This window comes from Thamnophis sirtalis, unplaced genomic scaffold (assembly GCF_051295495.1).
Source record: "Thamnophis sirtalis isolate CommonGarterSnake01/CBP01778 unplaced genomic scaffold, rThaSir2_p1.2 scaffold_5, whole genome shotgun sequence".
NCBI lineage: Eukaryota > Metazoa > Chordata > Lepidosauria > Squamata > Natricidae > Thamnophis > Thamnophis sirtalis.
In genome coordinates this window covers 18,340,993-18,466,136 of record NW_028261385.1, presented here as the reverse complement: position 1 = coordinate 18,466,136, position 125,144 = coordinate 18,340,993, and the positions used below count along the sequence as shown (strand labels likewise).

Below are 125,144 nucleotides of genomic sequence, written 5' to 3'. Positions count from 1 at the left end.
GAATGAAACCTACCCGTGGCCTATGTTTGTAGCTCTTAAGCTCTTAAAGAACAACTTGTTTTCAAGCTGTCCTTGAAAGTGTCCTCAGTTAAACATCTCATGGTAAAACAAATAGATCCTTTCACTTGGGACTTAGAGAGAGTACCGTACAATGTAATTTGAACAACTGATGGCCTAGTCTACATGTTTTTCTCTTACCTCTGGTGCTTTGTGTCCTTTACAATGCAAGACTGTAGAAAGGGGATGTTTTTTGAGGGCATGAAAGTCATTCTAAGAACCTTTGTAACTGAAGAAAAGGCCCAAAAATGCACAAGAAAGAAAAGAAACTCTTGGAAAGTATTTCTGAAGAATATGCAGGAAGAGGATTCCATTATTTTAATTGTGCCCTTATTTTTCCAGTTCTGAAAGCCAACTTCTAAGGTTCAACCTCAAGAAACCCATGCTAGGCTCAAATACTCATAGAGGGGGAAGGATATAAATGCACCTGCTCTCATTCTCAGCACCAAGCGGGATAAATCTTGCTTATGCTCATGTTTCAGTGGGGCAGGGGAGAAAAAGAACATAAGTTGTGCTTAAACAACCTTTAGGGAAAAATTAAAGGTTTGCCCTGTCCACAGTTATGCCTGACTCTAGGGGGCAGTGCTCATCCCTGTTTCCTAGCCAAGGGAGCCAGCATTATCTGAAGACACATCTGTAGTCAGGTTGCCAACATCACTCTATGCCCGTAATGGCGAACCTATGGCATGCGTGCCACAGGTGGCATGCAGAGCCCTCTCTGCGGGCATGCAAGCCATCACCCCAGCTCAGCCCTACCGCGCATATGCGTGCGCTTCCCGCCGGCCAGCTGGTTTTGGGATCTCTGCTGTGCATGTGTGGGGATGGGGCGCAGGCAGGAGATGCACGCACATGCACAGGGTTGCATGTGGGGGGTTGTGCATGCATGCAGGAGGTGGAGGGAGTGCGGGGGGGTCATGCATGGGAATATGTGTGCATGCACAGGAGTGTGGGAGCCATGCGGGGGTCACGAACACATGCACAAGGGGCAGGGGCCGCACATGCGTGCGAGGGAGAGCGCATGCATGTGCAGGGGTGGGGTACTTTGGGGGGGTCATGCCCCGCATTGCATTATGGGTACGCATCTGTACACTTTCAGCACACAACAACAAAAAGGTTAGCCATCACTACTCGATGCCAAAGCACATCGAAGCCTGTTACCTTCCCACTGAAGTTGTATTTATTTATCTACTTGCATTTGCATGCTTTCGAACTGCTAGGTGGACAAAAACTGAGGCAAGAACGGGAGCTCATCCCTTCATATGGTATTTGGGTCTCAAACTGCCCCCCTTCCAGTCGACAGCCCAGAGTCTTAAGTGCTACGCCATTGCTAGCTCCCTGTTTAACAAAAAGACCCCTTTCTCGGTGGATATCCTACCTCCATAGCCTTCCTGACATGCGAAAATGATCCATCCTACAGCAATCGCCCAAAGCGTCCGATGAACAGCTTGATAAATGGCAATGACCGGTGAATAGAAGCCGTGGGATTCTCCTAAGGTGTAGGCCAAAGCAATCACCAGCAACATGGAGATCATGGCACAAAGCCAACCAAGGCAAGCCTGAACCTGCAGGAAGATGAGGAGAATGTACATTGGTTTGCAATGCCTTTGTTTCAAATGTCTCAATATCTCAGGGGCTGCCACAAAGAAGAAGGCGTCAAGCTATCCTCCAAGGAACCTGAGGGCAGGACAAGAAGCAATGGGTGGAAACTAATCAAGGAGAGAAGCAACCTAGAACTGAGGAGAAATTACCTGACAGAACAATTAATCAGTGGAACAATTTGCCTTCAGAAGTTGTGAATGTTCCAACCCTGGAAGTTTTGAATGTTCCAACCCTGGAAGTTTTTAAGAAGAGATTGGATAATCATTTGTCTGAATTGATGTAGAGTTTCCGGCCTAAGCAAGGGGTTGGATTAGAAGACCTCCAAGGTCCCTTCCAACTCTTCTATTCTATTCTATTCTATTCTATTCTATTCTATTCTATTCTATTCTATTCTATTCTCCTCTTTAGACAGTTTCTTCTGCCCTCCATTTTATCAGCCTTTTTGCTTCCCAATCTCGACTCTATAGATGTCTTCCTTTTTGATGTTACTCCCTATAAATGTTCCAAAAAATTGCCACTGAATTTAAAATTTCAGTGTGACAATAGGGAGGCATTCTCAGATATGTGGGGAATATACATAAACACTATATTAATTTATTTTCAATTTAAATTAGATGTCAACTCCCTGTGTTGACATTCCATGCATACCGTCGGCGGAGCTGGATCTCAGATTACAGTAGCTGGTTTGAGACAGGTGTATTTATTGGGCAACGTGATTTATGACACAGAGTGAGGGGAGGAAAGGAACAGGGGCAAAGTTCAGAAACAGAGAGACAAAGCAGAAGAAATGTCTGCGAATAAATCTTGCCTAATGAAGCTGTTAATAAATCACTAGTTTCTGTATTGAAACATTGGCTCTTATTATGTGTTACCATGTTTTCCCGAAAATACAACCTGTCTTGAAACTAAAGCCTTGCCACATTTTTCACATGGGCAAAAATATAAGCCCACCCCCAAAAATAACCCCCCTGGACAACCCCCCCTCTGCCAGGCAGAGCACCACTCACCGACATAGCGGTATCCTGAAGGCACCAAGCTGCAGGAGCCGGGGGGGGGAGAAAGTGCTCACATTGCTTGGCGCCTTTGGGATACCGCTAGGTTGGGGAGTGGTGTTCTGCCTGGCCGGAGGGGGGAGTTGCCAGGCGGCTTCTCCCTTGCAAACCGGCTCCCGAAGAGCCAGGCACAGCCTAGGGGTGAAGCAGCCAGGAGGTGACCACGCTCACGAGCAACCGCCCGGCAAACCCCCTCTCCAGCCGGACAGAGCGCCATTGGCTGACCTAGGGGGTATCCCTAAGGCGCCAAGTCATGGGGCGCTCTGCCCGCTCCCCAGCTCCCACAGCTTGGCACATTAGGCATATCCCCTAGATCAGTGCATGGAGCTCTGCCTGGCTGGAGAAGGGGATTGTGCGAGTGCCTGTTCCGCCCCCAGCATTCATGCCTCCTAGCCTCAACATGTCCGGGCCCAGCTCTCCCTGCAGCCGCAGCCGCCGCGCTCCGAGCATAACGTCTTCTCCGGTTCCAAACTCCAAAACCTGGCTGCTGAGTCTTCCAGCAGAACCGGAAAAGATGTTATGCTAGAGTTCTCACTCAAGGCACAAATGACCGGTCTCAAATTATGCTAATTTGGACACATTATGTGATACTCATTTCTCTGGAGAAAGTTCTGAGGCTGGAAAAGATGGATGGAAAGATAATATTGTAATAAAAGCTACAGATCCCTGCTTCAAATGCTGCTTAAGGTAAAGATAAAGGTTCTCCTCGCACATATGTGCTAGTCATTCCTGACTCTAGGGGGCGGTGCTCATCTCCATTTCAAAGCCAAAGAGCCAGCGCTGTCTAAAGACGTCTCCGGGGTCAGGTGGCCGGCATGACTAAATGCCAAAGCGGCACGGAACACTGTTACCTTCCCACCCAAGGTGGTCCCTATTTTTCTACTTGCATTTTTACATGCTTTCGAACTGCTAGCTTGGCAGAGGCTGGGACAAGTAACGGGAGTTCACTCCATTACACGGTGTTAGGGATTCGAACCGCTGAACTGCCGACCTTTCTGATCGACAAGCTCAGCATCTTAGCCACTGAGCCAATGTGTCCCCTTCAAATGCTGCTTAGATCTTAGATTTTATTACCATCCTTTCTCCTGACGGCTCCACTGCCCATATTGATCTAGGCTATTTTTCTTTTCAAAGTCCTCCTAATTCATAACATGCCTGCAACACATCTTTATGAGATCAAGAATACTTTGCCGAAGGTAAAGATTCACATATCTTTTTAAATGACTCCAATACCAGAAATCAAAAGTGCTCTCTTACTAGCCAAAATAGAGTCCTCCAGGCATCTTTAATTAGTAGTTCATGCCAGTAAACCTCTATACATCTGACTCATCCTTCCTTTGTTTTGCGCTATGAGGTAGACCCAAGAGAACCGCGTAGCTTGTAGAAATACGAGGAGCATTCCAGAGAAAGAAAAATAATTGGAAATGATTCCATGAAAACAGTCGATGCTTAGAGGGCAAGGAATGCTGTTTGACGATTGCATGGTGGAATAATGGAAAAATGAGACAAGACCATGGAAATTTTATAGCCCAGATAATACTTTGTAAGAAAATATTCCATATATTTTATTGCAGATTTCACTTGTTCTTCGTAGCTTTCCCATGTTGCAAGGAGGCTACAATATGAAAAGTTGGAGAATTTCTCTTTGAACCAGACTGCACGGTGAACCAGAAGGAAGCCATGATCTACAACAGGGGTGTCAAACTCGAGTTAATTGAAGGCCACATCAGGGTTGTGTTTGACCTTGGGGGGCTGGGGGGACATGGCCAGTGGTGGATTCCGGATCCCGGTGCAACAGGGCTGGGGGTCCACCACATACATGCGCGCAGCACCCGCAAAGCGCCCACATGCGTACTTACCACCCGCAACGCTCCAGTTGCTAGGCGGAGCATCGTGCAGGCGCTGTACGCTTCGTGCGCGTAAGCCCCAATCAGCTCAAATACAGGTAAGGAGGGCGGGGGGGGGCAGTTGGGCCCTCCGGAGCACCATTCGGGAATGATGAAGCTTCTTGGATGACAAGCAAAATGTCTTCTTTCTCAAGGAAAAAGCAGTCCAGTTGCCTTTGGAAAAAGCACCTTTGAGAACTTCTCATTTTGTGAATGCATCTTGAAGATCCTACCCTTAAGGGTCAACTCTGTAAACCAGAGTATCAATTAGGCCAAGGGTACCGGCAAGACAGGGGTGGGTTTCGGCAAGACAGGGCCGGCGGCGTCCTCGTGCACACGCGCGGTGCACATATGCGTACTAGCGTCTGTGTGATGCTCCAGCTGCTCCTGGAGGATCGCGCAGGCGCTGTATGCATCCTGCGCATGCGTGGAAGCGCAGAACTCGTCAAAACCGGGTAAGGAGCATGGGCGGGCGAGCGGGCCCTTCGCCGTTCCCAGAAGTTACTTACTTCCGGGTTCGCCGACCAACCGGTTCGCAGGGACCGCCGCAAACCGGTTGAAACCCACCCCTGCGGCAAGACCACCTACTGCCACCGGTAGCCTCCCACCGTCCAGTGCGATCCCACAGAGTTGGCCTCCTCTGTGGGAGCGCCTTCCCTCTGGAATGAGCTGCCCCTGGAGCTTCGCATAATCCCCGACCTCCGGTCCTTCTGACGCACCCTAAAAAGTTGGCTTTTCCAGCAAGCCGGCCTGGCCTGAGCAAAATAAAATAAATGATTGATTTAATTGTTAATTTTAATCTAATTTTTAAAAGGTTATTGTTAATATTAATTGGGTTTGTTTTTGGATACTCTATCTAATTTCCTTTTTAACTTTTGTAATATGTTTTTTTTAAAGGTTGTACGCCGCCCTGAGTCCTTTGGGAGAAGGGCGGCATATAAATCCAATAAACAAACAAACAGTTGTGACCATAGATAAGCAAACACAGAATGAATCAAAATTTATTCAGAGGTGTGACACTTATCCCAACACTTCAAATTTCTGAGACAGAGAATCTATGACAGGCTCTCATTCAAAGCATTCCTTCCTCAATAAACATATTGAAGACTGATGTTTTAATGGACAGTTTGCAATTCATTCTTGTCCTCAGTAATAATAGTATCCTGCCAACAATAGGAAAAAGGTTCTAGGGAGCCTAATTTCATTCAGGCTATTTTATTTATTTATATATGTACCCTGTTTCCCTGCAAATAAGACCTCCCCAGATAATAAGGCCAACCGGGCTTTTGAGCGCATGTGCTAAAATAAGCCTTCCCCCTAAAATAAGCCTCCCAAAAACATTTAACCTCATGAGCAGCTGGTCCACGCCATTTCCTCTGGCTGACTGCCACGCAAACAACATGAGGTGAGTCCGAATTGGGGGGAGAGGAAGGTAGGAGGAACATGCCCCATGCACCCCACACGCCCTTAGCTAATGGCCGCTCCCGCAATCCTAGCCATCGTGCCCCTTCTGTCACGCTATTGGCTGCTCGTTCTTCTCTAATCTGGTCCACTCAAGATTTGCATCGGATTTCAGGAATAGAGCCATGCCAATGAAATCAGTATAAATCCATTTTTAATTGCTTTGTGAAGCAGAACTTTCATTTACCTTGGTTCTTAGGATTGATGGTTGGTGATGATTCATGAACAGGCCAAGAAATACACCAACTAGAAATGGACCGTATCGGCAGTAAGGTTTTGAGTAATACTCTAGAAAATACATCACAGTGGACATTTGCCTGAAAGCAGAGTAAAAATTATTTTAGCGAAACCTGAATGGACAAAAAAGTTTGATTATGAAGCAAAGCTTGTTTGGTCAATGACTTTTGAAATTGTTTGGAACTAAATAACAATAAACAAATCTAATTAATATTATTGAGGTTAACTCACAAGTTGGCAAATACTGTTGTGAATAGAAAGACTTGACAAGGTATACTTTTAGAGATTTAGATTGAAATAAAAAACAATAAAACCACCTCTTTATCTGCTGTGCAACATTCACATTTTTTTTGTCTTTTAAATAGGTAATTAAGAGAAAAGGATCTCAGTCAACTGTGAATTAACTGAGAAAATTCTTCATGCAGGCTATTTCTTCCAGAGATGCCAATTTTTGTTTTTAAAAAAATCAGAAGGATTAGTTCAGACCGAACAACTAACTTTCCTAGAAAACTTTCTTTCTTAGCAAGGATCAAAGGATGTAAGGCTCTCCTGAATATATTTTTTTCTTTTTCTTAGGAACTATCCAAGCATTTCATGGTTTTTGTCAGAGTTTGTTGCATAAATTCAAATCCAGAAGCACACACAGATAACTGATGCAGCAGGATATATTAACTTCTTTATATACATCAGAATAGATAAATAAATGTACAATACCAACAGGTGGTTCTTCCAAGTAAACACAAGGCTGGAGACTTACAGGCAAACACAAGCAGTTAGTTTCATTTCAGTAGACAAACCCGGACAGACTGCTAGTTTAGTTCTCAGAGCAGCAGACTGCTTAAGTTTTGGTTTCAATTCTCTGCACAGCCTCAGATCTGTTTAAGCTCCCATTGGCTGACTTAGTTGCTATGCCTATTCATTGGCTGACCTTGTACCCATATCTCTCCCAGTCAGGAATATTTTAACAGTTTTTGGTTCTTAGATATTAACTTTAATAATTACTAATGGTAGTAAATGTTTGGTTATTGCCTCTTCTAAGATTAAATAAACACTTTGGAAGAGGATAATTTAGACTAATTGCCTCATCCGTGAGTCAATTTCATCTCCTCGCAAAGTTTTAGTATTCTTGCAAATAACATCCAATTGTGTTAAAAAAAAATGATGTTACAAACAGTTCCATATTCTTGAATTGGGGATGTAGAACTTTTGGGTTTCCAAATCTCACTTGAGATTTGAATGTAAATCAGATGGGGGCACCTTAGTTGGAAGCAGTTCAAGTCAATTGTCTTCCAAATTCCTAATTGGGGTCTGCATTTAATCTTAGAGGTCATGAATACCTTAGTTTATGAGTGAGAGTTAGAGAGAGAGAGAGAGATCAAACAAGAGTATTTGTGCCTATTTTGCATTATTTCAATTTTTGCTCTAATGATATTCAGTCCTAACCAAACTTCTGACTTTTTATAATGTTAACTTTTTTTCCAGGGTCAAGAATGTCTTTTAACTCCAGCCATAGCAGCACTTGCTTTATTCTCTATGTCCCTATTTCTTCTTACCAGCTTTCTCCTTTTCCCTATTCCAGGAAAGATTCAACTCAAGTTCACAAATGAATTTTGGATTCTTCTCAGCCTATCAGTAACTGAGCAACTATTAGGGAAAGCAGTGGTGGGTTTGTACTGGTTTTACTACCGGTTTGTTGGTTCTCTCTCTCTCTCTCTCTCTCTCTCTCTCTCTCTCTCTCTCTCTCTCTCTCTCTCTCTCTCTCTCTCTCTCTCTCTCTCTCTCTCTCTCTCTCTCTCCCTCCCTCCCTCCCTCCCTCCCTCTCTCTCTCTCTCTCTCCCCCCTCCCTCCCTCCCTCCCTCTCCCTCTCTCTCTCCCTCTCTCCCTCCCCCCCCCCACCACTACCAGTTCAGCCGAACCGGGAGCAACCCACCTCTGAAGGAAGCCATTTTAAGCTCCTTACCTCATATCATGTGGGTTTGCTACAGGAAGCCGGTAGAAGAATGAAATCAGAGCTGTAGCGGTGAACGTTGCCAGGAAGAGAAAGGTCCCTGAGATGACAAGCCAGCATTTCCTTCTGCCAAAATAAAAAGAAACAGAAGCAACAGATGGAAATGTTTCATCTATGTACCTAGAGGGCTACTTTCATGCTTTTGGAGGGTGGCTCTTCATCCAGAGAAACAGGATTGTTCATTTTTCTGCTGTGAATAGAATGAGGGTGTACACTAGTTTTGCAATGCAGAGAATATGGACCCAAATGAGGCCTGGTTAATGAAATGTTCATTTCTTCCAAAGGTGATGGTTGTGGGCCACCAGCAGCCAGAAGAGTTGGTGGCAGACAGTGAGAAGGTTGGGGAGGTACATGGGCCAGTCTTGGAGTCTGGGGAAGGCTCAGACGAGTGCTCTGCGTCGGAGGCAGAGATGGAGCCAGGGCCGTCTGAAAGTTATCAGCTGCCTTTGGAGTCAGACATCAGTGGTGCAGAAGAACAGCTGGAGCCTGTTCCCAGTGTGCGCATGTGCAGAGCTGCCAGGAGAAGGAAACAGTTAAGGAACAAGGGCCAATTCGGGAGTAAAGCCACAGGTGAATGGCCCCTCCCATAGGGAATAAAAAGGAGCAAAATGGGAGTGGAGTTTGCAGGAGACAATTAGTCCATTCCATTAGAGTTAAGATCTGTTCCTGATTTCTTCTATTGTCTGCTACAGAGTGGCGTTTGGAAGATATCGGCCTGGCAGTTCTCCAAGCCTGATAAAGGTCTGTAGTTGTGAAATCTTTTGAAAGACTGTTGGCCAGGACTTTGCTGGAGAGGAATTCACTTTAAACTAAATAATCTCTACTGAGAAAGTCCAGTTGCCTTTTGGAAAAAAACACCTTTGGGACAACCATGACCTAGATGATTGAGAATCTCCACAGACAAAATGTTCATTTGTTCTAAGACAGATGCATAGAAAATCACATGGGACCTTCACTCATAACCATTTTTAGTAAATAGGGTGGGGATTTCCTACCCACCAACGGAGTTACCTTGAGGTGTCCTTAGTGCTCTCTGAACTTGGTTGGTTTCTTGCAAACGTTTCATTACCAAACTAGGTAACACCATCAGTACTACTAAGGAATGGGGTTTTTCTCTCACTTTATATTCTAGTAGTTTGCCCTGTTGGTGGGAATGGTTTTGGAGGTTGTTTGGTTGGGCTGTTAGCTTGTTTGGCAGTTCCTTAATTGGGGTATTATTACTTTGAGGAGCTGCCAGCACACACCCCTCCGATATTTCTAAAGAACAAGGCAACCAAATATTTATATATTTATCCATATACATTTATTTCAGTATTATGGACAGTGACAGGTTCTCACAAGATACTCACCTGCTGGAAAGAAAGACTAGCAGGGGTGTTATGAAATAAAACTGGAAATCATTTGCAAGATACCATGTCCATCCAGTACACTGAAAAGCACATAAACAAGGAACATTTTAAAAATAGGCAGCTATATAAATACAGACTCTATGCACAAAGGACATTTTTATTTCTATGTTTTAAGTTGCTCTATGGTACAGTTGTTCATTTTGCAGGATTATGGTGAGAATCAAGGGATATCCTTATAACTATTCCATTTTTAATTTTCAGAAGAAAGGTTGCTAGGTCCGAACTCTGCTTATAAAGGATAATCTATTATTTGGCAGCCCTTTCCCTTAACCAGTGACGTGTGGTGAGGTTTATAGCTGGTGAGGCACTGACGCAGGAGTTTCAATTTTTTTTAGACTTGTGGACTTCAACTCCCAGAATTCCACAGCCAGGCATGTTCAGTTCTGATTTAAAGCAACAAGCATTTTTCCCCCTTGCAAAATAAGTTTTCCTTCATTCTTTTTCTTCTCCCTCCCACTCCTTCCTCCCTCCCTTGCCCCTCTCTCAAACAGACACACGCACACAGAGAAGTCGGATCCCTCTCTCACTCACACTCTCAAACAAACACAAACACAGAAGTTGGATTGGATATATTTTCCAATGGCTTGAAAGCAGCTCCTCTGCCATACCTCCCCTTCCCCTGCTGCCTTCCGATCCAAGCCTTTGATTGCAGGTGGAGGCACGTTGCCTTTTCAAACTTGTAATCAGTGAAGCTGGTTTTATCGAGCCGTGTGTGTGTGTGTGTGTGTGTGTGTGTTTGAAAAGGCAATGTGGCTCTGCATGCAATCAAACTTTTTGAATTCCTCCCCCCTCCCCACACACGCACCTTTTCCAGCTGTTTCAGAGAGGATTTCAACTCTGCTCTTGCCTGCCATCATGAAAAGAAAAAAAATGTAAAAGGAGAAAGGCAAGAGCTCTGAGGTCAGACTGAGCTAGTTGCTCCCAGAGAACTCTAAAAAGCCTCTAAAAATGCTCTCTACAGGAGGCGAGAGAACCACGTGCCTCCTTTGCATAAGGAATTTTTCACCTTTTAACCCTTGCTTAACTCTGCTCAAGTGATCATAAAGGTAGAGTAAAGGAGGCACGTGGTTCTCTCACCTCCTCCTGCAGTTAAGCACTAAGCAGAGTCATCCACTGTGACTCTGGCAGCAACTACCACGGCCTTTTTCCTTTTAAATTTGTTTTTCTTTTTCATGATGACAGTGGTGAGGCCCTGCCTCCCCTGACTGCACATCTCTGCCCTTAACATAGGAATGTCCAACCTTGGCAACTTTAAGATTTGTAGACCTCAATGGGGAATTCGGGAAGCTGAAGGCCACAGGTCTTAAAGTTGCCAAGGTTAGACACCCCTGCCTGAACAGATGATTTCACTATTTGTTTAAAAAGATGATTTAAATCATTTGTTTTTCTTGCAAAGATTAAGCAATATTTCTTAATACTGTAGTTCAAATTACAGATTGAGCCACCCAATTTTTCTTCAGCTTGATTCATAACTTTTCGCTCTGCACATAATCAACATTCAATAGATTTATTTAAAAAAACATCCCCACAGTTAATTTCTAAAGCATATTTCACTATGCATCTTGAGGCATTAGACATGATGGACACATTCAGGGCTAATTCTATGACCTAGATTTACATTATATAAAAGTTGCAGTCATCTGTTCAGCTCCTGACCATCCTATATGTATGAGTGTTGCGCTAATGGCTGATGAGTCACTCACAATTTCTTCTCTTTTCTGCCCACAACCACAATCAAGAGGACTAGAGAAGAAGTTCATGGGAACCAGGACAAATTGTCGGCATTCCATTGTCGAAAACATACCAACTCGGGTCCAGCAATGAAGTTGTTTATCAACAATAAGTTGGTCCACCACATTCTTCTACAATTCTCCACTTCAAGTTTCAAGAACTCCCACAGTGCTCCCCACGGAGTAACGGAATACAACGCAACCAAAAGACACACGGAATACATATGGAGAGGCTGAAGTCTACAAATGCAATGACAATAAAAAGAGTCAACGTATCAAGCATTGTGAGCTCTATAGCTGATTCCCCTTTTGAGAGGTACCTGTGGGATATGATTGACAATAGTCAAGAAGCCTGGTGTGTATTTTTATGAGCACTGCAAAAGAACATAAAACCAGTGGTGGGATTCAAATAATTTAACAACCGGTTCTCTGCCCTAATGACCAGCTGGTTAGGCGTGGCTCAGTGGTCATGTGACTGGTTGGGCTTGGCCAACTCAATGTCAGTCATGTCGATGGGCGCTTCGCTGTTACAATGTACTAAGGGTTAACTGGAGAGGCAGTTTCTGTAAGCAAGGAAATAAAGATTAGGCTAGAAACAACATCAGAATGTTTCCTTCCTGCCTTCCTTACAGGATTAGCCTTGTAAAGTGGAAAGAAAGATTTCTTCCAACAAGGGGTTCTCTGAATTGCTTAGAAAGTTAACCACTGGTGCTCCCAAATAGGTGCGAACTGGCTGAATCCCGCTACTGCATAAAACCAGGTGAACATCAAACTGCATCACTGGAACTGCTATTTTGACTTTTTTTCAACCACTCTTTCAACTTTTTCAACACTCTTTAGCAATAGCAATAGCATTTAGACTTACAGTATATACCACTTCACAGTGCTTTGCAGCCCTCTCTAAGCAGTTTTACAGGGTCAGCCTATTTCCCCCAACAATCTGGGTCCTCGTTTTACCGACCTTGGAAGGATGGAAGGCTGAGTCAACCTTGAGCCTGGTGAGATTCGAACTGCCAAATTGCAGGCAGCCGGCAATCAGCAGAAGTAGCCTGCAGTACTGCACTCTAACCACTGTGCCACCGTGGCTTTAACTTATCTCCATATACCAAAGTGCTTTTATTAATTTAACTTTTTAGATTTAGAATGTGTAAGTTGGTAGGAGGGTGGCCTAGTATGCCATAATGTATCATTGTAATATATGTATGGATTCAAGCAGTGTGGATGGAAATTTGGTCATTTTTCCAAGTACTGTCCAATTTTTTTGGGTGTGGCATCCAATGAGCTGATAACAACTGGAACCAGATCTTGATATTTTGTGAATTTCAATTGTTTGCCTTCTATTCTACTATCCCCTAGTATTGCTAAATCAATTAATTACACTTTCTTCTTTCAACCACAGATATATCTTTTATGAGCTAGAACTTTATCAATATATATTCAGAAATCCCACGGTATTTCAGCCTCCTCCTTTTTTACTATTTTTTCAATTATATTTTGCAAATGAAAATTGTTCTCCCCAGAATTTTCCAAATGTACACACTAATGCACTTGTGCTTCCTTTTTTAACATCCCCAAATCATGTGCGCCATCCGTCAGCACAGCATGCAAATGGAATAAAATGTCCACTTTGTTAGGCAAAAAAACCCACTCCTCTTTAACAAACCATTTCAGAAGAAAAAATTGTAGCTCGTACCGGAGAAATCGATTCCATAAATACTTCAAGGCAATGTAAAAGTTAATGTCTTTTCCTGAGCAATTCACCATCTTCAGAAATGACCAGGAGCTTAATAAGCCACTAGAAGGAAAGAAAATCATATTAAATTTACCACTTTATATTCCAAAGCTTGTTTCTTCCTCATGCTTTCTTATATAACTGTATAGTTGATGAAAATGACACGAAATTAATCACGTGCTATCAGAAAGATCCTCTTGCTTGAAAAGCAAATATTCTGACTTCATAATGCCAGTTTCTCTTTCCCTTCATTGAAAAGTGAAGTTCGCTGTCCTATAACAAGAATATTTGCTGCCTAACAATTGGGAAATTATGCTATGCTACTGTAGGAAGTTAGCCCTCACACCTCTCCCAGGAAAATGAGATATTTTAGGAAATATTAAAAGGACAAAACATTTCCCCTAAAAGGGAGACAGAAACTCACCCCCTCCCTTTTGTCAATGGGCCATTAAGGCCTGGGCCAGTCTATTCTACATAACAAAGATCTACCTCCTTCAGCTCCAGGGTGATGGGTTTCTTTTGAAGGTATTTCGCTTCTCATCCAGAGCTAAAGCAGCTTTTTGGATGAGAAGCAAAATGTCTTCAAAGAAAAACCAGAAAGTCCAGTTGCCCCTTGTGTTGAAAGAAATGTCCTTCTGGGTTCAGCTCCAAGTGGGGAAGAAGACACTGGAGACATGGAGGCTGCTTGGAAAGATGGTTTATTGTTGGACAGGGTCACATGGCTTGAGGCCTGACCAGAAAAGGTGATCACATGTTTCAATGTTGATGGAGAAGAAGAGAAGGAAGGGCTGAGGAAGGTGCTTGCTAGGCTTTTTATACCCTGTTTAGTCCCATCTCTCTGTTTCCTGTTCCTGTGTAAGAAATGTATTCTGATTGGTTGTCAGACTCCCATGGTGCCATGCAGGGGGCTACTCTCTAGGCTGTGATGAGTTTTCAGATGCCATGTGGAGAGTTGAGTAATATCCCTTTCCCCTACAGCTGCAGCGGAGAAGTCTTTATTATGTAAAGTGGGCTAGCCTGGCCTTCTTAATGGCCCATTAACTGGGGATGGGCAGAAAGCTACAGGCAACTATTCTGTCTTTTAAAACATGTTTCTTTCTTTTCACATCCAGAGAAATATTCTGCCTTTTCGATATTTCCTAGGATATTTCATTTTTCTGGGAGAGGGCTGGATGATAACTTCCCACACTTGAAAAAAAAAACTTTGTGATATTTCTTTTTATCTTCATTTACTGCAAGAATAGGTCTACCACGATAGAAGCAGGGTATTTGTGGGAGTTTCTGGTTTTTTTTGCGTGCCGAACCAGCAGTAATGCTAGCGGCAACTCACCCCTGCTTCCCACCAAAGATGGTCCCTATTTTTCTACTTGCATTTTTGTTTTACATGCTTTCGAACTGCTAGGTTGCCAAGAGCTGGGACAAGTAACGGGAGCTCACTCCATTACGCGGCACTAGGGATTCGAACTGCTGAACTGCTGACTGTTCTGATCGACAAGCTCAGCATCTTAGACACTGTGCCACCACGTCCCTTATCCTATGGATACTCTTGGTCAAATTATGTGCAGAGACGTATCCAGAGAGCCAATGAACTGATATTTTAAATAATGAAACTGCATAAGCATATTAAAAAGGTGGACAATTTAAGTCATTAATATACCAGAAAACTTAACCTAACCCTTGTGGAAATTGGATAGAGATTCCCCCCCTCCCCTATTTTACAAATTCATGATTAACTTGTATCATTTAATCAATGGGACCATTGGTACTGATATGTCTTTCTTTGCACACAATGCAAGTTATCTTATTATGAGTTACTAGGATATATTCAGAAATCCCATGGTATTTCAACCTCCTCCTTTTTTTTACTAATTTTTCAATTATATTTTGCAAATGAAAATTGTTCTCCCCAGAATTTTCCGAATGCACCCGCTAATGCACTTAAGTCATTAATATACCAGAAAACTGAACCTAACCCTTGTGGAAATTGGATAGAGATTCTTCCTTTCCCTCCCTGTTCTACAAATTCATGATTAACTTGTATCATTTAATCAATGGGACCATTGGTACTGATACGTCTTTCTTTGCACACAATGCAAGTTATCTTATTATGAGTTACTAGGATATATTCAGAAATCCCATGGTATTTCAACCTCCTCCTTTTTTTTACTAATTTTTCAATTATATTTTGCAAATGAAAATTGTTCTCCCCAGAATTTTCCGAATGCACACGCTAATGCACTTAAGTCATTAATATACCAGAAAACTGACCCTAACCCTTGTGGAAATTTGATAGAGATTCTTCCTTTCCCTCCCTGTTCTACAAATTCATGATTAACTTGTATCATTTAATCAAGGGGAACATTGGTACTGATACGTCTTTCTTTGCACACAATGCAAGTTATCTTGTTATGAGTTACTAGGACACAAACATATCCACACGGGAAATTGAAATGTGTCATAAATAGGTAGGCGTAGGTGTGTGGAAGGGTGGAAATTGCTGCTAATGTTTGACTTACCTAATGATAAAAAATGTGTCAACACCCAAATAAAATGGACCACTTTGAGAATAGATGTAGACAGGGTTTTTTGGTACTTTAGCCTCCCATTCCAGTGGGTTATCTGTAGCAACGCACATAAAAATACAGTACAAGCTCAAATGAAAGATTATATTAACTTTTTTAAAAGTTTATCTTAGAATGTTTTTGTTAAAGATCTATGCCCTGCATTAGTTCTGGGAAGTCGGTAGGGGGGACGGTTGGGGGGAGCTGGGGGGTGGGTGGGGGGAGGGAAGTAAATATTTGTAAAAGTTTCTTTTTTCAAAATTTTCATTAAAAAAAAAGATCCAAAGTAAAAATAAAGTACAGGTGGGGATTTTGGGACAGACGTTTATCAAAACCTTTTTATTTTTAAACTTACAGGGACTTATAGCGCTAATCACAACAATTTTCACAGCATCGAGTGTAATCATTTAAAATCAAAATCAAAATAAATACTATTTATTTTAAGCATTTTAAAAATGTCAGATGTTATCTATCTTTAAGCAGCTGGGTCTGCTTGGAAAAGAAGCCAAATTTGGATGGATTCTTTCTCTGGAGCTTAATGGCCCCTTTGAGAAATAGGAAGATAGAACGTAGAATAATAGGGCTGGAGGGGACCTTGGAAGATAGAACGTAGAATAATAGTGCTGGAGGGGACCTTGGAGGTCTTCTGGTCCAACCTGCTACTGAAGCAGGAAACCCTACACCAGTGTTGGTGAACCTTTTCAGCACTGAGTGCCAAAATGGGGGGGGGGGGGCGTGTGCACCGGAAGAGCATGCATGCGCCAGGAAGATGATTTTCCGGTTTCCAGCACGCGCATGCAGGTCTTCTGATTTCTGGCATGCATGGGTGCATGAATACCACCTGGCCAGTATGCGTGCCGGGAACCAGAATATTATCTTCCCAGCACATGAATGCACACCGGGCCGCTTCTGTCCTGGTTTCTGACCCTCCCATGTGCATGAAGAGCAGCTGGCTGGTGCGCTGGAACCCAGAAGAGCAACAGGCGATGGCTCGCATGCCTGGAGATATGGCTTTGCTTGCCCCTTCTGGCATGTATGCCATAGGTTCGCCATCACAGCCCTATACCATTCCAGACAAATTGTACAATCTCTTCTTAAAAACATCCAGGGATGGAGCATCCGCAACTTTTGGAGGCAAGCCATTCCACTTTTTCAAAGGTATGTCTGTTCATAAAAGATTGACATTTAGTTATAAATCCAAGCTACAGCTTAAAAAGAGAAACCCTGGAACTGCCTGTTTACTGCTGTTTATAAAATCCCAAGCACAAACTCTCATCTGATGTCACCTGAGCTGAAATTGTCTCATATAACAGCACTTTTTGAACGTTGTGTTCTTCTTCTTGTTGCCCCCCCCTTTTTTTTTGGCCTGAAGCAGTTTTTAAGAGTACATGGAAATGGTGGTTACATTGGAATTGGTATGGCCACTTCCACATAGCCAAATAAATCATTGGATTCTGCCCTGTTTTGTTTTTTCAAAAAAGGTAGAGGTATGGTTCAGCTGTATTACTTTGAAATTCTGATATAAATCTTCTTAAAGGCAAAGTTTCCCCTCGCACATATTTGCTAGTCATTCCCGACTCTAGAGGGCGGTGCCCATCTCCGTTTCAAAGCCGAAGAGCCCCGCGCTGTCCAAAGACGTCTCCATAGTTTAGCATGACTAAACACCAAAGGCACACAGAACCCTGTTACCTTCCTACCAAAGATGATCCCTATTTTTCTACTTGCATTTTTTACATGCTAGGTTGGCAGAAGTGGGACAAGTAACAGGAACTCACTCTGTTACGCGGCGTTAGGGATTTGAACCGGCGAACTATTCATTCACCCGCCTAGCTTTCCCGCCTCCTTATCAGGCCCAGGAAAGTGGCACAAAGAGCAGCTGAAATGCATCACTTCAGTGCCCACCAGAAAGCTGCCACTGCCGCTGCCAGCTTTCCCACCCCAAGGCCGCCACCTGCCTGGCTTCTTCGCCCGCTGCCATCGCCCACCTTTACTATCAGCTGAAGGGCAAGCAGCACCGAGCTTCTAGGCGGCGAATCTCCGGTGGCCGCATCCTCCCCAGTGGCGTCGCCGAGGGCTCCCGCTTCTTCTCACACTCCCTCCTCTTCTTCCAACCGGGCAAACAGACCTGCTTCTTCAAGCCCCTCGCCACCATATGTCTACTACACCCAAGGGCCGCCGCTGCAGAGCTAGGCAGGCGACACGTGACCGACTAATCCCGGAGCTGGTGGCATCTTGGCAGGCGAAAGGAGCACCTTAAGACCACACTTCCCAGAAAGCACCAGAAACCAACTGTTTACCGTGCGGAGGCTGTCGCTGCAAAATGCCACCCTTTCCACACAGAGGTTGGAGAATGCTCCCGTTGGCTAACATTAGGTGAATTAATTCCCCTCTCTAATTATTGACTCTAGGCCCTAGAGGTCTTAGGTGACCCCTGTGAAAGGGTCGTTCGACCCCCAAAGGGGTCATGACCCACAGGTTGAGAACCGCTGTGCTAGAGGCACCTCAAGACCATTAGCCAACAAATCACAGCTGATCAACTACAATCCGGAATATTAACTATGAAATAAAACCGCAATTAAGGATAATATTTGTAACCCAGGGTTAAAATGAGGGGCGTGGTCATGGTGGACGTGGTAATGGTGGGCATGGACATGGTGGGCGTTTGACATAGGCTCAACATGCACTTTCCCCCTTATCTTCTTTCTTTCCGCAGTACTCCCCGGCCTCCAGAACACTCTGCTGGCCAAAAATGGGCTGTGTGGACACCCCACAAGGCCTACGTATGGCCTATTTTCAGCCTCCCAGGCCTCCAGAACCACTCCACCGGCACAAAACGCGCGGTGCGGAGGCCCTGGCAGCCCCTTTGATATTTCCAGGCCACTCCCACAGGCCAGATTTAAGCACCCCACAAGCCAGACCCGGCCTGCAGGCCTTGAGTTTGATATCCCTGTCCAAGACCGAAAAGGTTCACCATCACTGCTATAGGTCTTAAAGCAACAATGTCCAAAGCCCAGCCTCACCTGTATGCAGGGGTGGGTTCCGGATTCTTTTACTGCTGGTTCGCTCAGGGATGTGCTTCGGGCGCATGTGTGCTTGGTATGCACTACACATGCACAGTAGTGAAAAAATTGCTTCTGCGCATGTGCAGAAGCAAAAAATAAGATGGCGCCGCCTGTGGCACTGCCGATAGAACTGGTTCGGGGGTGTGGGCGGCCGAGTTACTACCTACTTGGCCGAACCAGTCCGAACCGGTAGGAACCCACCTCTGTCTGTACATGATCTAACACAGTCACTTCATAGCCCTCAGCATCTCCCTTGAATATTTATTAATGCCCCTTGCTTACTATCACAGGGGGATTGAATTTCCTTTAAATGAGAACTAGATTTGCTTTGGCATCTCCGGTTCGTACCTAAATTCTGCCATGCTGTCATTTGGCTTGTATGTCCAGAAATTATCCACAAAAGACTTAATGATCTAAGGCCATTTAGAGCCAAGGAATCCTCCTGAGAAGATTGGGTCATCCAAATAGCTGGAAGATTTTTTTGCAGGGAAAAACACTTCATAATGCAATCCAAGGTACCTAAAATACCAAGACACAAAATGTTAATTGTAGCACAGGTTGTATCCATTCCTCTGCAATGTATGAAAGCATGAATAAACTTAAATGAATAAACTGTATTACTATATTACTATTATTCCTCTATTCCTTCCTTGTATCTACCGGTATGTCTCCCCACTTATGACTATAACCGTGTTGCTTGTATCTTTCAATTTATATTGTTTTTATTTGTTTCCTAGCACAATTTGATAGTTTATTAGTCACATCCGGGTGGTTAGTAGGGCTGGTTTTAGCCCTCCGGAGCATTCAGGAGCCCTCAGGAGGCTTCCCTGAAGGCTCCGGAGGACAAAAAATGACCGTACGAGCAAACCGGAAACTCCGAAGGATTAAAAATGGTCCTACGAGCAAACTCATAGGGTCGTTTTTCATCCTCCGGAGCCTTCAGGGAAACCTCCAGAAGGCACCTGAAGGTTCCGGAGGGCTTAAACCGGCCCTACGAGCAAACCGGAAGTCCGTTTCCGAACTTCCGGTTTGCCCATAGGGCCGTTGTTTTGTGCTCCGGAGGCTTCAGGGAAGCTCCTGAAGCCTCCGGAGGGCCTCCGGAGGGGGCGGGGGAGGCTGTTTTCACCCTCCCCAGGCTCCTATAAAACCTCTGGAGCCTGGGAAGGGCGAAAAAAGGCTTTAAAAAAGGTTGAACTCAGTTTGCCAGCACGCGCATGCGCTCTGGGCAGCTGACAGGGCAACACCTCACATGCCCTGACAAATGGCTCTGCATGCCACCTGGGGCACACGTGCCATAGGTTCGCCATCTCGGGCATAGTCCATAAAGTTGGAAGGTTTATGGTCCTTAAATCATACTTGATATTTTGTCATTTTTATTTCAAAGTACAAAAATCTAGCTGCTCATAACATGGAGACAATGAGCTAATAAACCATGACTACCTTTTTGGAGTTCACCCATAATGCCTTATGCACAATCTTCCTAAATATATATAATTTTTAACAATATATATTAAGACACCTACTTTGTTTTGAACCATCTACCAGTGGCAATATCCCTGATAGGGATTCGCCAGTCTGTGTCGTCTCTGTTTTTGATGTACTAGTATGTTTTTGGGTTGAAGACGTGCTGCCATAATTTGCATCTGAAGGCTGTTCGTTGTCCTTAGCTTTCCTCCAGAGATCAGCATTGTACATAGTTCCAGCAACTGGCAGAATGATGAATAAAATACTAATAAACCTAGGGAAAACAGAAGTTCATTACTGTGGAAGTCTTGATGCTTTGAGGCAATGGTTGGAATATCCTTTTTGACACAGGTTTACATCTGGACACCCAGTACTTACAAGCAAACCCCTGTGAACGCATCAATGGTAGAAAGGCCTTTGGCACATCTGGCCACCGTGTTAAATGAAATGCTTGCGTTGAGAGCAAAGAGGGACGGGAGAGGCAAGAGGAAGGAGGTGGACTTGAATTTAAATATACCTGTCAAGAAAGAACAGCAGTAATAATGTCAGATCAGGAGAAGAGAGTATATGTTGTACTTCAAAATTTTCATTACTTCTGAAAGGACAGACATGGAAACATTTGCTTTCTCGGAGTACAAAGAGTACTTGTGTCTCATCCAGAGGGTTTTTATTGCATTTCTATTTGAAAAGTGGAAAACTCATGAGTTCTTTTTTTTTTTTTTTAGATAAAAGAATCACTCACTTTTTTTTTCCTCCTGTTTTTAATCACCTGTTTCAGGGAGAGAAAAAAGAAAGACAGCCTGGTGCCCTCCAGTTTTATCGTGCGTCAATTCTCACAAGCTCCCAACCCGAGGGCATCCACTGTGTGTATGTGTGTGTGTGTGTTAAAAAAAAATCAAGATGGCTAAAATATCGGCATATCTTAAAGACCATTCAAATGAGAGATATAAACGAGACTGGAAAAAATGGATTGACTATATACAAAACAAATACGGGACTAAGAAATTCCAGATAGCCTATGCTTAAGATCAGGAATGATTTAAACTGTTCAAAGTTAGTGTAGCAGGAAGAAGCTAAGATCAATGTAGAGATGTTATTAACCTCTTTTTTCTTATTTCTTTTTTCTCAATATATTTTAGACTGTGTTTGTTAAAAATCTATAACGTGTACGGGCTCTGGGAAGTCGGGGGGGGGAGGGAGGTGGGGTGTTGGGGGGGAGGGTGGGGGGAGGGAGGGATATATACTATGTGTTAGATTTCAATGTAATGCGACTTCACATGTATACTGTTTCTCTTTAATTTCTCTGTAAAAATAGGACAAGTTGAGTACATTGACATATAGTGGAAATACACCAAGGGGAGGAGGAGTGGGATAGAAGAAAGAGGGGTAGAGAGGGCGGGAGAGAGGATGGAACGGAGGGTGAGAAGGAAGGGAGGGAGTGGATCGGGAGAGAGGAGTGGTAGAGGGGGAGGGAAAGTAAAGTAGAGGGGAATGATGGAGGGAAGATAGAAAGTTGGAGGAGGGCGGAAGAAAGAGGTGTATGGAGAGTGGAAGAGGTATATTGGGTTTCTATTTTGGGGGGTATTGTTGACAAGAGGAATTGCTGTGATTATTGTTTAATGTTGTATGGCCCCGGCTATGCACAGTATATATGTGAGTGTATGAAAATGAAAAGATGGAAAATGAAACATTTTCAAGAGGGGGGAAAAAAAATCAAGATGGTTATTACAATTCGTACCCAACCCACCCTTCCTTACGTGTGTCTGGATACATGAGAGAGATGGCCTATTTCAAGGTTTAAAGGTTTCCCCCTGTCCAGTCATGGCCGAGTCAAGGGAGCAGTGTTCAGTTCTGATTCTCAGCCGAGGGAGCCTGCCTTTTCTTGAGAGCCACTTTTCTCATCATGTGGCCAGTTTAAAAATATAGACTGCAGTAAGCTTTCTTGACAAACCCTATTTATCTATTCATTGACATATAGTGGAAATACACCAAGGGGAGGAGGAGTGGGATAGAAGAAAGAGGGGTAGAGAGGGCGGGAGAGAGGATGGGATGCTTTCAAACCGCTAGGGTGGCAGTTGGCTTCTTCAGCGTTGACAGGATAGATCAGGGATGGTGAACCTTTTCGGCACCAAGTGCCGAAAAGGGAGTACATGCAACCCAGAGGAGAAGCTGCCCAGTGGGCATGCGCATGCCAGGAAATAAACTTCCAGTTTCCAGTGTGCGCATGCTCACCGGCCAGCTAGTCTTCTGGTTACTGGGGCGCATGCATGCGTGACGATCAGCTGGCTGGTCCACATGCACAAGCTGGAAACCGTAAGATGAGCTCTTCCTGATTCTGGCACAGCCAGCTGATTGTCAAGCGTGCATGTGCTCAAGAAATCCGGAAGTGGAATGGGCGATGCCGTACATGCCAGGCAACATGGCTCTGCGTACCACTTTGGGCATGCATGCCATAAGCTTGCCATCATGGGGATATAGATCCTTCCATTCCTCACTATCCTACCAGAGCTGAAGAAGCTTTTTGGATGAGAAGCAAAACATCTTCAAAAGAAAAAATAAGAAAGTCCAGTTGCCTCCTGAAAAAAGCACCTTTGGGACAAAGCTATCGTTTTCCCAGTAGTAGTCAGGGATGGGTTCCTGCCAGTTCTAACCTCTTCTATAGAAGAGGTTCCACAAATCAACAGTGCTCTTTAGAACCGGTTCCAGTTCCTTCCCCCCGCCCGTCCGCACATCATCAAGATGAAGAGTGAGTGGAGGAATTCTGGGAGTTGAAGTCCACAAGTCTTAAAGCTGTCAAGTTTGAACACCCCTGGGGTTTTTTTTTCTAAAGGGTTAGGGGTGCAAGGATCTTGTAACTTGATAGCTTTAAGACTTGCACACTTCAATGCCAGAGTTCCTGAGCCAACATTTTGGTTGCTAAGCAAGAGCGTTGTTAAGTGAGTTTCACCACATTTTACAAGTTGGCCATGCCCACCCAGTCACATGGCTGGTAAGCCACTCCCACAGAGCAGGCCACACATACAGAAGAGGTTCCAAAAAACTTTGAAACCCACCACTGGTAGTAGTGCATGGCTGTGAGCGCTGTGTCATAAGGCCAAAGAATGGATGCTTTCGAATTGTGGGGCTGGAGCAGACTCTTGAAACCCTTGGACCTTAAGCAGATCAAATCAAACAATTCTAAATGAAATAAATCCTGACTGTTCTTTGAAAAGACCAATGCTGAAGCTCAAATACTTTGGCCACCTTGTTGAAAGAAATGTCCTTCTGGGTTCAGCTCCAAGTGGGGAAGAAGACACTGGAGACATGGAGGCTGCTTGGAAAGATGGTTTACTGTTGGACAGGGCCACATGGCTTGAGCCCTGAACAGAAAAGGTGATCACATGTTTCAATGTTGATGGAGAAGAAGAGAGAAGGGCTGAGGAAGGGGCTTGCTAGGCTTTTTATACCCTGTTCAGTCCCACCTCTCTGTTTCCTGTTCCTGTGTAAGAAATGTATTCTGACTGGTTGTCAGACACCCATGGTGCCATGCAGGGGGCTACTCTCTAGGCTGTGATGAGTTCTCAGATGCCTTGTGGTCAGTTGAGTAATATCCCTTCCCCCTACAGCTGCAGTGAGGAGAAGTCTTTATTATGTAAAGTGGGCTAGCCTGGCCATCTTAATGGCCCATTAGCTGGTGATGGGCAGAAAGCTATAGGCAACTATTCTGTCTTTTAAAACATGTTTCTTTTCACATCCAGAGAAATATTCTGCCTTTTCAATATTTCCTAGATATTTCATTTTTCTGGGAGAGGGCTGGATAATAACTTCCCACAACCTAACGAGAAGAGAGGACATTTTGGAAAAGACTCTGAATGATTGAAGGCAAAAGGAGAAGGAGATGGCACAATATGAGATGTTCAGACGGTCACCAATGCAATAGATATGAATTTGGAGAAACTCCAAGAGACAGTGGAAGACAGGGGAGCCTGATGTGCTATGAAATTGCAAAGAGTTGGACACAACTTAGTTGATGTTGATCTCTGTATCACATAGCACTTAAAAAGCTTCATAGCAGTAGGCATGCATCTGTCCCTTTTAAAATGAAAAATACTCAGAATCATTTTGGCATTCTTGTTAGCTTTGGCAGAAGAAGATCTAATTTATTTCTCCCAAGCTCTAGAGGCTTGGGGGCGGGGGGGGGGGGAAACCACACTAAACTCTTTAAAAGGATTACACTTGCCTTTTGTGTGGCAAATATCCCCAACTATCCTGGCAAGGCCCAGAGAAACAAATTAGTGAAGTAAGGGACAAGCAACATTGAATTTACATTTACATTTAATTAATGAATTAAACATGGTTAACATAATACCCCGTAGTAATGAATATTCTGTGTTTTAGTAAATTATTAGGTGATTTAAGATGAACTATAATCAGTTGGTGAAAAGGTAGGGGCTTGGATAAAAGAGATAATGTTATGTTGGGAGGATGAAAGGATCAAAATGAAAAGCCGTTGATGTAATATTTGATTTTTATTTTTGCAACAAGTTTTCCTGGGACATATAATTGATTTAATCTGCAATGTTTAATGTACTGTGTTTGTATAGGGCACAGCCTTTAATTGCACAATGCCAAGCCCCTTGTCTTAATTGTAAATAATTTATTGGTTAGTAATAAATGGACAGGGTATATTTTCAGAATGAATGAAATCTGCGCTATGAGCAAATAAAGAAATTCATATTTTTCCCAGTGACTTACTATTGTTTTTACTGTTCTTTGTAAGCCACAATTCAAAAATTAGGAAAGGAGGAGAGAATTTGAGATTGAGTAAACTAACTTAATTTTTTATTTTGTAAATACACTCAGAACTGAAGCTTTGCAAGTTTGCAAGAACAGTTAGTAGTAGCAGGTCACTACAGGTAGTCCTCAATTTACGACCACAATTGAGTCCAAAATGTATGTTGCTAAGTGAAAAATTTGTTGTGAGTTTTACCCCATTTTATGACTTTTCTTTCGACATTTGTTAAGTGAATCACTGCAGTTGTTAAATTAGCAACATGGTTATTAAGTGAATCAGGTTTTCCCATGGATTTTGCTTGTCAGAAGTTTGCAAAAAGGGATCACATGACTGCGATTGTCGTAAATGTGAGTTGCCAAATTGCCAAGCATCTGAATGTAAATCACATGATCACGGGGATGGGGGCAACGGTCGTAAGTATGAAAAACGGCCATAAGTCACTTTTTTTCAGTGCTGTTGTAACTCCAAACGGTCACTAAGCCGGGAACTGTTGTAAGTCGAGAACTACCTGTAGTAAGCTACCATGCATATATGTGTAGGGAATGAGCACAGAATAGTCCTTCAAGAATTATTTTCTCATCTGAAAGATTTATATAAATACCAAGGGCCAAAATAAATATAATCCATTTACCCAATGTGGCTAATGCTGTAATTTCCTCTTCTTGGCAGGAATCAGGAACACAGATTCCATTATAGTAGTCAATTCTTCCCTAGGAGAATAATGGTTTTAACCCCGTTATTGAAGGATCTGGCAAAAACAGTCACATTAAGTGGATACTCAAAATGCACTGACTTCAACGGGGCCCAATGAGAAATCCTATGTTTATAAGTCTATCAAAGGAGCCATCAGATTAATGCAAGGGGGTGAGATTTTGGAAACAAAAAAGGGCTCCAGTTAGAGGAGGGATGTCAAACTCAAGGCCTGGGGGCCGGATCTGGCCCACAGGATAGTTAGATTTGGCCCGCGGGGCCGCCCTGTAAAATGCAAAGAACCTGCCCATGGAGGGACACAGGTAGCCCTCCCAAGCTCCATTTTGACTGGCAGAGGGTTGCAGGAGGCCGTGGCAGCTGAAAACGGTGCTCGGGAGACTGTTTTTGCTGGTGGAACGCTCGGGCCACCACAGGCTCCTCAAGCTGGCCATGCCCACCCTGCCACACCCACCCCAGCCCCCTGAGGTCAAATACAATCCTGATGCAGCCCTCCATGAAACTGAGTTTAACACACCTGAGTTAGAGCAACAGACAAGAGACCATATGCTATAGGTCTGTGATGGTGAACCTATGGCATGCGTGCCACAGTTGGCAAGCAGAGCCATTTCTTAGGGCACACAAGGCGATGCCCTGTCAGCTCCAGCACGCATGCACGTGCTGGCCAGTTGATTTCGGCCTTCATTTTTGGCCATTGTTCGCCCTCCAGAGGCTTCAGGAAAACCTCTTGAAGTCTCCGGAGGGTGAAAAACGGCCTTACGGGCAACCTGAAAGTCGGAAAACGGGCCGTTTCCTGCCTCCTGAGGGCCCGTGGGGGGGCAGGGGAGCCCGTTTTCACCCTCCCCAGGCTCCTAGAAAGCCTCTGGAGCCTGGGGAGGGCGAAAAAAGGGTCCACTGTATCATCGTGCGCCAAAAGCAGGGTGGTGGTGGTTACGCACGCATGCAGGGGGCCGTGCGTGCATGTGTGTGGGGAGGGAATGCGCACGCACGACCCGCCCGCGCTCCCCCTGCTTTTGGTACACAATGGCAAAAAGGTGAGCCATCACTGCTATAGGTAGTCCTCAACTTATGAACACAATAGCAACCAGTCTTACAATGTTTTTCCCATAGTTGTTAAGCAAGACTTTACATAACCATGGCTTGTGTCCTTCTCTGCCAGCTTCCCCACTGACTTTGCTTGCCAGAAGACATCTGGGAAGGACACCAATGATGATCATGTGACTGTAGAACATAGCAACCATTTTGAATGCATAACGGCTGCCAAGCATCGAAATCATGACCGTATAACCACAGGGATGCTGCAACAGTCATAAGTGCGAGGCCTGTTTGTAAGTTACTTTTTTCGGTGCTGTCGTAACTCTGAGCTGCCACTAAATGAATGTTTGTAAACGGAGAACTATCTGCATTGCCTGCTTCCTAGAGCTGAGAGAGAATGATGGTCCAAGATCACTCAACTGACGGTGCCTAAAGGCTGGACATGATCTCCATGTTTCTAGCTTGGTGGAGAGTTTGCACTACCATCATCAATATGGCATAATTTTTATTATAGGTTCAGGCCAAACTTACTTGTTGCAATTGAAGTTTGCAATATTGTCCACGGAATTTTCCGGAAGGAGCCTCTGCCGAAATGCATTCAGTGTAAGATCCCAACCTGTCCACATTTCCGTTTAGGATGTTGCTGCTGTATTTCCCAACTGAATCATACACTGCGATATCAAAGCAAAGAGGCTGAATTATAGAACATCTCTACCAGTGGTGGGTTTTAAATTTTTTTAGAACCTCTTCTGTAGGTGTGACCTGCTTTGTGGGAGTGGCTTGCCAGCCATGTGACTGGGTGGGAGTGGCTTGCCAGACATGTGACCAAGTGAGAGTGGCTTGCCAGACATGTGACTGGGTGGGCATGGCCAACTTGTAAAATGTGGTGAAACTCACTTAACAACGCTCTTGCTTACCAACCAAAATATTGGCTCAGGAACTCTGGCATTGAAGTGTGCATGTATTAAAGCTGTCAAGTTACAAGACCCTTGCACCCCTAACCCTTTAGAAAAAAAACCCCAGGGGTGTTCAAACTTGACATCTTGTAAACTTGTGGACTTCAACTCCCAGAATTCCTCCTCTTGCTCTTCATCTTGATGATGTGCGGACAGGCATGGGGAGGGAGCTGGAACCGGTTCTAAACGGCACTGTAGATTTGTGGAACTTCTTCTATAGAAGAGGTTAGAACTGGCAGGAATCCATCCCTGATCTCTATCCTCAAACTGACTTCAGCAGAAAAGGTTAACTTTTACATTCTAAGCAGTTGCTTGTTCTTCCGAATAATCTGAGCTGGAAGGCCATTACCAACACCAATACAGGAATACTTGGGCCATCTTGTCTATGGAGATTCTCAGTCATCCAGGTCATGGTTGTCCCAAAGGTGCTTTTTCAAAAAGTAATTGGACTTTGTTTTTCCATGAAGACATGGCACTTCTCATCCAAAAGCTTCTTCAGTTCTGAACTGAAAAAAGGTGCTTTTTCAGAAGGCAACTGGACTCTTGAACTGAACTGAAGAAGCTTCTTGGATGAGAAGCAAAATGTCTTCAAGGGAAAACAAAGTCCAGTTGCTTTTTGAAAAGACACCTTTCAGTTTACATTTTGTAGATTATCATACTTACATTTGAAAACCATCTCTCTTTTAATACAGATATTCATAGTCTTTTTTCCTCTAATTCCTACCCAATGTCTTTAGCCATTCATAAAAACTGTTCCATATCTGGTAGTATTCCGAGTCTTCTTTGTCTTTAGTTTTAAAAGTTAGCCTATCCATTTCAGCACATTCTAAAATTTTCTGAACTACTTCCTCACCTGACGATGTGTTTTCATTTTTCCAGTATTTGGCAAATATAATCCTTGCTGCTGTCAGTATATGTAAGTCTAAATATGTGGTCCCTTTATCATAACCCTCGGGTGTTATTCCCAACATATATAATTCCGGCTTCGAATCTATATTTTGTTTAGATATCTCTTCCAGCCAATTATGTAGTTTCTCCCAATATTTTCTTGCTTTGTTGCATGTCCACCACATGTGGTAGTATGTGCCTGGGGACTGATTGCATTTCCATCATTCTGTAAACAGGTTACTAAACATTTTTGCTAGTCTTCATATTGTTTTTCTTTGAAGACATTTCACTTCTCATCCAAAAGCTTCTTCCGTTCTGAACTGAAAAAAAGTGCTTTTCCAAAAGGCAACTGGACTCTCCAAGGAAAAACAAACTCCAGTTGCCATTTGAAAATGCACCTTTCGGTTGGGCCCTCTCATAAACAGTTAACAAATACATACAAATTTACAATCAAATGACTGAATCTTTGATTGCACCATCTTTCCAACTTTGAACAGTAAACGTGATTTGAAACTTGGTGCTTCCTAAATGCATAAGCCTTTATTTAGGGATATGTTTCAACTTTCCACCTTTTAGAATAAAAATTCAAAAGTACATCCACATTGTTAAGCCATATTGATGTTTCTAAGACCATATTATCAAGCACATAGATTTTGACCTAAAATAGGGCAATAATAGTAGGACAAATTCACAATTATGTGTCTCCTTACAATATAGTAAAAGCTAACCTTTCAAAATTCTTCTCTGAGGTGTCCAGTAAACATGAAAAAGAATCTTTAATTCAAGTTGTCTCATCTCAGAATGTTTAATAATATCCTGCATAAATATTAAGACTCTTACTCACTGATTTGCTAATATGCAATTTAATCCATCTCTAATTATTGCAAATAAATAATACTTCATTTATTAAAAATACTATATAACATTAGAATAACACAAAATCCATTACAAAACTGATAAAAATTGAGATGATGTTGAAAAGCCTTTTTATAAAAGATAAACAATTCTATATAGAATAGAATATAAAGATGTAATATCATTGGATGATTTAAGGATGATGTAATAAAATGTCATAATATAAAGTTACTTCAGATTTAATATGCCTTATGTTGAAAGGATGTAATAATAGCTAGACTTAATGGATGTTTAATAATTATAACAATTTGTATACATGTATATTAGATTGATGATACTAATAATGGGAAAAAAACATGGAATCGAAAATTATTAGAGAATGTTATCAATGCTAAAATGATAGAATGACTTAGAATAGGAGAAAGCATAACAACAATGTATACAAAGATATTTTGATTGTCAATATGTGAATTTTGATAAAATTCAAGTGAGGACTATGGGAAGGACACAGAAAGACCTTGTAACCAATCGACACACTGCGTGTAGTTGAAGAGGCTTTTATGTTATATGTGCTGTGTGTTTGTGTTTGTCTGAAAATAAATTTATTTAAAAAATCTGATAAAAATTTAGCACTAATAAGGGAAAACCCATCTTCACAATCTAAGGAAGACCGGAGAGAAATGGCCTCCACATCAAGGTAATTCAAAATTAATTTGGGTGTGTGGGGAAACCTCAATTATTTGAAGTAACCTCAAACCTCAATTATTTGAAGCAACCTTTTTGGTATTTTTTAAACTTTTATCGGTAGACAACTTGTGACATTAAAAATGCTAACATCTTTGGCGGGGGTTTTTCTCCAAAGATTTGCCAGATATTCCACTGCCGAGAACCTGGAAAAGCTGAGAATAATATTTCTGTCCTCTGCAGCCCTGTGATTTATCTTCAGAAAGGAAGTTTGTAATATATCATGGGTCGCCTGGTGAGAGACTCTAAACTCTAACCTTAAAATTAATTGCAAGACAATGGAAGAGTTTTGTTCTGTCGGTAGTGGATAAATATTTCAAGCCAACAAATAGTCTTAAGTCGAACATTGTAAACTTATTATTACTTCTACTTACTTTTGATTGCATATGGTTTGGGTTTTTCTGCATTCAGGTCAGACAGGAATTCAGTGACGTCTTCCCAACATTCATGAGTTATGTTTATTGCAGGAGAAGTTGAAATCAGGAAAGAAAACAGGAAGAGTTTGAGGAGGTAGGTCACCATTTGCCCACTCCTCATGTTTATCTCTAGGTCCCTTCTGCCTTTTGGATGTGTGGCAAACGGTTCTTAAGGGCTGTATTGTAATCACTAGCTTTGGAGGTAGAAAGACAACGTAATCTCCACCAGATAATTAGAAATGCTCAGTGCTCTTTGAAAACACCAGCAGCACAATGGAAATTGTAGCAGCGTGAAAAACCTATTTCTGCTCCAGGATTGTTTTATTTGCATGTTTGGCCCATTTTCTCTTGAACCACCTGCTGCCATTCGTTCCAGAGATCAAACTGCTTGTTGTTTGCCCTTTTGATGGTGTTTCCATCGCAGCTTTGTATACATGTGTTCTTTTTGGGAGACGGTTTACGGAAAAGGTTGTTCTGTCAGGATATTCTAGGATAGTTGTGTACAACTGAATTCTTTTGCGCTTAATTGTACTATCGGCCAAATGATGAATGAGATTAAGTGCGGCATTCTGTTTCTCAAAGTACAAATTGATTGGCACTTACTGGTGAAAACTCCGGGAACTTTAGTGCTTCAGATCAGTGGTGGGTTCTGGATTCTGTCGCAACCGGTACGCTGCGACAGGGCCAGGCATGCATCATGTGCACACGCGCTGTGCACGCATGCACACCCACCACCCTGCGATCCTCCAGCTGATCAGCGGAGTGTCACGCAGGCGCCATATGCTGCGTGCATGTGTGCAAATGGCCCAGTTGGCTCAAATACAGGTAAGGAACGCGGACAGGCCCTGGGTGGGCTGGTTTACTGACAAAAGGGCAAACGACAAAACTGCGCCCGACTAAACCGCGGTGACAAAACTGCATGTTCTAAAGCGCTCCGACGAATGAGAGCTGAATCGCGCCGACAACAGCGCGCCAACAGTGCGGCGACAGAAGCGCTCTGTAAAACTAAACCTAACCCTAACCCTAACCCTAAACGTAACGCTAACCCTAACCCTAAACGTAACGCTAACCCTAACCCTAAACGTAACGCTAACCCTAACCCTAAATGTAACTCTAAACATAACGCTAAACCTAACCCTAAACCTAACCCTTACCTTAAGTTAAATCGGCTTTCTGTCGCTGCACTGTTGTAAAGCGCCCTTCTGTCTCCACGCTGTTGTCGCCGCGCTGTTGTCGGCATGTTGATGATGTTGCAGTTTTACCGACACAATTTTGTCAGTGCGCTTTTGTCGTGCACGCTTTTGTCGTGTCACGGGGTGGGCCCTCCAAAGCACTATTCCGGTATGGTGCCTGCTGCTCCCAGAAGGCACCGGTACGCTTCTACTGGGGCGTACCGGCCAGAACCCACCACTGCTTCAGATGTTAATTAGCTTAGTTGCTGCTCCAAAGATTGCAGTTTTGCAGCATTGCCTCTGAAGCCAAGAACAGGTGGTTTCACCTAGGGAGCACTAGCTAGTGTCAGGAAGATACTCACTTAGCACACCCATCAAAGTGGAAATGCTACTTTTAATTTGGGAAGGGCAAGGCTGGCCTTCATGTGGAAGGTCCATAGTTACAACAGATGCTGGCATTTTCATGATTTTGACTGACTCTAGCACTGTCCACCTTGTTGCCAATGGTTTGACCATTGTTACTGGGGAATGGCTGGTTTTGCAGCTGTTCAGAACTTTATTGCTTTCTGTCTCTGTTGCCTCATATTTCTTTCTATGCCCCTTCTACTTGCACCTACTTGTAAAGTAGGTTGGTATGAAATTGAGATGGGAGTGTGTGAAATTTAGGGGCTTTGTCCATTTTGCCCTTCGTATCTTCATGAAACTTTACTGATATTCCTCCTTGGCTTTTCACCAGTTAGTGCCAATATGGTGTATCCCAAAAAATTTGTACTTTGAGAAAAGGAATGCCTCGGAGTTCAATTTGTGATGGATGCATTATTTGGAACCTGACAGCAGAAGCAGAAGATAGTTTGGGGGACTGATGGAAGGACATTTTTGCTGGAGCTTCTACAGCAGTGTTTCTCAACCTTGTCAACTTGAAGATGTCTGGACTTCAACTCCTAGAATTCCCCAGCCAGCATTCGCTGGCTGGGGAATTCTGAGAGTTGAAGTCCAGACATCTTCAAGTTGACAAGGTTGAGAAACGCTGTTCTACAGAAAGAATTAAAGCTTTTCAGACCATGGTTTTAAATTACTTCATATTGTAGACTGTCCATACATTCCTAAGTACTGGGCTAGTGGTGTGTAGGCTCACATTTGTGACCCAGTTTCTGCCGCAGGATGGGGTGAGCTTCCATCACACGCTGCAGTTCCTGGTGACCCGGCAGTTTGAAAGCGGGTGACTACAAGTAGATAAATGAGTACCATATCAAGGTTCCAAGTAATACACCCATAGCAGACAAACTCAGGCAGGTCGACTCCTCAAAGCATAGTTTTATTGGATATATCATATTGGCACAATTCTGGTGAAAACCGACCCTGAAGGTTCCCGCGGTTTTCTCCTAATTAAAAGTAGAAGTTTTTCCCCTTTCCCAAACAATCAGTCACAGGATCCAATCAGGGTGTCGTCCGGCTGCTTGGCAACGTTGCTCCTCCACACTCTGACCAGGTGTTAGAAGGTCCTTGGTTCCCAGGAGAAAATATTTTATTTTGGCTATAAAACCCCAGCAATCTCTATTCCCCCCTCCCTATCCCTCAGCTCCAGTGTGGCAACACTGAAGTATCAAAATGGCTTCGGTCATGTCAGCTTCAGGGTTGACATACTCCTTTGGTGGGTACCATATTTTTCGGAGTATAAGACGCACCGGAGTATAAGATGCACCAAGGTTTTGAAGAGGCAAATTTTTAAAAAGTTTTTGCACTCTGCAGACCTCCCAAAAATGACTCATTTTTCATGAAAACGGGCCCGTTTCCCCCCCCCCAAAAAAGGGCATGAAAAGCCTTTAGGAGGCTTGTATAGTGCTCCGGGGGGGGGGGTGTTGAGCCACCCCAAAAATAACCAAAAAAAATGCCCAATTTTTTGTCAAAAAATGCGGAGCTTTTAGAAGCCTTGCAGTGTGTTCCTAGGGGCTGGGGGGGGGCAGCCCCCAGGAGCACTCTGCAAGGCTTCTAAAAGCTCTGCACGGCCATTTTGCTGAAGGGGGCAGGGTTTCGGGAAGCAAAAAATGCTGTATTCAGGGTATAAGACGCACCCAGATTTTCAGCCTCTTTTTTGAGGGAAAAAGGTGCGTCTTATAATTAGGAAAATATGGTAATTTAACAGGGATGTGAAAGGAACCCCCAACTAGAGGTGCCCCGGGAAACAGTGATATCACCATTTAATCCTTTCAAACTGGAAGCACTTCGGTGCTCCCAGCACTACGAGGTAAAATAACTGTGGTGACTTGGTATTAAAGACAATTCAATTTCCTTATTTTTCACAGAAATATGAAAGACTGTGCATTGTATGGTAAAAGCTCAATGACCGACATAAAGAACAAAAGTGAGCTTTTTGAAAAATAAAGCTAAAGGAGAACTTTCTGAAATAAAGGTCATACACCAGAGGTTTATCCTGGATTTGGCATTTTTATCCACCTATGAAGTTCTTATGATGTTAGGATATCTGACTGATATCTAACAATAAAGCCTTAAACTAAGACCAAGAACAAATGATCAAGTATAGTTACTAATAACCAATACAAATAGTCCTTGACTTGCAAGTTCATTTAGTGACTGTTCAAAGTTGCAACAGCAGTGAAATAAAGTTACTTATGACTATTTTTCATCCTTGCGACTTTTGTAGCATCCCCATGACCATGTCATCAAAATTCAGGCGCTTGGCAACAGGTTTATATTTATGACAGTTGCGGTGTCTCAGGGTCATGGGATCCCCTTTGGCGATCTTCTGACAAGCACTCAACCTGGGAAGCCAGATTCACTTAACAACTGGATTACTAACTTGTTGTGGCCCAGCAGAAGCCGTTGGAGCTGCAAACAGACTCTGAGAGCGAGCGGCCTTATGAGTCGGCTCTGGAAGAGGTGGAGGATCCTGGACAGGGTTCCGACTCCCTCACTGATGTTCCCAACTCCACAGGTCAAGATATTGAATGGTAAAATTAAAATTTAGTCAGTGGAAGGATTCCAAATTAAATTCTTCACTTTAAAAATCTTAAGTAATGAAACAGATATCTACCAGAGACTGCAGATTTCAAGAATATAGTGTTACTTTGGTACTCATAATTAATTGGGTTCAGAAGGCATGATGAGTACCTAAAATAATGAGTACTGAACAAATTTTTAATCATAAACAATAATGTAGTGAGTCACAAGGCAGTGTGCAGCAACTACCAAAAAAGTCAACACGGTTCTAGGCTGCATAAACAGAGGGATAGAATCAAAATCACGTGAAGTGTTAATACCACTCTATAAAGCCCTAATAAGGCCACACCTAGAGTACTGCATCCAGTTTTGGTCACCACGCTATAAAAAAGATGTTGAGACTCTAGAAAAAGTGCAGAGAAGAGCAACCAGGATGATTAGAGGACTGGAGATTAAAACATATGAAGAATGGTTACAGGAACTGGGCATGGCTAGTCTAGTGAAGAGAAGGACCAGGGGAGACATAAGTGTTCCAATATTTGAGGGGCCCGGCAAAGGTCCTCACTGAGTGACTCTGTCTCACTCAGTGGCTACATTGCAAGATGTTTGTTTCCAAAAATTGCCTAGGTCTGTGATGGCGAACCTATGGCACATGTGCTAGAGATGGCACGCAGAGCCCTCTCTGTGGCAGGGGTGGGTTCCTGCCAGTTCTAACCTCCTCTATAGAAGAGGTTCCACAAATCTACAGTCCTGTTTAGAACCAGTTCCAGCTCCCTCCCCCTGCCCCTCCGCACATCATCAAGATGAAGAGTGAGAGGAGGAATTCTGGGAGTTGAAGTCCACAAAGCTGTCAAGTTTGAACACCCCTGGGTTTTTTTTTTCTAAAGGGTTAGGGGTGCAAGGGTCTTGTAACTTGACAGCTTTAAGACTTGCGTGTTTCGAATGCCAGAGTTTCTGAGCCAACATTTTGGTTGCTAAGCAAGAGCGTTGTTAAGTGAATTTCATCACATTTTACAAGTTGGCCATGCCTACCCAGTCACATGGCTGGCAAGCCACTCCCACCCGGTCACATGGCCGGTAAGCCACTCCCACCTGGTCACATGGACAGCAAGCCACTCCCACAAAACAGGCCACACCTACAGAAGATGTTCTAAAAAATTTTGAAACCCACCACTGCTTTGTGGGCACGTACGCTGTCGACAGCTACCCTTCTGGTTTCTGGTGCACATGCATACAGGCCGGCTGGTCTTCGTGGGCGCTGGAACACCTGAAAACAGCCTGAAAACGGCTTCAAACAGGTTGGGCACTCATTGCTGAAAAGATTCGCCATTACGGGCTTAGATGCGGATACCAAATGCTTTGGCATTTGACCTTGCAAGCACAACAAGGCCATACAATTACACAGAAAATGACAACCGATCAAAAAATATATATCCTGTAATAAAAAGGTAACTTTATTATTCATTCACACTGTACAAAAAAAAAAACTCATCATTACCGCACGGCGACAACTCATTTGTTATGTTGAAATGTGCACATCAACAAACATGAGGCTTTGAGAGGTATGCAGGGTTCTTCCCCCCCCCCCCTTAAAAAGGCAGTGATAAGCTTTTATACATCACTGACAGAAGAGTAATAGGTGTCTGCAAAACTTTACTGCAGCTTTGAGAATCCAGAAGCTCTTTGGATCCGCCCAACCCTTGGTGAAGTTACAATGAGCATGGAATGGTTATCGGAGAAATCAAGAGCGATTAAAGTCGGTTCCACCACAAAACCGCATTCGACTAAACTGCACTCGATGAAACCGCGTAGCTGACGTCATCAACAGGACGACAACAGCACGGAGACAGAAGCACGCTGTAAACGCTAAACCTAAAATTAACCCCTAAACCTAACCCCCCTAAACCTAATCCTAAACCTAATCCTTAACCTAACCCTTAACCTAACCCCCCTAAACCTAATCTTAAACCTAATCCTAAACCTAATCCTTAACCTAACCCTAAACCTAATCCTAAACCTAACCCTTAACCTAACCCTAAACCTAATCCTTAACCTAACCCTTAACCTAACCCTTAACCTAACCCTAACCTTAAGTTGAATCGGCTTGCTTTCAAAGCGCTATTTAAAGTGCCCTTCTTTCTCCGTGCTGGCTGTTGTCGCCCTGTTGATGACGTCAGCGACGCGGTTTAATCGAGCGCGGCTTAGTCGAGCGCGGTTTTGACGGGTCACGATTAAAGTCAAAAGCTGGAAGTTCTCTCTATCAAAGATCCCAAACTGTTTTCCTCAATCCCCAACCCACACGGAGGCTCATAAGTTGGGGATAATTCACCTCAGAGGAAGTACTCGACTCCTGCGTGTTTAAAGTTGTCAAACAGTTCATCAATAAATAACAGTTTTTCATAATTCTTTAGGGGCAAAGCAGCAAAAAAGAAAAAAAAAGGCCCCACATTTATTTACATCCGAAATGTGTTTTAATACAGTAACTATGGACAAAATGGGCACTGTTCAAGAATGTCAATACTTTCCTTTCCCTTGATTTTTTTTTTGTTTAAAAAGAGAACATTTACTATGCCAAAGACATGCAAGTATCTTTCTCTCTGAGCTATACATATTTACATACATTACATACATTAGATAGAACGTTTGTTTTTTTGTGTTTTAAAAAAGTACAAAACCGGTAAAGGGAATACAGATGTGGGAAGAGCAAAAAGACAAAACAAAACGACAAAATGAAGACCTTTTTTTTTTTTGAGAAGAAGGTGTATAAGGGATGACAAACCGTACCTTTCCTGTCCTTTCTGAAATTCTTCTCCAGCAATGGGTGCGACCTGAAATGTTGTTTCCTCCCCCCCCTCCCACAAATATAAAGCACCAGAAGAGGGTGGAGAAGGTTTGGAAGAATTTAAGAATTAAATGCTTCTAAATTAATAAGTTCCTGCCAGAAGAATATGGGTAAACATCTACACAGTGCAGAAGTGATGATTCTGCAACCTCAAAACCTTCACAGTCTTTTTTTTTAAGTCTTCAGTGTCCTTCAATAGTTTTGGTGTAAATGGTAATACTGACATGTACACAGTGGTGGGAGTCAAAAAATTTGACAACCGATTCTGTGCCCTAATGATCAGCTGGGTGGGCGTGGCCAACTCAACATCACTCACATCGATGGGCGCTTCGTCTTAGCTGTTGCAATGTAATAAGGGTTAACCGTAGAGGCAGTTTCTGTAAACGGGGCAATAAAGATTAGGCTAGAAACAGCACCAGAATGTTTCCTTCCTGCCTTCCTTACAGGGATTAGTCCTGTAAAGTGGAAAAAAAACAAAACAAGATTTCTTCCAACAACCGGTTCTCCGATCTGCTTAGAAAGTTAATAACCGGTTCTCCCGGATAGGTGCGAACCGGCTGAATCCCACCACTGCATGAACAAACCCACAAGCACCTTCAATACATTTCCCTTCGCAATTCAGAGACGGCTTCCTTCAGAGACAATTTGGTGCCATCTCTCAGCAAAACCCTGTCTTGGATATCTGATCTCTGAAAATATCCTGGCCAGACTCACCACCTGTTCTTTTTTTTAAAAAATTTTAATGCTTTGCAGTTATCCAATTTTGGTCACCACAATATAAAAAGAGATGTTGACATTCTGGAAAGAGTGCAAAGAAGAGCGAAGAAGATGATTGCTCGGGCTGAAGGTGAAAACACACGAGGGAACAGTCGCAGGAATTGCGTATGTCTGGCCTAGTGAAAAGAAGAACTAGTGTTCCAATATTTGATGGGTTGCCACAAAAAAAGAGAGGGGCGCAACCTATTCTCCAAAGCACCAGAAGGCAAAACAAAAGAAAAGGAATGGATCGAAACTGAACAAGGAGAAATTTCCCAACAGTAAGAACGATCAACCAATGGAACAACTTCTCTTCAGAAATTGTGGGTACTCCAACACTGGAGGCTTTTTAGAAGGTAATTGGACAAGCATTTGTCTAAAATGGTATAGGGCCGTGATGGCGAACCTATGGTACCCGTGTCCAGAGTGGCACGCAAAGCCATGTCGCCCAGCACGTGTGATCTTGCCTGTTTAACTTCTGGGTTTCTGGTGTGCATGAGGCATGACAATCAGCTGTCCTTCATGCACGTGGCAGTGCTAAGAAATGGTGTGCACATGGACACCGGCTAGCTGATTGTCGGGTGCGAATGTGCGGCAGAACCCGGAAGTTCAGAGCACAATCCATTCGCATGCGCGGCAGTGACGAAAACCGTCCTATACTTTCGCGCCGGGCAGCTGATTTGACAGGCAAACACGCACGCTAGAACCCAGAAGTTCAGCTTTTCCAGAGCGTGGCCCCGATGAGTGCGCATGCATGCATGCGACATTCCCGCGTGAATGTTTTGGCACTCGGTGCCGAAAAGGTTCACCATCACTGGTATAGGGGTCTCCTGCTTGAAGATCTGCAAGGTCCCTTCCAACTCTTATTATCCTGTAATCTCTAGTTGAATGGACCTGATTCAGAACTGATTTCTCTTCTGATTTCTGATTCAGCCTGATGTCTAAAAGGCCTTAAATGTGAAAAATAGGGTTTCAGATAATTGCTTCAGCTACCTTCATCTTATTCCTGTAGGTTATTTGTAGTCTCATAACCAACAGAATCACTATGCAGGAGAGAGCCAGTTTGATCTAGTGTTTAAGGCACCAGGCTCAGGAGGTTGTGAGTTCTAGTCTCCCGGTTAGGCATAAAAGCCAGCTGGGTGATTTTCTTAGCTTATGATGTCAGGTTTGAGTGACAAGCTGGTCAATCAATTGGATCAACACTTGGTTGTAAACTAAAGCAGATTCTGCCCTTGTGGGAAAACACTAGGAAGAAAAAGAATCTAGAAGAGTGACCTCAACTAAACACGGTAGTCCACCACATACTGTACCATATTTAGGAACTGAATTCCTGCATGGGAACTGTCTGAAAGGCAGGTTACACCTTTTTTTTGGGGGGGGGGGAAGGATTATCTTTGCATTATGCATCCCATGAGATTATTATCATCATGATTGAATGACCACATAATCCCTTTCAGGATGGAGTCTGGGTAACTGAATGGAGCTAATGGAGTGTTTAATGGCCGGGTGCCTATCCTGTCGCCAATGTGGAGTTTTGTTCAGTAGATATATTCTCATTGTGCCCAGAGAGAGAAATATCTGCCTCTACCTAGGATCAAACTCACAGCCTCCTGATTGTGAAGCGGGAATGCATCATGAGATCCGGAGCACGAATTGGCAAAGTATCTGATGTGAATCTGAGGGATAGAATCCGAATCAGTTTTGACAATCATGGAAGAACTGAGAAATCCCAGATTCGAATGTAAGCTTGACTCTGAATTCCTGGCTCCGTAGGCAAGATTCTGGCTCAATGCTCCCCACCTCAGTGGGATAATAGGAATAACCACTCTCCTCTCTAATAGGAATGCAAGAAATATTGAGATAATATATACGAAGCATTTGGAATAATCTAAAGCACTTTATAATTCCTAATATTATCTAGAATCTTAATCTATATGATGTATATATATACATATGTATATATATATATATAAAACTGTACATTGGAATGTCTTTTTAAAAAAAGAATTTATATCATCTTTCCAAATTCAGAGGCCACCGGATGGCTAGGACTATTAATTTATCATTATTTATATAACAGCGTGTTACACTTCAAGTGATTTTGTGGTTCTTATTTCTCTTTCTCTGATGCAATAGGATCCCTGCATCACACAATCCTATGACTAATGTTTATTTAATGTCTATCCTGACAAATTCATTATTCTAAAATAGCAAACGTTTCATCCATCACCTTGGCAATCACACAACTTCTTTCAGACTTTAGCCATTCCTTAAAATGTGCATAAATCTCTGCCTTGTTCACATGTAATGGGAGACTCGGTTGAGATGCTCAAAGGTCTTGGATGACCTTCTTTGTAATTAGTGCCACGCTGAAAATTTCTACTGCATTTCCCTCCACTGTTCTCATTAAACTTGATGAAAAAGAAACAAGGATCCCTATCGTCATCCTGATCAAAATAGTTGGGTGAGCTTCCCTGCCCTCCTTCTGCAACTGTTCTTCTAAGCGTCTTTAAGCTATCTTACTTCCTAACACTTGCCACAAGAAAAGCCAAGGGAAGAAGACCTCCAGATGACATTTCTCCAATGGGAGGACAGAAGACTGGGGAAGAGATATCATGCCACTTTGCAATCTTAACGCAAGCTCAAAAACACCATCAAAAGAAATGGCAAATCAGCCTAAGAATAAAGCAGAAATACTGCGGTGGGGGAATAACACTTTCAGGAAACTGGAAGACATTTTCAGCCAGGGTTAGTTTTATCCAAAAAGTTAACCTCCATGGAAATAGATACACAGATTTACTCTAAAATTCAAAGCATGGTAGCAGTAACCTGAATGCCTCCAAGGGATCAGAAGGCAGGAGGTCACGTGAGGTTCAAACACTCTGAATAGGCTGGAATTATCTAAACACATTCATGTGCAGCCTGGTTCCAAATGGGCTGTGGCCCAGTATTGAGCCGTGGCCCGGGGACCTCTGCCTTACAGGGTATATTTGCCAAATATTTGCCACGAAGGTCACATGACTCTGATTTTATAAGCTGAATTCTAGGAAATCTGAAAGTCATGCTGCGGCCCATAGTCCTTTGATCTTAACATTCAGCACTTCCTATGAGAAACTTGCTTAAAATTACAAGGCATATTATCTGGTTTAGTGATCTTGCAGCTATGATGAGTATTTGTTAACTCAAAGAACAGTGTGTGTATATGTATGTGTGTATGCATATGTGTGTGTGTGTGTGCATGCCACACACACACACACACACACCACTAAATTCCTCCTGTTTCCCATTTATGGCCCACTGGACTTGTCCTTCAGAGGGTCTGAGGGCCGTTGAAGGCCAATGACGGCTTCCACCCTTGCAGTACAGATTTTTCATCATTATGGTGTCCAATTATGAATGCATGTTTTAATAAGCAATTAAATTAAATCTCTATGAGACGATCCAAAAAACAGTAGCATTGCGTGCAGATGATCCCCAACTCAAATCTCTATGCAAGATCCAATCTGGGTTGATCACCGAGGTTTTGGACTTCTGCTGGAGCCCATCCTCAGGGAAACTCTCTCTACCGGAATGTGTGCTTTGGGCTATTCTAGGAATGTGCCTTCCTATTGGTTGATTGGCGTGTCTGATGGCCGGCGACTGGCTGTTGTTTCCTTGTGGTTCAAATCTCTATGATTCAATTCACATCTATGATTGAAAGAATGCTTGACATCCTATAAAAACTGCTGCTCAAGACTGACTTGGCACACACCCTTCTTTCATCCCTCAACTGTAACTTGATTGACTGTAGATACCACACATTTAAAATAATTATTCTGCATCTTATTAAAATACTGAAAAGCCTCTTCAAGTGGCCCTTAAAAGGTCCTGTAACATTCAGTGAAGTCTCTCAAAGCTCAATAGAGGACTGAGAAGACAAGACAATGATTAAAATGACACACAACAAAGTCCTCCAAGGCTTTTCTTTTCTGCCAGCACCACTGGGGAAAAAATTACCATTCCTTTGATTCAACTCCTCTTCATTCCAATAGAGATTAACCCTCATGGGCTGAACACTGTACTCAGAATTTCCTCTAGAAATTCTCAAGTTGAGTAGATTTTTCCCCAAACACCTGAAATATTTAAGCAAGAGTTCATATTAAATGATCCTTAATCCTCTTAAGTCATAAGAATCGGGCTACTCATTTGCGGGTCCGACTACAACGGCTCCTTGAGTTGCAACCAAAAACCTATTTGCTTTTTAAAAAAAACTTTCCCTTCCAATACTGCTCAGACATACAATTCTTTTGACTTTTTGTTCAGAAATGTGTGAGCTGCTTTTTCAGCACAATGTTGGCAATATCAAACATTTCTGGTTAAATGGAATCCAAGGATATATATATACCCCAGGGCTGTCTTGTCCTGGGTTAACGTGACCTAGTTTTCCTGGAGAGGTAATGCTGGTCGGGAAGGAACTATTTCATTGGGGTTCTTCTTCCCAGGGTCTACAAGAGCAAAACACAGGGGAATTTTTCCAAAGCTACTCAGACAATCTCAGAAAAGGATTCCATCTGAAACAGCTTAATAAATCTAAAGTATTGCTCCAACTTTTAAGAATTCTGTTTTGAAACACAATCCATCGGTTAGAAAAGACGTAGGCAAGAAAGACAAACAAAACAGGAGGGAAAAAAAATCCCACTAAATACAAATACAAACATGTAACAAAGACTATGAAATTCCTTTGTTTAAATATATACAAATTCTTTTAGATTCAAATACTGCTATTTTTTTTTAAATGCTGTCTTTCAGCATGAAAGGGGAGTGAATGACGAATGGCTACTTATAAATCTCTACAGTGATATGAGGTGAGGAAGATAAATTGAAATATAGAATAGAGTAGAATCTATTGCAACAGCCAGGGGGAAGAATTGTTAAATTTACGGTATGGTAAATCTTTTATATCCCCACCCCACAAAGAAAAAAAAAAGCCAACTCTATCCTGAAGTAGAAAGGTTGATTTCTTTTCTTTTCTTTTTTTCCTTCCTGCTTTTGGAAGATGCTTTATGGGATGAAAGAAAGGAGCGGGTTATTTTTCAGACGAACTCATTCGTTTGGATTTGATAAAAGCCATCCCGTGGGTCCTCATGTGGGTGTTTAAGGCAGCTTCCGTTTCAAAGGTCTTTGCGCACACTTTGCATTTCCTGTCGGAGGTGGATCGATCCGTGGATTCCTCCTCGTGGCTGGGCTTGTTCTCCTGCTGACTGTCTTCTCCAGAGCCATTCTGTTTGGAGACAGGCTGAGGTTCTTTCAGCTTATGGACAATGAAGAGATGCCTAGACAAAGAGACATGGGACGTATAACAAAGACCGCATTCCCTGCACTGATAGGAGGAGCCGTCAGATTTGTGCTGGGGAATGTGTTCGTGGAACTGTAGCAGGTTCTCGGTGGTGAAGCCACAGACGGCGCATTTGTGGACTTTAAAAACGTTGATTTTCAACTTCTTCAGCGGCTGGGTGATGGCCCCTCGAGGGGGCCTGAATTCCAACACGGGCTCCTCTAATTTACGCTTTGGACTGGGAACCTGAAGAAGTTGAGAACAACATTAGACACGTCCGTTAAAGAAATGAAGTACAACACGGCCAGTCACTTTCATGCAGAGTTCTTGTCAGTGAAAATGAAATTTGAGACAGGAGTTCAATCCGCAGTATAATGTATAGGATGGGCTTTCCTGGGGCGCGATGCTCGTTCGCCTCCTCGCGGTGCACCCTGGATAGTATGGTAGTGGGAACCGAGCGCCTATGAATCAACTGGCAGCCCGACTACATTGAAGAATTGGCAGTTAACAACAGCTGGTAGCCAGGCATCCTTGTAGAACTCCTAGCTCTCTACATACATGGCAATGGAAACGGGCCTTTTCAGGCCCAAAGGACAAAATAGCCATCACAATGTGTCCGAATGTAAGTCCACGCATTTGCCACATGCTAAATAAATAAGTGTACTTTCCTATGTTATGGGTACTTTAAGAAGGAAGTCATAGTGGATTAAGAGGATAGGATTTCGCCAATTATTAGACACAATAATGTCTATTTCTATCTTTACCACGTGGTTGTATCCATATCCAAATCAAAAGTTTTAACAAGGGGTTCTTTGCCCGGTTGCTGGGTGGGTGTGGCCATGGTAGGTGTGGCCTAGTCAGCCTCCTGCACCACGGGGGGGGGGTGGTTGCCCTTCCCGGGCTCCGGAGACTTTCCTGAAGCCTCCGGGAGAGCAAAACTGTCCTCCCCAGGCGCCAGACACCCTCTGGAGACTGGAAACGGGCCTGTTTCTGGCATTCCCGAACTTCCGGTAGACCTGTTTTTCACCCTCCTGGAGCCTCTGTGCACACCCTGCACTTACACGCATCCAAAGCGGGCCACGTGGGGACTCCTGGGAGGGGTGGCCGGGGCCAGCCAGGAGTGGGATTTGAGGGTTCTCTGAACTGCACAGAATCTTAGCTAGAGGTTCTCCCGAACCACTGCAAACCCCTAGCAGCCCATCCCTGGTTGTATCCTTTACAAGGGTAATAAACACACGATACCAGACAAGCAGTAAGGTAAGGCCAGAACCTCCGGGCCCCGATTATAAATGGATAAAATAGGGAGGGGCAATATTTTTCTCAGTCCATGAGTCTGCTAGATCAGGACAAACACAAATTGAAGGGGCCAGGAATAAAGCTACATTTGATTTAATTTTAATTAGATGCAGTTCATATGATCATTCCCTATGGACTTAATTTTTTTTTTTTTTACTGCTCCCGAAAATGAAAATTCAGTGGAAACATTTCGAAAGACTTCTTTGGGCTGCACCAAAAGCTTTGAGGCCAAGGAATACACTTCAGGTTGTAGAGAGATGGAAACCACATGGACTTTGATGGACCTAAAGGACAACCTTTTTAATCCTCAGTGGAGGATTACCTGTGGAGTAGACTTGAGAGACATCTGTTTCTAGCAAAGCTACTTCTCAAAGCACAGCTTGCCTCTGGCCCATTTCCAGAACAATGGAAAAGAGGCAGAAAAGGTGGCAAATGTTCCATCATGCAGATAGTTAACAACTATATCTAATATATACTGAATAGAAAACCCCATCTGCAGACTGTATGATTTCCATCTGCTTTTTAGTAGATTGAATAATCTGAAAAAGCCATAAAGTCCCAAGGGCCAGTTCTGGGCTTGATATATTTTGCTTGGAGGGGAACCATGGGCCTTTTAAATCCATGGGGCTCAGTTCCAAGATCAAATCATAGATAACGAAGCAACAAGAACTTAAAGTCGATAGACCCACACCCTCCTCACCTTGTCTTGGCCCGCCATGGCGGCAGTAGCCAGAGGCAGAGGTGCAGGGGAGAAGCACGTGGACCGGCCTGATGGATGCGCCGGGCAGCCATCTGCCCTCTCCCAGCCACATGGAATGGAGCAGGCATGTCTGGTGATATGCATCACGTGCCTCCCCCCTCCCATCTGCCTGCAGCCAGTGCCGCTGCCACGTCTGCTTCTTGGAAGGCCAGATGTGGAGCCCCTGCTGCTGGACACCTGCCCCCCCCCCCCGCACACACACACCTGAAAGGCTAGAAACGCGGCTGTCCTGAAAACATTAAGGAGCCAGCTGGTGTTGCTTCGGCCCGGCACATCCATCCCATTGGGCGTGCGTGTGTGCAGGAGGCAGCTGGTGGACGTGCGCACAGGCCTGCCCCATGCCATCCCAGCAGGCATGCCTGTGCACAGGAGCTGGCGGGCACACAAGCGCACAAACCCGGCCCACCCTATCCTGGCATGCGGACGTGTGCCTGCCAGGATGGGGTGGACTGGGCCTGTGCACGCATGCGCTCGCCTCCTCCTGTGCAGATGCATGCCTGCTGGGATCCCATGGGCTGGGGTGAAGCGACGCAGGCTGGCCCCTTACCGTTTCCAGGACAGCCGTGCGGGCTGGATCCAACCACACTGCGGGCTGCATCCGGCCCCCAGGGCTTGAGTTTAACAAGATCCTTTGGTTATCCTTTCTCTTCCATAAAGGTTTCCTTCCACAGAGTTTGTCTTTATGATCTATTTACAAAAGGGGTGGACTGCTATGACTAATGTTTTGATTATTTATTTATTATTTATTTATTAAATTTTGTGTGCCGCCCACTCTCAAAAGAGACTCAGGGCGGCTTACAATAAAAAAGGGGGGGGGATATAAAAAATAAAACAAGAGTTTAAAATTGCACAACAGTCACAAACCTGAAGTGGGGCTGGACAACTCAACAGCCCCAGGCCTGCCGGAACAGCCAGGTTTTAGTCGCTTTGCGGAAGGCCGGAAGGGTAGTAAGGGTCCGGATCTCAACGGGGAGCTCGTTCCAGAGGGCCGGAGCTGCAACAGAGAAGGACCTCCCCCGGGGTGTCGCCAGCCGACATTGGCTGGCAGATGGGATCCGGAGAAGGCCTAGTCTGTGTGATCGAATCGGTCTTAGGGAGGTAATTGGCAGAAGGCGGTCTCTTGACTTCCTGTGGATGCTGCTAGAAAGTGGTGGTGGTGGGGAAGATACATGCTTCCACAGATGTATGACCCACATCAATGAGAAACGCGATAGCTCACCTTTGTGTCTTCCTTGACTGAACTTTCTCCCATGTTCGTTGATTCTGCCATTTCTTTCACGTCGGGTTCCTTAATGCCATGCATCAGCTGAATATGTTTTTCTAGCATTAATCTCTTAGTAAAAGTTCTTCTGGAATCCGGGCAGTGCCTGAAGAAAACGTAGAGCCGGCTATGAACGGATAGCTTCAAATGTGCAGCATTATCCAAATGATATTGAAAGATGAACAGGCAATCAAAACCTAGCCAAGATGCGCGAAAGATGAAAGCTCTCCTTCTCCATGACTTTGAAGTAAGCCTGGATAGATAAAAGATCTGATAGACTCACTGGGGGCAGCATCATACGAATGACAGCCAAAATGGCTATTCAAAGACTCTGCAAATCTGAAGGTCTATGGGAAATCTTTAAACTGTCGCCTGGCCTGCTACTACGTGGCACTGCTGAATATTTGTCTGCTTTACGTAAACGAAAACTTTCAAAAGCAGAACTTACGAGCAGGTGTAAACTTTCCTGATGCCTTTGTGCTTGATGCGATTGTGACGGCAAAGGCTGTGCGATGAACTGAATGATTTGTCACACTGTCGACACGGATGTTTCTTCATTTGCTTTAAGGAAAGAAAGGAAAGAAAACATTGAAGGAGGAACAGATAACCTTTAAACATCAACAGAGGGATTCAGGCTGCGGTTTTAAGGAGAGCATTCTGAACACCAGCGACTCTTGGAACCAATTTAGCAGCGCTAGGCTGACACCAGTTTCAAAGCAATCAATTTGTGTGCAGATTGAAGTTCTGCAAACTTAACACAAAACTTCTGAAAGAAACAGGAGTGAAGTTAGTCATTTCTGTGTCTGATCCTACCATGTCCACTAGAGGGAGACGCATACAGATAGTTTTTGAAAATCATAACTTCTCCCTTACCTATAATAACCTATGGAGAGTCTTCGATTTACGCCAAGTGACCAGTTGAACTTACGACGGACCTCCCCAGGGCTACCTAAGACCCAAAGTCAAAATTCTGATGGCCAACTCCAAGGTCACATGACAGCCTTTTGGGCACTCAGCAAGTGAGTGTCCTGCAGTCACATAACTACAATTTACGTGGGGTGTTTTTGATAGAAAACGGTATTTACTTCTGGTTTCCGGCAAAAAAAAAGAGTCCATTGCAGACAATGGATTCACTTAAGAACTACTGCATATGCTTAACAACTGCAGCTTTTGTTTAATGACAGGGGCGACCCACTGCCCAATTCCCCAGGCCCATCAAAGTCAGGGAGAGGTAACAGAGGTGGTATTCTGCCAGTTTTGACCTGTTCTCATGAACCGGTAGCGGAAATCGCAGGTGGCCACGCCTACCAGCCCCGTCTCTACGGCATCCCATTTAGGCCCTTTTAAAAGGCAAAGCGCATGCAAAAAAGGCGGAGCGCATGTGCGAATGTGGCGCATGAGAGCCAAGTGAGCGAGCGCAAGTGCTCACATTTGCAAACCGGTAGGGAAGGTACTGTATTTTTCAGAGTATAAGACACACCAGAGTATAAGATGCACCAAGGTTTTGAAGAGGCGAATTAAAAAAAAAAGTTTTTGCATGCTGCAAACCTCCCAAAAATGGCCCGTTTTTCACAAAAATTGGTCCATTTTTTGGGCAGAAATTGCATTCATAGCCTTTAGGAGACTTATAGAGTACTCCTGGGGGCTTCTGAACACACGCAATGCTTTTCTCGGTAACTCCTGAAACAGCTGCATCCTTTTCCAGGTCCCCCCCTCTCCAGCTGTAGGAAAAAGGAAACTGGGAACCAGAAAATGTGCTGTCAGACTTCTGCTATATGGCTTATTTCAACACTTCTTTATTCTACAGTCTTCCTGTAGAGTCAGTTTCCGGATTTGTGAGAATATGAGACATCCGTCAAGTCCCAACATACATTAGGTGGTCAAGGAAGCCATGGAAAGTCTGGAAGCAAGTGGTTTAATGTTGAGTCTTGATTGGGCGCTGAAAGATACTATTTGCCTGTCCATGGGGAGTTCAAAGCATCTTTCTACAATCAAGTTGAAACCCTACACATATAGACCTCCTTCTTCAGAAATAAATATACATGTCCAAGACAAATAAGGGCCATAAAGGTAAAGATTTCCCTTGCACATATGTGCTAGTCGTTCCTGACTCTAGGGGGTGGTGCTCATCTCTGTTTCAAAGCCGAAGAGCCAGTGCTGTCCGAAGACGTCTCTGTGGTCATGGGGCCAGCATAACTAAACGCCGAAGGCGCATGGAACGCTGTTACCTTCCACCAAAGGTGGTCCCTATTTTTCTACTTGCATTTTTTACGTGGTTTTGAACTGCTAGGTTGGCAGAAGCTGGGACAAGTATCAGGAGGTCACTCCATTATGCGGAGCTAGGGATTCGAACCACCAAACTTTCTGATCGACAAGCTCAGCGTCTTAGCCACTGCATCCCATGCAAATAAGGGTTGAGGGTTTGCCTAATTAACTAAGGGGACTGGAAGCTTATCTATTGAAGCACATCAGTGGTCTGCCTAGCTTCAAGAGTTGCCAGGAGTATCTAAATGATTGCTGTTACAACCACATGATACCACTTTCACCAACCCGGTAGAGGTTATTTAATTTTTAAAATCTAGATATCTGGAATGTGCCTTGAAGAGTTCTCCTCCTGATCTGGGATGAGAATTCTGAGGTCATTTGATCTAACTTTGAGTCCATCCAGCCTACCCAACATCTTCTTTCTCCCAAGCTCAGGGTTGAGATAGGGTCCTAATTCATAAAAATACCCTTTGGTTTTTTTGTGTGTGTGTGTGTGTGATAAAAACGTGGTTGGTAATAAAAGCTTTCTCCGTGATTACAGAGGGTTACTTCACTCCCTCTCTACAGAAAAAGGACTGCATTTGTCTAAGACGGGGATCAGCAACCTGAGGCTCTGGAGCCGCATGTGGCTCTTTCACCCCTCTGCTGCGGCTTTGTGTCGCCAGTCGGCTCCACAATTGATAGGGCTTTTGGTTAGGACAAGTAGAGGGAAAAGGACGCCACGCTAGGAAGAGACTCTATGGTGGGGGAACCGGACTTCTGGTCGGCTCCAGAATTGAACTTCTGGTTAGGATCTTTGTGACTTTTTGAGTGTTTGCTGATCCCTGGTCTAAGAAGGAAGAGGCAAGGAAGAAAGACATCTGAAGAAAAGCAAGACTGGAGGTTGGGATCAGTTCAGGAGGAGGGGCTTTCACTCCTTAAAACTTTGCTCACTGAGACATGGTGGCCCTGCAGGGACAAATCAATCTATGTGCAGGTTACATTCTAAGCCCTGTTTCAGATCACATCACCACCCTCATCTGCCCTAGGGATGCGTCCTCCATTGATCCCAACTCCTTGATTCACATCAGGCATCTTCCAGGCCTTGAAGCAACCTGAAAGCGCCAACATTGTCTCTTTCAACAAACCACTTGCAAGCACAGCACTATACAACTGAAGGTTGGCAACCACAAGCCTAACAGTCTATGGAGATTCTCAGCCATCCAGGTGACGGTTGTCCCAAAGGTGATTTTTCAAGAAGCAATTGGACTTTCTTTGAAGATGTTTTGCTTCTCATCCAGGAATCCTTCCATTCTTCCACCATCCACGCAGAGCTGAAGAAGCTTCTTGGGATGAGAAGCAAAACGTCTTCAAGGAAAATGTCTATGGAGATTCTCAGTCACCCAGGTCATGGCTGTCCCATCGGTGCTTTTTCAAGAAACCAGAGGACTTTCTGGTTTTTCTTTGAAGACGGTTCGCTTCTTGTCCAAGAAGCTTCTTCAGCTCTGACTGGACGGTGGGGAATGGAAGGATTTATACTCCTTGCAGGCAGCTGGTCATTTGCATCCTTTTAGAGCAGTGCTTCTCAACCTTGGCCCACCTGAAGATAGGGAAGAGCAGAGCTGGCTGGGGGATTCTGGGAGTTGAAGTCCACGCATCTTCAGGTGGGCCAAGGTTGAGAAACACTGTTTTTAGAGGGTCACTGAAGCACTTGGGAGTTTTATCTGTGTCCTCAGAGTCACCTGAGTGGTGCAAATGGGTGGGGAGATCCAGTCAGAGCTGAAGAAGCTTCTTGAATGCGAAGCGAAACGTCGTCAAAAGAAAAACCAGAAAGTCCAGTTGCCTCTTGAAAAAACACCTTTGGGACACAAAGCCTAACACCCCGTATCTTCTTCAGCCAGAGCGGTAGAGTAGTTAAGGTGCTGGAGTATAATGTGAAGACAGAGATCCAGGTTCATAACCACACTCAATCACAGAAACTCAATGGAGGACTTCAGGCCCATTCCCTCTGCCTTGCTCAGCCTACCTCCAGGACTGTTTTTTTGAGAAATGGATGGCACACCTATGGCACGCGTGACTCCCTCCTCAAAGAGGACTCCCTCTTTGAGGAAGTTTGCATTTTGAGTTTGAGAAAGGTTGCATCTCTCCCCTCGTGACTCAGGTCTGTAGGAAGCCTGCTTTTGTTACTGCTAACTTCTTGGAGCCAATTTCATTTTCACCAGATTTCCCACGAGTTCATCTGCTGCTTTCTTTCTCCCATACCTCCTCAACCCACTTAAGACAGCAAAACTGGCGTTATTTTTATTAGGTTTACTCTGCCTAGGGCTTTGTGCTGAGTATCAGACACAAAAAATGATGAGTCAGCTTCCCCTCACCCCGTTTGCTCAGGGAAAGGGGAAAATAATTTGCTACTCCCATTCAGCATTTGAATCATACATCTTTCAAATGGATTTGCTCTACACCTGGCCTTTCTATCACCTCCCATGAGTCTTCCAGCACTCAGCAAACATTCCTTAATCCTTGCACATGCTTAGTCCACCCTAGCTTTGACAATTGTTAGTTGCGAAGTCGTGTCCGACCAATGGGCAACATTGCTCCAGGCCTTCCTGTCCTCTACCATCCCTGGAGTCCATTTAAGTTCCCACCTACTGCTTCAGTGATTCCATCCAGCCACCTCGTTCTCTGTTGTCCCCTTCTTCTTTTGCCCTCAATCTTTCCCAGCATTAGGCTCTTCTCCAGTGAGTCTTTCCTTCTCATTAGGTGGCCAAAGTATTTGAGTCCCTCCAAGGGACTCGCAGGAGTTTTCTCCAGCACCATAGTTCAAAGGCCTCCATTCTTTGGCGCTCAGCCTTCCTTATGGTCCAACTTTCACAGACATATATTGCAACTGGGAAAACTACAGCCTTGACTATACGCACTTTTGTTGGCAGGGTGATGTCTCTGCTTTTTAGTATGTTGTCTAGATTTGCCATAGCTTTCCTCCCCAGGAGCAAGCGACTTTTAATTTCTTGGCTGCAGTCACCATATGTGGTGATTTTAGAGCCCAGGAAAATAAAATCAGTCACTACCTCCATTTTTTCCCCATCTATTTGTCAGGAATTAAGAGGGACAGATGCCATGATCTTAGTTTTCTTAATGTTGAGTTTCAAGCCAACTTTTGCACTCTCCTCCTTCAGCCACATCAAAAGGCTCTTTAGTTCCTCTTCACTTTCTGCCATTAGAGTGGTATTATCTGCATAACTTTTCACAACGGAGAAGTGCAATTGGATTTCCATAGTTGGCAAAGAACCTGCCTTATTAATTCTTTCTACTGTCCGCTGGAAACTACTCAGCCCGGGTTCAAGACCTGAGCACCATGTAACAGAGTGAGCTCCCGTTCCTTGCCCCAAATCCTACCCAACTAGCCTTTGGCGTATAGCCACACTGTCCTCATGACCACTGAAAACGTCTTCAGACAATGTCGGCTCCCTCGGCCCAAAACCAGAGATGAGCACTGCATCCTAAAGTCAAAAACAACTGGACAGGGAAACCTTTAAATTTTACAGGTAGTCCTCAACTTTCAACAGTTCATTTAAGTGACTGTTCAAAGTTACGGCGACACTGAAAAAAGTGATTTATGACCGTTTTTTGTAGTGACGCCCTGTAGTGATCAAAATTCAGATATGCGACTGTTCATATTTATGACGGCTGCAGAGTCCCGGGATCTTGGGATCCCTTTTTTAAAAAAATATTTTTTATTTCCCATATATACATTCACAATTATATGATCTCATAACTGTTATTAATAATATGTATTTGTAACAATTTTTCTCTCCTACAGTTGACAATATACTTGAAGTTGCTTTCTTACCATCCCATAAACCCATCTTATCTTACAACAATCCTACATCTTCTTCCTTCCTTCCCTCCTTTCTTCTCACCTTCCTTCCCTCCTACCTTCCCTCCCTCCTTTCCCCTTCCCTCCCTCCTTTCTTCTCTCCTTCTCTCCTTCCTTCCCTCGTTCCTTCTCTCCTTCGTTCCCTCCCCCCTTTCTTCTCTCCTTCCTTCCTTCCTTCCTCCTCTCCTTTCCCTTCTCTCCTTCCCCTTCCTCTCCTCTACCCTTCCCCTCTTTTTTCCTTTCCTCCCCTCTCTCCTACTCTTACATTCCCTCCAATTCTTCCTCTGCTTTTCCCTCTCTCCTATTCCTCTCCTTTCTCCTCACCTTCCTATCTTTCCTTCTGCTCCTCCTTCGGATCCCTTTTGCTGACCTTCTGACAAGCAAAGTTAATGGGGAAGCCAGATTCACTTAACAACAGGGTTTCTAATTAATCAGCTGCAGTGATTCACTTAATGACTGTGGGGAGGAGAGACGTAAAATTCACTTTAACAAATGTCTCACTTAACAATGGAAATTTTGGGCTCCATTGTGGTCGTAAGTCGAAGAGTACCTGTATTGTATTCTGGAAGCTCCCACCTCTCAACAATCTAATGACCCAACAACTGGGAAAATTTGATGTCAACAAGTACAGCAGGTTTTCCTCATTAACAGAACGGCAGCTACTTTTAATCACTGAGTGCCCTGTGGGTGTTGTTTTAACTATAACCCTTCTTTTTCGTTGTCATTTTTAATGTCTAAAATAATTTGTAAAGTGCTTAGAGCCATATGGCATATACATTTTAATAAAAATAATTTTGTGTGTGTGTGTGTGTGTGTGTGTGTGTGTGTGAATACCCTGTTTTCCTTCGGGTATTAGGGCCAGAATATTATTGAACCCCATATATGCATTTGGTGTTATGAATTCTTGAGATGCCGTAATTATTTTATTAATGATAATTTTTAATTGTTATCTTGTTTTGTTTATCCTGGTTGGGTGGCTGGGTGGGTCTCTCCTTTCATCCATCCATTATCCATCCATCTTTGCACCTACTTACCTGTCCAGATATCATCTATCTGTTTCTGTGCTGTTTGCCAGCCCGCTATTTGTTTAAGATGGGTGGCCATAGGAATAAAAATAATTATTTTCCCCCCATAAGTGCAGGATCACAAAATCATGCAACCAGCTTTCATACCTAAGGTGGACTAGAACAGCATCCTGGTTTTTAGCCTGGTATCTTAGCCACTAGAGCAAATGGGCTTTCTGTAACAAATATTAATTAATTAATTAATTAATTCATTCGTTCATACATATTTCTTAACCTCCCATCTCCTTGGATAAATATATAAATGCATCCCTACAAAATCCCATTTAGTATGCTGGAGAGATATTTTGTAATTTAATATAATTTAATGTATCTTAATATAATTTAATATAATGGAACTTGCAGCCTAAGATACTTAAAAATTGTGAAAGGCTGGTTAACTGCAGACTTATTTCTGATGTGATGAAAAGCTATTTTATTACTTGTGTGTTACACTAAATAAGAAATGCAAGAGAAAAATGCACAGGCAAACTTGTTTTTAACCAACAATTAATTTCATTTACTGAATGGTAGTTTTTCACACTTTGTTCAATGCTGTCAAGAGTCCTCTTCTAAAGCTTTGGCAACACGGATGTCTGGATCTATCACACAGCATTTTTTTTTTCTCTTTTAGTTCTTACAACTGCTACAAAGGAAGTTGTACTTGCCTTTTCACTTCCTGTCTTTTCATGGTTTTCCCCACCAAAGAGATTTTAAAATGCAATGATATGATTGTGGTCAGCACTGCTCAGACATTTTCAGGAGGCCTCCCCAGGGGTGGGTTCCTGCTAGTTCTAACCTCTTCTATAGAAGAGGTTCCACAAATCTACAGTGCCGTTTAGAACCGGTTCCAGCACCCTCCCCCCGCCCGTCCGCACATCATCAAAATGAAAAGGGAGAAGAGGAATTCTGGGAGTTGACGTCCACAAGTCTTAAAGCTGTCAAGTTTGAACACCCCTGGGATTTTTTTTCTAAAGGGCTAGGGGTACAAGGGTCTTGTAACTTGACAGCTTTAAGACTTGCGTGCTTCAAATGCCAGAGTTTCTGAGCCAACATTTTGGTTGCTAAGCAAGGGCGTTGTTAAGTGAGTTTCATCACATTTTACAAGTTGGCCATGCCCACCCAGTCACATGATTGGCAAGCCACTCCCATTGGGTCACATGGTTGGCAAGCCACTCCCACCCAGTCACATGGCCAGCAAGCCTCTCCCACAAAGCAGGCCACACCTACAGAAGTAGTTCTAAAAAAATTTGAAACACATCACTGGGTCTCCCCCACCCCCACTCCCACCCGGCTCCTCTCTGGCTAAAGGGAGAGGGTGGAACATAAGAGACAGATGGGAGTTCTATTTTTGCTGGGCTCTTGTAACCTCATAGAAGCCAAATAGTATTCAGATAAGTCACTTTCTTCATATGGAAAGATTTAGTTGATTGGAAGGATTAGTTTAGTCAAAACTAAGAGAGAGACCGCCTACTGCCAATTACCTCCACTCGACCTATTAGATCCCATAGATTAGGCCTCCTCCAAGTCCCATCTGCCGGTCAATGTCGACTGGCAACCACGCGGAGGAGAGCCTTCTCGGTGGCAGCTCCGACCCTATGGAACGATCTCCCCATGGAGATTCGTACCCTCACCACCCTCCAGACCTTCCGCACAGCCCTCAAAATCTGGCTATCCCGTCAGGCCTGGGGCTAAAGACTAACCCACCCGAATGGTATGAATGTTGTGTTTTTTAATGACGTACTGTCCTACGTGTTAAATGTTTGTTTCCCCCCCCCCCTTTTCGAGTTGTAAGCCGCCCTGAGTCCCCCCAGGGAAAAGGGCGGCATATAAATAAACTTCTCAAATCTCAAATCTCAACTTCTCAAAACAAGGTCAAAGATTTGGGTGTTCTAACCCAGGCTTCCTGAGAACAGGAAGCAAAACTCCTTGTCCCAACAAAAACCCCTTTTATTAATTTACTGTGAATTCTGCTCATTCATATCCAGCAAAGTCTTTCAAGAGAGAATTTACAGTTGCAGACCTTTTCTGGCTTGGAAAGCTGACAGGCCAATATCTGCAAAACTTGGCAAGGACTCTTGGCGAGAACCAATTAAGCAAACTAATTGTCTCCTGCAAACTCCACTCCCCTTTTGCTCCTCTGTTGTTTCCTCTGGGAGGGGCCATTCACTGTCCACCTGTGGCCTTACTCCCAAGTCAACCCCTGTTCTTTAGCTGTTCCTTTCGTCTGACAACTCTGCACATGCGCATACTGGGAACAGGCTCCAGTTGTTTGTCTGCCTCACTGATGTCTGACTTTGAAGGCAGCTGATAACTGGCATTTGGCTCTGGCCCCTCTCTGCCTCTGACACAGAGCCCTCATCAGAGCCTTCCCCAGACTCCAGGACTGGCCCATGTTCCTTCCCAACCTCCTCACTGTCTGAATCTACTGCCAGCTCTGCTGGCCGCTGGCAGGCCACAACATTGGGGTTAAATCTAATCTTTTCTGGATTGGGTAAACATTTCATCTGTGCAGACTGGAGATTTTTCATGACACATGTATCCTGCCCCACCACTCTGTTAAGCATGTCGTGAAATATAGGTAGTCCTCAATTTACAATCACAATTGAGCCCAAAATTTCTGTTGCTAAGTGAGACTAAGTGAATCTGTCCATTTTGACAAGCTTTCTTGCCACAGTTATTAAGTGAATCATTGTAGTTAAGTCAGTACAGGAAATCCTCAACTTACAACAGTTTGTTTAGTGGCCGTTCAAAGTTACAACGGAAATAGTGACTTATGTCTATTTTTCATACTTATGACCATTGCAGCATCCCCATGGTCACGATCCAAATTTGGATGCTTGGCAACTGATTTTTATTTATGACAGCTGCAGTGTCCCGGGGTCAGGTGATCCCCTTTTGCAACCTTCTAACAAGAAGAGTCAATTTAGGAAGCCAGTTTCACTTAACAACCGCGTCACTAACTCAACAACCTCAGTGATTCCCTTAAAGACTGTGCCAAGAAAAATCGTAAAAGGGGCAAAACTCACTCAACAAATATCTTACTTAACAACATAAATTTTGAGCTCAATTGTGGTCGTAACTTGAGGACTACCTGTAATGCAGTTGTTAAGGGAAATTTGTCTTCCCCGTTGACTTGGCTTGTCAGAATGTCACCGAAGGTGATCATATGACCCCGGGACCCTGCAGCCGTCATAAACACATGGCAATTGCCAAAGTGTCCAAATTTTGATCACCTGACCTTGGGGATGCTACAACGGTCATAAGTGAGAAAAATGGTCGTAAGCCACTTTTTCATTTTGTTGTAATTTCAAACAGTCACTAAATGATCTGTTGTTAAGTCGAGACTACCTGTAGAGCTCACATATAGGTAAAGGTTAAGGTTCCCCTTGCACATGCGTGCTCTTCGTTCCTGACTCTAGGGGGCGGTGCATATCTGTTTCAAAGCTGAAGAGCCAGCGCTGTCCGAAGACGTCTCCGTGGTCATGTGGCCAGCATGACTAAATGCCGAAGGCACACAGGACTCTGTTACCTTCCCACCAAAAGTGGTCCATATTTTTCTACTTGCATTTTTATGTGCTTTCGAATTGCTAGGTTGGCAGAAGCTGGGACAAGTAACGGGAGCTCACTCCGTTACGCGACGCTGGAGTTTCAAACCCCTGAGCCATCATGTCACAGAGACATGAGAGCTCACAGCAACAACTTATTAGCACTGATGATGTTACCTAGTTTGAGTAACGAAAGGTCTGCAAGAAATCAAGCAAGCTCAGAGAGCATCCAGGACCTCTCAACAACTTACTTTTCCATGCTCTTTCCTCATGTGGGATATATAAACATCTCTCTGAGTAAATAGCCGATCACATTCCCAGCATGTCCAGCCAGGATGAGAGCCTTTTTTGGGCTCTGCCTTCTTCACAGAAGTGGGGGGATTCTTCTCTGCTTTTTCCGTCCCGTTGATGGATTTCGAGTCCTCTTTATTGTGGCTGACTGAGTTCTGGATGGAAGGCTTCGTACTCAACGGCAAATTGATACCGAGGTTCGGTGGCCCTTCAACGCTTTTCAGCGTCCCGTGCATGGACTGTGGAAGGAGGAAAAGAAGGCCATTAGATTATATATCTGCTATTTAGAGGGGGTGGAACATTCAAGATTCAAGCGAGGCGTTTTTTTTAATTATTTTATGATGGGCTTGTGTGCAAATAGTTGGGCCTTCAATCAATCTCACATGACAATCAATCGCATGAGACTTTGAGAATACTGAAATCTTAGACAGGATTTTGGTGTCTTTGTAGAAGGTCTTCTAATATCATGGCACAGGATCATCAAAACCGTGAAACTACACTGTTTCCGAGGTGTCACGCCATTTGAATTTTTGAAGTTGAAGGCATTCAGAGCTTGGAAAAGAAACACAAATTTCAGTACTGTTCTGGAACAGTGAATTGGTGGTTGACATAGTAATGAAGAGGGACCCTCATCCTTTTTATCTAAATCAGGGGTGTCAAACTCAAGGCTCAGGGGCCGGATACACCCTCAGGATGCTTAGATCTGGGCCATGGGGCCGCCCTAGAAACAGCAAAAGACTGGCCTGCGGTGCCTCTGCCAGTGAAAATTGAGCTCTAGGCTCCATTTTTGGCTGCAACAGCTTCCTGCTGCCTGCCCCCCCCCCCCCCCAAGCTCTGTTTTCATTGACAGAGGGCGGGAGGAGCCTGTTGCGGCTGAAAACGGAGCTTGGGAGACCATTTTCACTGACAGAACGCTTGGGCTACCACAGACACCCCCGACACGGGTAACATCATGCTGGCCATGCCCACCCTGGCCCCTGGGGTCAAACACAACCCTGATGCGGCCCTCAATGAAATGAACACACTGTCAGGCCTGCAGCCATCTTTTCTTTTGGATCTTTGGCCTGCTACACTTTATATTATTCTGCTATGCATTTTCTATTGTGGAAAAATGGGAGGGGGAATTGCACTGAGTTAGATGCTATGTAGCCATAACAAAATTCTTTCTAGAAAGCCAAAGTCATCCTTTGTCTCTGCACTTCTGCACCTGACTGGAAAAGGATGGTTGTAACTGCCAGCATGGCAGTGGAAGACTGGACCATGTGATGGACTTGTGGGTGCAGGGGCAAGATCTTGAACTTTCAACTGGGTGGGGAAAACCGGGAAGCTTTCAGATTCGGGTTTTCCCAGATGTGCCAATATGGCTCTCTAAATTGGAACTTTGAGCAATACTTTGCCTTGGACTCTGATTTACTTTTGGATGCTATTTGGAACCCTTACACGCTCCTGATCTAAATGCACTGCTAAATCCAGGTGTTTGTTGAGTACCTTCCGCCTCCTGACATCTACTCTTGATAACTTCCCTATTATTAATTATCACCCCTTATTGTTTTATGCAATAGGGCTGCTACCAAGTAAAATCGGACAACTTGTACCTTGATATGATCCATCATGAGTTGTTTCTGTGCATACAAAAGCGAGCAGTCCGGGCACTTGAAGACAGATACTTTCTGGTTTTCAATGTGCTGGTCAAAGTGACGATACAGCAACGGCTGCAGGGTAAACACTGTGTCGCACATGGAACATTTGTATATTATTCTAAAAACCAAAGAGAGTTGAAGAAGTAATGACTGCTCACTGCAGTCCTTTAACTCACAGCATGACTAAGCAAAAGGGTTACTTGCAACAACAACAAAAGACACTTTCAACACTGTATATTCTTTGCCCCCACATCGATGTATTACAATTTGTTCAGATGCGTTTCTCCAAATAAGATATGCGTATGGAATATATGGACATGACTGAAACATTCGCACTCGTGGCTTGTTGCATTAGGAGTCACGCTGACAGAAATTCACTTGGCCTGCAGATTTGGACAAATTCATGGAGGAAAAATGGAACTCCACCTTTCAGTCCTGCCTCAGTATGGACTCTAACTTCTGTATGTTAGTAATAACATTTTAGGCTTACCGTATTTTCCGGCATATCAGACGACTTTTTAATCCCCAAAAATTATTTCAAAAATCAGGGGTCGTTTTATACGCCAGGTAAAAGAAAGGCCATACCAAAAAACCAAAACAAAAGAAAAAGCAACACCACCAAGCAAAAAGCTGCGCCGCCAGCAGCGCACATGCCAGCTTTTCAATCGATAACCTCAGCGCTCCTCGCCTGGGCTCGTGGATGGATGAGTGCTGGGATGGCTTAGTAAGGTCTGGCTGGCAGTCTGGAGGAGGAAGATGCTGAGCTCAAACTACAAAAGCCTGGCAGCGCAGAGGCCTTCAGCCGGCTCGCGGGCGCCTGGAAGTAGGGGGTCATCTTATACGCCCAGTCGCCTTATACGGCAGAATATACGGCATATACAGCCCTATAATAGTTTACAGCACTCTCTGGATCAGAGGTCCCCAAACTTGCCAACTTTAAGACGTGCAATTCCCAGAATTCTGTGCTGGTTGGAGAATTCTGGGAGTTGAAGTCCACAAGTCTTAAAGTTGCCAAGTTTGGGGACCTCTGCTTTGGATGGACCTTTCCCCCTAGTGAAAGTGATCAACCCTGTTACCGTGCAGCTTAAACTCCCCCGCTTGCTAGGGAAAATGCATCTGGTCTTTCACAGTAGCTTGCTAAAGCTGGCAGTAGGCTCCCAGATTAGACCAGTTGATCAGGCAGCCCCAAAGCCAATTTTGGTGGTGGGAGAGACACATTATGAGGTAAAAAGAATCTCAGGCTCTAGATTGCATAAGGGTTGATTGCAATACCCAGTACAGTGGAAGGGATATCCACCCCCTGAGGCTACCTGGGTTAAAAAAGCTGGGATGTGGAGGAAGATAGATTGGTTAAGCAGTTCCATGACAAGTACCCCCACAAGTCACAGGGACCCCCAGGGGGAGGAAGAGGAGATTAGCTCATATTTAATTAACCTCTCTTGTGTTCTTTCCTTGTGTTCTTCCAAGAGCTCCTTTTCAATTGAGGGGGGCCTCCTGTCAACCCTGAAGCTAGCCTGACTGAGGCCATTTTGAGACTTCGGTGCTGACACACTGGAGAAGAGTGATAGAGCAATGGAAATAGTTGGGACGTTGTAGTCAAAACAAATACTTTCTCTTGGGAACCAAGGACATTCCTGCAGGTGCTTGGAAGGAGAGGACTGAAGTCACCTAGCAACTGGACAGTATCCTGATTGGACTACGTGACTGATTGTTTTGAGAAAGTGGCAAACTTTTACTTTTAATTAGGTGATATTAGAAGCATTATTTGCATATTGCCCCCAACAAACTGGCTCCAAGGCTGAGTCAACATTGAGACCATCAGAATCAAACTCACATTTGTCTGCAATAATGCACTTTAACCACTGCGCCACCAAGGCTCCATATTAGCTCCATAGATACACAGCTGTAGTCCAACATACATTCCTTATAGGTCTTTCAACTCATATACAAAGGCCAGGAACATATCCGGAAGGACACAGTGATATTCATCATGAGGCTAACGAGTGTGACCCATTCCCTGCATTACAAATTCATTCTAAGAAAGTTTCCATGACATTCAAAGAGCCTCTGGATTGCCAGAGGCAACAAAGCGCAAACTTGTTTTGCTGTTAATCAGGAGGTGTCATCAGCCATTTACCATTAAAGCGCATACTGATATTTTGCCTGAAACAACATCTGAAGAGAGCATCGTTCCTCAGGCAAAACATTCCTGCAAGGTCAAGAGCTATCAAAAAAGATTGTGAGGGTACCAGCAAACATTTTTAGGTTTCTTTTGCAAACCCTGTTTTTTTTTTTTAAATTAAAAAACACTCTTAAGTCAGGGGTCCCCAACCCCCGGTCCACGGCATGCCAGAAACTGGACCATCCAAACAAGGGAAGCCCCATCCTTGGGATGCAAGCAACATGCAAAACCATGCCTCCTCCAGTCCCTTGCTCAATAGTAGTAACTGTGAAAGGGATCTTGGAATCCTAGTGGACAACCATTTAAATATAAACCAACAGTGTGCAGCAGCTGCCAAAAAAGACAACACAGTGCATAAACAGAGGGACAGAATCAAGATCACGTGAAGTGTTAATATCACTTTATAATCCCTTGGTAAGGCCACACTTGGAATATGGCATCCCATTTTGGTCACCATGATGTAAAAAAGATGTGGAGACTCTAGAAAGAGTGCAGAGAAGAGCAACAAAGATTATTAGGGGACTGGAGGCAAAAACATGAAGAACGATTGCAGGAACTGGGTATGCCTAGTTTCATGAAAAGAAGGACTAAGGGAGACATGATAGCAGTGTTCCAATATCTCAGGGGTTGCCACAAAGAAGAGGGAGTCAAACTATTCTCCAAAGCACCCGAAGGCAGGACAAGAAACAATGGGTGGGAACTAATCAAGGAGAGAAGCAACTTAGAACTAAGGAGACATTTCCTGACAGAACAATTAATCAGTGGAACAACTTGCCTCCAGAAGTTGTGAATGCTCCAACACTGGAAGTTTTTAAGAAGATGTTGGATAACCATTTGACTGAAGGGGTGTAGGGTTTCCTGCCTAAGCAAGGGGTTGGACTAGAAGACCTCCAAGGTCCCTTCCAACTCTGTTATTCTATTCTATTCTATTCTATTCTGATAACTCTCACTGTGAGCTCTGTGTTTTTTAAAAATGGCTGGCCGGGGAATTCTGGGAGTTGAAGTTCCACGAGTCTTTAAGGTTCCATTCCCCACTATCCTGTCAGACCTGAAGAAGCTTCTTAGATGAGAAGCGAAACGTCTTCAAAAGAAAAAACAAGAAAGACTAGTTGCCTCCTGAAAAAAAACAAAAACCTTTGGGAAGTCTTCAAGTTGGACACCCGTTCTCTAAAGAATGTCATTTGTCCTCCAGGCACAGCAGTTTCCTGTTCTTTGGTTCGGTTGTTGCCACCTGCGTAATGCAGGATTATCTTTCTCTTCGGTCCAGTGATTTGGCCATAACAGAATTTCCGTCTTTCTGCCTACTCTCCAATTACAACTGCAGCTAATAGCTAAGCCAGGGATGGGAAGTGGGGAACAAGGGTAAACACTCCCTTAACTGATTCAGCAGGATATAAAAGGGTTCATTGGAAGTGAACTCCCACACAAAGCTTTATGGTGGAAACATTACCCAATATGTCAGAGCCAAGTGTCAAATTTTAAAAGGCCATCCATACACAACTGAAAAGGAAATAACAATTTTGATTTAACAGAAATTTTCTCAAAATAATCAGTTTTACACGCCTTGCCCTGAATTAGAATCAAAGAACAGTTTTAGTGCAAATCCCCAAAATTGGTTATTTTCCACCCAAAATAATTTTCAACCTTCCCATTTGTAGTATCTAAATGGAGGGAGAAAAACCTTCCAATTCACAATACAAATTCAATTTATTTTTAAGCTAGATGTAGATTGCTTCAACCTTGCAAGAGGAGCTTATTTTCAACCTGAAATGTCTTATACACATTTTAAATACATCTTATCTCACAATTACGTTGTCTAAAAGGCACAGCACTTCAGCTCTAGCAATATGAATTACAGATTTTCTTCGACTTAGAAACCATTTCCTAAGTACATTTAGTTCATTTAGTAACCATTCTAAGTTACAGCAGCACCGAAAAAACAGTGCCTTATCACTGTTTTTCACACTTAACGACCTTTGCAGCATCCCTATGTGATTAAAATTCAGACGCTTGGCAACTGACTCATATTTACGACCGCTGCTTTGTCCCAAGGTCATGTGATCTATTTTTGCGACCTTCTGACAAGCAAAGTCAATGGGGAAAACAGATTCACTTAACAACCACATTACTAACTTACCAACTTAACAACTATGGCAAGGAAGGTCGTCAAGTGGAGCAAAACTCACTTAACAACTGGCTCACTTAGCAAGAGAAATTTCGGGTTCAATTATGGCCGTAAGTCTATACTAAGTGCCTCTTCCTGGCTCTCAAATGGGCTGTGTGTGGGGGAGCCCTACTATTATCTAGGATATACTTCTCAAGAGAATAAGCACACAGTATGTCATTTGATAATTTCAATAATTTCTGGAATTTGACAAGAAGGACTTACTTGGGTTCTCCTATTTTGATTCCAGGATGTTGGGTATAGGCATGGGAATGGGTGCTGGGTGCTGATTTGAATGCCATTGGGCAAATAGGACACTTGTAGAAGATTTCACAATGAGAACCTTGAATATGAGACTTAAGTGCAGCGACGTCAGAATACACCACGTTGCAATGGACACAGCTGTAAGAAAGATAAGAGAGTTAGAGCCTTGCTGGATATACTGGCCAGTTTTTCCCCCCTCCAGGACTGAGATTATAAATGATATTGCAAAATATCTAACTGGGCACGTTAAACAGAAATAGAAAAGAAAACACGGATTTCTCAATCAAGACTGGAAAAGAGTCTTATTGTAGCTGAAAGGAAAGCAATGAGAGATGGCAAAAATCCAAAAGTGCTTTTTTTCAAGAGGCAACTGGGCTTTGTTTTTCCTTGAAGACATTTCGCTTCTCACCCAAGAAGCTTCTTCGCTTCTTCACAACTGAAGAAGCTTCTTGGATGAGAAGCGAAACATTCAAGGAAAAACAAAGTTGCTTCTTGAAAAAAAACACCTTTGGGACAACCATGAGTTGAATGACTGAGAATCTCCAGAGACGAACAGGGCAAGAGTTTTTACGTTCCTAAAATAACAAGCCACCATGAAACAAAGTTCTGAGTAGGGAGACATCCTGGAAGTGAAACAAATCCACAACAAATACTCATTTTTTAAAAAAGATCTACAATTGTCTTTCCAGCAGTACAAAAGGAGAGACAGCCAAGGCATCTGCTCTTTGGCAGCTGTATGACGTGGGAGAAGAAGTTCCCTAACATTCCTTGTGCAGGATGTAAAGAAACAGCTGGGTGAGGGAGTAAGGAAAAGGTCACGCCTCAGACCTCGGAAGATATGTGCTCTGTTGGTTTTAAATATTGCTATTTGACTTTATATCTGACAGCAGGGCACAGCTGATAAAAATGATTACAACTTAATACAATATAATTCATGTATGTATGTATGTATGTATGTATGTATGTATAATTTGTGCTGATAAATAAATAAAGGGAGACTAGTATAGATCTATTTCAAGCTATTTAGCTCTCATCAGCTAGCCATACCCTTACTGGGATTTGAACCTGTGCTGTATTACATATTTATGAATTTATCAGCACAAATGCAACACAAATGTAACAAAGGTAACAGTAAAAATAATGGCTTTCTGTCTGGATGGTCTCCTGGGGTGAGCCGATAGACAGAGAAAGGAAGCAGTATGCTTCCTCCCATATTTGGGCATACCAGGGGTTGTGACACAATACATATACATATACATATACATATACATATACATATAAATAAATAAATAAATAAATAAATAAATAGATAGATAGATAGATAAATAAATAAATATGTGTGCGCGCGTGTACCAGGGGTTGTGACACAATACATATACATATAAATAAATAAATAAATAAATAAATAAATAAATAAATAAATAAATAAATAAATAAATATGTGTGCGTGTGTGTGTGTTCCAGCATAACTCTGGAACGCCTCGAGCAATTTCAACCAAACTTGGTACACGGATGACTTACTGTCTGGAAATAAATACTAGGGGGGTAAGACACCCCTAACACCCCTTGGAGGGTGTGTTCTGTTCCGATACAGCCTGTTGGGCCTTCAAATGGCTTCTACTGTACAGTGCAGTGGAGTTGCCATGGTAACGCCTTCACAGTACTACACAAGGGGGCTCCCTCTGGTAAGAGGGGAAAATCCAACATTTAAAAATTACGTTTGGTGCAGATATTTTCCCCCTATAAATAAATCCCCACACAAAGCCGTGTTATCAGCTGGTTGAAAATAAATATAGTAGAATTTAAAAGGAGGAGGGGGAAAAATAATAAGACAGTCCTTCCATATCAGGAAATTTCTTTTCCAGAGCTGAGCTATTCCCACGTGATATTAAACCATGGCTGAGATTTTTTTAAAAATTTAGGGTATAGCAAAATTAAGTGTGAGCAATATGTAGCCATAAAATTGCAATGGGATAGATTACAATTGGCTTAGATTCAATGTTACAATTGGCTTTGATTCAAACTATGCAAGCTATGTATTCCCTGTTCTCAGAATGCAGTATGAGACAATGAAAGCATCACCGTATTTTATGAGTTCTACGTGATGATCAAGCAAAAACAAACCAGCTTTCATAGAACAGCATTTTGAACCAAACTTTCTTGGCAAGATCAGTCCCTGTGACACATAGAAAGTTACTCCATCCTGTGTAAAGTGAGGAAGTGAACACCAGTTGTTCCTCCTACATCAGTGTTTTCAAATTAGGCAACGCCAAAATTTTCCCCAGAGCATCTGGGCACTGACTTGTGATACTTTAGCTCAGTTGGAGAACTGTGATGCTTTACCATTATGTATAATCAACACCTTAAATCTTAAGCAGTGTGTAAAATGCTGTATAATGGTATGTTTGTATAAGTGTAGAGGGCATGGGGAATGGCCCTGAGGAACAGAAGGGAGAGTCCAAGGCTGTGATCAAATAATCAGCCCTTGGCGCTGTTCCAAGAAACTGACTTGAGTAAACACCTCTCCCCCTTCCCAAATCACTATTTAACAAGCAAAAACGAAAGTTATAGGTACAGATAATCCTCGACTTACGACAATTGAGCCCAAAATTTCTGTTATTAAATGAGACATTTGCTAAGTGAGTTTGACGATCTTTCCTGCCACCGTTGTTATGTGAATCACTGCGTTGATAAGTGACTAACCTGGTTGTTAAGTGAAAACTGACCCCCATTGACATTGCTGATCAGGTCACCAAAGGCGATCACATGATCCTGGGACCCTGCAACGGTCATAAATATGAGCCAGTTGCCAAGCATACAAATTTGTATCGTGTGATCATGGGGATGCTGCAAAGGTTGTAACTCTGAAAAATGGCCTTGTCACTTTTTCAATGCCGTTGTAACTTTGAACTGTTGTAAGTCGAGGACTACCTGTGAAACCTGATCTTCTGTGAGACAGCAGTTAGTTTGATCTGGAAGTTAAAAAAATATTTGATGATGAGAAAAATCCCTCATGATGCTCCTACCCTCTTAATCAGCAAGATAAGAGAGGATCAAGATAGTGACAAAGGAGAAGAATACTTCCTTTCCAGTCCCAATGGAGTGAGATTTTTGTATATATTTGAATAGTTTTAAATCATTGTCATTCATACTAACCGGAATCCAACTCTTCTTGTATAATGCAGGCAATTCTTTGTGACATGAGTTTGGAAGTGGACTGATCTGCAAATGGCCCCACATTCAGGACATGTATATGGAGATTTATGCTGATGTATCCTCTGATGTGATGCAAAACTGCATAAATTTGGAAGCAACATCTGGCAGATACTGCAGGTCTTCTACAGAATTGAAAAAATTGCGACAATCAGCCATTGAACATAGGCACAAATACTCCACAGTACAGATTCGTTTATGACCTGCCACAAACCTTTGAAAGAAAATCACATTATGAAATCATAGCATTCAAAATAAAATAACAATAAAATGGCCATTAGCTACCATGGCTTGTAACCAATGGTGGGTTTCAAAATTTTTTAGAACCTCTTCTGTAGGTGTGGCTTGCTTTGTGGGAGTGGCTTGCTGGTCATGTGACAGGATGCCAGCCATGTGACTGAGTGGGAGTGGCTTGGCAGTCATGTGAGTGGGTGGGCATAGCCAACTTGTAAAATATGGTGAAACTCAATTAACAACGCTCTTGCTTAGCAACCAAAATGTTGGCTCAGAAACTCTGGCATTTGAAGCACGCAAGTCCTAAAGCTGTCAAGTTACAAGACCCTTGAACCCCTAACCCTTTAGGAAAAAAATCCCTAGGGGTGTTCAAACTTGACAGCTTTAAGACTTGTGGACTTCATTCAACTCCTCAGAATTCCTCTTCGTCATGTTGGCTCAGGAACTCTGGCATTGAAGTGTGCAAGTCTTAAAGCTGTCAAGTTACAAGATCCTTGCACCCCTAACCCTTTAGGAAAAAAAACCCAGGGATGTTCAAACTTAACAGCTTTAAGACTTGTGGATTTCAACTCCAAGAATTCCTCCTCTTGCTCTTCATCTTGATGATGTGCGGACGGGCGGGGGGAGGGAGCTGGAACCAGTTCTAAACTGCACTGTAGATTTGTGGAACCTCTTCTATAGAAGAGGATAGAACTGGCAGGAACCCACCCCTGCTTCTAACTGACCAAGTCTTTGTCCTTTCACACATTCAGATTAAGAACAACTTGTACATTACAATCAGTAAGGTATGTACATATGTTTATTCACTTGCCTTCACTTCTTATCCTTTCCTTTTCTACCTTCTTCTCTCTTCCATTAAGATGAAATTAGATTGTAAATTCCTAGGAACAGATATCTCTTCTCCTGTATAAATTGCTTCCCTTTGATTGCAACCAATAAAATGCTATCTACTGCTCTGAGGGTTTAGATCCTACGTCTTACTGTCAATAAATTTTTTTCTAACATTCAACGAGAATCTGCCTTGAAATCCATTATTCTGCATCCCTCACTGTGGAACTACAGAAAACATTTCTTGAATTTCTTCTTTCAGACATTTGAGCAGCCCTAACATTTCCCTTGAAAGTTATCTTATCTTGATACAAAAACTACATGGTTCCTTGAATCTCTCTTCACAGGAGAGACATGGGAACAAGGAGAGACATGGGAACAAGGTCAACCAATGAATAGGCATAGCAGAAAAGTCAGCCAATGGGAGCTTAAACAGATCTGAGTCTGTGCAAAGAATTGAAACAGAAACTTAAGCAGTCAGCTGCTCTGAGAAGTAAACTAGCAGTCTGTCTGGGCTTGTCTGCTGAAATGAAACTAACTGCTTGTGTTTGCCTGTAACTCTCCTGCCTTGTGTTTACTTGGAAGAATTACCTGTCGGTATTGTACATTTATTCATCAATTTTTAAGTATATAAAGAAGTTAATGAATCCTGCTGCATCAATTATCAGTGTGTGCTTCTGGATTTGAATTTATGCAACAAACTCTAACAGTTTCTGGTCTCCTGATCATCCTCAGATCCCGAAGCTATTCAGGTTTGTCTGAAATTTTCTCAAAGTTTGGTGTTTACCAAAGCAGAACAGAGTATGACTATTCTTCAAGTGTTAAAATTTATGTTTCTAGTAATGTTATGTTTGCTTTATTTTAGCAACAGTATTATATTGTGTAAAGGGCTGTGAGCGTAACCTTGGGAGACAGGGGGAAGAGGACTCCAGCCTAGAACAGGGGTTTCCAAACTTGGCAACGTTAATACAGGTAGTCCTTGACCTACAAAAATTCATCTAGTGACTGAGGTTACAACGGCACTGAAAAAAGTGACTTATGACCATTTTTTACACTTACAACCATTGCAGCATCCCCATGGTCATGTGATCAAAATTCAGACAATGGGCAACTTGTTCATATTTATGACAATTGCAGTGTCCCAGAGTCACATGATCATATCTCGCAACCTTCTGATAAGCAAAGTCAATGGGAAAGCCAGATTCACTTAACAAGTGATTTAATAACTCATTTATTTCATTTAATTAGCTTGCATGCCGCTCACTCTCGGAAGACTCAGGGTGGCTTACAAATAAAATTGCAATGATTCACTTAACAACGATGGGAAGAAAAGTAGTAAAATGGGGCAAAACTCACTTAACAAATTTCTCATTTAACAACACAAATTTTGGGCTATATCGTGGTTGAGGACTACCTGTATGTGTGGACTTCAACTCCCACAACTGAAGAATCCTATGAATTGAAGTCCACAAGTCTAAAAAGTTGCCAAGTTTGGAGACCTCCTGCTAGACAAGAGTAAGACAAGACATATTAGATATTTCTTATATCTGTCCATATAAGAAATAGTGACAGACAGCATCAAATACTTTCAAAATGTTTTATGTTCATTCTACTATTTCAATTCACAATAATCTTTGTTAGGCAAATAGATAGTAACTGGCTTCAGAAAAGACTAGTTTTTCTGGAAAGTAAAGGCAGAGAGGGAGAAAGTGCTTTTTGCAATATGCTGTTACAGTACTCTAACCTTACAATAAAGGTAGTGTTAGAATAAATGGTTTTGGTTTTCTGTTGTACTGTCTCAAAGGGATGACATACAGCTTGTTAATACTTGGTTTAGAAAAAAGAAAATAGACTTCTTAGGGAACAAGTAAATTCCTCTATGGATTTATAGTAGTGTATATTTTTTTAAAAACCAGTTTAGAAACTTTTGAATCATTTGCCATAATTGGCAGCAATGTTGAAAAGCTGAACAATTCTGAAAAATGATCCAAACTACAGTGAAATTAATGCTGAAGCCTGAATTCTGATTTCAATTTGCCCTCTTTTTTAAATTGAACTTCTACTAAACTATACATCTCATCAAAGCATACTGAATTAGCATGTTTCATACTGAAATTCCAATATGATTTAGACTGGAAAGATTGTTTGATTTCCTCCTTAGAAGAAGAGTTAACAAAGTTGTGGGAGTAAGAGTGAAGGGCTAGAATAACTTCGCATCTTAAAAATAAAGCTGACCTAGAATTCAATTCAAAATAGAAACCATTTCTAGAGTGTAACTTAATACATGGATTTGTACCTCATCCAAAATGTGGGGTTCTCTGTATACACAGTCTGTATTTTAGCTTCATAAGATATTTAAATGAGAATAGATTCTCAATATCAATTCAATTTATTATATCTTATATCAATCTGTGATTTATACTATACTAACCACTTATTTTCAGCTCAAAATTTAACCATCTCCGAAAGTTTCTTAACCTTTTTAAATGATATAATATATTCAACTATTCATAGGTAATTAATGATACATTGGAAAACTGAAACCTCCATTATATTTTTAGATCCCCTGCTCATTCCCTTCAATCTCTTATTCTTTCCACAAATCCTTTACTTGTGTTTGTTTAAACTCCATCTATAAAACAAGGGGAATCTGATAATCTAAACCAGAGGTCCCCAATCCCTGGTCCCCGGCCCGGTGCTGGGCTGGAGCCAGCCTGTGGAAGTGGTAAGTGAGAATGTGTGCACATAGTTGCGTTTTGTAAAAACAAAACCCACTAGGGGTGGGCCTCAAAAGTTCCAGCAATGGATTCGCTGCCCCGTTGCTGGGTGGGTGTGGCCATGGTCGGCCTCCCGCACCACAGCGGTGGCGGGGTGTTTCACCCTCCCCAGGCTCCGGAGGCGAAAACGCCCCCCCCCCAAAGTTCTGGAGGCCGGAAACGTGCTGTTTCCGAACTTCCGGAAGGCTCATTTTTTGCCCTCCTCAGGTTCCAGAGACTTTCTTTGAGCCTCCGGGAGGGCAAAAACTGCTTGCCCTGGGCTATGGAGGTCCTCCCGAGGCCAGTAACAGGCCCGTTTCTGGACTGCTGGAACCTCTGGTAGGCCTGTTTTTCGCCTTCCCTGAGTCTCCATACGGCCCCCGCATTTACATTTCATGATTAACGGGCTGCGTGGAGACTCCTAGGAGGGGAGGGTCAGGTGGGAGGGACATAGTGGGCGGAGCCAGCCAGGGGTGGCATTTGGGGGTTCACCAAACCAGGCACAACCCTAGCTAGAGGATTGCCCGGCCCCCCAGCAGCCATTCCTGAAAAGCACATGAAACCATGTCCCCTCCCTCTGCTACCACTTCTGTCAGTCTGCTGAGCCAAAAAGATTGGGGAGCGCTGTTCTAAACCATATTAGTGTCCTTTACATCAATAAAAACAATTTGTTCCAAGTTCTCCTCCTATCTAGATGGGAAGTGGGATTTGAATTCTACATTTTAAGGAAGATCCTTGTATTTTAAAAAGAAATCTCCTTTCACTGTCCCCCAGCCAACTTGCCATATTAGACCAATGTTTTATGATCAGAACAGAGGCTATAAGTCAACACAGAATGAAGAGCCAATTCGACTGAAGGTTGAAAGGGTTAGATTAATCTGAAGTCCAGATTCAAGCTCACCCTCAGCCACTGAAGTGATTTTCGCTAGTCAATTATTTCTTGTCCGTTAGCTTCTCTCACCTTCAGCTCCAATCTTCTCTGCATTCAACCATTTGAATGTACTACAGTCTAGATATGATACAGACCATCCCGATCATTTTATTTATTTTTTGATAAATAAACTGTGCGTACTTGAACTACTTTAGGCATCTGGCATGGCTGCTTTTATTTTACATTTTTCCGCAGGAATAATATAAGATGTGTGGAGTAAACTAGTCCATCGCAAGGGATTGTAGCTCACAAACGCTTGTGCTTTTTAATAAAATTTATTGAAAAGGAGCTCTCTGATTTTTGGCCATCACAGAGAGGCGCAGAGTAGACCTTCCTCTGTGATTATTTAAATCAGTATTCTCAACATGCTGCTGCATCTTCTCTCAAGGCTCAAATAATCTTATTTCGATAGAAGATAATATATGTAGCTCAGGATTGAGCTGTGGAATCTTTGGTGCTCTGACCTTGATAGTTTGTTTGCAGATGTTTCATTATGCAATTAGATAACATCATTAGTGGTTGTGTGCGAGGGGGGTTTGCTCCCTATTTATATAAAGTATCTGCCCTGCCGGTGTTGGTGGGGTGTGGTTTTTCTCCTCGGTACCGTTGATTATAGAATTGTTTTCTGCTTGACTGTCTGGTGTTACCCTGCTTATCTGGCTGTTGGTTCCTGGAATGGATGTGTTCTAGTCTCTCCCTCCCCCCCCCTCTTTCTTAGCTTTTTTTTAATTGTCTCATTTGAATGGTGTGTAAAAAAACCAAGGGGAAAAGCACACACACCCTTGCAGGTCAAACAACCATTATAAAAATGGAGCAAACACTCACTACCACCGATGCAGAGGTGGTATTCTACCGATTCGGCCCGGATCTCCCGAAATGATAGCAGAAATAGCGGGAGGCTCCGCCCACCCGCACCCGATTCTATGGCATCTCATTTAGGCTCTTTTTTCACCAAAAGCGCATGCATGGAAGGATCTGGTTGGCGTGAAGGTGGTACGTGTGAGCATGATGACATTTGTGAACTGGTAGGGAAGGTAAGTGTACACCACTCCTGCACTGATTATATTACTTAGTCAGGTAATTAAACATTGCAAGCAAACATCCAAGCTCAGAAAGCACCAAGGACTCAACAGTCTGATTCCCATCTTGTCAGAAATAAAAAACAAAAACAACTCAATTTTCCCAAGACAGAGTTATATCCTTCTAAGTTGGTTTAGATGGAACTTATCATGATGGCATTGATTTCAAGCACTCTGCTTCCTTCTCAAAAACCGAGATCATGTTCAGTCCAATGAAAAATACTGCATAACAATTAAATCTTCCAATAAAATATCCAGAGAGGAAATTTGCCGCAAACTGACGATAATTCTATGCTCCTATTAGAGATCAACAATCCAGTTTCAAAGGCATACCAGTGACTAATTACAATACTATTGGAAGAAAACCCACAATTGAGGAGGTCAACACAAAGAAAACTCTAGGCCAGTGTTGGTGAACCATTTCGGCAACGAGTGCCGAAACAGGAGCGTCGGAAACCGAAAGAGCAGCTTTCTGGTGGGCATGTACGGGAGTGCCGGAAACCGGAAGAACAGTTTCCCGACTTGCATGCACATGCCGGGAAGTTGAGCTTCCAGTTTCCAGCGTGCGCATGTGTGCCAGTCACCTGGTTTTTGACACGCATGCACATGTGAAGACCACCTGGCCGGTGTGCATATGTGTGCTGGAACCCGGAAGAGCAACGGGCAACGGCTGGCGGGCCCAGAGAGATGACTCTCCGTGCCACTTGCAGCACATGTGCTATAGGTTCACCATCATGGCCCTAAGCTATGGGTCCTAACAGAATAACACAGTCAAAAGGGATCTTTGAGGTCTTCTAGTCCACCCCCATAGATGGAAATCACATCAATATTTCATTACAACCAGAGGAAAACCAGGATTGATGAAAATGTAGAGGCTACTGATGATTTAATGACAAAACAAGATGCATACCCTGCCTTCTTCAACTTGCTTCTATGGCTAGGGGTGAAGCAGAACAAAATTCTCAGTCAAATGAGATACAACATACAAGAAGCCTATTTTATTTTTTTTTGTTCTTGTACCGGTATAGCTGTCGTTATTTTATCCATTTAAAATGTTTCTGGGTCATTTTTTTAGAACAGTCCCCAACTGATGTACCAATCCAACTGATAAAAATGACTTACAGATATGTCTGTTAGGTTCCCCCCCCCCTCCAAAAAACAAATATTAATGACATGATGCTATGTCATTTATAAAAGAAAGAATGGTGCGGATCTAGTACAGAGAGTCCATCTCTGGATTGCACTACACGGGACCAGATGGGACAATCTTGCCCAGAAGGAGAGCATAAAATAGCTAACAGATGGGGGTCTCTGGGCAATAATAAAAAGTACCCAGAACAGCAATGTTAGTTTACAGATAATGTGTGTCTGTATTTCAAAAGAGGTTCTTTCTGTTTGGATTTGCCATCGTTACTCAATGCACATTCTCCTAATTTCCCATTCATTTCCCATCTTAGACCAGAACTGTTAATGTACCTTAGCTACCTACCTAGTTGGCTTCTGGGACAACATTTACTAACAGTGAAAAGGCATTTGGTAGTTTCTGACTTGAACTTTTTTTTAACCAAACCAAAAAGAGTTTGTACAACTTTTCCAGCTGGGCGAAACACCTGATGCAGCAATTTCTGTAGAGGAGCGAGGGAAGGAAGGAAGGGAATAAAAAGGAGAAGATGAAGGCTGGAGTATCACAATGCTAGCCTTCCATCCTTTTAACATGGATTCAATGTCAATGCACACAAAAAGGCGCATCACGAAGTTCCACATCATCTTTGTCTTCTTTCTGAAGACACGCAAAATTTTCGGGGAAGAAAAAAGGATTGTCGTCTCCTATCCTTCTTAACCAATCAACTTTCCAGACTTAAGTGTTTTATTTAGGAAGGTCTAGCAACAAAAAGGAGAATGAATATTACCCAGGCTGTCTTTATGAGAGATAGGCACTCGTCAATATCCCAGGTATAGTTGCTTAACGGCTAGGTTGGCAAATAAAAACTTTCACTGAACTAACGTGGACTAATAACATGTGAACATCAAAACCCAGAGAGCCAGGAAAGTTAATTTCAATCCAAAACAGCCCTGGGTTTGATTGGGGTCAGTCATGTTGTCCAAGCCATAACCAAATGAGTTTTAAAATCCCAACTAAATCACTCTAAGAAAGAAGGAGAGTCCTTTAAAAAAGTTTCACTACACAACTCGCTGGCAAAGTCCTGGCAACCACAAAATTCTTTGTTGTAACACCAAACCTGGTGCCACTGTCCATGCTTAGGCAATGGGGAGCTAATGACAGCATGGAGTTTGTCTGCTTTCTCAGGGAAGGTCTTAGGACAGTGTTGGCGAATCTTTTCGGCACCGAGTGAGCACTGGAAACGGGAAGAGCAGCTCCCTGGTGTGCATGTGCGGGAGTGCTGGAAACCGGAAGAGCAGTTCCCCGGTGCGTATGCATGCCGGGAAGCTGACCTTCCAGTTTCTGGCATGTGCACCAGTTACCTGGTCTTCTGGTTTCTGGCACGCATGCATGCACGAAGACCAGCTGGCCAGCGTGCATGTGCACGGCAGAACCTGGAAGAGCAACATGCAACGGCTGGTGGGCCCAGAGAGATGGCTCTGCGTGCCACTTCTGGCACACGAGCCATAGATTCACCATCATGGCCTTAGGAGATACTAGGTGCCTTCTGGACAGAGCAGAGACATATTTATCAAAACATTCATCCAGCCCATGGCTAAATGCTACCAGAAACGGTAATTAAGTAGCTCTGACTCAGGTAGTGGCTGACTGCATGAAATGTACTGTGCAAAAGAGGCCACTCTTCACATAGCAATCCAGAAGAGGATAGCGGATGTCATCCATCTCTCTCTCTTGCACCCATCACTGCCTCTTTCTTCAGAAGAGGACAGCAAGACCCAACAACAGGAGGCTAAAACCTTAAATCCATACTACCTGATCACTCTGTAAGATAGCAGGAACAATGGCAATGGTTACAAATAACTGCTACACAGGGAAGGCGGCCATCCTTGATTTGTTCTACTGCGTTCACTGCATGATGACCTCAGGGGTGAAATACTTTGAAGTCTGCTACTGGTTCACTTCACACACATGCGCATCACATGCACTAAGAAGCCTTTTCTGAGTCTGCCAAGGTAAATAGAATAGTGAGGGGGGGGGAACAGCTGTGGCACACGATTTAGATTCGCTAGAAAGCAGGATTTCCTACTTTCTATCGAATCTAAATCGCACAGCACAACTGGTTGTCCCACAGCTGATAATAGGAACTACCGATACGCCTGAACCGGTAGCATTTTTTAACTACTGGTTCAGGTAAACCAGTAGCATTTCATTCCTGGAAGACCACCATTTTTGACATAACTTGGGAACAGGTCCTTGATCCATTAGGGATGGTCCTTCCTAAAAAAAAAAAAATTCCCAGATTGTTATGCCACTGGGGGCTCCTATCTCGTCTGGTTGTTCCCTAGGCAATATCTCTTCCCCTCATTCCTGAAGGCGATACGCACATTTACATTACTTTCACCTTTAGACACATCATCCTCTCCCAAATCCCCAGGAGAAATAGGTTGTGGGATGTGAGAACATAACATAGCTGTTATCACTTCTGTCTTCTCCTGGCAACTCCCAAACAAGCACACCAGGTGTCCTGTAAAGCATCTGCCTGAATTGAGATGACAGGTGTCCCTCCTGCGGGAATCTGCATTTCTCCACCTCTCCTGTTTTGTATCCTGATCTGGGTTGCTTTCATTAGTTACTGGAAAGGGACCAATGCATTTTGAGTCTAATTTCTTGGAAGGTCTCCCAGAATTTAAACATTTTGAAGAAAGGCATATTAAATCTCCTTCAGCAATTCTAGTCTTCTTATGTCTATGTGCAACTGCTGCTTTTTTGAATGTATCTTTGTCAGTTTGACCTGCTTTTCTTGGGCTTCTTGCTTCTCCTAGAAGAAATCTGTGCTGTGAGGAACATCACTTTCTTGCCTGGATGTTGGTAAAACAAAACAGGTAGAATTCATGTGTTGCCTGGAATGAAGACACACCAATAGAGGAGTATGCAGCATTATTGTATGCAGTCCGGTTGTCTTGCTGGTAAGAAATGTCACATTTTAAATATTGCTCCAATATTTGGAGCTGGTTAATCTTTTTAAGATTTCTCTGTTGAAAGCCAGAAGATGGGCAGATGAAAAATGAATTTTAATATTTAACAATTGCAAGAGGGTCTTCCAAAATTTGGAAGTAAATTGACCTCAGGTTAGTTATGACATGATTGACTAATCCTCTGTATCTAAAGATGTTTTAAAAAACTGAGGTATTTTTGGGGCCATTGGGAGACCTTTTGCAAGGAATGAAATGGGCCAATTTGGCAAACAAACCCACTATGATAAGTAAGGTAATATAATTCCGCATCAGAGGAAGATCAAGGAAGAAATCTAGAAACACAAGTTTCCTTGGTGTGTTTAGCAGTTGAAAACAATCTTGCTGACTTACCAAGGATTGGCTTTGCTCTTTAACATACATGACAAAAGGAAACCTAATCCCTTCTATCTCCATGGATGCGGGACCAACAAAATTCTCTGAGGGCTCTTTATTGGGTTTTGAATATCCCCATGTCCTGCTGTTTGTTGTTGTGGTACATGTACGTCCTCCCTTGGCGGAAGAGGCATACAGTATAGAAATGTCCATTGTGTAATACTTGCCCTTTGTTATGATCCGGTGGCAGCCTATGGAGATGGCAGCAGAGTCGGACAGTGAGGAGGTTGGGGAGGAACATGGACCAGTCTTGGAGTCTGGGGAAGGCTCAGACGAGGGCTCTGCGTCAGAGGCAGAGAAGGGGCCTGACCCATCTGGGAGTTATGTGCTCCCTCCGGAGCCCCCAGTCAGACATCAGCGACACAGAGGAAAAGGGGGAACCTGTTCTCAGTGTACGCATGCTTAAAGCTGCCAGAAGGCAAGAACAGTTAAGACAAAAGGGAGATTATTGGCCCCTCCCATAAGACATAAAGGGGGAGCAAAGGCACGTGAGCCTTTGCAAGAAGCAACTTTGTTCGTTCTGGTCGGTTTCAATTCTGAAGCTCCATTTTGACTCTGTGCTCCATGTGGCCGTGCAAAGCTAATTGGCAATTAGGTCTTTGGCAGAGTTCCAAGGGAGAAAAAGGTGGGTGTTTATCAGCCTTATCCCGAAAGACTTTGGCAGACTTCTGTCGGACTCTTTACAAACTATTTGTGACTCATTATGGGCTGTGAATGAACATAATTCACAGCCCTTGAAATAAGAAGAGGATTTTTTGGACTAAGCATGTGCTTTTTACTGTCTCAGGAAGCTTAGTTTAGAACACCCTTTTGCCATTGTGAGAAAGTGAAACAGTACCTTGCTGGGCTTCCTTGAGTTCATTTACATGGGCTCTGGAGTATGCATCCTGCTTCTGCTGTACCTTAATTCACTCAGAGAGCAACAACTTGCCTTACTGCTCCCAGCCTTTTGTGTTGATCTGCCTTAGGGTGAAACTCAACATTGTTTGGTTGCAGGATTGTTGCTGGTGTGTGTGTGTGTGTGCGTGTGAGAGAGAGAGAGAGGGAGGGAGGGAGGGAGGGAGGGAGAGGGAGATCTCCTGACTTGTGTGAGAGAGGATCTGGAAGCTTGTTGTGGGAACTTGGGACACACGAGCTGTAAATGTCAAATTGAGAGAAAGCTTCAAGGAGTAGAGCTGGTGAAGTTTCCCTGAGATGCTGTCTGGGATCAAGCTGGGCATTTGCTGGCCTCGTGCTCCATTGCTCTACAAGTTCTGCATCTTATTGTTGTGGCTGGCATTTTACTGGGCACGATCTGGCTAAGTGTCCAAGTGTCTCACTGTAAAAATATAGTCCTTGATCTTTTCTTCTTTCCTTCTCTCCCAACCACAGGATTATCTTAGTTGGCCCAATTTGCCTGGGCTTTTCACGTTGTATTCTGATATCATTGGGAGGAATGACCCAATGGGGGAAGATAGGCAGTAGGTTCATTTCTCCTTCCTGTTTCTCCTCTGCCTCAACTCCTTCAGTTGGGCACCTATAATTATACCACATTGACAGAGCTCTTCCAGGATATTTGTGGTGCTTTACCTCACCAGTTTCATCTCTCAGGTCATCAGTCAGCCCTTCTCTGAACTGATCGTCAGGGCTAAGTCATTCCACCCTACATCATCAACAAATAAATTAAAATCTGAAATATATTTTCTTACTCTTTGTCTCAATAAACAGTATTGTCCACTTGGTTGCTGCTTCCTTCAGCAAGCTCAACACGAAAGTTATTTTGGTGTGATCAGCGGGAAATTCCACTGATCTGCCTGACAATAACATCTCACACCAGAAGGCAAAATATGGACTTGATCCTGGTCCTCGCCAAGATTCTCCGGCACTGTTGTGATGCTGTGGGTCAAGGCAAATTGTTCTCCAGTTGCTGTGTTAGTTATCATGGCATTCCATAAGGTAGTCATCTGTACATCTATTTGCTGTTGGTGTTTAACAACATGGCTGCCAGACACTCAGCGGTTAGAAGAGTTCCTTGAGGATTGGACGCCATTCTTGAAATTCCTCTCTTGGGAAAAGAGTAGATTTGCAAGATTGAGTCAGCCCTCATAGCTAAACCAAACAGGAAACAGGACAAAATGAACTGATTCTATTTTATTGTGAGGCTACATTAGCAGACTCTTGCAAGTCTGAATCTACAAACTTCCCGATGACGCCATTTTCAACAGCTTGTTTCATTGGGGGGGCGGGGTGTTCCCCTAATTTTCTTTCTCTGAGCAATAAAGCCCTTGGGGGCTCCTGCTTCTCTTTGTCTACCTGTTTTCTAGACAGCATCTCTTCCCTGTTTCCCAATGCCAGACATTCCATTACATCTACTGAGACAAAAAGAAATCAAAAGTACTAAAACAAAATTCAATGACTTTGAGAGCAATGAATGTTTATTGCAACACTTATCTCTATTTATAATTATTCCATAAAAACATTCCATAAAATATGCAGATTTAATAATCCTAACAATCCCCCCCCCCCCAAAAAAAAGGATTGTAGCCTTTTGCAATCTGATAATTTACAGAGGATGGATTTCAGCCTTCTGACTTCCTAAGGATGACCAAATGGGGATCTTGATTTATGGAATAAACAGAATGAACTGAATATTCTAATTGTAACTAATGAGAATTTTGTGAAATATGGATTTCTCATTTAGCAGCATCATAATTAGCCAGCATACCAGGTCCATGTACATTAACAAAATTAATCATACAATCTATTCCACTAACTAAAACACACACATGCCAATAAGTCTTATTTAATTATTGGGAATTATAGCTATATCAGTCTCCTCTGAATTATTGGAAACATGTAATCCTTTGAGGGATTAAGTATTATATTGTTATAATCTCTGGTATGTTACTGTTCTGCTTGTTTTAAGGCAGAGAAATGCAAACAAGGATCTGGTAATGTACTGAAGATATTTATATCCCACAATTTAAAATGAATCTTCTTTTAATCTAAATTGCCTTAGAAACTTATTTTTAATTGTAAAAGTACAATATTAAGAAGATGGAGAATGCAAGCAAGGTTGCCCATAGGTGACCTTCCAAAATAAAATTAAATAAAAGCTTTCATGTGCAATCAGTAGCATTTCAGATTTGTCCAGAGACAAAAGTTTACAATTCTGGCACCATCACTAAAATGACTCTGTCACGGCATTCTTCCCATTCCAATGATATTAGCAGTGATCTGAAAGCAGTTTCAAATGTCAATAATGAAATTCAAGAGCTTTGTATGCCCCATAGTAGTCCTTAAGATAATTGTTAAAATCTTGAATGGCATGGGGCCAATTATTATAAGCATTAGTGCTTGGAAATTAAATACCATATTTTTCGGAGTATAAGAAAACACCAAGGTTTTGAAAAGGCAAATTAAAAAAAAAGCAGGTAGATAGATAGAGGGAGAGAGAGGGAGAGAAAGAGAGAGAAATACAGTAGATAGGTAGGGAGAGGGAGTAGTTAGGTAGGTAGGTAGATAAAGGGATAGAGAGAGAAATAGAGATAGAGCGATAGAGAAATACAGTAGGTAGGTAGGGAGAGAGTGAGTGTAGGTAGGTAGCAGTGGTGGGTTCCGGATCCCGTTCCAACTGGTACGGTTGGAATGGGCCCGGCGTCACCTATATGGACATGCGTGATGCGCGCATGCGTCGTATCTGCCTGCGATGCCTTTGCAAGCTTCCGCAATGCTCCAGCTGCTCGGCAGAGCGTTGTGCAGGTGCGCAACGTGTGGAAGCGCCAAAGGCTTAAAGGACAGGTAAGGAGCTTGGGCAGGCGGGTGGGCCCTCCGGAGCACCGTACCGATACACGGTCCTCTGGGCAGGCTACAGTACGCCCGTACCAGGGTGTACCGCCTGCAACCCACCACTGCTTGGGGTCACCGGAACGGAACGGTACCCAGTGCTCCGGGCAGGCTCCAGTATGCCCATACCGGTGCGTACCGCCTGCAACCCACCACTGGTAGGTAGGTAGATAGAGGGATAGAGAAAGAGAAATAGAAAGAGATAGAGAGAAATACAGCCGATAGGTAGGGGGAGAGAGAGAGAGAGAGTAGGTAGGTTGGTAAGTAGCGGGATAGAGAGAAAGAGAAGTAGAGACAGAGAGAAATACAGTAGATAGGTGGGGAAGAGGGAGATAGAGTAGGTAGGTACATAGGTAGATAGAGGGGGAGAGAGAGAGAGAGAAATACAGTAGGTAGGTAGGGAACACTTGATCAATGCAATTCTCATCAATCAGTATTGTTCAAAATTAAAATGGCACTGAAAAAAGCGAGTAATATTGTTTTTCACAATTATGACCACTGCAACATCCTCATGATCATGTGATCAAAATTCAGATCACATGGCAATTGATTCATATTTATGACAGTTGCCACGTCCTGAGGTCGATGGTGAATTCTGGATCCTGTTCCAACCGGTACGGTTGGAATGGGCCCAGCGGCACACGCGCATGCGCGTTGTACCTGTCTGTGACGCTTCCGTGATGTTCCAGCTGCTCGTTTGAGAGTCACGCAGGCGCTGTATGCGCCATGCGCATAAGCGCCAAAGGCTTAAAGGACAGGTAAGTAGCTGGGGCAGGCAGGTGGGCCCTCTGGAGCACCGTACCGGTACACGGTCCTCTGGGCAGGCTTCAGTACGCCCGTACCAGGGTGTACCGCCTGCAACCCACCACTGCTTGGGGTCACATGTGATCAGCTTTTGAGATCTTCTGGTAAGCAAAGTCAATGAGAAAACCAGATTCACTTAAGAAAGCATGTTACTAACTTAACAACTGCAGTAATTCATTTATCAACTGGGCAAGAAGGGTTGTAAAATGGGAGAAAAATTCACTTAACAAATGTCTTGCTTAACAACAGAAAAGTTGGGGTCATAACTGAGATCATACGTCAAGGACTACCTGTATAAATGTTTTAAATAAATAAATATGAAACCAAGGGCTGCTAGGGAAAAATTGCAGGAACGCTTATTTTAAATGGAATTGTTCTTATTCCTCCACATCTATCACAAGCTGAAATAAAAACTATTCAGACTGAGAACCTATATTTGTTCTTTTTCTTCCCCAGAAGAAACATAAATGGCTCTGAGGCATACAAGAGGCCTTGGATAGTTTTTCTGCATACAATGTACAACCATTTACAGTATTTTCTCTTTTTAAAGCCTGTGCCACATTTTTTACTTGGACAGTCAATTGCCAAAGAAGGCTTAAAGAAATGAAGTAAAGATAGATAGCTGGGCTTTTGTTGTCAGTAAGTAGGAAAATGTCAATTATTTGGAAGAATATATATTAACATTTGGGGTGTTTCGTTTGTATTGTTGCCACCACTGTAAATCCTTAATGCAAAATCCATTTTGGTAGAGGATATAGAGTTATTCCATCTATCCCATTAAAACCCATTTAGTATAGAAGATGTTGAGCCAAGCACAAAATCTGCCATGTAAAAGGAAACAATGACTATTAATTGCCAACTTCACACACACACACACACACACACACACACACACACACACACACACACAGTGAGAGGCCTATATATCACAGCAGACATATTGTTATATGGATTTCATGCAAAAATATTGCTAAAAAGACTAAAGGCCAGAATAAGGAAAATATATAGAAAAAGCTTAACTGAGATTTTTTTTTTAAAGGAAATGGTTACATCAGTTGATTGATGAACTGGAAAGTTCCCATAAATAAGGTTGCATTATGCAAATTGGGTAAATAGCAAAATTTGCTTAACATTAATTCAAGCACTTATAAAAAGAGAAAATGTGTTAAGTAACTCTTGATTGTCAAAACCAAATGTCACATGAAAAAAACCCTTTAAACCTCAGCAAAGAATGAACTATCTTTTGCTGCCACTTTGCTTTTCATTCCCTCATATTTATCCATGTTGAAAATGTCCAACATGGCATATTCAGTAATGATGCCAACAAAACCTCTAACACAGCTATTTCTCAAACAGCTTCTTTCTATTGTGTGTTTTAAGATTTATAGGAATTGTTGCCTTCTGCACTTTTATTTTTAGTTATATATTCCCTTTGTTATTTTTATAAATAACACAAGGTGGTAAACATATCTATTACTCCATTTTCTTCCTGTTTTCTCAATAACCACAACCCAGTGGAGGTAGGTTGGGCTGAAGGAGAGTGACTGGCTCAAAGTCATTGAACTGGTTTTCATGCCTAAACTGGGACTATAATTCACAGTCTCCTGGTGATTGGCCTAAAGCAGTGATGGTGAATCTTTTCAGCACCAAGTGCTGAAAAGGGAGCCCGCATGCGCACTCGTCTGGGATGTGACCCGGAAGAGGCGCATGTGCGCCAGCCAGGGGGCATGCGCACACCAGAAAATGCACTTCCAGTTTCCAGTGAGTGCATGTGCACCAGTCAGCTAGACTTGTTTACTGGTGTGCATGCGTGCGTGACGACCAACTGGCTGGCGCGCATTCTCATGTTGAAAAACAGAAGACCAGCTCTTCCACTTTCTGGCATTGCTTCAGCATGAAGGCCAGCCAATCATCACGCATGCATGCGTGCCAGAAACCAGGAAAATGAATGGGCGACAGCGCATCTACCAGTCGACATGGCTCTGCGTGCCACTTCGGGCACAGGTGCCATAGGTTTACCATCACAGGCCTAAAGTAACCAAGGTGGCTTTCATGCCTAAGAAGAGAGTAGAATTCACTGCTTTCCATTTTCTAGGTTGGTGCCTTAACCACTAGACCACACATTTTTTTACCTGATAATCTACAATCATCATGCTGGAGAACGCTATATGTAAACCGATAATCATGTAATGGGGCCTGACCTGTAATTTACATAATGCTTATTCCTACCATTGTTAACCTTTTTTTTAAAAAAAAAAAGTTGCTTGGAGCCACAAGAACAATCTGTAGAAAGGCAGAAAAGGGTGTGGAGAGAAAGGTAGCATCTTTTTTCTAATTTACTCCATTTCCAGATCCCAACAAAACTCACAGAGACAAGGAAAATGAGCTAGTTCCATAGCTATGGGTTTAGTCTATAACCTTCATTAGCAGATTCTGCACTAACCCTGCAGAAATGTTTTACTGCAGTGTTTCCCAACTGGGTCTCTTTAAGATGTGTGGACTTAACTCCCAGAATTCTGGGAGCTGAAGTCCTCAGTTCTTAAAGTGGCTAGAGTTAAGAAACACCGTTTTACTGTTTTACAGTTGACTTTACCTTTTGTTTTCTGGGCTATGATAACTCAGTTCTGACTTTTCAGCATCGATCTAAAGAGATAACTATATCCTTATATTCTAATTGAATAAAGGACTAAGTAGGAATTCCAAGCCACTTTTGTCCTTCCAAAGCAGTAACCAATTTCCAAACAATTCCTCCCAATTTAAAACCACCCTTCCACTGCTCTGCTATAAAGATAGTTTACGCTTATAAGAAAGCTAGGAAAAAGCCCCCATCCAAAGGTTTTTTTGCACACGGCAAAAATACTGGAATGTAAACATAAGATACTGTACTTGTCCACTTGAGTCTGCAGCCTGCTGGAAGTGGGTGGCTAAAGACGTTTCATCTTGGAAAACTTCATTACATTCCAAACACTTCAGACTATGCCTGCACAACTTCGAAGAGTCTTCATCTAGAGGCATGGCGGGCGGAACAGGCGTACTTGAAGGAGCCGATATGACTGTCCCTGTTATGCTGGACTGGATCTTGGTTATGGTGTGGGTGCCCACTCCGGTCGGATTCTGAAGAATGGACGACGTAACAGAACTATTGCTTGTGGGAGAAGCTATCATCTGATCGGCAGGAACCGGCTTCAGAATCAAATGGGAACACTGCATCACCACCCCTTTCTCTTTGTGACCCCGTGCATGAGAAAGGAGGCTGCATTTGTTATAGAAAACCAGGTTTTTTGTGCAGTGGTTACAGGTGACTTCAATCCGCACGCTCCTCCGGTCGTAGTGCTGGGCCAGGCTTTTTTCAAGGGCGAAGGAGTCGCCGCATTCCAAACACTTGTAACCGCGTGTGGGTAAAGCGATGCCCGCATTTATAGGAGGGCTAAGGTTTGGGATATAAACCGGGACGGGGTTAACACTGCTGAGCACCTTGTTGAAAGCTTCAACGACAGAGCTCTGGAGAGAGGACACCACCTGAACCCGAGACACTTTTTTCGAAGGCTGAGACGCTGCTGCGGAAATTATTGCCTGCTTGATCTGTTGCTGAGGTTTCGTGAGCACTTGGCGGAGTTCGGAGGTGGCCTGAGCACTTTGAGGCAGTAGGTTAAGGTTGGCAAGATGGACCGTCTTTGGCACAAGTTTTGCGCTGGCAAGGCTTGAGGCGGGCACCACAACTGTTTGCTGCTGTATAGCGTTGGCGGCTTTGATGATGGCGCTGCTGGCGCTTTGCACCGAAGCAGCGGATATGACGGTGGCTTTCACCGTGGTGTTGTTTGCGAGTTTCAGATTGATCACCTGTGACCCTGCCGTCTTGACAGCCGAAACGGGAAGGAAAGCAGTTGCCACAGGCTTAATGGTGACTTGTTTGGGAGTGAGCTCCGCAGAAGCCACCGCGTTGGTGACCACTGTTGATTGGAGAGGTGCCCTGGGGGGAGAAGAAAGAACTGCAGCAGAAGTCGGGGAAGATAGCAACGACGTCACAGAAGCCACCATGGAAGCTGCTTGCTCTGGTTTCCTACTGCTGTCCAAATCAACTTCGGGCAACACACGCGTGACCGTTCTCTTGATCTCCCCCGAGGACGTCTTGATGGTTTTGATGCGCACTTTGGGGATAGCTGGCGTCGAGCCTGCAGGCGATGGTGGGGAACCTTTGCTGCTGTTTTCACTTGATATACTCCTGGGACTGTCGGGTTGTTTGACAGGGGGCTTTTTTGCACAGTCAATGAGACTCTGAGACTCGGGGGATTTGTCCACAGCGCGGGGGCTTTCACTGGTATCTTTCTGCAAGGGAGAGGATCCCCTTGAATTGGATTGTGGGTCTTTGCCAGTGTCCGTGGCTGCTTTTTTAGCACTAAGAGCTGCAATTGCGGCAATACAGGAAGAGAGTTTTGCTGAGGATTTTGCTTTAGCCTGGGAAAGACTGGTAAGGGTTGAGTCTCCTTTCTCCGTATTTATTTTCCCATCGACTGCTCTGTTTTCCAGGACCTTCTCGGAGTTTTCTTTAAGCAGCTTGTCATCTATCTTCCTAGCTTTAAAGGGTTCATAGTGACCTAAAGGCGATGGGTTTGTTTCCGAGTCTCTTTTAGACACCTTGGGTTTATCAGAATTACCAGAACCTGCAACTCCGTGTTTCATCAGGTTTTCTCCTCCAAGTACTTTTAACTTCTCATAGTCCTGCTGGGAGACAGACCTTGTTAATACATTTGTTCTGAAGTTTCCACGCATGTCCTCTTTATCTGGGGGGTCGTCCACCTCGATTTTTTCATCGTCGTCAAACTCTTCAGCACTTGAGATGGGACTAAATTGGTTAAAGGCAGATTCTTTCAGTGTATTTTCCGAGACGGTGCCCTCGTCTTTGAGTGATTTGCCTTCCTCTTTATTAAAACTTTCTAGAGCGGATACCGTTAAGAAACCGTTGTGCAACCCGTTGCCTGTGGAATGGTGGTTGTCTTTCTCCGCTCCTTCAGAGGAATCAATTGTCCGCACATTTTTCACAATGACACTTACACCCACGTCAGATGAGGAGGGTGCATGGGAATCATCCTCCGGATGGACGTTCTGCTTTATATGGCTGTCATGATCCTCGTGGCCAGATTCAATAGCCGCTTTTGGGTCAACCATATCTGGTATGTCAAAGGCAGCAAGCAGATCATCGAAGTCTGGAGTCTTCATATCTCCCATGGTCACGTTAGCTTTTTAGGCGTCAATCTGCAAAACAAAACAAATTTTAGTCAGCACCTTTTGTTCTTTCAAAACGCTATCTATACGTTTCAAACAATACTCTTCTGATTTTAAAAAAAATTAAACCCATCAGTTGAAATAAAGCTTATTTTGCTATTTTTAACTGGCTATTCTTCCAGTCCTTTGTCTCTAATTTATATTGAAAATTCACAAATAGAATAGAACAGAACAGAATTCTTTATTGGTCAAGTGTGATTGGACACACAAGGAATTTGTCTTTGGTGCAAATATAGAATCGGTTATAATTTTGACTAATCATACCAGAAATATTTAATATAATACACAGAAAAAACATATCAGCACGACATCATCAAAATTATCGAAACTACTAATTTTAACTCTATTTAATGAGTTCACATTGCATTGAATGAAAAAGATAATTAGCATAGAGTATCTGAAAAAAATTACTGTGTGCATTTCACTGAAAAATTCTTCTCCATGTTCTTTACTAAGCTTAATATTTTAAAACAGTATCACAAAAGTTCCATTAAAACATTAAACTCAATCTCGGTACTCAATGTAGCTCAATTTGTTCAGCATTCTAATACAAAAAATAACTCTGTGTCCCTCACTAGGGATAGGAGACAAGAAAATACCTGTTGGAGAATCATAATTATAATGTCTGATCTGTACAGGAAAAAAAGTTTCAGAAGAAAAATTCTTAACAGAAATTAAAATAATAATTTTAAATAAGTATATTCAGGGTCCAAAGAATACCAAGGAAAGAATTACGATGTAAATACGTTCCAGTAATGGGACAAGAATTTTTTTAAAGATTTTCCTCTGTTAAATGAAGGGGGAAAGGGATTAATTTGCATGTACCTAATCCTCCTTATACGACATACAAAACAGGAAATTATTATGTTTAAATATGGATGCATTCAAATTATACCAACATGTCCACAATGAAAAAAAAAACCCACAATTTTTCATGCTGATGACTTAAAAATAAAATGTAGCTAGCTAGCTAATCAAATAAGAAGCTTATATGGAATAACTTAATACATGTAAAAAAAGCATCATGCATCCTGTTCTAATTTAATTTTAGGATAATACAGCCAATTTCAAAAGTCAATCTTAGTAGTGGGCAGCAATGTGTTAAGTAAAAAGGAAAAGATTTCCTTGTCCAGTCATGTCCGACTCTGGGGCGCAGTGTTCATCTCTATTTTTTGGGCCAAGGGAGGCATACTTGTCCAAAGACGATTTCTGTGGTTATACACCAAAGGCACACGGAATGCTCTCACCTTCCCACCAAGGTGGTACCTATTAATTAACTATTAATCTACTCACGCTTGTGTGCTTTTGAACAGCTAGGTATTAAGTAGGGACATGTAAAATATCATGCAATGTTCCAATCCTAGAATGAACTATTCCAACCAGGGAATGAACCAATCTGAGTGTTCCACGAAGGTGCTGACCCATGGATTGGTTGATTTTGAGATCTGACCAGGGGTGGGTTCCGGCAGGCACTACTGCCGGTTCCCTGATGTGTGTGCTGCGTGTGCTTGATGTGCGCTATGCGCGCTGCAATTAAAATTGAACTGAAAAACAAGATGGCGCCGCCGCCCAGGAAACTGGTTTGGGGGCGTAGCAGGCCCGGGTTGCTGCCGGTTCCAGCGACCCAGGCCGCCAAACCACTACCAATTTGCCTGAACTGGTCCGAACCGGTAGGAACCCACCACTGGATCTGATCCCTTTTGCAATATAGATAATCCTCAACATATGACTATGACTGGGACCAGAATTTTAATTGCTAAGGAAGGCAATTGTTAAGTGAGTCATGCCTCACTGTTAAGCGAATCATTGCAGCTGTTAAGTGAATCTGGGTCCCCTCCCCCCGACTCTGCTTGTTGGAAGCTGGCTTGGAAGGTTGGAAATGATGATCAAATAAAAGTAAGTAACTTTTTTCAGTGTCCTTGTTAACTTTGAATGGTTGGTAAACAATTGGTTGTAAATTGAGCACTTCCTGCACCTGGAATACAGTAATTTATTCCAAAGTTAAAACAATTTATTTTGGGGTAAAAACATTCAACGATGGGACATTTTGTATGCCTATTGCATTTTTTAATGTGCTTTCGAACTGCTAGGTTGGCAGAAGCTGGGACAAGTAACAGGAGCTCACTCCGTTATGCGGTGCTAGGGATTCGAACTGCCGACCTTTCTGATGGACAAGCTCAGCGTCTTAGCCACTGCGTCCCTATCAAAAATAGTTTATATTTAATTTGGGAGTTCCACAGACATGATCATGCATTGTGAGTACCTCTACTTGATGATCTCTGCTGTAAACCAGAGGTAATAGATGGTGTTTGGAGATGGGAACAAATCAAGAAAAATACTGATGTCTCAAAACATCCCTTTCTAAAACATCAGGCACGTTTTAAGTTTTGTTTCTTTTTTTTAATTAAAAAAATGTGTCAAACTAACTGCAATCCATCTAAATCACAAAGGTCAGTATAATGCTAAAACAGACATATAAACAACCAGTTTATCTCCTCTCTTTCTCTTTCATCTTTATAAATCACAGCTTATATATGCTCTGAAAACACCTACTGTGGAAATCAATTTGCTAGTAAATCAGTGAAATTTTAAATTGGCTTGGCAAAATTATTTGAGCAACTTATTTAGATCTGAGGTATAAACATCTGAATATCATAGGCAAAATGAAGAGTTGGAAAATACCAGGTGACTCAAAAATCCTATTAACAGCAAATTATGAGGCTCTATGTATCCACCACTCCTTGCTTCGTCCAAATTTACCATTACAGTATCTAACAACAAAAATATTTCCTTCAATATTTTTGCCTTTTATTGGATTTGCTCTCCCCAAATTAGGTAAACTGACAAAACCAATTGGTAATCTTGAAAAACTGAAAAAGGACTCCACTTAGTTTGCACTGCTGCAATGGGTATGTAACTCGCTTCTCTCCAAATATTATTGCAAAACAGAGATTATCATAATTACATTTGTTGAAAGATGATCACAGTATAAATGCCAAAAAGATAAAATAGCCCATCAAATAAAATCCTTTTATATACCCACACGCTAGTCATTTGCATGACTGTATATTAAAGCTGTGTAGCAGTTTAGAATCAATTCCAAAAACTGTACCAATGGCTGCAAAGGGCATCCATGAGCCCGACTCATTTGAAGAATTTCAGACGCATTCTATCTTGATGAATCACTTTTTCTGAATCAAATCCAAAACACTGGACAGATAGTCCTCGTCTTACAACGGTTCGTTAAGTGACCTTTCAAAGTTGCAATGTCACTGAAAAAAGTGACTTATATTGAAAAAAAATAAAAGATTGGCTGGAGGAGATTACCACACACCAAATTGAACTAAAAACTGGAATTATTTCTGTTAGGAATTATAAAAGGAAATTATGAAATAAAATATTAGATACTTAATTCTATACATAATCATGGCAGCAAGAATTACATTCACACAAGACTGGAAAAATAATTACACATCAATAGAAGAAAATGCAATAAAAAATATTGGAATGTGCAAAGATGGATAGGCTCACGAAAGAATTAAAAGAGAAAGAAAAATCAGAATACTACTCCGTATGGGATTTATAGTATAATCGGCTAGAGGAAAGGGGGAAACAGCAGGAAAGCAAAAAAGGAAGAAAGATCAACAAATTAAAAAACAACTACAAAACTGATTTAAAAAAATGAATTTTGCCCCATTTTACAACCATTCTTGCCACATTCGTTAAGTGAATCAGTGCAGTTGTTAAGTTAGTAACAGCGTTGTTAAGTGAATCTGACTTCCCCATTCACTTTGCTTTTCAGAAGGTCACAAAAAGTGGATCACGTGACTCCGGGACACTGCAATGGTCATAAATACGAATCAGTGGCCAAGCGCCTGAATTTTGATCACATGACCATGGGGATGCTGCAGCGGTTGTAAGCGTGAAAATCATTTGTAAGTCACTTTTTTCAGTGCGATTGTAACTTTGAACGGTCACTAAGCGAACTGTTGTACATCGAGAACCATCTGTACTCAATTTCGTGACCCGTCAAAACCGCGGTAGAATAAAGCGCGCCCGACAAAAGCGTGTACGTGATGTCATCAGCAGCGCAACGAAAAAAATTAAAAATAAATTAAATTAAACTTAAAATAAAATTAAAGCAAGCCGATTCACATAAAGGTAAGGGTTAGGGTTAGGGTTAGGTTAAGGGTTAGGTTTAGGGTTACGTTAAGCGTTAGGGTTAGGGTTAGGTTCAGGGTTAGCGTTAGGTTTAGCGTTAGGTTAAGGGTTAGGTTTAGGGTTAGGTTTGGGGGGGTTAGGGTAAGGTTTTCGCTTTAAATTTAAATTTACCGCTCACAGCGCGATGTTTTCGTCGCGCTGTGATGACGTCACGTACGCGCTTTTGTTGAGCGCGCTTTATTCCACCGCGGTTTTGTGTGGAACTCTCAATTTAACAGGGAGAAGTAAATAAATGCTTTCTTTTTTTCTTTCATAAAAACAATATGGTCTGAAATGCATTGGCAATGTACAGATCTAATTCTACAATTCTTCCTCAATTATATCTTCTACAACTTGCTACGGAAAAAAACAGAAGCTTTGTCACATTGGCAAATAAGAGTTGCTTAGGCAACAGACCTTAAGCAACCTAATTTGCTTTGTAGTCCCATTCTTCCAATGTGGAAATATGCTCTGTTAACTCCAGAGCATAACTTCCAACACCTCTACTGTAGGAAACCATGAGAGATCAGTGTAGAATAGCTTCTTGTCTTGTACATTAAGCCCTACCAAACCTTTCTTACATTGTTCTTAGCTGGGACAATAGTGTTTAATTTCCTGGCCTCAGTAAAACCATTTCCATGTGAGATTTTATTGTATAATTGCTCTGCTTCCTTTATGGAATTTTTGAGAATCCAGATAATATGGTAATAACTTCGTAATCCCCCAACATTTTTGTACTATTGCACCTCTATCTTCCCCAATCATTGTTTTAAAATTGTTGATGAAGAGGGCAAGAAACAACCAGAATTGCAAACATTGGCCTGAAAATAAGCAGCTGGAATGGAGTGAGAATTGTTTTTAGAGAAACAAAATGATCCTCTAAGAATGCTCTTCTGTATAGTGTGATATTCAATTACAAACAGTGGACACCTCTGAGGGATTTTGTGTCACGTCACAAATAGTTTTCTTTTTCTTTTACATTAAATAGATATTCAATTAAAAACAGCCGATACTTCAGAAGATCTTATCAAAGGATTTTAAAACATTTTTAAACAGATTTGTTTTAATTTAGAACCTCAGTGGAGACTATGTATTTTCTCCGACAAAGTCTCATGCCTTCTGCAACCAAGTATTTCCCTTCAGTCCAGCCTTCTCTGAGCTTACAAAATAGGAAATATGCCACAGAACAGAGCAACATATGTTACTCAAAGTAAGCAAGATCTACTTTTCTTGGTTGCTTCAAAGCACAACGAGGTCAGATTGCAATAATACACCGTGGCACGTCAAAACCGCGCTCGTCAAAATCGCGGCGCTAAACCCGCGACATCATCACCGCACGTCATCACCGCCGCGACAACAGCACGGCAACAGAAGGGCGCTTTAAAACGGCGCCGCAGCAGAAAGCCGACTTCAAGTAAGGGTTAGGATTAGGTTTAGGGGTTAGGTTTAGGGGTTTGTTTTAGGGTTTGTTTTAGGGTTAGGTTTAGCGTTAGGTTTAGGGTTAGAGTTAGGGTACTGAGTGCTTGGGAATGCGCGAATTTGCCCTCCGCGATTATGTCATCGCGGTAAGGTCGCGTTTTTCCTTAGCGCTGAGAACGGCGCGAATTAGTCTTCGCGCTTATGTCTCCGCGGATAAGGGCTTCGCAGATTTGTGGTGGAACCATAATACACACCTACAGAGAATTTTTAAGTATGCTTAAAAATGAACACAATGATCCATTTCAACCACTGTTTTTCTCTTCTTTGTTTGAAGAAAGAGAGTTTAAAAATAAGGAATCTGGGATTTTCTTCATATGGCATCCGGGGTGCCATTTGGCCTCTTTTGGTGCCTTCCAGTCTTCCTGTCCACTTGCCTTTTTATTTTTTATTTGAATTAAATAAATTCACTTTTAAAAAATAAATAGGAAGCCGGCATACTAAATAGACAAGTATGATCTTCCAGGAGCCTTATTTACAAGAATACCCTCCTAGCCTAATATCAATTTAATGATATTAAAATATTTTTTTTAGAAAACAAAAAGGGTTTGCTTGCAAGTGTGCCCACCTGACCTGGAAAAAGATAAACCTTAGCCAAGATATCAGCCACATGTTTCTTCAGAAGGCAGGACAGAGTAGCGGCTAGGCTTCTGATAAATTGCTGTGATCAGAAAAACTAATCAGAAAAAGTCAAATTATACAGTTTTATTGTAATGAATAAAAAGAAAGGAATATAAGAGTACTCAGGTTTCCCAGTTACTGCATGGCAAACCTCAAGGTTACAATTTTGGGGAGAAAAATAGGCTTTAACAATTGGGCGGTTACTGAAGTGCAAAATGTTTAAGGCAATCTAAAAATGTTGCAACTGCCACAATGGATTTTTAACATCCCACAATTGTTAATTGATAATGTCCTTGTTACCTATCTCACACATAACCTGCATCTGAATCATCAATCTGTCTTCTCTTTCCCTTCCCCACAGTTCCTCCCAATGTAAATCCTAAATCTGTCTCACTGCTCTGTATGTCTGATGAAGGGAGTTGCAGCTACAAATGCGTCTGCCTTTTAATAAAATGTGTTGGTCAGAAAAAGGACCCAGACAGTGGGATTCATACTGCAAAGACTGTCAGGGGTACAACATTCTGTGACCCAACAAATGCGCGCTTGACAGAAGCGCGCCCGACGAAACCGTGGTGCAAAAACCGCGAAGTCATCAACGCGCCCACAACAGCGCGCCGACAACAGCGTGCCGACAGAAGCACGATTTAAGTTAAGGTAAGGGTTAGGTTCAGGGTTAGGTTTAGAGCACGCTTCTGTCGGCGCGCTTCTGCGCTCATTCATCGGCACGATTTAGAACTCACAGTTTTGTCGCCGCGCTTTTGTCGGGCGCGCTTTTGTCAAGTGCGCATTTGTCGGGGAACCACAACATTCAGGTCCATGTTGATTTACAGCTTTATTATAAATGTTGATGGTGCGCTTGTTGGCTGGGAAGCTGGCAGCCGAGGTTCAAGACCCGAGAGCCACACAATGGGGTGAGCTCCCATCTTTGTCCTGGCTCCTGCCAACTTAGCAGTTCAAAACCATTCAAATGCAAGTAGACAAATAGGTACCACTTTGGTGGGAAGCTAACAGCACTCCATGACGTGATGCTGGCCACATCACTATGGAAATATATTTGGACAGCACTGGCTCAATGGCTTTAAAACGGAGTTGAGCAATGCCCCCTCTAGTTGGCAGTTTCATTTTTAACTTGAAAGAAAGGGTTGCTAATGAACATATACCAAGGAGGCATCTAGCACTGTCATGGAACTAAAAATTAGGATCTGGCAGCTCAGGCTGGACAATGTACTTAATAATACATGCTACTCTATCTTAAGAAGTTGTAAGATCCTGCAATGCGGTACAAATGCATGAATTTTGGGTTTTCTCATGTAATGCGTTCGACTAGGGATCTTGACAGGAGAGCACTGTACATGTCATAACACTACATGAAATGCTACCCAATTTTTTATTTGTAAAAAAAGATTAGAAAATACACAACTGGATAAGCAGCTGAAGTTACATAACAGACTAAACTAGCATGAGGTTTATTTGGTTTTGGTTTTGGTGTTTGAATTCAGTCACTGTAGCTTATTTGTAAAATCATAGATAAAATAAATTATGACTTAAGCAAAGGTATAAACCCAGCTTCAGAAATGTCTATGGCTCACTGCTTAACTTAACAAGAAAACAAGAAAAATGCAAAGAAAATAAGAGAACATAGTATGTGATAAATCAAAATTAAGCAGAAGAGTTATTGGGAACTGTGATTTCAGCATTCAAATTATACCTTGGGGAGAATCTTCCTCCATTTAAAATCATTATTTGTGATTTTTCTCCAAAGTAAACCACTGCAGATGAACATAAGCAATGAAAAGATATTTGTCTTTTCTTTAAAAACTAAGTAATCAAATTGTAATACTGTAATTTTATTGATATGTTTTTGTGTTATTTAGATTATTATTTTTAAAAGTGAAAGAACAGCAAAGTTTGTGAAGGAAGAGTCAGATCTAATGGCCTAAACTGCATTTTCCAGTTCTGTATTTAAAAAAATATTTAAAAGCAAAACGAAGTTTCTCTTAGGAAAATATGCTTCTTTATTACTTAAGATGGCATGTTTACAGATGCATTTTTTCTTTACTAATATACCTAAGAAATGGCATTAAATATCCTTATATATATATATATATATATATATATATGTGTGTGTGTGTTTGTTTGTTTTATTTGTGCTGATAAATAAATAAAGGGAGACTAGTATAGATCTATTTCAAGCTATTTAGCTCTCATCAGCTAGCCATACCCTTACTGGGATTTGAACCTGGGCTATATGGCAATCCCAGTAAGGGTATGGCTAGCTGATGAGAGCTAAATAGCTTGAAATAGATCTATACTAGTATCCCTTTATTTATTTATCAGCACAAATAAAAATAAAAAAACACAAATATAACAAAGGCAACAGTAAAAATATTGGGTTTCTGTCGTGATGGACTCTTGTGACGAGCCGAAGGACAGATGATGGAAGCAGTTAGCTTCCTCCCATAATTGGGGCTTACCAGGGGTTGTAAAAATCTAATATAGATTAGATAGATAGATAGATAGATAGATAGATAGATAGATAGATAGATAGATAGATAGATAGATATAGATATAGATATAGATATATTCAAAAAGGCAATGTTAATTTTTCCCTTATTTTCAAATGCGAATGATCGAAAGAAAATATATGCTTTAGTTTTTCAGTGCTATTCAATGGAAAATCTGAAATTATAGGAATTAATTTAATTATGTACTAATGCAACTGAATATGAAAACATTAACTGTTTTAAAAGAAATATTGAATTAACCAAAAGCAGAATTTTATTTTTTTAAATACAATTGTTTCTTTATTCAAAAAAATGGAACATCAGTAACTAACCTGAAATTGCTTTAATTTTCAAAGAGATTAATCAACTGTGATCTAGTAATCTGGAAATATATTTGTGAGGGATGCTTTAAATTTGGAAATCAACACTAAGCAGGAGGTTAGATTTGATGCCCTAGTCTATTCCAATTCTAGGGATTTGATGACCATTTGCAACTTTTTAATTTTTTAATGTATTGTTTTCCATAGCATATTGAGGCAGTATAAACCATCAGTTTTCTGAACAGCAGGATACACTTCATGTAAATGTGGTTCATAATTACTTTCATATCAGCTAATACATCATACCTTAACTAGATGTCTAAGGCTGCCTTTGCAATACAAATCTTAAGCAATAACCATGAGGTTTAAGTTTGAACACTAGAATCATAATATTGGAAGGAGTCACCCTTCTGTTCAGGGAGAAATTCAAATGAAAGCATCTGTGACAGATGGCTGTCCAGTTCCTGCTTTAAAAACATGTCCCCATAGAAAGAAGCCCATCAACTCCCTCAACAATTAGTTCCACTGTCAACCTGTTCTTCCCATTTCCAGAAGTTTTTTCTTAACATTTAACTAAATGAATCTCCTCCTCTAACTTAGGGTTTCCCAATGTTGGTGATTTTAAGATGTGTGGACTTCAACTCCCAGAATTCCCCAGCAAGCCATGGGGAACATCTTAAAATCACCAACATTTGCAAACTATGCTCTAACTAAATCTGTTTCTTGCAGGATACAACAATAGAAAGGTTTTTTTTAAGTAAATATAATTTTCTTCTATGCAACACTCCTTTGGGTTCTTGAAAAGAGATTTATAAGTCTGCTTCCCAGACTTTTTTCAAGCCTGTTTCCCTCAATTTCTCCCTGATCATCTTCACTGTTCTTCTATTTGTTCCAGTTTCTCTGAATCTTTCTTAAAATGTAAGGATCTATCAAATCTTAATATACTTCTTGAGGCAGAATTTGACACAGAACAGAGGGGTATTCAAAATAAAGGTAGTCCTTGACTCTTAACCATTCAATTAACAATTATTCAAAGTGACCTACAACTGGTTCTTGCACTTATGACAGTACCCCCACAGTCATGTGATCAAAATTCAGACACTTGACCACCGCCATGTATTCATGATTGTGGCGTCCTGGGGTCATGTGATCACCATTGGCAAATTTCCAACAAAGTAAGTAAAGGGGAAGGCAGATTAAGCTTAACTACAACATGACTCACTTAATGACCACAGATAAAAGGGTATAACCCGCTTATCGACCACATTACTTAGCAATAGGAAGTTCTGATCCCAATTGTGTAAGTCAAAGACTATTAGTATTTGCCAAATTCCTTGAGATACTAAGGGTAGGCATACCTCCTACCTTGGTTTCTGCTTCAGCATATTCACCTGTTCTAAGAATTAGAGTTCCAACACACCAAGAAATTGAAGATGGCTGGACATAAGAAATGAAATGGTTCTAAGCCCTATAGGTTCCTGCAAGAGTGATGTCAAACAATACTTAAATCCACCTTTTTGAAATGTTAATCTCATTTCTTCAGGTATCTGGACTTCCTAACTGGGTTATGGATCTAATCAAAACAAGCCAGGATCTATTGATAAGATAGCAGAGACATGAAAGCAGTGTTCTAATATCGAAGGGTCTGCACAAAGAACAGGGGGATCAACCTATTCTCCAAAGCACCTGAAGGTAGGACAAGAAGCGATAGATGGAAACTAATCAAGGAGAAAACCAATCTAGAACCAAGGAGAAATTTCCTGACAGTTAGAACAGTTCATCAGTGGAATGACCTGCCTCCAGAAGGTGTGGGTTGGACTAGAAGACCTCCAAGCTCTCTTCAACTCCGTTATTGTAGTATTATAATCGTATTTTTCAGCACTTGCAAGGGGGGGGGGGCTGTCAAATGACAGCAGCACCATTTTCACCATCTGGATGCAGGCCACACTCCTTTTCTACAGCCATCATAACATCGTAAGCATGTACGAAAGGGGTGAAGCTCATATGACAATGATATAACACTGCTTTTGTCATTTTGATCAACGCATTAGACCCTGTGGATGTCTGTTTCAAAAAGCTGCAATGGTAGCATAAGCCAAGTGTTTTTCTCACCGTGGAGGATTTGTATGCTTAGTTCATACTCTCCAATCCTGATGAAAGTTGTTACGTCTCTACATCCATAATTTTGGTATGGGACTATGACAGTTCTGTAAATTTGGAACATCTAGAAAAACTGGCCTGAAGAAGCTGAGCATGGCCATATTTGTTTATTTCATCTTCTTCCTCTCTATCCTTGATCTCTCCATGTTATGGATAGGAGATGAAACATTTCTATTTCCCCTTCAGTCATCTCATCCATGTCCTCTGTCTAACACACCACTTTAGCTGTTATATTTTCAATATCTCTTTCATTAGTGGTCCCTCACTGATGTTCCCAACTCCACAGGTCAAGATATTGAATGGTAAAATTAAAATTTAGTCAGTGGAAGGATTCCAAATTAAATATTTCACTTTAAAAATCTTAAGTAATGAAACAGATATCTACCAGAGACTGCAGATTTCAAGAATACAATGGTACTTTGGTACTCAGAGTTAATTGGGTTCAGAAGGCATGATGAGTACCTAAAATAATGAGTACTGAACAAATTTTTTATCATAAACAATAATGTAGTGAGTCACAAGGCAGTGTGCAGCAGCTACCAAAAAAGCCAACACGGTTCTAGGCTGCATAAACAGAAGGATAGAATCAAGATCACGTGAAGGGTTAATACCACTCTATAAAGCCTTAGTAAGACCACACCTAGAGTACTGCATTCAGTTTTGGTCACCACACTATAAAAAAGATGTTGAGACTCTAGAAAAAGTGCAGAGAAGAGCAACCAGGATGATTAGAAGACCGGAGACTAAAACATATGAACAGTTACAGGAACTAGGCATGGCTAGTCTAGTGAAGAGAAGGACCAGGGGAGAAGGCACCTGAAGGCCAGACAAGGAATAATGGATGGAAACTAACCAAGGAGAGTTTCAACCTAGAAATAAGAAGGAATTTTCTGACAGTGAGAACAATGAACCAATGGAACAGCTTTCCCTCAGAGGTTGTGGGAGCTTCATCACTTGAGACCTTCAAGAAGAGACTAGACTGCCATCTGTCAGAAATGGTGTAGGGTCTCCTGCTTGAGCAGGGGGTTGGACTAGATGACCTATAAGGTCCCTTCCAACTATGCTAATCTGTTAAATCTGACAAATGTAATTCACTGCTTATTGGTTGATCTATTTCACCTCATATGCAGATGTTACTGGGTCCACAAAGAGCTAAGTGATGTGATTTTTGTGTATCTTGGCAAAGACCAATCTTGAATTTGACAGATTATTTACCCACATCTTATTTACCTTTCATTTGCCCAACAAATGAAACAGGATGGCTTCATTTTGCTTCCTGATTTCAACCCAATGAATAGTTTTGAGGACGGAAAAGAAAATATCAAGAACCCTCATCATAACAGGATTACTGATCAAAGCACAAACCAGCAGAAGTTGCAACTAAACAAATGCATATTTAATGAAGAAGATAAAAGCCAATCTAACTAGCATTTCCCCCTTTCTTCTTCAGTGTCTTCTCCCCAGTTTCTGGAGCTCATAAAATATTTATTCAAGTGTTGTGATTAGGTAACTCAGTTTACCAATAAGCCCTGTAGGCAAAGTTGTTGAAGACTAAGGCAAGGAGTCTTAAACGGGGCCGTGGTTATTCAATCAAAATACCGTTTTCAATTGTATACAAATCCTCAATTTACTACCATTCTTTTAGTGACCATTAAAAGTTACAATGGCAGTGACATATGACTGTTTTTCAAACTTATGACCATTGCAGCATTCCCATGGTCATGTGGTTAAAATTTGAAGACTTGGCAACTGGCTCATATTTATGATGGTTGTAGTGTCCTGGGGTCATGGGATTACCTTTTGCAACCTTCTGACAAGCAAAGTCAATAAGGAAGCCGAATTCACTTAACAATCATATTGGTAACTTAACAACTGCAGTGATTCCCATAACTGGGTCAAGAAAGATAGTACAATGGGACCAGAACTCCCTTAACAATTGTCTTGCTAGCAACAGAAATTTTGGGATCAATTGTGGTTGTAAGTCGAGGACTACCTGTAGAGGCAAACCATAGCTGGGAGAAGACTCCACATTGATTTTCACTATTGGTATTCATACATGAAGGGGAGTGATGGCTCAGTGGTGAAAGATACTGAGCTTGTCAGCTTGGTGGTATCCAAAGCAGAACATGCAGATTCAGTCACAATTTTGTTCCATATAGTATCAACCTTGTGAATTCTCAAGCTTCTTCTTTCCTCTATGTATTCAAGATGGAGGGTGATTAATATTTATATGTATTTATATGTTAGGATGCAGGTATATATATACATATGTATTTGTTGTTGTTAGTTGCGGTCATGTCCGACCCTTCGCAACCCCATGGACAACATTCCTCCAGGGCTTCCTGTCCTCTACCATCCTCTGGAGTCCATTTAAGCTCACATCTACTGCTTCAGTGACTCCATCCAGCCACCCCATTCTCTGTCGTCCCCGTCTTCTTTTGCCTTCAATCGTTCCCAGAATTAGGCTCTTCTCCAGTGAGTCTTTCTTTCTCATTAGGTGCCAAAGTATTTGAGTTTCAGCTTCAGGATCTGGCCTTCTAAAAAGCAGTCAGGGTTTAGAGCATGTCTATATGTGTGTTATGTATGTGTACACTTTTGAGACCAGGCAACAGAATTTCACTTTTTAATGTGTGCCAGTGTGCCCGCAGTAAAAAAAATGACAAGAAAGGTTATCTCATGCTGGCTACATGACCAAGGAAAATGTCTTTGGACAATGCTGGCTCTCTCATCCAGGAAACAGAGATGAGCACCATGCCCTAGAATCAGACATTATTGGACAGGGAAACTTTTACCTTTTTACTCATACACCAATCTGCACAATGAATATTAAATTAAACCATAATTTGTTTAACCTTGCCTGTTAAATAATTTGCAGGTACCACTAAGCTATATACTGTGGTTTACAAGTATATTGGCCAGATCCACACACTATTGTTAAGCAAAAACCAAACTAATCACAATATTACGTATTACATCTGATTAATAATTGGCTTCCTTTCCTTTTTTCTGCTGTATTGATCTCCAGTCTGTGCTTGTAGCTACGGTCTCCTTCCTCATCTGTTTCTCCCTTCACATCATACCTTTCTGCATCCTATTTCCAACTGTTTGAGGGCAAACCAGTTGTTTTTCCCCACCCATAGCAACAGTGTTGATCACTGACTATCCTTTGCATTTCTAAAAATAAAATGCAGGCATTTAATACATCTATAAATAATGGCTTCTCAATGCAATTCCCATTGATTAGAATGCTTTCTCCCTAGAAATAACATGCACAATTTTGCTATTAAACTAGACACAGACTGGAAATTTTATTCAGTTCAGCATTTCATGATGGGGCAGCAGATAAATGAATGTGAGACACACACACCCTCACCGAATAAACATGCTTTCACTGGGGTTACGGGTGGGAAAAAATAAATTCACCACTTATGTTTAATTATTATATTTTAATCTTTATGTTAAATTTTGCAGGCCTGCAACTGCCTGCTGTAAACATAGACAGAATGGGAAGAAAAGCCCAGAGTGAATTTTGACAATGTTTCCACTTCCTTTCACAAATCTAATTAAGTTCTTTTAAAACAAAAATCATGATCCTCCTCTGAGTTGCTTGTAACCCCACCAGGGGTGCTTACTTACCTCCTGATGTGCACACATTTTTACTCTATTTTAGGTGTCGAGTTTAAATATATTGTTTAATTCTGTACGCTGCTTGGAAAGGCACTGCAAGAGAGGCGGTAATATAAATATTTTGCGTAAAGAAAATAAATTCACAAAATTAAATTTAGGATTTAGCTCAATTTAAATTTAAATTTAGCTCAATTTTGAGATTGTCATTCTAGTTCTTCCATAATCTCTTTACGTGTTGTAATAATAACAATCCCCAGAATTCTTGTCTATAAATCTATAAATCCAGCAGGGGAAGAGTGTTCTAGATCCTCCAAGATGCGCATAATACTCACTGAGTTTTCCACAATGCTAACCTCACTGGCTACTGTATTTACAGGAGGAGTTCCCAACCCTTGGAACTGGAAAGCGATAGCAGTCTGCAGCCTGTTAAATGCACAATCCTATCATCAATCCTACCATTTTAACCACAAGCAGAAGAAAGTCACAATCATCCTAGGTCCCCTAACTCAGTTGTGATAAACAGCTGGATATAGATAGAAATAAAATACAATCATGATGAAGAAACGAAGGGTTATATCATAGCAGCAGCCATAGATTGGATGCCTTGAAAAGCTGAGACATAAGCTACATGCAGCCAGGTTTACAGTGATTATTAGCAAGGCCACTCAAATACATCTTCAATATTCAGAGCCGTGTTTTTTTTAATGTGATGGAATGTCTCAGCAGATGGCAATGCCATAAGACTTTCTCCTGGTTTGGAAGGTAGGAAGAATTGGGTTGGGTGTACCTAGATGGAAGAACACTGGGCATACCTACCCAGGTATGCAAGAGAGACTGGGAGGGGGGGGAATAAGGAAAGCACTTCTCTTGCCAAGACAATTAGAGGGTCCTCTTGCCACCTTATAATAGCATCCTAGATAAAGGGCAGATCAACTCAATAGACAAGTATTTTTATGGCTGCAAATATGAAAACATCTGCCAGGGTGGGATCATATCACTAATTCTACTTTTATCTTTTAGTTTTGTTTTATTTTGATATGCTAATTTATTATAATAGTACAATCTGAGATGAGATTGGGTACCAGGTTTGCCCTAAGAGTAGGATTCTAACCCTTCCTTAGGAGCTGGCAGGATATAATATCAACCTAATTTGGAATTAGATGGTAGACCATAGCATTGTTACTATTGATTAGCAAAAATAAGGGATCTTTGCTGAATGCAACCTTCAATAGAAGTAAGTAAGTAAAATCTTTATTACGGTCAAAGACCAGCAATACACATTAGTTTTTACACTATATTAAAAAAATACTAACATTAAAATATAATTAAAAAGTATTGACATTAAAAGTGGATAATAACATAAGGGTCCAAAGATTGTTAGAGGTATGTCCAGATAATTGGTACAAGATGGTACTATACTTCTGTAGCCAATTTTTTTCTTATGGACATTGCAGCAGCACAGAACTTTGCCACTGCATATGTGGTAACCGGGTTAGTGTCCTGGAGGAGAAAGCCTAGATAAAATTTGTCTGCCCTCCCTGGCAATCTCTCTAATAAGGGGAGAATATGTGCAGACCTACAAGCTCTGTATAGCTCGCAGTGTAACAGAACATGTGAATTATCTTCCACTTCTCCTTTACCACATATACAAACCTGTTCTGCTATAGGTATTCTCTTATATCTGCCCTGGAGGAGTGCTGAAGGAAGAATGTGAAATCTGGCTCTGAAGAAAGCTATTCTTTGTTTTGGGGAGATCAGGTCATTTAGATACCTTGCCAATTCGCACACACCCTGTTTGATTCTGTCCCTACTGTGGAGAGGCAACCTATTTAGTTCTTCTTGGAACTCCATGTCCCTCATTCTATTAATTACTACTTGCTTTGCTTGCTCGAAGCCTAGGGACATTAAGAATAATGGTGAGAGCCCATAAGAGCCCAGCTTGTGATCAATTGATTGTTTCCAGGGGACAATAGAAAAGTCTACAGAGATTCTCAGTCATCCAGGACGTGGTTGTCCCAATTTTCAGGAAGCAACTGGACTTTCTTGTTTTTTCTTTGAAGATGTTTTGCTTCTCATCTAAGAAGCTTCTTCAGTTCTGACTGGATGGTGGGGAATGGAAGGATTTATATTCCTTACAGACAGCTGGTCATTTTAAAGAAGCAAAACGTCTTCAAAGAAAGAACAAGAAAGTCCAGTTGCCTCCTGAAAAAGCACCTTTGGTACAACCATGACCTGGATGACTAAGAATTTCTACAGACATTTAGCTATGCAAGTTGGGATGAGCACCCTTTGAATGGTGTGGGAGTATAAGCAGATTTCCAGAAAAATTGCAGACTATAGGAACCATTAAGCACTACTCAGGTGACCCTGAGGACACAGATAAACCTCCAAGTACTTCAATGACCCTCGGTAGAGGATTTGGAGTTGCCACTCAATGCCACTGATACAGCAATACACACACGCAAGAATAAGGTACTCTACCAAGTCTTAGAATGGGTTCTTAAGGGGTGGCCGGTGGGGCCACTCAGTGGAGTTTGTGCCCTATAACAGGTGGAGAATGGAGTTGTCTGCTCTACAGGGCTGTGTGCTGTGGGGCAGCCGAGTCGTGGTTCCTACAGCTCTCCGTTATCAGATATTGCAAAGGTTGCATGAGGGCCATCCAGGCATATGCCACATGAAGGCCCTTGGACGCAGCTGCGTTTGGTGGCCGGGGTTGGATGAGGCTATCAAACAATGGGTGGGACAATGTGAAGCTTGTCAATCGTCTAGATTAGCCCCACCCACAGCATTACCTAGGGAATGGGACATACCATCGGCTCCTTGGTCGAGGTTGCACCTTGATTTTGCTGGGCCTATGCAAGGGACTTACATTATGATTGTGGTGGACGCCTTTTCTAAATGGGTTGAACTTATACTCATGGCAACCACCACTACTGAGGCCTCCATTAGAGCCCTGCAGAGATTATTTGCTTGCCGTGGCTTGCCTGATGAAGTTGTGTCGGACAACGGCCCGCAGTGGACAGCGTCCATTTTCCAAACATTCCTCACTGCTTTGGGTGTCCACCAGGCTCTAACAGCCCCCTACCACCCTGCGAGTAATGGCCAAGCGGAATGGGCCATCTGCTCGGCCAAGGAGGCCTTGGGAAAAATGGGCTCAGGGACTTTGCAGGACAAGATAACTTGGTATTTGTTGTTCCAGCATTCTACCTGTTGCCCAATAACCAATCGGAGCCCTGCCGAGTTATTAATGGGCAGGAAGCTCCGGACCACATTAGACAGACTCCATCTGAACTATGGCATTTCCCAAGGTCCATTAGGGTCTCCCAACACTAGGATATTAAAGAGGGGTGACCATGTTTTTGCACACAACTTTGCTGGAGCACCTAAATGGGTTCCAGGCACCATAACTGAAATAAAAGGACCCTGTTCTTACAGGGTTCTTTTGAATGATGGCCGTATGTGGCGGCGCCACATTGATCATCTGTGCCACCGCGACACATCCGAAGACCGGGTTAATGGGGAGAACCAGCCTGACAACAAAAGAACCACCGCCGCCTGCCGGCCAAACCATCCTGTGGCACCCATCCTTCCCCAAGCACCGCCCGACACGCTCTCGCCGGCTGACCTACCTGTGGAGCTACGGCAGCAGTCTGAGTCCCCAGACCCATCCGATGACCGACCTACCACTACAGAATGGAAACCCACACTTCTTCCTTGTCCGACAGCGCCGGCGCAAGAATTGTGACGTTCAGGAAGGATCAGGCGCCGACTCACCTATCTCTCCGACTATGCTTGCGCGAACTCGGGGGAAAAAGGTGTTGTGTACTCGAGTTACGACCAGCCTCTGTCTATCAAGCTGGCAGGTGATTGTTATTGGTTCCCACATGGAGGTGTTCCAGTGGGAGAATGGCAAGGTTCTAATTGGTTGTCGGGTTTACAGCTACCATATAAATAGCTGTCAACCCAAGCGTTACTGTGCTGTTGAGTTGGTGTTGTTACTGAATAAACTACTGTTGAATGCCAAATCACCTCAGTCTTTACTTACGGCCTAAGTGAAACACTAAAATTAAGGAATAATAAGTAGCTCTGAGAATCTGGTAGCTAAATAAATGCATACAAAGTGGGCAGGGAAAGGAAACAAGTAAAATCATAAATAAATGATTTGTATCTACAAAATCGTATAGTTCTATGGTACTGCTTTGGATTTTGTCCCTGTTTAACGCTTCCACTTGACCTACTTATATTGCTTTAATGTGTATTTGGGATTTTTTTTCTCCTATGGAAACAGTATATATATATATATATATTCCCTTTAAAAATATACAGAAAGTCATCTTGGCAGAATACCACAAGTGATTTTTCCATTGCTTTCTTTTACGATGTTTTCTCAACTTTCCAGTCTAACTAGGGTACAGTCCTATTGGTTCCCCTTCCAAGTACTAGTTAAGGCTGAGCTTAGATTTCTAGATCAGTCGGTGTCAGTTAGCCGTTGTCTCCTAGTTCAGCATTTTGCCTATTTGCCAAACGTGGTTTGGCACAGAGTCCTAATAGATCTCTCTTTTCTAGCTTAGTCAGCCACACCTTGAAATGCAGGGAATGTTCTGGAATGGCCTGCAATGCCGTAAGCGTACTTCATATCACCTTGAGTGCTTTGAAATGATTTAGATCTTTAGTTAAGAACACAAGACAAACCTAGAAATATTCTGTTGTGGTTTCCTTTTGGTTTATTTTCTCTGCTAAAGCAAAACAGAGCAAATGCCATAGATAATGTTTTCTATAAGAAGGCAAGTCCTGGTAACTACCTCCCCACCCCCACCCCCCAAAATCCTGAAATATATAAAGATGTAGGCCGTATAATTTTGATGAATACATTCAAACCTGCTAAGACAAAGAAACATACGTGCCAATCTTCTACCTTTGATGAATGTATTTAGTGAAAAGGAAGCAAAACTATTTCATTTCAGAAAAAGACATAAAACCTGCCTAAATTGGGCCTGCAGGCCAGATTCTCCCCACTCTGCCATTAAATTATTGTGCCTTGCTCAGAATCAGCTACTGGGAGAAGGCAAAAGGCCAGTCCTTAGACATTAATCTGCATTTTCTGCTTAAAAGAATGGCCTACATGGCTGTAAAAAAAACCCACCCTCCCCTAAATTTCTTCTCTACAATGTTTGTACAATTTAAATAGAAACAGCCAAAGAAACATAAGCAGTATCTGTTCAGTTTACTGTGATAGGAAAGAATTTCCAGCATGTTTGAATGAAAGGGGGAGAAAAAAACCTTTGCAGCAAGAAAGATCAAATAAAGGCAACATGCAAACAACCCGAAGCATGTATGGTGCAATACTGCTTCCAAACCTAAGCTGTATGAAGGAAATTGTCACAAGACAAAGCACTGTTACTCACAATTTTGCAAAAGCCTCCAAAATTATCTATCTATCTATATATCTATATATATAGGTCAGCATCAGCTCCCACCCCATGGATTGGAGATGACCCTTAGAAAAAGCCTCAGTGCAGAACAGCCATCTATTTCCCCCCATCATGTAAAAGAGACTGGTGGTTTGTAAGACAGACATCCACACTTAAATACAGAGCTATTGTATATTGGTATTATTAAACACTAACACAAAGATGGTATCACAGCACCCTGGGCTCCTTCATGCAAGCTATTCAATGCCCTGTCAGAATGGAGAAGCACAGTACATTAAAACACCAGACCAAATATTTTCAGGCTTAATAGATCACATGCAATTTTTCAATAGACTACAATTTATTCCTTAAATACCTTATGTCATCTGCTGCACAATCAGGAAATAAAGAGGTTCCTTAATGCTTGTGTCACCCTCTAAAGTAGCGAGTCCTGCCTGTCATCAGCCTCCATGGAACTTGCCCAATCAAAAGACTCCCAGGGCTTTTAAGATTGTCTACTTTATTCCGCTTGAATACAACAGACACCCTAAATATTAAACTCCATCAGAACACATTTTTCCTTTCCTTCAACTCTTTATCCTTCTATCCTTAGTTATTATTTTCCAGGACTGTACATTCATAATGCCAATTGTCAGCCACGACAGGGTGGATTGCTGTAACTTCACAATGCACATAAAATTCCAGGGTTACTGATGATTTCCTGTTTTAGGAAGTCACTGTTTCTAGCAAAATAGCCACCAAAGCAAACAAAAATAAAAGTCTTCCAGTACCTTCTTTAAGAGCCTTTGTTCTTCCCTTTGCCATTTCATTACTGCTTCATCTTACTTCCCCACTCCCTTTCCCTGGAGCTTCCAGCTTCAGCATAAGATGCAAAATGTCTGCTCTTTATCTAGGTATACATTTCTCTCTCTTTTTTTTTTAAGAGAAGGAAAGCGAATTATTATCCAAAATCTAAGGCTGTGAAGCTTTTGAGTCAGGAGGAGACATTGCTTACCAGCTGATGCACTGTCCATCCGGTTCCTATTTGAATGTCATTAATGTGAGAGTATTACAATTTAGCCTACTAGTAATCCACTGGAGTTCTGCAAACCATTTTGAAACAGATCCCCTCCTCTGGATTGCTAAAATGTTCGGCGCAAAATTATTTAATTACCAGAAAATTCACAGAAGGACAAGAAGACGTACATATGCTAATTTGTATAAAATGTACAGTCTGTCTTAAAACTGTCTTTGACTTCCAGATTAAAGCGAGGTTATCTCATTTGAGCCAACGAGAGAGAGAGAGAGAGAGAGACAGACAGACAGACAGACAGAGAGACAGACAGAGAGAGAAGGGATAAGAAGTCATCGTGTTGATATGATGGAGGAAAAATATGTTAAAAGATTAATGATCAAGTAATTCAAAACAGTTTCCTGCCATATGGACCCCAATTTATGACTATCATATGGGGCCCTCTTCTTTTATGATTTAACAGTACCAAGGAAATGTCGTCCTGTAAGGTGTACCAAACAAAGACGAATTATGGTTAAGTCTTTATAAAACAATAGGTAGTTCTAATCCTAGGTCACCTGAAATCAGTTAAATAGCATTTCCTCTCTTAACTCAGATTACCAGTTATTCTCAAGTGTGTCTCGGTATGCAATCACACATTGTGTTCAGGCTTTGTTACCATGTTATGCCCATGCTCAGATCGTTACACCCTCAACAAGCACTGCAGCTCACCTTGTGTATTTTGCCTTGTGATAATATTTTAAATGCCAATGATGCCGAGGAAGGTTGCACAAGCACAGCAAACCTGAAAGAGTTAAAGGCAGCCCTAATCAATAGGCCTGAAAGGAAAACAAGAGCATGCCTCTTAAAGCTTATTTTGCAAAGGCTTTCATGCGCAATTTTACAACAACACTGTTGTTTTGGCCTTTTGCACAGATAGATATACGCAGACACAGGTTTCAGCCACCCCCCCCTTGAAAAGAAATCCACAATACAACCAGAGTTAAAAAGAGAAAGAGAGAGACAGAGAGAGCAAAGTAGCAATCCTGAGCCACATGCATAAAAGGGAAATGCAAGCCAACCTATTTTATTTTGCTGTTTAAAAACAAAACAAGCACCAAGATATATCAGTGTCCCACTTAGCAAAGGAAACAATTTTCTTTCTTTCTTCTTAATAAGGGTGATAAACTTCAGCTATGGTCCATTCTTTTATAGCATTGCCATGATTATCATTATTTTCTAAAGGCATGAACCAGCCAAAGTTATCAGCCATTGCAAATAGGCACATAACATACACAGAAACCTTTATGACTGTTATATTAGCCACATACCAGAGCTGTGTGTCTAAAGTGTGCATTCACATATTGTTAGGGGACGGTATCTGTTCTGCAAGATCCTCTGCTTTTGGTGCCATGAAGGGAGGGCGGGAGGAAGCCATCTCAATAACTGCATTGTGTTCAGGAGCTGAACTGCCTCAAACCAGTTTCAGCCGGTTCTGGTCACCCTACGTAGAAAGCTATGGCAACCCTCGCTGAGTTGCCAACAAATCCTGAAAACCAGAGTGGTTCAGTTGTTTTCTTCTCTGGTGTGAAGATAATTTTGTTCTGGTTTCTCTCCCCCAGCCCACCCCCCAGCCCACCCCCTGCAATTTCAATCACAGCCCCTTACACTGAGAGAGAGACAGAGAGACAGAAACATTTGACATTTTAGCTTTTTCCCTTTGCCGTCCACAACTTACCTCCCAAAACCTGGCTGAAAAGCTGTGTATGTCTTGAAGCTAACAAAGACCGACCGCAGTTGTTGGTGATTGTTTTTTTTGTTTTTTGTTTACTGCTCACAGGATCTCCTTTGCTGCATGAAGGATACTCGGCCACAAGAGCAAGCAAACCCCCCCCCCACTTCCACTTCTGTTCCCCAAGAGAGGGAGATGCTTCTGTTGAGTGACATACTTTCCTATGCGCTCTCAAATGTTGGGGCATTTACAAGCAGGATTTCCATCTTCTCAGACCCCACATCTGTAGAACGGTGGTTGTAAAGGAGTCCTTGCTCTTCACAAAGGGTTTATGGCCAACCTTGCCTATTCACTTCCAAGTCACTAGTAACTTACACGTACCGTAGCAATAGTTGTTACAACTACAAGGCCTTCTCTTCACCTAAGCAAGATCTCTTCCACACAAGACGCCCACCCTGCCATGCACAAGTTCCATATCCCTCACTGAAGTTCATCTCTACTCTTATAACATTGGATAAGTGTCAGCAAATGTTATTTTTCTGCAACTTGAAGCAAGGTGCCATGAGAAGTTGACTCATCCTTCTGCAATATTAAAATACTGATGCTCCTAAGATACCATTTTCCAAGTTGGTGTTTTTTATGTGTTGGAACAGCAGTTTTCAAAATCCCCAGTCCTCATCACAATTTCTTCCTTGTGGAAGGAATTCCTTATCTCTGCCCTGCATCTTTTAACTTACTGCTATTTTCATTCAGATATCTTCCTTCTCCTTACGAAAATGGTTTCCAAATCCAGCCACAACAGCAGTGAGATTCCATAATTTCCATAGACTAAATCCTCCTAGTTCCACCATTCATACCTCAACAGCAGATTCTAAACTAGAAAACAGAGCTTTATTCTGTTTGTCTCCTCCAAGAATTACAGATTACACATAATCATTCTGGGCAGCTTTCCAGTCATTTACTGGTTGTTATGGGAATGTTGGACCAGTGGATATTGAAAAATATAGCTCCCAACTTCTCTCACCACTAATCATACTGATGGGACTGTTGTTTATTGTACTTTAACATCTGAAAAGCCAGAGTTTCCCAATCCCTGACAATCATCGCCATTCAAAACAAGAACAGAAGCCGCCATTTTGATAAAACTGCCTGTTGCCATCCAGTAGTCTCTATCATCATTACACAAATGCATCCTATAAGAATTTAAGTATAAATTACCGTAAACTCTTACCCTTCACTTCTCAGTCATATTATAACGGCAGGGCTGATTTGCTGGCTGCCTCTGTAAGAAGGATGCCAATGCAACTCCTAGTGGTTGGCTTCAACAGTACATCAATCAAATATATAGCATTCCACCTCACATGGTGGTCCACCAGATGCATTCAGGAAGCCCACAAATAGGACCTCCTTTCCTATTGTGTGTCACATCTTGTATACCGTTCTGGGCTCCACATCTCAAGAAAGATATTATGGAACTGAAGACGATACAAAAAAGGACATTCAAGTTGATCAGGGGCCTTGAAGACAAGATAGAATGATTGAGAAAAAAGAAATACAAAAAATATAATTAAGTTTTTAAAAATTATATCTAGTAAAGAAAGACTAAACCGGTGGAGTTTTCCATCTCTCACAATACTAGAACTAGAGGCCACCCGATGAAGGGAATTAGTAGATTTAAAAGCAATAAAAGAAAATATTTATTCATGTAGCATGTAATCAACTTATGACATAACTATTACAAGATCGGATGCTGGCCATTATTTTATGTGTTTCACAATTGGAGATTAGACATACTTTTAAAGGACAGTTCAGTCAATGTTCTCTGGCTCTGATAAATGGGCATATGGCAACTTTTAAGTATTAGGTTCAGAGCACCAACAATGGGAGAAGACGGCTCCACTGATCTCACATCTCTTCTTAGATCATTTGATAAACTACTACAGCAAATGGAATGATGGCTAGAGAGGCCTAGGCCGGATCTACAGGCTATTCTTAAATATAATACAGGTATCTGTTTCACAAGGAAGCCCAGATTCACCTCATGCTAATCTCCTGACTCTACATTTGGATTCAACCAACTCCTTCACAAGTAGATTCTGCTGCACAATGGGTATCAACCATAGAAGAACAATTTTGCAATGGCAACGATTCCATCAAACAACTGTGACATCAGACATACATTTCTTCATTACATTTTCTCTACTATTATCATTTTTTTCAACAAGGTGCACCTTTTTATGTACCACTGTCCTTCTGTTCCCTTTCAAATATCCCACCTCACAATTATATAGACATTGTTCTGGATAACTATAACCAATGATTGGAAATGGAGTAATGGAAGCATCCAGTTTGACAAGCAAAAGGACCAGTTTCAGCCTGTTACCTCCTGTTACATGATGGCAAAGACCATTGTTGTAATAACTGGGAGATCATTGACGATCAGAACAGATAAAGTTTCCTGAACTAATGTCCTCCATGGGAATTGAAATTAGAGGACGTTAGCTTGAAGCCATCAGTTTAAGAAGGGCTAGTGAACATACTGAAAAGCTAGATGGACTGGAATAATGCAATTATTTGAATATTTGCAAATATTCAGCTGCTGTTTGCAGAGCAACCCGTCTATGTTGGCGGTAGTAATCAATGGAAAAAACACCGGACTTAAAAGAGTTATGTGAAATACATGGCTCCTAAATTATTGTTACATCCCTATTACAGCTATCAGCATGGAAAACAATGTTGTCATTGGCACCTGCATTCACCATCTCTGCATCGTGCAGCCATAACCACTTGGAAATGAGGCTCTGGCAACACCCACTTACTATCTTGTTATCTCATATTCCTAACCAAGGACTCATGTCTTCAGAGACAGTTTCCTTCAATAACTGAAACAGGCAGTGACAAATAAGGATTGGCTCAAACTCTTCTACCTAAGTGGATTTCAATCTCAATCATTCCTGAGACTCTATCCACCCAAAAATGTTAATTTCAGAATTCAGATGATTCAAAGCCACACGTCTAGAATCTTAATACTTCTGTTTCCTGTCCTATGGTTAACAATATTTAGAAATAAAAAGTTAATCAAGTAGCTAAAATGGGGTAGAAAAGCATCTCTATATGGACAGAAACAAGTACCAACCATGTAACATTCACCAAGCAACTAATAAAGGGGTCAAGATCACCCAATTCCCTAAGCACCCAGGTCATGGTATCTCTTTGTTCATGCTTTGTCATTGGGGGGGGAGGGGGGAGAGATAGTATGACTCCCCAACTTGACACCTTCTAGAAGTCTTGTGAAAAATAATAGACATGTTCGGTGGGGCCTACAACAATGTAAAGACGATGTGACCTCTTTCATGTGTTCTTCCAGATCTGATTTCAGGCCTACCTGCCTTAGCTCCAAAATGTACTTCCAACATCTATATCAATGTTTTAAATAAATAAAGAAATAAATAAAAGCTTATTTGGTTGACAAACAATTCCTGTTTTACAGGGCAGATGGCCAGGAACCGCAGCCAGAAATAATGGAAGTTAAGGTGTACCTATATCTAGATTTAAATAAAGGGGAAAACGTCTTTAATGATCGACCTACAGAGTACTATGTGGGTTCTCCATTTTGGGGGAAACGTTTAAGACTACTCTCTTAAACCATCCGCTTTCCCTGCATGTTGAGAAAAGCCTTCAACATCTGCAGCCCCCTCCAACTCCATATTGCCTGATCCTCTCTCTTCCCACCTTCATGTCTTCCCAAGAAGGCTTGAGATGGCCGGCAAAAAAAAAAAAAAAGCTACCCAGCGTTACCTGAGAGAAATCCTCAGTGAATTTACTGGAGCCTCCAGCAAATGGGCCCAAGCTTGGCTGACGCTCTTGGGGAGGGCAGGATCAGGGCCTGAACAAGTCCCCCCATGGATACCCCCTTGCCAGCAATGCCTTAAGCTCCCGGTGGCCCTGCTGGGCTTTGCAGACAAAACAGACCAAAAAAAACAACAACTGCTGCTTTGCGGGGAAGAAGGGAAGCGGGCCGTCCGGTCTGCAAGAGCTGGGTGCCTCTTTGCCAGGCGCCGCCGACCGAGGCCTTGCTCAGTCAAGTCATTTCTGCGGCTGCGAACCAGCTCTTTACGGCTCTTCCCAGGCGGACGCGTTCAAAAAATAAAATAAAATAAAATAAAATAAAATAAAAAAACCCTGAAGCCAAATGCTCTAGCAGCCCCAGGCCTCCCAGGGTCGCCGGTCCTCCGCCCGAAGCCGCCTCTGAATAAAACTGGCACAGCGCCTCCGCCCGCGCCTCCGGCCTAATCTTCGCCGCCTTGCAAACCGGGCTGGCTTTTCCCTCCGGCCGGCGAGAGCACCAACAGGGCCTGGCCTGGCCTTTTCCCAAGCTGCTTCCCGGTCCTTTTTTTTTTTTTTTCCTTCTTCCTCTCCCCCCTGTGGAGGCCGCTGGCGCTTCGAGTCCAGCGTGGAAGGCTCTAAAGCTGGCGGGCCCGGAGCGGAGCGAGTGGCGACCGCGGCGGCTCCTCCTCGTTGTTCCTTTGCGGGGCTCGGCGATGAGCCATTAGCCGGGAAGGGGAATCTGGCTGGAGAAGGAAGATATGTGCCTCTCTCTCTCTCCTCCACCCCACCACACTACCCAGCCCTGTGTGTAGTAGGCTCTGCAGAGAGAGCCAGGCCCCGGCGAGGGTGGACGGAGGCGAGGAGGAAAGAGACGAGAGATGGGCAATATGGGTACCTCTGCAAAGAGAGCCCCGAGAGCGCCTGAGGATCCCCGCTTCCCCAAACCCTCGCATGCAACCTCTTCCATCAACCCCACATGCAAACAGACCTGCTGCTGCTGGTAGTAGCTTTTGGGCAAGAGGCCAGGGTGCTGCCACGCGGGGAGGGGCCGATCCTGCCAGGGTGCTTTTTTCAGACAGACATGTTTAAAAGGGCTTTTTTTCCTCCACCCCGCCAAAGGCGCCTTTGCAGCCAGAGGCCTGGCTTACTTGCTTTTTTTTTTTTTTTTAAAGATGGTTGCACATAAAGGCAGGCAGGCAGGCAGGCAAAGGCAGACGCAGGGAGAGCGAGCCTTTTTGCAAGGACGAGGAGGGAGGGGGAAAGGTGGGGGCGGTGGGGGGCTGCCTCTCTGGCTTGGGAAGGAGAGGAATGGATGGGCTTGGGGGTGTGGGGTGTGGGGGGGTGGTGGGTTGAAGCGCTCTCCCCTGTGGATTCAATTTAAAACTTGCCACTGGAGTGTGAAGAAGAAATGGTGGAGGAGGAAGAAGGAAGGGAGGTGGGGAAGGGAAAGATTTCCCCCCCCCCTCCCTCTAAAACGACCATTATTAGTGTTCTTCTGAAGCTTCCCCTTCCTTCCCCTCCCCGCTACTTGATAAATCAGGGATTCCCTCTTGTGGAGAAGGCAGAGAAAAAGAGGTTTTTTGTTTTTTTTTAAAAAAGGCATTCAACATCCACCCCCAGCCTCCCTTCTTCAATCTCCGGCATGTTTTAATTACCGGTGAGGAAGAAAGGAGCAGCTTGGGGGGAGAAAAAGAGAGATCTGCAGTCGCTGCAGGGGTGGAAGGGAAAAGCTGATCCCCCCCTTTTCTTACTGTTGTTTCCCCCTAATCACTAAAATAAAATAAAATACAAAATCGGCATATGTTATATCCTAAGCAGGAAGGGGAAGGGTGGAGGGTTTAAAAAGAGGTATGCAGCCCTGCAAGGGATACATGGGTTGATGTTTGCAACCGAAAAAACCAATAAAATAGGCTGTGATCCACAAAAAAAACGGGTGATGATAAATGAAAAGACCTTTAAGGACCTAGTGACTGATGCTGTGCAGGGGTGGGGGGAGCTGCTACCCTCTTCCTTTGTAGCCCCCTGATTTTGGGGCCCAACTTTATTTCCAATAATGGCTCTCTGGACACAGCCCCTTGTGCTATTCTTTGAAAATAATTTTTAAAAAAAAGCATAGCTCAGGGCTTGGTTTGTAAACGAGGCCATCAGATTGAGAGAGAGAGAGAAAAAGGAAAGGAGGGAAAGGAAGGACAGAACAGGAAAGAAGGAAGGAAGGAAAGGTGTGTCAGGAATGTTAGTTATTAGGACCCAAACAATTCTTTTGATGGATGGAATGGAGGGAGGAAGGATGGATGGATGGATGGATGGATGGATGGATGGATGGAAGTGTAGGAAGTTATCACCCAGTCCTCTCCCAGAAAAATGAAATATCCTAGGAAATATTGAAAAGGCAGAATATTTTTCTGGATGTGAAAAGAAAAAAACATGTTTTAAAAGACAGAATAGCTGCCTGCAGCTTCCTTCCTGTCCCCCTTTGTCAATGAGCCATTAAAGCCTGAGCTCCAGAGTGATGGGATTAAGACATGATAATATTGGCCCTTTACCCATCTCCCCACATGGCATCTGAGAACTCAACCAAACCTGGATTAAAAATGCAGCCTAGAGAGTTGCCCCTGCATGGGCCCATGGGAGTCTGACAACCAATCAGAATGCAAGCTCAAGATCAAAAGCCAGAGGGGGATAAAATCAGAGACTCAGCATCTCAGTCCTTCCCTTCTTTTTTCTCCACCAAAACATGTGATCACCTTTTCTGTTCAGGAGTCAAGCCATGTGATCCTGTCCACCATTAAAACCATCTTTCCAAGCAGCCTCCATGTCTCCAGTGTCTTTTTCCCCATTTGGAGCCGAACCCAGAAGGACATTTCTTTCAACAGAGGGAAGGAAGGAAAGGTGCATCAAGAATTTTGGTTATTAGGACCCAACCAATTCTTTTGATGGATGGAATGGAGGGAGAGAGGAAAGGAGGGAGGGAGGGAGGAAGGAAGGAAGGGTGTGTGGGTCAAGAACTTTGGGGATTAGAATATTTTTTGGATGGATGGAATGGAGGGAGGGAGGGAGGAAAGAAGGAAAGATGTGTCAAGAATTTTGGTTATTAGGACCCAAACAATTCTTTTGATGGATGGAATGGAGGGAGTGAGGGAAAGTGGGAGGGAGGGAGGAAGAATAGAAGGAGGGAAGGAAGGGTGGGTGGGTCAGGAATTTGGGGGATTAAAATATTTTTTTGATGGATGGAATGGAGGGACGAATGGAGGGAGGATTCTCCTTCATGACGTGCAGGGAAGGTGCAGCCTGCGTCAATTGGTTCCATTTTGAAACTTCTTTTACATCTTCTGCTTCCTTGTAATTTTTTCTGGGTTTTTCCCTGTGGAACTAGAGTAGAGTTTGACCTTTTATGAAATATTTCTAAGATATTTGAAGGGTGCTATTGTATCTCCTCTCCTTTATCCTTTCTCAAAGCAAAACAGGCCATCTCTTTCCGTTTCTTTTCACAGGTTTTAATAGCTAGTCCTTTGGTCATCCTTGCCATCTTTCAATGAGGTGGTCTGCATCCTTGACAAAAAAATGGTTCCCAGAACTGGGCCCAGGAGTTCAAGTGGGAACAGAGTGCGGTAATTTGGAAATTACAATTCTGTGGATGTAACAATCTGTTTTTAAATTCCATGTGTGCCTACTGGCCCAAAAGTTGGAAAGCTTGTTTAACCTGGCCAAGAGCTCTGTTTTATTGCAGCCAACACTTTAGAAAAACATTTCTGAGATCAAACTAAGTCACATTGTTTAAGTGAATTTGGAAATGTGTTTATTTCTGCCTCACAAGGAGGTGGGAGGTTGTAGAATAAGAGAGGCAGACAGATTGGGCAAAATAGATCAGACTGTGGTGATAGGAGTGAGATTTCCTCTTTCGGGGTGTTTGCAATCAACCACACACTTTCTCTTTATCCTTGCCTTGCCTCAATGTTATCTCAATTGACGCAATAGTGTTGCCAGTATTAAAATCCTTTCATGGTAAATCTGTCTTAGTTTTGGCAAAGCTCTTAAATAAAAGGAGAAGATGCTTTTAAGTCATGTTCATTACCGATTACCCAGATTTTTTTTAAAAGATAGATTCCATGGAGGCAAGAAACCCCCTGTACAAGTAGTCCTCGACTTACAACAGTTCATTTAGTGACAGTTTGAATTTACAACAACACTACAAAAAAGTGACATGACCATTTTTCCACACTGCAGAATCCTTATTTATTTATTTATTTATTTATTTATTTAATTAATTAATTAGACTTATATACCGCTTCATAGGGCTATCAGCCCTCTCTAAGCGGTTTACAAATTTTTTAGCAAATTGAGTCAGCAACTTGCCCCCACAGTCCGGGTCCTCATTTCACCCACCTCGGAAGGATGGAAGGCTGAGTCGACCTTGAGCCGGTGAGATTTGAACTGCTGAACTGCAGATCACAGTCAGCTATGATCATGTGACCAAAATTCAGACGCTTGGACACTGACCCATCTTTATGACGGTTGCAGTGTCCCGGCATCTATGATCACCTTTTGCGACCTTCTGACAAGCACAGTCAATGGGGAAGCCAGATTCACTTAACAACCCGTGTTACTAACTTAACAATTGCCATGATTCGCTTAACGACTGTGGGAAGAAAGGTTGTAAAGTGGGGCATAAATAATTTAATAACTGTTTTATTTAGCCACAGACATTTTGGGCTCCATTGTATTTGTAAGCTGAGGACTACCTGCATTGCTTTGCTTTACTTTATCTCATTATTTCATTTCATTTTATCTGATTTCTTCTTCTATAATAAATCCAATGTGAGAACTAGAAGTTGCATTCATTTTCCACTTCATAGTATCTGTTGGGTTAGGGATAAAATCTGTTTTGGCTCCTCCCCCAATATTATTAACATTAAGAGAAAGAAAGTTGTATCTACCATTGCCCCCACTAGTCGGTTCCTACCAGTTTCCACCTATTCGGTAGAACCGGTTCGTCAAATCTACCGAACCGGTTAGAAGAGGTTCCACCAGTGGACCCGGAAAGCAGACCACACTTACAGAAGAGGTTCCAAACATTTTTGAAACCCACCACTGGTCCTTGGATATGATTATTCTACACTATCATGCTCATATTTATAAAACTCAGTGCCTCTGTGAAAGGTAAGGATGACTACTGCGTTTGGGGTGCAATCAGAACATTGCGTGTGTTGAAGTTGTTTTAACGCAAACCAAAGATGTCTTTTAAAAAACAAGTTTACATCATATTCTTATGCATGCCAGTGCTGTGTGTGAGGTAATTTAAGGTGGTTCTGACAAATGTTGTCGGCATCTTCATATACAGTCACATGGGCGGCAAGCCACTCCCATCCAGTCACATGGGCGGCACGCCACTCCCACAAAGGAGGCCACACCCACAGAGTAGGTTCGAACAATTTTTGAAACCCACCACTGCCCCACTCTATTTAAATTCTTGCTTCCAGGGGTGAGGCTGACCCCATTTTTCTGCCCTCCAGAAGAGTGGGAAGATCTGTCTCTGCCAACTGGCATTGGGGTCTAACGGTGGTATACAAGCAGGGTGGATTTGATTTAAATCAAGTCGATTTAAATCATAATTTTTAAAGACCTACTGTTATCTCTGCTACTCCTCTGACCCACTGTTGACTTACCGACAGTCCCAATGGTGCAGAATATACAGTCTTATGCTATATAACTAAACTCCATTTCATGCTGAATAAACTAAATTATTTATGTATCTTAAATAGAAAACTATCTTTAGATAGATTTTTTTTACTCCAAAAGCATTTTATTAAAATAAATTTGATAAAAATAAAATCCGATTTAAATTTTAAAATCTGATTTTTATTTTTTTAAAAATCACCTATTTTTACCTATATACAACCTTGCAAGTGGTTGGTGATTTGAGGGCACTTTCTTCACCTTTTAAACACTGCAATTAACTCTGTTTAACTCAATTTAATTGTGTTTTTAAAATAAGATTCTATGTCTTTTATCTGCAAGTTCCCCAGATAATGAGATGGGTGGTATACAAATCTGATAATTAAATCAATACATGGTCTTAATTTTTAATTCCATAATGCAGGCATACTTGCAATGATTTCTGATAAAAGTTAAAAGGGATGACATAGTAGATTCAGACAACAACTGTTCTACAAGTATATACACAGTTTATCTTTATAAAAACTTTATGAGATTGACATATGTGGTTAAATTACCCAATGCAAAGACACTCACATTGGAGAAGGATCACATTGGAGGGAATCCAATGTTTTTCAAACTACTATACATGTGAAGTTCTGGAAAATACATGGTCTACTCTGAAACTGTTGATCAGGTCAAAATCTGACATGATCACCAGAACAAAAGTAGGATTCAGAAGAATAAGTTCTGCCCTCCCAATGCAGATACTCCTCGACTTATGACCACAATGGAACCCAACATTTCTGTTGCTAAGTAAGATATTTGTTAAGTGAATTTTACCCTATTTTATGAATTTTCTTGCCACAGTTGAATCGTGGTGCTTATTAAGGGAATGTTAAGAGCCGAGGTGGTGCAGTGGTTAGGGTGCAGTACTGCAGGCCACTTCAGCTGACTGTTATCTGCAGTTCAGCAGTTCTAATCTCACCGGCTCAAGGTTGACTCAGCCTTCCATCCTTCCGAGGTGGGTGAAATGAGGACCCGGACTGTGGGGGCGATATGCTGACTCTGTAAACCGCTTAGAGAGGGCTGAAAGCCCTATGAAGCAGTATATAAGTCTAACTGCTATTGCTATTGCTATTAAGTGAATTTTACCCTATTTTATGAATTTTCTTGCCACAGTTGAATCATGATGCTTGTTAAGGGAATGTTAATTAATAACATGGCTGTTAAGTGAGTCTGGCTTGCCCATTGACTTTGCTTGCCAGAAAGTTACAAAAGGTGATCACATGACCCCAGGACACTGCAACCGTCATAAATATGAGTCAGTTGCCAAGCATCTGAATTTTGATCACATGACCAGGGGGCATGTTGCAATGGTTTTAAGTGTGAAAAATGGTCAATTAACTACTGTAACAGTTAATGTTGCTAGGATCTAAGACTGGGCAACAATGAGATAGAATGACGCATCCAGTTGGTACTAAAGATTTGTGGGGATTCCTTTTCAGAACAGAGCAGTTTAAGCCCAAGAAGGAAAATGAATATTTATATTTCATTTATATTCATTTTCCCTATTTTGAAATTTGGGATTTGGCCAAAACTGAGACATACTCCTTACTTTCAGTTATCTGTACATATTGGTTCTAGACAACTGGCAGATTAAACAGTAATTTATTAAATTAATATTTGGTAAAAACTTACCTTTATTTACTGTATCTGTCTTACAGTTATGTATGTGATTTTAATTTCACTTACTCGCATAGACCTTCTCATATATTTGGTGAGATGAGAAGGGAAACGCAACGGTGATTTTTGGACATGTATATGCTTCGAATTCTGAAGCCCTGCTCTTGGAAAACTCCTATTAGAGTGATGAATATTTATCTATTTGATTTATAACAAAATATTATAAATGTAAATTTGCCCATCTCTGCAAATTTACAGACCACAGTGTTCCAAAGGCTATGATCAGCTCTTACTGTTATGATGTCAGCCACTGGTTTCTTACCTTCCAGTGGTTCGAGGTTCGAGGTTCATTTTATTTATATGCCGCCCTATTCCCAGCGGGACTCAGGGTGGCGCACAAACCCAAGGAGGGGGGAGGGAAAAACACAAAAACTACAAAAAGTACAGGGCATTTAAAACAACCAACAGTCACACGATTCGAGAGGGGAAGGGAACTCATCGACCCCAGGCCTGCCGACACAGCCAGGTTTTAACAGCTTTTCGGAAGGCCTGGAGAGAGGTGAGGGTCCAAATCTCTGCGGGGAGCTCGTTCCAAAGGGCCAGAGCCACCACAGAGAAGGCCCTCCCCCGGGTAGTGGCCAGATTGTTATATATTATGATTTGTGTTCTGTCATATTCAAAAGGGCTAGCAACTGCTCTGTGCTCCCTGATTGGTTGGGACACAGAAGAAGCTGTTGCTAGCGTACTCTGATTGGCTATTGCTGCCTATAAATACTCTGGTGACCGTTGGAACCGTTTGAATTGCTTGTCATCTCTCTTCTGTAACTAATAAAGTACACCTACTGGCTTATCCATGGCTCCTGTGTTCCCTCCCACATCAGTATGCAACACAGATGATATTGGCTAGCAGATGGAATTCGGAGGAGGCCTAATCTGTGTGATCTAATGGGTCTTTGGGAGGTAATTGGCAGCAGGCGGTCTCTCAAGTACCCAGGTCCAATACCATGAAGGGCTTTATAAGTGACGACTAGCACCTTGAAGCGTATCCGGAGAACAAGTGGAACAAGTCAGTGGGTTGCATAGGATCATTACATTTTATCCTCTAAATGTTTTAGGATATTGGCTAAGCCAAGAGAGGACAATTTCTCAGAAGTCACCAAGTGCCAACTTCTGGATTTGTAAGAATTTCTGAACTAGGCACCCTCAGTGGATCACCCAATTCTTTCCTTTTTTTTCTTTTCTTGATTTTGCATAATATTGGCACTATCAGTCTCCAACCTGCAACTTGGTGCGCCCAGTTTAAAGTGATACCATAGAGCGATAGCACTTGGACTTATATACTACTCCACAGTGCTTTACAGCCCTCTCTAAGCGGTTTAGAGAGTCAGCCTATTGCCCCCAACAATCTGGGTCCTCATTTTACCTACCTCGGAAGGATGGAAGGCTGAGTCAAATTTGAGCCAGTCAGAATCAAACTCCTGGCAGGAAGCAATGAGTTAGCCTGCATTCTAACCACTGCGCCACCTCTATAGATCTATCTAAGTAGAACAGATTTGTTATATACTTATAAAAAACCCAATTATTACCCGCACATAATCTCTGCAATTATTGTTATTTACTGCATTTTTGGAATATAAGATGGACCGTGATTTTGAAACGATAAATTAAAAAAAAACGTTTTTGCACTCTGCAGACCTCCCAAACCCTCTGCACACCTCATTTTTTGCAAAAAGAAAAAAAGGGGTGGCATGCAGAGCTTGGGAGGCTTGCAGAGTGCTCCTGGGGGCTGGGGGGGGGGCAAAAATGAGCAAAAATGGCCTGTTTTTCGCAAAAACAAGCCATTTTTTGTTTAAGAAGGGGGGGGGACATGCAGAGGCTTTGGGAGGCTTGTGGAATGCTCCTGGGGAATGGAGGAGGCAAAAATGAGTAAATACGGCCCGTTTTTTGCTCGGTTTTGCCCTCCCCAGCCCCCAGGAGCACTTTGCAAGCCTCCCAAACCCTCTGCACGTCCATTTTTGCAAAGGGGATGGGATTTCGGTAGGCCAAAAATGTTGTATTCAGTGTATAAGGCGCACCCAGATTTTCACCCTCTGTTTTTTTGGGGGGGGGGAAAGTGCGTGTTATACTCCGAAAATACGATATATTTATATCCACTCTTTTTTCAAGGAGCTCAAGACGATTTACATGGGGATCTCCATTTCATCCCCTGAATACAACCCCGTGTTGTATGTTGAACTGAGTGGAAGTAGCCCGAAGCTAGCTGAAGTTGGACTTAAACCTCAGTCACCGTCCAACATCTTAACAACTAACTAACAACTAACTTTCACTTGTTTTTAAATGTATTTGAGCTTAAATCTGCCCCATGAGGAAAAAGCTCCAAGTTGGCAGGAGAAGAGTATGAAATAGCTGCCTTAAACCACAGATCTTCATTTACAGATCAGAAAATAGTTCTCTGTTTGAAGGGCCACTCATCTATATCCAAGATGGGACTCCCATAGCCTTGAAGCTGCTCATCAGCATTTAGGATTTAAGCATCAGCAGAGAGCAGATGGTGTCTAGTCATAATCTTCCCACTATAATAAGGTTAATTACAGTAATTATTTATTCTTAGCATTTCTGCCTATTTTTTTGCATCTGTGAACATATGCAGATTTTATGCAAATATGGGCTCCTCTTTGTGGACAAGAATGGCAGTTTGGTTTCCCCAGCCCAGTGGAGGGATGTAGAAACTATTGCTCAATGGAACAGACAAAGCGAGACAAAGCTGGTATTCAAATAAGATATTTCAGACTAGAGCTGTGTTGGCCATGAAAGCATTAATTTTCTTCTCTTTGTACCATTTGATATTTTTTTTCCCCTTTTCATTTCAGAAGAAAAACACAATTGTTTGTATTCCTGAGTCATATTTTAATATTCCGTGATCCAGACTCAGTGGATATTAAATACACACACGATGAACAGCTGGTCTAGTCCAACTTCTCTGCTTAGGAAATCTGTAAAATGTTTTTCCTCACCTTTTCCTTCATACTGCTAGTCCGGTGGCTTTACTTTACTCTCAATATATACTAAACATATGCTGATCATCACGGCCTTAATATGTTGCACCTACGTCTGATAAGATAGTGACCCGTGCAGGTTATCAAGAAAGTCAATGCTTGCCTTTCCCAA

General features: G+C 42.4%; 2 protein-coding genes across 3 annotated transcripts in view; both read right to left on the bottom strand.

Annotated features, from left to right (window-relative positions):
- LOC106555269 (O-acyltransferase like protein) overlaps positions 1–31,561 on the bottom strand; it is a 35,541-nt gene extending 3,980 nt beyond the window's left edge. Inside the window, exons 1-13 of the mRNA XM_087715370.1 lie at positions 30,593–31,561; positions 27,307–27,446; positions 25,664–25,742; positions 20,637–20,775; positions 20,318–20,532; positions 19,143–19,313; positions 15,688–15,790; positions 13,133–13,234; positions 11,514–11,679; positions 9,650–9,729; positions 8,253–8,366; positions 6,243–6,372; positions 1,433–1,619 (exon numbers count right to left, since the gene is read on the bottom strand). Coding sequence (XP_087571496.1) covers positions 1,433–1,619; positions 6,243–6,372; positions 8,253–8,366; positions 9,650–9,729; positions 11,514–11,679; positions 13,133–13,234; positions 15,688–15,790; positions 19,143–19,313; positions 20,318–20,532; positions 20,637–20,775; positions 25,664–25,742; positions 27,307–27,446; positions 30,593–30,755 — 1,789 coding nt within the window. The 5' untranslated portion in view covers positions 30,756–31,561. The remainder of the gene's footprint in view (positions 1–1,432; positions 1,620–6,242; positions 6,373–8,252; positions 8,367–9,649; positions 9,730–11,513; positions 11,680–13,132; positions 13,235–15,687; positions 15,791–19,142; positions 19,314–20,317; positions 20,533–20,636; positions 20,776–25,663; positions 25,743–27,306; positions 27,447–30,592) is intronic.
- Positions 31,562–39,040: 7,479 nt separating this feature from the next.
- ZNF532 (zinc finger protein 532) lies at positions 39,041–115,209 on the bottom strand. 2 transcript variants are annotated; one of them, XM_087715368.1, is made up of 9 exons: positions 114,609–115,209; positions 85,351–87,717; positions 67,421–67,602; positions 64,226–64,402; positions 59,610–59,772; positions 57,975–58,253; positions 47,442–47,554; positions 46,952–47,099; positions 39,041–43,922 (listed from the first exon to the last, which is right to left on the bottom strand). In XM_087715368.1, exons 2-9 carry the CDS (start codon positions 87,688–87,690, stop codon positions 43,428–43,430), a joined length of 3,897 nt encoding a protein of 1,298 aa, XP_087571494.1. In that variant the 5' UTR covers positions 87,691–87,717; positions 114,609–115,209; the 3' UTR covers positions 39,041–43,427. The 2 variants fall into 2 exon arrangements, with proteins under 2 accessions (XP_087571494.1, XP_087571495.1); XM_087715369.1 differs by having other exon boundaries at positions 43,516–43,674.
- Positions 115,210–125,144: the final 9,935 nt, after the last annotated feature.

Excerpts from the sequence above, each read along its gene's own strand:
- ZNF532 (XM_087715368.1), bottom strand. The coding sequence starts at position 87,690 with ATGGGAGATATGAAGACTCCAGACTTCGATGATCTGCTTGCTGCCTTT. Across the intron at positions 64,403-67,420 it reads ACAAGAAGAGTTGGATTCCG|CTGTGTCCATTGCAACGTGG; the intron begins GTTAGTATGAAT and ends TCTTTCTTACAG. Across the intron at positions 47,100-47,441 it reads AGGAAAGTTTACACCTGCTC|GCACTGCCCGGATTCCAGAA; the intron begins GTAAGTTCTGCT and ends CGTTTTCTTCAG.